Consider the following 119,652-nt stretch of genomic DNA (forward strand, 5'->3'; position numbering starts at 1 on the left):
TTCCCATGAACATAAAATACCTCTACTTTTATTTAGTATTTTTATGGTTCTTTTATGAGAGTTTTACAGTTTTCCTTACATAGATATTGAATATATTTTGTTAGATTTGTACCTACTTCATTTTTCTTTATGCTAACAGAAATGCTACTGTGTTTTTAATTTCAAATTCTACTTGTTCATTCCTAGTGTTTAGGAATGAAATTTCATATATTAACCGTGTATCCTGCAGTCTTGCTATAATCATTTCTTAGTTCCAAGAGTTTTTCTCTTGTTGTTTTTGTTGTTGATTCTTTTGGTTTTTCTACATAAATAATTATGATATCTGTGAAAAAAGATGGTTTTATTTCTTTTTTCTCAATCTATACAGCTTTTTATTTCCTTTTCTTGTCATATTGCCTTTACTGGAACTTCCAGTACAATGTTGAAATGGAGTGGTGAGAGGGAACATCCTTGCCTTGTTCCTCATCTTGATAGGAAAGCTTGGGATTTCTCATTATTTAGTATGATGTTAGCTATAGGTTTCTTGTAGATGTCCTTCATCAGATTGATAAAGATCCCCTCTATTACGACAAATTTTTTTAAAGTCACCTCCTGAATGCTTCCCTGCTTTGAAATTTCTTCCATCAAACACCCTAAATCATCTCTCTCAAGCTCAAAGACAAAAATCTCTAAGGGAGGGGCAAAATGCCACCAGTCTCTTTGCTAAAACATAACAAGAGTCACAGAGTAACCTTTGCTCCAGTTCCCAACAAGTCTCTCATCTCCATCTGAGACCACCTCAGCCTGGATCTTATTGTTATATCTCTATCAGCATTTTTGTCAAAGCCACTCAATAAGATTCTAGGAAGTTCCAAACTTCCTCATGTTTTCTTGTCTTCTTCTGAACCTTCCAAACTGTTCCAACCTCTACCTGTTACCCAGTTCCAAAGTTGCTTCCACATTTTTAGGTATCTTTTCAGCAGTGCCCTATTCCTGGTACCAATTTACTATATTAGTCTGTTTTAATGCTGCTGATAAAGACATACCCAAGACAGGGCATTTCACAAAAGAAAGAGGCTTATTGGACTTACAGTTCCACATGGCTGGGGAGGCCTCACAATCATGATGGAAGGCAAGAAGGTGCAAGCCACATCTTAAGCGGATGGCAGCAGGCAAAGAGAGAGCTTGTGCAGGGAAACTCCCATTTTTCAAAACTATTAGATCTCAAGAGACCCATTCACTGTCATGAGAACAGCATGGGAAAGATCTGCCCTCATAATTCAATCATCTCTCACCAGGTCCCTCCTACAAAAAGTAGGAATTATGGGAGCTACAAGATGGGATTTGGGTGGGAACACAGAGTCAAACCAGTGCAGAAAGCTGTCCCGAAACATGGCAACTCCTGTCATGAGGTCCTTTGCTTCCCAAACACTGAAGTGGGGCTCCCAATGAGTTTTCCTTGTATTTCTCTTTACCCTTTACCTTAAGACCTGCTCAAAACATCAGCATAAGTGAGAAACTGAAACAATGAACACCCACATGTGTTAGTGGCTGTCATTCTAGATCCTCTTGGCTTTTTCTGATTTACTCCTGCCTTAGTGGGGTTATTCGGACAGTTTCCAAATCCAAACTTTAACTCTCTATGTTGCAGATTTGGATTAAGACAATCAGCTTTATTCTTCCCTCAGATGGCCTTGGATCATTTTCCCCTATTAGCTGTTTTGGGGATCCTTGTCCAGTCATGACCACGTTTTGCTTACAGATCAGCTAGTTGGTAATCACTGCACTGTCTACTAATTGGTACCATTCATTTGACAATTAGGGTTATGATACTTTGTAGTGCACCCACTGTTCTTTACAGAAAAAAATAAAAAACATTGCAGCACAAAGGGTTTATCAGGCCCCCTATCATTCCAGAGGTTTAGTGCTCTTCCAGAACTTTCAAGGTTTCAATCATGATATAAACTGACTATCCATAAATAATGAAGAAAGCATGAGTGATCATGAATTTAATCATCAAGTTAAGGCAGCTCAGTTATACTCAAGAGAGCAGCTAGTATGAAACTCTTTCAAATTATTTGAGGAAGGATTTATATATTCATAATGACTTTCTGCCTTTGTCAAGCTTCAGGTGTATCAGTTATCAATAACCAAGTGAATATGTAGGTACTATTTAAACAAAAACAATTTTATAGTAGACCCGCTCCTAACCAAGAGATGAAGTCAAGTTCTGGTAGCAATAGACATCTCTACAAGATCTCCTGCTTCTGCCACTCTGTGAATGGGAAAGGAGGGAGAAACCTTGGTGTTTCGCCTTTCCCACTTGACATTAAGATCCTTATTCAAGGGGCTACCAGTTTCTAATGACCTATACGTAAGTTAGCTTTGTAAGAAAGTTTTGAGTTTGAAACTCCTTTCAGCAAGTATTTGTAAGTCAAAAAAGCAAAGCAGCACTGTTTGCTATCATTTCTCCTTGTGACTGAGATTACGTTTTGCAAAGAGGAACTGTCCAGTTTCTCTTAACATCTGAAATAGAAAGCTACAAAGGTTGACAGGCGTGGCCTCGAAATTGTTTCATGATTACATAACTTCTTTCTAGTTAGGAGTTAGTACAGTGTGAGAAGGCCATCTACAATCAAGATTTTGAGTGGCTCTAACAAGTGCTGTTTTTCCTTGTTAGCTTTCATTTTCTCAGCCCTTTACAAGATTATAATAGTCTGCAGTTTAATCTTTCCAGAGCTTTACAGACAGTGATTCTGTCCTAAACAAGATAGTGACTCCAGAATTTCTGAAGACTATTTTGGAAGAACTATCCATTAAGGTGAGATTTCTGGGAAGTTCTTTAGAGAAAGATCTGGGTACTCAGTTGGTAAACACACCATTACAGTGGAGAATTAATTATGAAAGAATTGTATCAATCATATTCAGAAAACTGAGAATTGAATCCTTTACCTGTCTAGGTAGAAAATAGGTATCTTTTATTCCACCACACCTGGAGTATGAACCAAAAAATGTATCTTGTCTACAGCAAATTTTAAAATTAACTCTCAGATGTCTATTGACATAAATTGATCTTTAGAAGAGATACTTGGTTTTCTTGGCTGGAGGATGAGTAGGAAACTCGGTGACTGGGTTTGAGCCTAAGTTAAAAGACAAGACAGTCCTGTGAGAAAATTATTATGAAGTAGAATTTAGTAAAAAACAAACCAGGACATAAATCTCTCTTATATGACTTTATCTCAATTTTAGAGAGCAGGGACATGTGGCACATGTTAGATAATTTCTCAATTTTACAAGCGTTTACTCAAAAATAATCTCTACTTTTTCATGAATTGGTTTTATTTTATGCTTCATTTTATAACAAGTTTAAGAAGAAGTATTTTTCTTTTTCCAATGGTCTATGCTTTACTCAGTTACAGATAACTTTTTTCAAGGTATAATAAAAAGACAGGGAGAATCAATTATATATTACCTACTTGGGGATACATTTTGACTTTTTGTGGCTTAGTAACTGATGAATGTTTTCTAATTATTTAATGCATGCTTGAGAAGAATTTATAAATGTTGGATTCCAAATCCTATTTAAGTTAGATAAAGTTTCTTAATTAAGCTTGTTAATTATGTTTGAAAAATCTAAATCTAAGCTATTTTTTTACCTTGTTATTTCAGTAACTGAGGGAGAGAGATGGTGAAATCTCCAGCTCTAATGGTGATTTTGTTAATTTCTCATTATAGTTCTTTTGATTTCTACCATACATTTTTACATAGAATATGCATATCTAAGTATACATGTTATGTGTGTGTTTAAAGAGAAGGAAAATGTTCTATATGCTGCCTTATAGAGCAATAACAGATTATATATATTACATAATTTAATATATTATATCTTTTTACAAGTTGCATACTTTACCATTACGTAGTGAAACTATGCACTGATACTTATTGACTAAAGCCTATTTTAAACTACACTATTTTTCCTTAAAGGTCTTTCTTTAAGTTAGAGTTTGAAATACAACTTTTTCTAGCTGTTTCTCAAACTTAAGTGACCTTATAGTTTATTTGTATTTTGTCCACAACATATGACTGGATTTATTTTTAATACAAATTGAAAATGTTTCCTCTTAGTTGATGAGTTTAGTCCAGATATGTACATTCTATAAAGGTATATATCAGCTTTGCCATCTTACTTTGTTTCAATTTATAGCACTTATTCTGTGCTTTCTTCTTCTTTCTTGCCAAGTTTCTTATTTTTAAAAAATCTTTATTTTCCTTAAAGACAAACCCCTTAACAGACTCTCATATCTTCTGGTGCCCCAAACATACAACTCCAACTGTAAGAGTATGTTCATATATTTCCTGTTTTCTTCTCTTTGATTCTGGCTTTATTTATTTTTAAGATAGTAAGAACGCTAATTATTTCTTTACTCTTACTTCCCTTTTGGCCTCCAGCATTTCTTAGATTTCTTTTCATAGTAAGTAGTTCTTCACAAAGAGCTGTAGGTATGGATATTTTCACTGCCAAACTTCTAAAGCTTTGAATATAATAATTATTTTCTTTAATTGTATTAAGAAACGTAATATAAAATGTGTCATCTTAAACATTTTCAAGTGTACAGTTCAGTAGTATTAAATACATTCATATTGTTGTGCAACCAACCTCCAGAAGGCTTTTGCATCTTGCAAAACTAAAACTCAAAATCCGTTAACCAATAATTTCACCATTCCCCTTTCCTCCAGACCCTGGCAAACATCATGCTACCTTCTGTCTCTATAAATTTGAAAACTCTAACTCTTCATATATGTTTAATCGCACAATATTTATGTGCTTTTTGTGACTAGGTTTTTTCATTTCATGTTCACAAAGTTTATCCATGTTGTATTGTAGCATGTGTCAGAATATTCTTTCTTCTTAGGGTAAAATAATATTCCATATTATCTATTTACCATGAAATATATAATAAATTATACTTCTTTTTATTCATTCATCCATTGGCAGATACTTGTATTTCTTTCACATTTTTCTGTTGTGATTAATGCTGCAATGAACATAGATGTACATACATTTATTTGAGATCCCACTTTCACTTATTTTGGGAATATATCAAGAAGTGAAATTACTGAATCATATGGTAATTTTATTTTTAAGAGTAAGAATCATTTATTTTCACGGCATCTGAACCATGTTACATTTCTACCAATGAGGCACAAGGTTTCCCTTTTCTACTCATCCTCACCAACACTGGTTATTTTCTGCTGTTATTTTTTTGGCAGTACCAAAAAACTTCATCCTAGGAGCTCTGATGTTTTGTGCATGTATGTTTTTAATTGTTATATCTCGTGTTTTTTTGGTTTTGACTTGCATTTATATAAAGATTATTGATGTTGAGCATAGTTACACATGCCGATTGGACATTTGTTAGCACCTATGAAAAAATATATAGTCAAGTCCTTTATCAATTTTTATCACACTATTTGGATTCTGTTGTTGTTGGGGTTGATTTGAAGGAGTTTGCTGTATATTCTGGATAAGTACTCATCAAATATATAAATTATGAATATTTTCTCTCATTCTCTAGGTTCCCTTTCTCACTCTGTTAATTGTGTCTTTGATGTATAGAAAATTTTAATTTTGTCATAGTCTAATTTATCTCTTTTATTGTTGTGTTGTTGCCTGTGCTATCAGTGCCATATCCAAGAAATCCATTGCCAAATACAATGTCATGAAGCCTTTCCCCTTCGTTTTCGTCTGAGAGTTACGTAGTTTTAGTTCCTACCTTTATGCATTTGATCTACTTTGAGTTATGTTTTGTATATGATGTTGGTAAGGGTCCAATTTCATTATTTTATATATAGATATCCTAATTGCCTAACAGTGTTTTTGAGAAGATTGTTCTTTACTGATTAAATGAACATAACACCCATGTCAAAAATCACTTAACCATTTTTCAGGGTTTATTTCTATGCTATCTATCATATTCCATTGTTCTTTATGTCTGTCTTTATGCCAGTACCACACTGTTTTGATTACTGTGTTTTTATAATAAGTTTTGAAAGCAGGAAGTCTGAAACCTCCATGTTCTTCTTTTGAAAGATTAAAAAAGACTATTTAGAGTCTGTTTAAATTCTACATTAATTTTAAGACAAATTTTTGTGTTTGTGTAAAAAACACTTCTGGGATTTTGCATTACAGATTGCATTGCAAATTGCATTGCATATGCAATTCCTTGGGTATTGACACCTTAACAGTATTAAGTCTTAACAGTATTAAGTCTTCTAACACCTGAACACAGATACCTTCCCATGTATATTTATGACTCTTTAACTCCTTCACAATGTTGTATAATATACCTCCTTAAGTTTATTCGTATTTTACTACTTTAAGCTATTATATATGGGAAAAAAATGTTTCCTTAATTTTCTTTTTGTTCATTGTAGTGTATAGAAACACAACTGATTTGTGTGTGTTGCTTTTGATTTCTGCAACATTGCTGGATTTATCAATTTTTAGTATTTACATAGAATCTTTGGGACTTTTCACATATAAGATTACATCACCAAATTTAAAGAGAGATAATTTACCTTTTCTCTTTCTTATTTAAATATATTATATTTTCTGTTTCTTGCCTTTTTGTGTGTTTGTTTGGTTTAAACTTTCAGTAGTATCTCAAACAGAAGTGGGAAAAAAAAAGCATCCTTGTCTTTTTCCTGATCTTTCAGGAGCAAGAGAAGTGTTTTCAGTCTCTTCCCAATGGTGTAAAATGTAATATTGTTAGCTATGGTGTTTTTGTATATAGACTTTACTATGTTGAAGTGATTTTCTCCTATTCTTAGTTTATTGAGTGTTTCTAATATAAAAGGCTATTTAATTTTGTCACACGCTTTATTTTTTGCATCAGTTGAAATGATCATGTGTTTTTTTCATCTTTTATTTTGGTAATGTGGTATATTATCTTAATTGATTTTTAGAAGTGAAAAAATGATCATCCTTGTATTTTTCCTCATCTTTCAAGAATAAGAGAAATGTGGCCAAGTGCAGTGGCTAACACCTTCTCAAATCCTAGCACTTTGGGAAGCCAAGGCTGGTGGATCAACTGAGGTCAGGAGTTCAAGACCAGCCTGGCCAACATGGTGAAACCCTGTCTCTACTAAAAACACAAAATTATCCAGGCATGGTGGCACATGCCTGTAATCCCAGCTACTTTGAAGGCTGAGGCAGGAGAATTGCTTGAACCTGGGAGGCAGAGGTTGCAGTGAGCCAAGATCATGCCACTGCACTCCAGCCTGGCCATCAGAGCAAGATTCTGTCTCAAAAAGACAAAAGAAATGTTTTCAGTCTTTTACCATTAAGAGTGTTAATTGATTATTGTATGGTAAACCATCATTGCAAACCAGGAATAAACTGTAAATGGTGATGATGTATAAATAAATGTAATGTGCTATGTAATTATGTTTGCTAATATTTTGAAAAAAATGCATCGATATTCATAAGGGGTATGGTTTAGTAAATTTTATTTTTCTAGTGCCTCTATCTGGCTTTGTATTAGAGTAATGCTGGGTCATACAATGAGTTTGGAAGTGTTCTCTTCTTTTCAATTTTTTAAATTATACTTTAAGTTCTGGGGTACATGTGCAGATCTTGCAGGATTGTTACTTAGGTATACACATGCCATGGTGGTTTGCTGCCTCCATCCCCCCATCACCTACATTAGGTATTTCTCCCAATGTTATCCCTCCCCAATTTCCTCACCCCCTACTATCCCTTCCCTAGCTCCCCACCCCACAACAGGCCCAGTGTGTGATGTTCCTCTCCCTGTGTCCATGCGTTCTCATTGTTCAACACCCACCTATGAGTGAGAACATGTGATGTTTGGTTTTCTGTTGTGTCCATTTGCTGAGAATAATGGTTTCCAGATTCATCCATGTCCCTGCAAAGGACATGAACTCATTCTTTTTTATGGCTGCATAGTATTGCATGGTGCCACATTTTCTTTATCCAGTCTCTCATTGATGGGCATTTGGGTTGGTTCCAGGTCTTTGCTATTGTAAACAGTGCCATGATGAACATACGTGTGCATGTGTCTTTATAATAGAATGATTTATAGTCCTTTGCGGAACAGACCCTTTTCAAAAGAAGACATTCATGCGGCCAACAAACACATGAAAAACTGCTCATCATCACTGGTCATTAGAGAAATGCAAATCAAAACCACTTGAGATACCATCTCATGCCAGTTAAAATGGTGATCATTTAAAAATCGGGAGACAACAGATGCTGGAGAGGATGTGGAGAAATAGGAATGCTTTTACACTATTGGTCAGAGTGTAAATTAGTTCAACCATTGTCTATAATAGTGTGGCGATTCCTCAAGGATCTAGAAATAGAAATACCATTTGACTTCTTTTCAATTTTTTGAAAGACTTTGAGGAATGTTGGTCTTAATTATTCTTTAAATGTTTGGTAGAATTTACCAGTAAAACCATTTAGTCTGGACTTTTCTTGAGAGGTTTTTGATTTCTGATTCATTCTCCTTACTAGTCGTATGACTGTTCAGATTTTCTGTTTCTTTATGATTCAAAACGTGTGGGTTGTATGTTTCTAAGAATTTATCCATTTATCCATTTCATTTAGGTTATCCCACTTATTTATATATAATTGTTCAAAGTATTCTTTTATAATTTTTATTTCTGTGAAATCTGTTGTCATGTTCCCTTTTCAGTTTGCGATTTTATTATTTGAGTCTCCTTTTTCATCTATGTCAATTCAGTTAAAGTTCTGTCAGTATTTATATTTTCTGAGAACCAACTCTTGCTTTTATTAATTTTCTTTATTATTTTTCTAATTTTGATTTTATCTCTAATTTTTCTTTTTTCCTTCTTTTTGATGGCTTTGGGTTTAGTTTGTTACTTTTTCAAGTTCCATATGATGTAAAGTTGGATTGTTGATTTGAGATTCTTCTTCTTTGTAAATGTAGTTGTTTAAATCTATAAATCACCCTAACCACCATTTTCTCTGCATTTAATGAAATGATATATTGTGTTTTCATTTAATTTCTCTAAATAAGGCTTCAAATTTGACTTGTGATTCTTTGTATTTCATTGAGCATGTTGTTTATTTTCACGTTCATGAATTTTCTAGTTTTCTTTCTGTTGATTTCTAGTTTTATTCCATTGTGATTTAAAAATACACTCTGCATGATTTCAAACATTTAACATTTATTAACATTTGTCTGATGTTCTAATTTGTGGTATATTTTGGGATAATGTTCCATATGTTCGTGTGAAAAACATGTATTCTACTGTTGTTGGCTTTACTGTTTTGGCTATATCCGTTAGATATAATTGGTCTATAAGTGGTCCATAATGTTTGTCAATATTTCTTTTTTCTTATTTATCTTCTGTCAGGTTGTTCTATCCATTATTGAAAGCGGAAGATTAAAGTCTCTTACCATTACTTTAGAGTTGTCTATTTCTCCCTTCAATTCTGTAAATGTTTGTTTCATATATTAGGAGCTCTGATGTTTTGTGCATGAATGTTTTTTATTGTTATATCTTCTAGATGAATTGGCCCTTTTATCACTATGTAATGTTCTTTGTCTCTTATAACAGTTTTTGACTGTTTTTATTTTATCTGATACTAGTATAGCAAACTCTTCTCTCTTTTCTTTACTATTTCAATGGAATATATTTTTTATTCTATCTTTGTCCTTAGATCTCTAAAATTAGTCTCTTGTATGCAACATGTAGTTGGATCCCCTGCTTTTAAATTCATTGTGTCATATATATATATACACACACACACACACACACACATATATGATTTTAATATATGCTTTTTGACTAGTAAGTTTAAACCACTTACATTTGAACTAATTATTGATAAGGAAGAACTGAGAACTTACTGTTGCCTTTCTTATTTGTCTTCTGTATGTTTTAATAGGTTTTTGTCTCTCATGCCTCTCTTAATGCCTCCTTTGTGTTGATATTTTCTGTAGTAAAACATTTTTATTTTCTTCTATTCCGTTTGTGTATATCCTACAGATATCTTTGTGGTTATCATCAGGTTGCATATGCCATTCTAAAGTTATAGCAATCTATTTTTAACTGACACCAACTTAGTTTCAATCATATGCCAAATATTTGCTCCTTTACAGCTCCCCAAACATATTTTAGGTTATTAATGTCACAAATTGCATTTATATATTATGTATCAATTAACATTGATTTATAAATTGTTTTGCTTTCATGTTTTAAATCTTATAAAATAATAGTGATTACAAATCAAAATAGCAAAAGTCAGGTTTTTATATTTATGTATATATTTACTTTTCATGGAGAACTTTTATTTTTGTATGAGTTTTAGTTAATGTCTAGCATCCTTGTGTTTCAGCTTGAAGAAATCCCTTTAGTATTTCTTTTAGGGCAGATATAGTGGTAATGAAATCCTTAAGCTTATGTTTATCTGGGAATGTCTTAATTTTTCTCATTTATGATTGGCAGGTTTCCCAGATACAGTATTTTTGATGGACAGACTTTCCTTTAAACACTTAAAATGTACTGTCCCAGTACCTTCTGGTCTACAAAGAATTTGCTGACAAATGTGCCATAATCTTATTGAAGATTTCTTGTATATAATGAGTTGCCTTCTTCTTGCTGCTTTTTAAATGATTTTCTTTTTGTCTTTGAGTTTTGGTAATTTGATAATAATGCATCATAGTGTAAGTTTTTTTGAGTTTATCATGGTTGCAGCTTATTTGATTTCTTGTATCTGTACATTTTGTCCTTTCTCAAATTTGGAAAGTTTTCAGTCCTTATTCACTCAAATAATTTTGTTATTCCTTTCTATTTTTCATCACCTTTTCAGACTTACATAATGCATCTATTGTCCCACTTGATGATGTACTATAAGTCATTTAAGTTCTGTTCATTTTCCTTCAAATGTTTTTAGAAATTTTGTTCCTCAGCCTTGATAATTACACATGACCTGTCTTCAACCTCACTGATTTTTCTGCCTATTGGCATGTGCTGAGAAACTCCGCTAGTGAATTTTACAACGCAGTCAATGTGTTTTTCAGCTTCAGAATTTATGGGATGTTTTTCTGGTAATTTCCGTCTTTATGCTATATTCTCATTCTGTTTATAAATTATTTCCTAATTTTATTTAGTTGTCTGTGCATATTTTCCTTTAACTCATTGATTATATTTAAGAATGTTGTTTTAGTCTTTGACAAGAAAGTCTGAGGGCTGTGTTCATTTAGAGAAAGTTTTTGGAGATTCATTTTTTTCTTTTAAATTGACCACGTTTACCTGTTTGTTTGAATACCTTTGGTCGAAAACTGGACATTTGCAAAAACAGCTCCTTCTCAACTGTTCTTAACTGGCACCATTCAGGGGAGGACTTTCACTCTGCAGCTAAGTGTGAAATCTAAACATTCTCTAAGGCCTGTATGGACATGTGTCTTGCCGGGGCTTATGTGTATACATTTTTTAAATAATTCTCTCGTATACACACTGCTTTTATTCTATAATTTTACTAAGAGCCATACCTGCCTCTTTTCATGACCTTAGATGTTCTACTGTATTCCTCTATCCATAAAGAAACATACTTGGTTGTCTAACAAAAATCCTTTAGTAAAAGTAAGACTAGCTGGAAGTAAATAATCACTACAAAAAAAATGGGCAAAAAAATAAATGCTGCAATTCCACACTAGAAAGCAGATAGGAGTACAGCAAAATGACAATTTTAGAAATGCATAAGACACAGAGAACAAGTCCTAAGTCCCAGGGAGACAAAACGCTAATGAGAGCTGATTAGAGAAGAGCCAAGAGGAACTACAGTTTGGTCCACAACTCGGAACTGTAGTGCTGTGGCAGAAGGTTATTCATATAAGGTAAGCAGCTGCAGACCATTTATACTTAGACCATTTCGATCATCGTGAGTGTGGGAAGAGTCAGGAACCAAGAGGCAGGCATTGAGGGGTAGGCTCCAGCCCCAGTAAAGTATCAGAAGAGGAACCAGGGACTTTGACACCACAGAACCCACACTGTAAACACTGCAACAATTACCTGTTTCCAAACATCATTTCACCACGTTCACCTCTGACCCAACTCAGCAATCAACATTAAAAGGGAAGAACTTCACAATTTCCTAATAAAGCAAGTTTTGATCCATTGTTCACAGTGACACATCTGGTAACTTAGTTCCTTTTTCTCATACACATCCAAGGACAACGTTTTGGCCTGGCCACTCACTCACAAAAGCACGTCTCATTTTTTAAAATTGTCTGCGTAAATGTTTAATGTTGTGTGTCTTTTTACTTTACAGGCCAAGCTATGACTTCAGAAATGGTGAATGAATACAAGAAAATTGTTTTGCTGAAAGGATTCGAGAACATGGATAATTATCATTTTACAACAATTAAGTCCTTACTGGCCTGTGATTTAGGACTAACTTCAAAAATGCAAGAGGAATACAACAGAATTCAGATTTTAGATTTGATGGTAAAAAAGTTCCCAGGTGTTGCCTGTGTCGACAAACTAATAGAACTGGCTAGAGATATGCCACCACTTAAAAACGTTGTTAATGAGCTTCGAAAAGAGAAGTCAAAAGGTAATAGGAAAAACCTTGCATATGGCTACACTGCCCTGAGTCTCCCCAGTCTTGAGTAGAAACCCACCTTGGTCATAGTTGGCACATCCTTTTCCCAAGTCATAACTCAGCAGTCATGGCAATGTTGGCACCTCAGAGACTGACCAGTTGGCAATTTAGAGCATTCTGTTTCATATAAAAGAGACTGATATATTTAGAAAAATATATTTGGGGTACGGATAAAAAACCAAAGACAGGGATTTAATAAGAAGCCAAGGTTTTCAGTAAATTAGAAATGTCAGAAAATGAAAACAACTACTTTTTAAAATGTAGTTTATTTGAAATATTTGTATTTAACCAATTTACACAGCAAATAGTTCTATTAAGAGATGTGTAGACTTTTTCCACTTAATAAATCACTGGCATTTTTTTAAAATTCAAAAGCCAGTATCAGCACTTTGCCAAATTACAATTCAGATCACATCTCCTTTCACGTCATATTTCTGCCATTTGAACAGATATTGCACAGCACATGACCAACCTGTCAGCATCATGAAAGCCTTAGATCTTTAAAAGAAATGGTAGGAGAACAAGGCTGAGAAAGAGTTGACTGAGGCACATGGAGTTCAGAGGACAGGAAGCATGTTCTCACTGCGCAGGGAAGAGTGAGGAAAGCACTGAGGAGAATGAGACAGCGCCTGTGCCTACGTGCTGCTGTTGGCCTCCTAGCAGCCAGGCTGGGGTGATGCAGTAGAGGTAACGGGCATATCTGAATTCTCATGCAGGAGCTGACAGCAGGTAGTATTGAAACTGCTTCCGCTGTCTTAGATAAGCTATTTCAGTCTAGATCAGTCTAGGGTTATTGTGCCCCTTTTCTTTTGTCAGTTGCTAAGAAAATGAAAGCAAAAGAAATAACCCCAATGAAAAAAGGAAAACAGGAAAAAGTGGGTCCTGCGGCACCTGCACCCACCACAAGAAACACGCTCACATCTGAGGGAGGAGAGAAGATTCCTGTAGCTCAGGTAAGCCTGAGAAAGAGGAGCAGGATCAAAGTCCCACAGAAGATTCTCTGCTATGGCATGTGGCTCTTCATTAGTATCTCAACACAGATTTACCAAATTAGTAATTGTGGATCATCTTTGTAATAGGTAAAGAGCTAGGTGTCATAAAAATGTAATAAAAAAATTTCTGTGACATAAGTATATTAACTCCATTATAAAAATGGGATAATAATCATGTGTGATATATATCTTGCCCATGCTTATACAAATCTAGATTTTCTCATTCCAAGTCTGATGCTCTTCTCATCACACCTTGGTGGTGATAAGAGTAATGCATCTGTTGAAATCATCCATTTCCTTTGTAGTGCAACAATCTACGTCCAATATTATCTATCCTCCACATCTTCTAGTGAGAGGTTGTAATTCCCTGGATTTTCCAAGGACATTCCATCCAATATAAATAGAACTTACTATGATTTAGTGAAAATTTGCTCTGCTTCTTTTGATACTAAACCCCATTAACAGGAAAATTAAACTGCTTTCAGAAAAGAAAAATTCCTATCAAAGAAAAGACTGGAGTCAAAAGGAACAAGGTGACCCAGGAGCAGAGTCAGCCCCCGCATCCCTCAGGAGCCAGCCCATCTGAAGCTATGGGCCATCCCCCAGCACCCCAGACCCCATCGTCAGCTCCATCCAACACTTCGTTTACTCAGGTACACACTCTTCCTGGTCCTCTTCTCCAATATTTTTTAACCCAGTAACAGTGCATTCCACTTTACTATTGTTACTCTTACGCATAACTCTTCCTGTTACTGATTTGCTGTGGGAAAACTGTTTTCTACATTATGGTAACTTGTTCACATTGGTGAGAAGCCACATCTAAGTAAAGTCCAATTACCCACAGGGGATCACTGTGTGTAAAACACCAGGAAAGACCACTAAGCATTTCTGGTCTGTGCAGGTAGATACTTTGGCTCCTAGTATTAGTACATACAGCCCATGGCTCATCTTTGCTTCCCACACTTCCTACTACAGATCGGGCAATGTTCTCTTCAGAAGTGTTCTGCTACAACTCAAATAGACCAGGCCACTGTGGGGAGAGGACATTAGAGATAAACAAACCTCTCCTTTTGTTGTTGTTAGCATTCTAGCCACTGTGAAATGCTGTCTACATACTTGAGAGCATAACTCTAACCAGAAATCCTCTGCCTGAGACTACTTATATGCTGAGCCAGGCCAAGCCAAATCTTTCCACTTGTAACAGCACTATTTCTTGGGAAGAAACAAAGGAATCGGGCCATCAAAATGGCAGAGTACAGTAGTGATAATTAGAATTTCTTAATGTTTGAGATTAGTGGTGGGCATGGTCCTTCGTTTTTAATGCTATCCAAGGTGTTTTCAGTTTTTGGATTGTCTTTGGTAATTTAAGTAAGTAGAGGAGATATTTGGATTTGTTATTATATTCTAATCTTTCTTTAAAGTTTCTTCACAACAATGCTTTCATCATCTACTGCTCTAAGTTGTTCATGCAGAAGATCATGCTTTGCTTCAGGAAGATTATTCTGAGTCAATGAGGGTGATCTCATTTCCAAGCCTGTTGTCTGCTTCCTTAAACTTTCACTAGCTAAACTACACCAGCTCATGTGCCTTTCCTTTCTGTCCAGCAATTCCTGTCTATTCTAGTCCCCAGCTCCAAATATCTGTGAAAGTTTTTGGGTTGAAAGCTCTGCAGAGTCACTCATGTAGAGTGACTTTGTATTCCTGCTCAAAGTTTTAAGTTTATTTTCTTGTGTCTGCCCAACACAGAATCAGAAAACCCAGGCCCTATGTCAGGTGGATGCAAGAAGAAATGTTCTCCAGAAGGGCCCATTGACAGTGATGGTACTGAAAGCAACAGAGCCATTTAAATATGAGTCCCCAGAAAAAGAGAAAAGCACAATGTTTCATGCTACAGTGGCAAGTAAGACTCAGTTTTTTCAAGTGAAAGTCTTCAATACCGACTTGAAAGAGAAATTCATGAAGAGGAAGGTCATTACCATATCTGATTATTTTGAATGTAAAGGAATAATGGAAATAAATGAAGCATCATCTGTGTCTGAAATTGATCAAAATTTTGAGGTCCCAAACAGAATTATCAAAGGAGCAAATAAAACTCCCAAGATCAATCATCTTCATAAGCAAGCATCTGGAACAATAGTGTATGGGTTGTTTGTGTTAAAAAAGGTAATCCCTTAATTTTGTTTTAATTTTCTCTACCATTACTTGGAACTAAATGTCTTAATTTGCCAGACATTGCTTACTGTCTGAATACTGGAACACAACAATTTATATTGACTAGAGATAGTGATGAAGTTGTCACACAAAATAGGCAATAGGACTAACTGACTTATTAAGTTTCTTACACCAAAATAAATGTAAGGACTTTGAGTTAGTAAGAAATATTGGCAATAATAATCTCTTGTCAGCCACAATGAGCTAGGACAATACAGGGTCTAAATCAATAGGCTCAAGCTAATAACATCATTTCTTTCAGCTCTATTCCAATGGGCACTCATAATTTTACTTTGAATTTTGATATACTTATTTTGAATAATGAATTGTGCTACCAAGGTTGAATTCTGGTGGTGACATACATTTGGAGTTACAAGTGGATCGGCTGGTATGCTCATAAATGCAAATACATTTAACAGCTATCCATATAATCTAAACATTTGTGCTGTTGCTCTTCTATCTTATGTATTCATTTATTTATGAAGATAGCACTAAACAACTGAGAAATATTGAATTCCATGATACTTAAAAGATAAAGCAATTTCATCCTATTATTTACAAAAAAGAGAAAAAGGTTAATTAAAAGACACAGAATTTTATTGATATGTTCATGTCCAAATTCAAGATGCTATTTAGGATAATGCATTCCATCCCTTTCTCCACTCTAAAACATCACACATTTCTGTGAATTCAACTCACATTTTATATGATTGACTGCTTTATAACCCTATATACATGTCTTTCAAGATAGCCCCTTAAATTTACCCCCACATTTTCTCACACTCTTTTTAAGAGATCTTGCTTAGAAATGCAATTACAGAATTGATGAGTAATAGCTTAAGTGTGTGAGACATTATAAATTGAGGGAGCTAGGTCAAAGGCGACAAGATATTGGTAAAGATAAGTAATGAGGAAGCCTGAAAAACAATAAATGATTGTGTTATAGAAGTTTTTTCCTTTAAAATTCCTCATAACCTGAAGTAACTCAGGAGTGGAAAACCAAATATTGTATGTGCTCACTTATAAGTGGGAGCTAAGCTGCAAGTATACAAAAACATAAAAACATACAGAGTGATAGAACAAACTTTCAAGACTCGGAAGGGGGAAGCTGGGAGGGTGGTGAGGGACACAAACCTATATATTGGGTACAATATACACTATTTGGTTGATGGGTACACTAATATCTCAGAATTCACCATTATATGATTAATCCATGCAACCCAAAACCATTTGTACCCCAAAAGCTATCGAAATTTGTAAAAAGTAAAATAATAATAAAGTGAAAGTCCTCATAATCAACTGAATGAATAATTGTGGAAAGCATACATTTGTTTTTCCATAGGACCAGGAGCCAAGAAGTTCTACAGGAATTTTTGATTCCTCTGTATCTAGGTGCTCCATTAACTCTCAGCTGATCTGAAGGTGGTAGCAGGAGAGAAAGAAGAAAATATTTTTCGTTGTACAATTGCAAGAAGAAAAATACCTTGAGCAGGAAAAGCAAAATTAAAAAAAAGCCAGATAATCAAAAGAGGCCTTGTGAGATGGCAGGCCAAGCCACATGTATGATCTGTACCTGTCATTGCTGTCATGCACATTGCATTAACTTTGTCATGAGGCTCTTCTTCATGTGTATGATACTAACAATACTCTCAGAAACAGGATGTTCATCTTCTTTTGCAGAAAACAGTACACAAGAAGAACACAATCTATGAAATACAGGATAATACAGGAACCATGGATGTCGTGGGGAATGGAAAATGGCACAATATCAAATGTGAGGAAGGAGATAAGCTTCGACTCTTCTGCTTTCAACTGAGAACAATTGACTACAAGCTGAAACTGATGTGTGGAATTCACAGTTTCATTAAGGTGGGAACTGGATAGAGGAGAATGAGTTTGCTAAAAAGGCAATAATTTTGTTTAGGCTTTGGAAAACCCCAGATTCTTCATGTGTTACTCAGACAGTCCAGCGGGTGGAAGGAGAACCTAAACAATGCCCATGCACTCATTTCTAAGTGGAGGATTTTAAAAAAGATATTAAGGTAAAGGCATTCATATAGCTATAGAAAGGATATAATACTGTGTTAATTGATTTAAAGATGTGTGTAGTGTAATCCCAGCACTTTGGGAGACCGAGGCGGGCGGATCACGAGGTCAAGAGATCGAGACCATCCTCACCATGATGAAACCCTGTCTCTACTAAAAAAAAAAAACTACAAAAAATAAATTAGCCGGGTGTGGTGGCACGTGCCTGTAGTCCCAGCTACTCAGGAGGCTGAGGCGGAAGAATCACTTGAACCCAGGAGGCGGAAGTTGCAGTGAGCCACTGCACTCCAGCCTGGAGACACAGCAAGACTCCGTCTCAAAAAAAAAAAAAAAAAAGATGTGTGTAGGTGCAGGGAACATCTGGCTCAAGAGCAAGGGCTTTGAATAAGACAGATGTGATTTTAAGCTTGGATTTTAACAAGCACTAGTTGGCTGATATTGGGGAAATAGTTTTATTGGTCCTCTAAAATAATGGAAGTCTCCACTTCAGGATGTTTTAAACATTGAGGCAATACATACATATTAATTGTGTCACAGTCTGGCACATCATAATAAACTGATCTGTGGTAGATAGTATTTTTTTTAGGATGGTAAAGACATTGGGATAACTTTTAGGCAAAGGAAATGACACATGAAAATTCCAGAAGTGTGACACTGCATAATGAGTTCTGTACAAATGAAATTCAGTAGATGCAGAAGACTGTGGGACCAAAATATTTTTAAAAAGGCCGGGGAGGTGGGGAGTGCCAAGGCCCAGAGACAAAAAAGAAGCAGAAGTATGTCTTTTTCAAAAGTAAATTAATGAGAACTTCATTGTTGAAAATACATTAAAAATTGAAATAAAATTACACTGAAGGATGCCTGATCACTTTGACATTTTAGCAAAAAATACTCCAGTGATGATCTATGGAGTTGCATTACAGAGAGATTAGGCATGGGGCAGAGATATCTATTAGAAGTAGTGTGCTGGAGTTCACTCATATCCTTACTAAAGAGAGCTTATTGTTGGAGATTCAGGAATTAAACGTGGTCATTTGAAATCATCCATGTGAAAAGATGTATACCACCAGACTGCAAATGTTACAAATCGAAACTTTTTAAAAATTGGGCAGTTGGTTAATCAGGACACCACAGAAGTTTATTTCAAAAATCTGTTTAGGAAGGAAAAAGACAAATAGGGATTAGTTAATGGAAAGAAAATGAGTTTTTTGAAGGTAGATCTTCATAACTTTGTGACTAATGAGCTTTCATAGAGGAGGAGAATGTAGCCAATGGGAAGAAAAGATATGGAAGGTGAAAGGAGAACTATAAACAGAGCTTCAATTCAAGATCTAGGGTCTCACTCTATCTTTCTTATCTCTCTTTAAAGGTCATCAAGACCAAGAAAAACAAGAAGGACCAATGAATATTAACTGAAATCTGCAAGCTGCAATGCAACAAACAACTTCTGCTTAAAACAATTGTTGTTAATAACTGTGATTGTGTAAATGTTCAGTAACACATTTAAATAATGGATTTAGTAGATATATTCTAGCATATTAAGGGCATTTATATCTAAGTTATAGATTAGGTTGCTTTCTGGATTAAAATTTTCTTATAGGCTTGCATTTTTTTTTTAGATATTACATTTTGCACTTAACGACATTCATAAGGTAAAAAATACAATATCTTTTTTTGAAGGACATTATTTTCCCAAAGTGTTGTATCTGTTCCCTTAAGGTCAGTAGTGAGCTGCTTGAGGCTGAATGCTTTGTACACTGTGAAGCACATTAAGGAGATGGGGAGAGACACACAGGGCCTTATCAACACTGGAGTCTATATCCAGAGGATAAGACCCCAATAAAAGCTATGCCTAAATTTATGTAGCCCACACTTAAATGAACAAACACTGTGGCCTAGGGAAGTAGTAGACCTAGAGGAAAGGATTCCTTTATGCAATTATGTCCTCCAGAAGGGGCCCATTTGGGTAATTGGTTTCTCTGAAGGGGACAACATTGGTGATTTGCATAATGATACCAATATATGCAAGACATATTCCCTTCCTTAGTGTGGATTATCAAATCCATCATACGCCATTTATCTGATTTGTAGATACACATGTATTCAAAATTAGAGCACTAAAAGCATAAAACATACATTAGCAGATCTGAGGGGAGAAATATACAGCAATGTAATAGTAGGAAACTTCAGTACTCACAATAATGAAGAGATTATCCAGGCAGTTATTCAATAAGAAAATAGCAGACATTAACAATTCCATACACCAATGGACCTAACAGATATAAACAGAACATTCCACACAACAGCATCAAAATACAAATTTGCCTCAAGTTCACATGGAGCATTGTCCAGAATATGCCACAGGCTGGGTCACAAAACAAGTCTTAACAAATTCCAGAAAAATAAAATTATAACAAGCATCTTTTCTAATTATTATAGAATTATCCTAGAAATAGGTTATTTGGAAGAATCAATATTGTAAAAACGACTACACTGTCCAAAGCAATTTACAAAGTTAATGCTATTTCCATTAAACTACCAATGTCATTTTTCACAGAATTAGAAAACGCCTATTTTAAAATTCTTATGGAACCAAAAAAGAACCCAAATAGCCAAAGCAATCCTAAGCAAAAAGAACAAAATGGGAGGCATGATATTATCCAACTTCAAACGATACTATGAGGCCACAGTAATCAAAACTTCATGATACTGGCACAAAAACACACACATAGACCAATGGAGGAGAATGGAACATTCAGAAATAAAGCTGAACACTTGTAACCATCTGATCTTTGACAAGGTGGACAAAAATGACCAAGAGGGAAACAACTCTCTATTCAATAAGTGAACTCCCTATTCAGTAAATTTAGTAACTGGCTAGCCATATGCAGAACAATGAAACTAGACCCTTACCTTTCACCATATATAAATTAACTCAAGATGGGTTAAAGATTTAAATGTAAGGCCTCAGGCTACAAAAACCCTAGAAGAAAATCCAATAAATATCCCTCTCAACATCCACCTTGAAAAAAATTTTTAGTTAAGTCCCCAAAGCAATTGCAACAAAAACATAAAATGACAAATAGGACCTAATTAAACTAAAGAAGTTCTATGCAGCAAAATAAACTATCAACAGAGTAAACAGAGAATCTACATAATGGCAGAAAATATTCATTCACTATGCATCTGACAAAGGTCTAATACCCAGAATCTATAAGGAACTTAAAATAACAAGCAAAAAACAAATAACTCCATTAAAAAATGGGCAAAGGACATGAATAGTCATTTCTCAAAAGAAGGCATGAGTAGCCAACAAACATGAAAAACTGCTGATCATCATTAAACATCAGAGATATGCAAATTAAAACAACGAGATACTATCTCACACCAATTAGAATGATGATTATTAAAAGGCCAAAAAACAACAGATGCTGGCAAAGCTGAGGAGAAAAAAGAAGACTTATAGGGTGGTGGTGGGGATGTAAATTAGTTCAACCATTGTGGAAGCAGTTTGGAGATTTCTCAAATAGCTTAAAAATAAGAGAGGACACAAACAGATGGAGAAACATTCCACACTCACGGTTAGGAAGAATCAATACTGTGAAAATGGCCATACTGCCCAAAGTAATTTATAGATTCAATGCTATCCCCATCAAGCTACCATTGACCTTCTTCACAGAACTGGAAAAAACCACTTTAAACTTCACATGAAACCAAAAGAGAGCTAGCATAGCCAAGACAACCCTAAGCAAAAAGAACAAAGCCAGAGGTATCATGCTACCTGACTTCAAACTATACTACAAGGCTACAGTAATCAAAACAGCATGGTACTGGTACCAAAACAGAGATATAGACCAATGGAACAGAACAGAGGTCTTGGAAGTAATGCCACACATCTACAACCATCTGATCTTTGACAAGCCTGACAAAAACAAGCAATAGGGAAAGGATTCCCTGTTTAATAAATGGTGTTGGGAAAACTGGCTAGCCATATGCAGGAAGCTGAAACTGAATCCCTTCCTTATACCTTAACACAAAAATTAACTCCAGATGGATTAAAGCTTTAATCATAAGAACTAACACCATAAAAAACCCTAGAAGAAAACCTAGGCAACACCATTCAGGACATAGGCACAGGCAAGGGCTTCATGGCTAAAACACCAAAAGTAATGGCAACAAAATAGACAAATGAGATCTAATTAAACTTAAGAGCTTCTGCACAGCAAAAGAAATAACCATTAGAGTGAACCGGCAACCAACAGAATGGGAAAAATTATTTGCAATCTACCCATCTGACAAAGGGCTAATATCCAGAATCTACAAAGAACTAAAACAGATTTACAAGAGAAAAACAAACCCATCCAAAAGTAGGCAAAGGATATAAACAGACACTTTTCAAAAGAAGACATATATGAAGCCAACACACATGAAAAAATGCTCATCACCACTGGTCATTAGAGAACTGCAAATCGAAACTACATTGAGATTCCATCTCATGCCAGTTAGAATGGTGATCATTAAAAAATTTGGAGACAACAGATGCTGGAGAGGATGTGGAGAAATAGGAACACTTTTACACTGTTGGTGGGAGTGTAAATTAATTCAACCATTGTGGAAGACAGTGTGGCACTTCCTCAAGGACATAGAAATAGAAATTCCATTTGACCCAGCAATCCCATTACTGGGTATATATCCAAAAGATTATAAATTGTTCTGTTATAAAGACACATGCACACGTATGTTCATTGAGGCACTGTTTACAATAGCAAAGACCTGGAATCAACCCAAATGCCCATCAATGATAGACTGGACAAAGAAAATGTGGCACATATACACCATGGAATACTATGCAGCCATAAAAAAACAACGAGTTCATGTCCTTTGTAGAGACATGGATGAATCTAGAAACCATCATTCTCAGCAAACTGACACAAGAACAGAAAACCAAACACCGCATGTTTTCACTCATAGGTGGATGATGAACAATGAGAACACTTGGGCACAGGGAAGGGAACAACACTTACTGGGCTAGGGCAGACTGATGAGCCAGCTCTTGGAAGTACCTGATTTCACTGCATCTTGTTAAGTTTTTCAAGGAACACTAAGTTCTCCCCGTCATGAGAGGCACAAAGCAAACTTTACCTTGGGAGATGGAGGCTGTATGGCCTTCGGGGGCTGACCCGCAGGGTATTGAACTTCAAGGAATAGCAGTGAAAGAACTCAGCAAAATTTGTTGTGGAATTTTGAAAAAGAGCTATCATGCACTCCATATCCGCTTGATTAGACCATCTAAGTGAAAAGGGGACAATCTGGGCCTCTGGCCTACTGTGCACACAAGTGTAACAGTCACTTTTATTTAGAGTGCAGACGGAATATCTAATCCATTTTAGGCAGGTATTTACATCCTGATACCTTGTCTCAATTGCTATGGTTTGCCTTAGGTTTTTTACCTCCACTACAGAGACTTTGATTCTGTCATTGTGTCTAGGAGGAGTGATTGATAGAGAGGTTGAAGGAGCAACAAAGCATATTTCAAACTTTCTTTGGAATCCTTTCCTGAAATGTCAGCTTCTAAACCATAAATATGACTTAATGAAGGGAAGAGTTTTCAGATGTTGCAATGGCAATAGTAAGCTGTACAGGATTACATTGGAATGGTAAATACACTGACAGTTTGTACTATGGGCCTGGAAAAACCACACTCAACACCAGCCCATGAAAGCAGCCAGGAGTGTGGCTATACCCTTCAAAGTCACAGGAGCACAGCTGCCCAAGGCCATGGGAGCCCACTTCTTGCATCAGCGTGACCTGGATGTGAGACATGGAGTCAAAGATCATTTTGGAACTTTAAGGTTTAATAACTACCCTGCTAGACTTTGTATGGAGCCTGTAGGTCCTTTGTTTTGGCTGATTTCTCCCATTTAAAATGGGTGATTTACCCAATACCTATACCACCACTGAATCTAGGAAATAACGAATTTGCTTTTGATTTTACAGGCTCATAGGCAAAACAGACTTGCCTTGTCTCAGATGAGACTTTGGACTTGGACTTTTGAGTTAATGCTGGAGTGAGGTAGGACTCTAGAGGACTGTTGGAAGGGCATGACTGTGTTTTGAAATGTGAGGACATGAGATTTGGGAGGGGCCAGGGTAGAATGAGAAGGTTTGGCTGTGACCCTACCCAAATTTCATCTTGAATTATAGTAACTATAATTTCCATGTGTTGTGGGAGGGACCAGTGGGATGTAATTGAATCATAGGTTTCCCCTATGAGCTATTTTCATGATAGTGACTGAGTTCTCACAAGATCTGATAGTTTATAAAAGTCTTCCTTCTTCATTCAACTCTCATCTGTCTCTCCTGTTGCCATGTGCAGAAGGATGACTTTGCTTCCATGGCTGCTGTGATTGTAAGTTTTCTGAGGCTTCCCTAGCCCTGCAGAACTGTGAGCCAATTAAACCTCTTTTTTTTTTTTTTTCTGGAGACAGAGTCTTAGTCCGTCACCAGGCGCCAGGCTGGAGTGCAGTGGCGTGATCTTGGCTCACTGCAACCTCCACCTCCTGGGTTCAAGCAATTCTCCTGCCTCAGCCTCCCAAGTAGCTGGGACTACAGGCACGCGCTGCGACGCCCAGCTAATTTTTTTGTATTTTTGGTAGGGACGGGGTTTCACCATGTTGGCCAGGATGGTCTCGATCTCTTGACCTAGTGATCCGCCCGCCTTGGCCTCCCAAAGTGGTGGGATTACAGGCGTGAGCCACCGTGCCCAGCCTAAATCTCTTTTTTTAAATAAATTACCCAGTCTCAAGTATTTCTTCAAAGCAGCGTGAGAATAGACTAATACACTATGTCATAATATTCTGCAATTACAAAGTCATAAACACTTAAATTACTGTCATAAAGCTAAGAAGAAATAACTTGCCATATTCCAAACCCATGGAGGAGTTCAAGCTACACTTCCTAAGTAATCCCTTCTCTGCTTTATTACTTGATAGCCACCTGGCATTGGCTAGGGAAGAAAAGAGATCAAAAGAGTAGGCGTGGCAGGGCGCGGTGGCTCACGCCTGTAATCCCAGCACTTTGAGAGGCCAAGATGGGCAGATCACAAGGTCAAGAGATCAAGACCATCCTGGCCAACATGGTGAAACCCTGTCTCTACTAAAAATACAAAATTTAGCTGGGCATGGTGGCACGTGCCTGTAGTCCCAGCTACCTGGGAGGCTGAGGCAGGAGAACTGCTTGATCCCAGGAGGTGGAGGCTGTAGTGAGCCAAGATTGCACCACTGCACTCCAGCCTGGCGCCTAGCAACAGAGCAAGACTCTGTCCCAAAAAAAAAAAAAAAAAAAAAAAAAAAGAGTAGGCGTTTGCACCACTAATTTTCTACCATCTTGTATTTTCATAATTTGGTATTTTTTTCCCTTTCTGACACTCATAAGCTAATATAGTAAACATTGAAGAATACAGGAACATTAACTGGGCACATAGTTTTTTTCCTCATACCAAACATTCTCAAGCACTAAATGAAAAACTTAAAATGCAACAAATTTCATATACCACTTATCCATCACTCATAAGTTATTTTTCTCTTCTTCATATGTTAACACCCAAAATCAAGCAAAAGCTGTTAACAAATCTGAGTACCAACTAATTTTGCCCTTGCTGCTGGGCAAATCTAAGTAAATTATAGGTATTAGTAACTTGAGGTAAGAATTCCCGAAACTAGAGGTGTAGGGTGAGGAGTTAACTATTGACAACAGTAGAGAATCTCATTTCCAATTTGAGGAATAAATAATATCGGGGGAAATCCTGAGAGCCAAAAATAGAAGTATGAAAGTAAAGACAAGATGAGAAATTATTAATCTAGTAAGATTCTTCAATGACTGCTTTGTAGAGGATGGTCTATTCCAGAGAAATGGAGCAAATAGAGGATGGAGATAACAGAAATTAAAGGCATAGAGTAAGGCGCTATGGTTTGAATGCTTTGTCCCCTCCAAAACCAGTACTTAAGCTTCGCACACAAAGCAACAGTGTTGGCAGGTAGGGCCTAATGGGAAGTGTTTAAATGATGAGGGATCTGCTTTTTTTTTTTTTTTAAATATATTAGGTTTGGGGTACATATGGGGATCTGCTCTTATAAATGCATTAATGCCACTATAAAAAGAGCTTCTGGGGGTGAACTAGCTATTTTTGGCTCTTCCGTCATGTGAGGACACAGCAAGAAAGCCTCATCAGATACTGATACCTTGACTTTGGACTTCCAACCTTAAGAACTGTGAGAAACAAATTTCTGTGCTGTATAATTACCCAGTCTATGGTATTCCATTACAGCAGCACTATATAGACTAAGACTGTTGGAAAATATGCCTTGTCCATTACAGAAAGGGTCAGAGAACAGTAGTTTTCATGAACCAGAAACATCATTCACTCATATACTCTCCATGTGCCATGTAATAAACATGAGATGAATGGTGCCAGTTCTGCCTATGTCTGGTATATTAGAACTGGTCCACATCACCCCTGAGGTTTCCGTATGAATTCACTCTCCTCTCTGGTCCCAACACTAAGTCTCTCCTTTATTCCCCTCCATTCCAAAGTAGAGAGATCATCCCTAGAACTACAGAAGCCCTTTCTGCCAACAGAATTTTCTGGATGGCATTTGTTTAGGGCAAAAGGAAAAGCAGGTAACACTGCAATGTAGACTACAAAATTTTAGAGAAGAAGTCGGTTGGAGAAGCATTCAAGTCGGAGAGGAAGGAATGCCACTGTCGTAAAATGTGTTCTGGGTAGGTGACTGCAGAGTGGTAAAAATTTCTAACCCACAGACTGCAGGGAATCCAAACAATATCTTTACGCAGGAAGTAGACAGACTGAGAGCACAAACAGATGGCTTAATAGGCCAGCAGTGACTGTTTTTCCCCTCTTTCCCATTCCCTTTTCTTCTTATGGCTTAAAAGATCAGTCATGTATGTACTGCACAGGCAGAGATCTGCCTCTTGTTGCTATTACCCAAGATGGCCTCACAAGTATCCCATGAATAAATCTTTGACTACCTACCAATTTGGAGTGGTCTGCTTCTTTCTTTGGTCTGAGCTTGCCCTGTTCTTATGAAGGGTAGATTTTGGTCCAGCAGGGAGTTTTCCGAACAGTCACCTTGCTATTTAACTATATTCACTCATTGTGCAAGTATCCCACCTCCCTTATTGCAAGTTGTGTAACGAATTCAACTTTCTTAAAAACCTATTATATACATAAATCACAAAGTACATATACTAAGTAGAACACACTCTATAGAATACAGAATAATATGGAGAAAAATTGATGTAGTGGGGAAAAGAAAGCATAATAACAAGGGTGAGGAGGGAGATAAGGTTTGACTCCTACTTTCAACAGATCAATGAAACAAAGATCAAGGCTGATATCTGAATTTCATAGTTTCATTCAGATGGGAGTTAGACAAGTGTTTATCTAAATGAGTAAATAAGTTAGTTCAAATTATTTAAACTAAATAATTTCCAAAAGATAAAACAATTTATCCTTTCTAAAGGATAAAATAATTTAGTTTAGGCTTTGGGAAAATCAGATTCCTGTGTTTTGATACAAAATGTTCAGCTTCAGCAGGAAGCATGAGAAACCAATCAATACCCTTGTGTAATATTGTAAGTGGCAAGGCTTTGAAATAAGATAGACCTGGTTTAAATCTGTCTCCAACCCTAACTAGTCACATGATTTTGGAAAAATAGCTTACATGGTTATTATAGACTGGATTGTATAACCCAAATTCATATGATAAAGCTCTAACCCCCAGTGTGATGATATTTGAAGATATGAGGCCTTTGTAGGTAATTCGTTTAGGACATCAGGGTCTTCATGATGTGATTGATTCCCTTTAAAGAAAAGGCATCAGATCTCGCTCTGTCTCTGTTGCTCTCTCTCTCTCTCTCTCTCTCTCCGCCCCCCCCCCCGCCACACACACACACACACACACACACACTTTCTTCCTCAGCCACCACCTGGTAATGACCCAGTATGAATATGGCTATCTGCAAGCCAGAATGAGGACCCACACCAGAACTAAGTTGGCTGTCACCTTAATCTTAGAACTCCAGCATCCAGAATTGAGGGAAATGCCTGTCATTTAAGCCATCCAATCCATGTTATTTTGTTATAGCATCCTGAGACTCAAATCAACTAAGACAACAGTCTTCTCTAAAGTGGGGAAATTGACTCATGGGGTTGATTTGAAAATTCAGTGACATAAAGCATATACATTACTTTTTACAGTCTGGTGTATCATGAGAAATCAATATACAATAGGAATCATTGTTCTTAGCAAGATAAAGACATTTAAAATATTGGCAGAAGAAATGTCACCTACAAATACTCAAAAGTGTAAAATAACACAAATAGTTCCACACAACTGAAACTTTGGTGTATGCGGAAGGGTATGGAAAATGAGGTCAGAATGGTAAAACAGTAAGCTACCCTTTTGCATAAAGTGAGGAACAGAAGTTTTATTGTGAAAAAAGTAGGCAGATAATTGGGAGGTTTTATACAGAGGATGAATTGAAGGCAGGGTACTTATTCCCGAGCTAGAAATTAGAAAAAACATATTATTAAATATTGAGGAATTTTTCTGCTGGTTGTCAAATATTTTGCATTCTAAAGGCCACAGAGGAGGTGATATTTACACCACAGGAATTGGCATTTGCTACAAATCAGAGCTCTTCTGTAGTTGTTATAGTTAGATTAATAACTGCCAGTTTTGCAACTGCATTCTGTTTATTGTATTTGTTCTTTGTTTCTTTGCCCCTGTCCTTCTGCCTTTTATGGTTTTAACTGAGCAATGATTTCTTTCTTTTCTTCTCTTAGCATATGAATTATACTTCTTTTTAATTTTATATTCGTTGCCCGGGAGTTTCAAAAATATAGCTTTAACTAACCTAAATCTAACTTTAAATATTATTATATTGCCTCATGTAAACAACAGATACCATATAACAGAGGATTCCCTATTCCTCCATCTTTTTCCTGGAACATCTGTGTCATTCATTTTTTGTATTTATATACTATAATGACTGAATACTTTATCACTATTATTACTTTAAAAGAAAGTTACCTTTTAAATCAATTCAGAATCAAAATTTTCAAAATTCAATTGACTTGCATTTGTGCCTTCTCTGATGGTCTTCTTTTTGTCTGTGTAAATCTGAAACTCTGATCGCCTTCACTTTTGAATAATAATTTTGCCAGATACAGAATTCCAGATTGGTATGTATTTTCTGTCATTCATTTAAGCATTTCATTTTATATTCTTCTTTCTCTTATTGCCTGAAATGTTTCTGACAAAAATGCCACCATGATTCTTGGAATTACTTCTCTACAATACATATTTTACTTTCCTCTGATTTTTTCCTCTGATCAAGATTTTGCTTTGTCTTTTCTGCAGTTTAAATATAGAATGTCCAGATAGGATTTGTTGTTCAATATTTATCACATTGGATAATATCTGAGCTTTCTGCATCTGAGGCTTTGAAGCTCTGATTGGTTTTAAATGTTTCTTGGCAATTATTTCTCCAAATACTGATACAGGAGATAAAAAGAAATTATCTTAGGCAGATAGTGAAAGCAAAAGAGTCCTTGGCATAACTTCCCTTCTAACAAAAAGCAGCCTAAGAAATCACTTATTTTCTAATAAACAGCAGCCTGAAAGATCGAGCTGCAAATGAAAAGAAGGAAGCTGAGAGCTTGCACAGGGCGATGCTGACAGCTGTACCAGTAGAAAGGGGTACCTGATGTCAGGCATGTTCACCCTGGGGGCTCCACCTTCCCTTTTGTGTTAGCATGTGTATAATAAGAAAGAAATAAGCAACATGGAGTAGCTACCCACCCGCATAATAAAAGATTGGGGTGGGGGCAGCCAGAGATTCGGGTTCTATGCAGATGGCACACCTGGTCTTAACCAGTTTTTCACACGCTATGTAGATTAGACACTGTCTCCCCACTAGCTCATCTATAAAAATCCCTGCATTTCGCCACAGATCAGCAACCCATTTTTCCAGGACCCCTCTCTGCAGCAGAGAGCTGTTCTCTTTCTTTTGCCTATTAAAATTCTGCTCTAAACCTCACTCTGTGTGTGTGTCCATATCCTTGATCTCTGCGGCCATGAGACCAAGAACCTCAGGTGTCACACCAGACAAACAGACCACTTCAGTACTTTTTATGCTTCCTTCGTTCTTTACCTTCCGACTTTTCAATTATATGTATGCTACATCTTAAGATACCCCACCACAGTTATTAAATATTCTAAGGGCTGGAGGGCTTAATGCTTTTTCCCTTTGCATTTGGTTTGGGAAATTTCTATTGATCTATCTTCTAGGTAACATTGTTTTCTAGATTGTGTCTGGTCTATTGACTATTTTCAATTTCTACTACAGTTGTTTCACATCATACGTTTTTGTTTGATTTACCTTAGTGTTTGCTTCTCTCTGCTTAAGTTGCCCATCTACTCTTGCATGCAGTCCACTTTTTCCATTAGAGCGCTAACATATTAATCATAGTAATTTCAGATTCCCAATCAGCAAATTTCCACATCGGGGTCATATCTGAGTCTGCTCCTAATGCTTCTTTTGACTCTTCAGACTCTGTTTTTCCTTGTCTTTAGCATACCTTGCTTTTTGCTTTTTTTTTTTTTTTTTGTCAAAAGGAAGAGCTATGTGATCAGGTAATACAAACTGAAATACATAGACCTTTAGTATAAAACTTTTTGTTCATCTGGCTAGATGTTAAAACGTGATTTACTTTTTGTTCTAGATGTAGGTGCCAAAGGCTTCAGATTCCTTTTTTCTTTTTGTCTCTCCTGACTTTGAGCTTCCCTGAGCAACCTCCTCAGAAAGTCAGTCTACAAGGAATAATCAAGAAAAATAAGAGAGGATAATATAAATGATCAGTGTCAGGAATGTGAAGGCATGACACTACAGATATTACAATGGTAATAAAATAATGAACAATCTTATGCAAATAAGTTTACCTACTTGCATAATTCCTGTAAAACACAAATTTATTACAGAAAATATTCCTGTGAGACACAACTCACCAAAACTGTCTTGTAAGGAAATAAAACAACTGAATATTTTTCTATTATTAGAGAAAGAGAAGTTATAACAAAAATCTTTCTGTGGTGAAAGTTTGGGGAATAGACACTTTGTAAATTCTATCAGACATTTGAGGATAAAAGTTTACCGCATCTATACATTCTGTTTTAGAAATGCCAGTTTGCTGTCACACCAAAATTAAAGACATTACACAGAAGCTAAAATAAAAGCCAATTCTCACATGAAAATGATGTAAAAACACCTTTAAAATTTTGAAAATTTACAGTTATCAATCTATGATATAACGCATCATTAAAAGTGTTTTATCTCAGGGATGTAAGATTGGTTCAACATTTAAAATTCAATCACCTTTTTCTCTTCCTTAAAAAAGAGAAATCCATTTACTTGAAAGACAAAAGGAGAAGGCACCTGATGCAGGTGGCTGATAGTCATGAATGCATAAAGCAATCTTGCTAACTGAGGCTCCCACACAAATGGGTTTTGTTCTGACTCTGGTGTAATTAATTAGAGAAAGACTTTAACACTCTCCATTTCCATTTTCCTCTCTGAGATCACAAACATTATCACAAGCTATTATCCACGGGTTTGCAATGGATTTTAAAAGCCCCAAATGTGGTTTCTTGGTGTGATTGCTGTTAAAAGAAAAGCTTTAGCTTCATTAAATTTAAAAGAGTTTAACTGAGCAATGAACGATTTGTTAATCAGGCAGCATCCCAAGCCAGAGTAGGCCCAGAGACTCCAGGGCAGCCAGGTAGTGGAAGATATGTGAACAGAACAAGAGAAGTAAGATACAGAGAATGGACATGACATAGAGAGACAACTGGATCGGTTATAGCTCAGTATTTACCTTATTTGAATATAGTTTGAACAGCTGGCCACATTTGATTGGCCAAAACTTGGTGATTGACACAAGAGTATACTGTGGATCATGAGGTCAAGAGATCGAGACCATCCTGGTCAACATGGTGAAACCCCGTCTCTACTAAAAATACAAAAAATTAGCTGGGCATGGTGGCGCGTGCCTGTAATCCCAGCTACTCAGGAAGCTGAGGCAGGAGAATTGCCTGAACCCAGGAGGCGCAGGTTGCGGTGAGCCGAGATCACGCCATTGCACTACAGCCTGGGTAACAAGAGCAAAACTCCGTCTCCAAAAAAAAAAAAAAAAACATTAATCTGGTGGGAACTTTCTGAGGACTTTGAATGATCATGGTAATTAGTACTTCAGATGATACAAAGTCATGAAGGTTCACCCAGACATTTTCCCCCTTATGAGGAGCTCTTTTATGTTTTATTGGTGAGCTCTCTGTGTGAACCCACAAATTGCAAATTATTGCCCACTGCTTCAGAATCAGTAAAAAATGCATATTTTTAAAGCATTTCTTTGCTTCATATATTATAATCTTATCTTCACAGTATGGATTATGGAGCAATGTTCTGAATTGTCTTCTTCGGTGACAGTAATTTGTGTGTTGTATGCTGGAGTCCTAACTGAAGGCATTACCCTACATGAAATGATCACCAAAAAAGGACAGAAAAATGTCCTGAAACATGGTAGTTTCTACCAAGCTTCCCTTACCCTCTGACCTTTGAAATGGAGCAACCTGGCCTTCCTAATAATATCCCTCTCTACCTATTCTCTTAAAACCCACTCAGTGTATCCACGTTAACAGCAATGTAAACCTATAAACGAAAACCATGAACACTCAACGGTATTTTTATGTATGGCCATCCTTCCAGATCCTCCTTGCTTTTTCTTAACTTACTTCTGCTTTAATAATGTTATCATAAGGTTCCAAATCCAGACTTTATCCTCTTCACTACCCAGGTTTGTACTAAGACAATCAGCTTTCTTCTGCTCCATAGATGGCCTCAGATCATTTGTATTATCTATGAAGGAGACCAAAAATACTACTTCTCAAAATACTGAGGATTGTTAAGCCGAAGACACTGAAAATGCAGGGGAACATGCTGCCTGAGGCACTATTTGGCTGACAGCGGGACATAAATCCTTATTGACTGGAGAAAGCACTTGTTTTTCAGCCCAGAGAAGGTACCAGCAGGAACCTGAGGAATCCGGGAACAGATTTTACTACCTTCCCACATTTTCCCACCTTTTAAATGACTGGAATTGCTTCCTCCTTTGCTTTTCACTATATAGGATTTATGGCTCTTTATTGAAATATTATTTAAACAAGGTTTCTAAGCCACAGCCTGGAGAGAGAAATACTTTTGAACTGAAGCCTATCCCTTGTGATGGGTAGAGCACACATCAATAAACTGCTTGTTTTCTTTTGTTAATTTGATTTTTGTTTTCAGGAGACTGTCAACTAGAACCTAAAAAGGGTACTTTTTAAAAACATGTTTTCTCCCCTACTGCTGTATTTGGGGCCCCACTTTTCACCCATGGCCACATCCTGCTGGCAGATCTGCTGCTGAGTTAACACAACATCATCTGCCAATTAGTGTCATTTGTTTGACATCTTGGGGTTACAGTACTCTGAAGGGCACCCACTGCCCTTAAAAGAAAAAACACTGGTGAGCAAAGGGTTTATCAGGACTCCCGCCCTACCAGAAGTTCAGTGCATTTCCAGGACTTTCAAGGCTTCACTGCTGTCATGTTGTGAGCTCAGTATCCACTTGTGTTTTTCCATGAATAATGAAGAAAATCTGAGTAATCATGAATCTAATCATTGAGGTAAAGTAACCTAGTCATCATCGAGAGGACAGCTAGTGTTAAATTTCTTTATATGTATTTGGGAAAGGATTTACATATTCATGATAACTTTCTGATCTGGCAATCCCTAGGTTCGTCAACTACTAATAACTGGGTGAATGCTTCAGGTAATATTTAAACCAATTGCAATTTCATAGCAGACGTTCTCCCATCCAGGAGACGCAGTAAAGTACCGGCGGCAATAGATGCTTCCACCAATATCTCCTCCTGTCACTGCCACTCTGCACAGGGAAGGAGGGAGAAGAAGCCACCTTGCTTCTCTTTCATTTGACAATCATTCAACAGAACAGAGGTCCCTAATGACCCACATGTAAGTCTATTGGCTAAGAAAGTTCTAAGGTTGGAACTTCATTCAGCTATCAATAATTGTAAGAAAAAAATTTAAATATAACTTTGATACAAATTTTACTTTCATTAAGATACCTACAGGAAAGAAACTCTTGATTTTCTCTAACAGAATCGAAAGCTAAAAAATACTGGTGGGAGGAGTCTACACATGGTTTCACAACTCCTCTCTCCCTGGGGAAGTAGCAGAATATGAGGAACCCAGTACTGGTCAAGTGACTCTAAGGAGGTCCATTTTCCCTTGCTGTCTTCGAAAATACTTCATTTTCTTAGCATTTCAGGAGATTACAACATTATGTATTTCAGTTTCTGAGAGCGTTACTGATTTATTTCCTTACTCAAAACAATCCTTGTTTCCTACATTTCTGAAGATCTCAAGATCTGGACTACCATTGAAGAAATTCCCAGTAAGGTGAGTACTGTGGGTGTTTTTTGTAGAAAAGATCTGGATGCTTCCTTGAAATCCACAAAATCACAAGGGAAAACTCAATATTGGTTCTTCAGGGCAGTTGGAGAAAGGGAGGAGGCCTGGTATCAACTATATTCAGAAAAGTGAAAACCGCAGTTACTAATTCTAATTCTTTACTTACTTCAAAGATAGTAGACATCTTTTATTCCACAACTAAAGCATGAATGAAGGAATATGCATTTTGATCATTGTAGATTTTAAAACAAATTCTATGAGTGTATATTCTCTGAGTTTAGAAAGCTTGGTGGCCATTGGGGCTTGGGCAAAAGACAAGATAATGATGTCATTCTTTTTATGGCTGCATAGTATTCCATGGTGTATATGCACAACGCGGATGCAGCTGGAGAACATTATCCTAAATGAACTAATGCAAGAACAGAACACCAAATACAGCATGTTCTCATTTATAAGTGGAAGCTAAACATTGAATTCATACGGACACAAGATAGGAACAGTAGCCACGAGGACTGCTTGAGAGGGAAAGATGGGAGCAGTATGCGGGTTGGAAGGCTACCTATCTGGTACTGTGCTCACTACCTTGATGATGGGATCATTGTACAACAAGTCTCAGCCACACACAATTTACTCACTTAACAAACCTGTACATGTACTCCCTGAACCTAAAATGAAAGTAGAAGAAAAAATAAGACAAGATAATGATGTGCACAAAGTATCAGGAAATAATATTAAGTAAAAACTACATCCACATAGTGAGGACATATGTGAGAACATACATGTGTGAGAATATGTTTTATAACTATTATAATATTATTCTATACATGCACATACATAGTAGAAAATTTATCCATTTTGCAAACACAATTATTCAAATAAATGGTGTCAATATTTTCATAAGTATGCTTAACTTTTACATCAGCTCCATTCTACACCAGATGTAAGAGGAAGTTTTTCAGACATTTTAAGATTACTTCCTACCCTCCTGAAAGTTAATTATTTTTAATTTTTCTAATGGCAAGGTATAGGGGAGAGGCAGAGAAGTCAATTTGAAATAGATTTATGTTGTCAAAGTTTAGAATATTTAGAAGACTTTCTGTGTAGCCTGGTGCAATATTTCAGTGTGGTTGAACAGAATATGAGATTTTAAATGATTTCAGACTTTATATATGTTAGATAAATATTGCTGTCAATATTTATCTCGCTCAAATTTTTTAAGTGTTATACATTTTTTACCTTGTTCATTTAGTATTTAAAGATATAACATAAAATCTACCATACGACTGCATTTTCTTGTACTTCTCTCAAATTCATATATATTATAGATATGCTCACATGCATATATATATAATGTATATTATGCATATATGTGATCATGTATACGTTTCCATACATAAACATACACATATAAATACATATATTTGTGGCAGTGTGTGTGTGAATGTGTATGTATGTGAGGATAAATATATGGCACTATGTTATTATGAAGGACTACACAGTAATGACAAATAATACATATTGATGATTATTAAATTCATAATTTAAACTCTTGTATCTTCCCAAGAATTGAACCATTTATCATGTGGTATCTGATAATACTTTTTGTCTGAAGATCTTTTAAAAATGATGCTAACATAAACTGACTATCTTCTAGCTCCTCCTTGCATGATAATTTAAAATTTTTTTTCACCATTAGGTGATCTTTTACTGATAAACATACATACAGGATTTTTAAGTCAAATTTGATAAAAGTTGTCATTTAACTGGTTAGGCGTTTTATGTATAAGTTAATCATTAACATATTTTGGCCTGTTTCTGCTATCTTCATTTCGATTCATAACACTTCTATATTCTCCTCCTTGTCTTTTTTTAACTTATATTTCCAACTCACCCTCTAAGACAATTACGTTAGTAAACTGTCATATTCTTTTTCTTTCCTCCCTCCACCATGCTGGTTCCCTTTCTGTTTCTCTTTTCTTTGATCAGGGCTTTCTTTTTAAGACATAGACACATATGATCAAGTTCATTTTTCACTCCTACTTGTCTTTTGGCCTGCAGCTTTTCAAAAAAATTTAAAATTTTCAATTGAAAAGTACTTCCAAAAATGTTCGGTGTGCATCTTTGTCTGGAAAAACTATGTTTTTCCACACTGAACATCAAAGAGGCCTTGAGCTTCAGAAAATCGTTTTTGTGGATCTTTTGTTTAAATATCATTTTGTTTAGATTGAAATTCTAGTTTTAAAATTATTTTTTTCTTCAAGACAAGATGATAGCATTTCTTTTGTACCCAGGATGCTCAATATGTTTTGAAATTCAGAACTTGGAGTTTTATAAAGACTATTTAATGCGCATTTTCTAGAAAACCCAGTGTTATCAGGATCATTACTGCAAAAGCAAAACCACTAATATTTCAGCAACAAAACATATGAACATTCACATTTAAGTGGAGAAAATAAAAATCATACATGCCTCCTGTAACCTCACATTTGGTTTCATTTTGCAAATAAATTGTGTTGTCACACTCACTAAACAAATCAAGACTTCCCATTTCTAAATTTTTTGTTTAGCAATTTATATGGGATTTTGTACCAGCATTATATAAAAATGATTCCATTGTCCTGTTTCAAGGAGTTTGTTGTTGAGAATCAGTTTCAATCTAATTTTTGGATATTTGCCAGTGATCTATTCTTCATTCCTGGAGACTTACAGAGTATTTCTTTGTTTTTTTATATTCTTCAGTTTCGCTATATGTCCTTGTATAGATTTTTCCTTCATTTTATGCTTTTCAACCTGAGGACACTCAGGGTCTCTCAAGAAGAAAGCAATTAACAGCCCCAGAAATTTAAATATCTAAATTACACAAGAGGTACACAAATACATGGTTTCTAAAATTAAAATATTTATTTTTGGTTTTGGTTTTTTTTTTTTTTTTTTTAGATGGAATTTTGCTCTTGTCACCCAGGCTGGAGTGCAGTGTCATAATCTCAGCTCACTGCAACCTCCACCTCCCGGGTTTAAGTGATTATCCTGCCTTAGCCTCCCAAGCTGCTTGGAATACAGGCACCCACAACACACCTGGCTAGCTTTTGTATTTTTAGTAGAGACGGGCTTTCACCATGTTGGCCAGGCTGATCTCAAACTCCTGATCTCAGGTGACCCTCCTGCCTCGACCTCCCAATGTGCTGTGTTAATTTGAAAAGAAATACAAATCCATACCATGCTCTGAGTGTCATCATCTGCTAAAGTGCACAGGTGCTAAAGAGGTCCCAAGGAGTAACACTCTGTCCATAAGGGGACTCTGAAAACTTCTAGAAGACAAACCCTCAGTTGAGTCTTAAAGGTTGTATGGGAGGTAGTCAGAGAGAGGAATGTGGGAATGGCTTTCCAAACAATGAGAAGAGAATTAGCAAAGTCACGAAACATGAAAATGCATGGTATGTTTTATACTTCTGAAATGTAAGATATAAGGAACGTGTAAGTTCTGCAGGTAAAAACGAATACAGATTATTCACAGTCTTCTAAAGTAACACAAGAAGCAAGGAATTGTTGAAGAGAAAATGGGCAAATATTGAAAGATCTCAGTGGGCTAAAAATGTAGTTTGTAGAGAGAAATGTGGATCTGTGAAATGAAAATGTATTAGACAAATCAAGTAACTATTGAAATACTTCCAGCCAATTAATCCTGTGTTCCTGCAGTAGAGAAAATGTAGATGTTCAGGAAAGTGATAGTTTTATGGGCACAGAGGGCAAACAGGGCAAGGAAGAGGGTACTAATGATAGTTAACTAGGGAAGAGTTAAGGAGAATAGGGTCAGTGCTCCAGAATGAAACTGTAGTGTTGTGGCAGAAAACTATTCATACAAGGTGGGAGGCTGCAGCCTATTTACACACAGGACACTTCATTTATAGTGGTGGGTGTGGGAAGATTTAAGAAACAACAGGCAGGCTTTGGTGAGTAGGCTCCAGCCCCAATAAAGGATGGGAAGAGAAAACAAAGACTTTGACACTGCACAGCCCATATTCTAAATACTGAGACTATTGCTTGTTCTCAGACCTCCCTCTAACACCTGGACCCAACTCAACTCTCCTTATTCAATGGAAAGAATTATTTAGACATTCCTAAATCAGCAGTTCACTCAATTTCTATGGTAACACATTTGGTCATTAAGTCCTTCTTTATCACACATATTCATGAACAACTCTTTCATATGGCCATTCAACTCGCATAGGCATACATCTTCTTTTAAATTGTCTGTATACATGTGTAACACTGTATGACATTTTTCTCTTGTAGGCTCACTTGTATCTTTAGAGATGGCAAATAACTACAAGACAATTGTTCTACTAAAAGGATTAGAGGTCATCAATGATTATCATTTTAGAATGGTTAAGTCCTTACTGAGCAATGATTTAAAACTTAATTCAAAAATGAAAGAAGAGTATGACAAAATTCAGATTGCTGACTTGATGGAAGAAAAGTTCCCAGGTGATGCTGGTTTGGGCAGACTAATAGAACTCTTCAAAGAAATACCAACACTTGGCAACCTTGCTGAAACTCTTAAAAAAGAAAAGTTAAAAGGTAATTGGGAAGAAGGAACACCTACTCCCTGCAACCATCCCCCAATCCTTCCTAACCTTGATTAGAATGCCACTTTAGTCAGCTAATACATCGTTTTCTCCATCTGTGACTCATCAGTCATGACAACTTACGGCATGCCATTACTAATGTGGATCGACACATATTGGAGTTGAGATGCAGTAAAAGAACAAAAAGCAGAGGGAATTGAAGAGAGCTTGTGACTTCCAGTACATTCAAAAGATTAGATAATGGCTAGCCAGGTGTGGTGGGCCTGTAATCCCAGCTACTCGGGAGGCTGAGGCCAGGGAATCACTTGAACCCAGGAGGCGGAGGTTGCAGTGAGCTGAGATCACGCCACTGCACTCCAGCCTGGGCAACGAGAGTGAAACTCTACTTCCCCACCACCAAAAAAAACAAAGATTAGATAATGACAAAATAAAATTATAAAAATTGTTGTTTATATCTAAGATATGTACATTTAGACAATTAATGTGTCTGTTTTATTGAGAATATTCAACACATCATCATCCTTTATAATACAAAAGATAACACAGAATTTAAATGTAAGCATCATTCTCGGAAGTGTGAAGACCTCCCCTCTTGTCTTATCATTGAGTTAAATAATTAAAACAAAGTCAAAACTAACCATATCTCACCTCACAAATCTATATAACATCTTTCACTGGTTTCTGTAATTTAAATAGATTATCTGGAGGATGTGACTAAGTAGTCAGCATCATGAGAACCTTACATTTTAAAAGGAAACGACAGAAGAACAGGGTTGGGAAAAGGTTTCACTGAGTTCAGAGGACAGGAAGAATGTACTCACCGCACGGGGGAAGAGCGATGAAAGCGCCGAGGAGTCGAGTCGGTGCCTGTGCCTTTGTTTCTGCCGGCCTCCTGGAAGCCGGACTAGGCTAATGTGGTAGCGATAGACTAAACCACACCTGAACTCTCAAGCAGGCGCTAAGAGCACGTGGTATTTGAACTGCTTCAGCTGTCCCAGATCATCTGCTCTGGGTTTATACATCTGCCTTTTTTTCTTCATTAGTTGTGAATAAAATTGAATCTTTTCCAGTCAAAGGAAAAACCCCATCTAAGAAGAAGCAGCAGAATGAAGTGGATCCTGCTACACCTGAATCCACTCCAAGCAACACTCTCACAGCTGAAGGAGCAGAGGAGACTCCTGGAGCTCAGGTAAGCTTCAGGAAGAGGCGCCGGCTTCAGGTCTCACCGTGGAAGCTCTGCTATGGCTCCTCCACTCAATCTCTCCAGCAGGCAGTTATTTCTTCATATGTTTCCCATCAAGTTTCAGATTTATCAAATTACATAATAATTTATCATCTTTCTTTGAGGCAACAAGTTAAACACTTTAGTAAACATAATGTAAATTATGTAAAATAAGTATTATATTTTCATCCCCAATAGAGGATGTTAACTTGAGAGTCAAATAAAAAAATGTTTGCCCATGTTTACAAAAACATGGTTTTTTTATCTGCAAGTCAGCACATCTCAAAACACAAGTAATTAAGGAGTGATATGTGTTACTTTCTCTGCTCCCTTTTTGAAATGGAACCATCTATGCCCTGTTCTTTCAATTGGCCTGCAGATGTACAGCACCCACTTAAGTTTCCAAGAAACACAATTTATATGTAATAAACATACTACCTTGTAATGAAAACGTGCTCTGCTTCATTTGACACTTAAAATAATTAACAAAAAAAATAACTACTTGTAGAAAAGAAAAAACTCATCTGAAGAAGAGACTGGAACCAAAAGGAATAAGATGTCCAAGGAGCAGACGCAGCCTCCCTGTCCTGCAGAAGCCAGCATGTCCACAGCCAGGAGCCATTCCCCGCCTCCCCAGCCCTCATCATCAACTCCATCCAACACTTCCTCAACTGAGGTATTCTCTTCCTGGTCTGCTTTTGATTCATTTTCTTCAACCTAAAATGTAGGAATCTGTTTTCATCTTCTACTGAAAAATGTCATCAATAATCAGCCAGTAAATCAAATATACAGGCTGAGAATTTATTCCATTTTAATATTTTGCTTCCACAGTGATACTTTATGAACTTGACATTATCTCTGGCTTCAGGAAGTTTTCTGTCCTGTGTTGTTTGGGGAAGGGAGAGAGAGTTGTAGAATCCGGAACTTTCAGCAATGGACTGTCTACTGCCCCCATCTGTTTCACACCTCTTCCCTTTGCTAATTGGTTCAAGTTTCTTTGACATACACCATGCTCCTTTTTACTTTAGGATTTTCACACACCATATTTCTTTCACCTTAAACCTCTTACCTGGCCAACCCCATCTACCCTCTGGATCCCAATATTGTGATCTTATCCTCAGGGAATCCTCACTTCGACCCCTGTAACTTAGGTTAAATCTTCATGGTGTTCTGTTTCCTAGGAACTTCTTTCTTTTCTACTATTTATGACAACTGAAGTTAGTAAGTGTTTATCTTTTCCACCTACTAAAAGTAGTTCCAAGATTAAGGCTATTTTGTAATTCTGTGGACCACTGTATTCCAGGGCCTCATTCAGTGTCTGCCTCATGGAAAGCTCCCAATAAATATCTTTACCCAATAAAAAAATGTAAACCATGTTCTAAGATCTGAACCACTAGAGCTAAGCAAAGGACAAATAAAGGTCATCTGACTCAGTCAAAGGTACCTACTGTGAAGCCAAAAGGATGGAATAGGGAAGAGAGCTCAGGAGTTTGGGACAATGTAGGCAGACAGAAGATCATACACCAAGACTTGCAAATGAAAGAAAGTAAACTACAATTTATAGTTGCATGATCCTGATAATCCTTATACTGTTGTACTTATCTCAGATTTGGACAGGTCAGCCTTTACTTTTAGACTATCAGGGACAGTCTAAAATCTAATCAAAACTCTCATGAGCTTTATTATAAAAATGAATGTTCTATATTTCTGATACACAATAGAGGGGATCAACTGTGACGGGCAACAGGGGCAACAGGTGATGAAACCACAACACCAGCCGTAATTGGAACATGCTCTATTACCTTTAACCTTTCATTAGATTTTGTATTAACTTAAGACTATTTCAGAAAAAAAGGAACAAATGTAGACAAATAAGATTAAACTTAATTAATGTGAAATTCCAGCATCCATAACATGCCACACTTCTCTATATACCCTCTCATATTTACTCCTATGCATACACGTATTTTTTCTGAAAATAGCATCATACAATGTATTGTCCTATTATGTCTATCTGAGTGGTTATATGATCCCCTTCATGCACATCCTGGATTCATGTGGCTCCTTGTGAAGTTGCATATCAGTTACTACTACTAATCTCATGGATGAGTCTACTGTTACTGATTAACTTGCATTGGGAAAGGACTTTTCTGTGTTAGGCTGAATAGGTCACACTGGTAAAAAGTCAGATCCAATAAAGTCCAATCACTCACAAATGATCGCTGTGTATAGTAGTCCAGGTCAGACCAGTCCAGGAGCTGCCGGTTTGTGGATGAGGCCTACCTGTTCCTCCAGAACTTTTTCTTGAAATTGAACTACTTCTCCTTCATTAATGTGTTCTGCTGCAATTTAAGGAAACCTGGATGTTATAGAAAAAGGATATTAAAGACAATCCACTCTCATCCTTGGTTTTCTGTCAGCATGCTACCTCCTAGAGCTCTGACATTGAGAAAGGCTGCAGTGGTGGAAGTGACACTCTGCAGAGTGTCTGTAGCCTGAACCTACTGAGATGAGGGCATTCTGAGGGGTTGAGCCCACAGGTGTTATCACCTGCTTTAACAGTAATTATCTTAGGCAGGAAAAGTATGAGTTGCCCTCTAAAAATTGCCCTGTCTACGTTGGCAGTAACTAAACCCTCTTGTTGTATGTGGTTTCTGGTAGACACCCTTACCACTTTCAGTGCTATTCAATTGTATTTCATCTATTTTTATGTTCTGGCATTTTAAGCTGGTAAGAATAAAACTGCAATTCATTATTTATCCTAAAATTTATTTTAAGTAACGTCATGATAATCGGCTCTGTATCCATTTGTCTTATGTTGCTATTATATCTTACATTTTAAGGATTATTCTGTTTAGAGAAAAGTCTTTTTCTTTTACCATGTGGTCTCCTATATTACTTCCTCTGGCTATTAGACTACTTCAGGATATCCTCTCCTTCTCTGTATCCTGCTCTACATATCTATGAAGTTTTGGGGCCCAAAGTTGCGACTTGAGGTCATTGAAGAGCAGTTCTGTGTTCCTCACTCAAAAATTTGTTTTTTTGTATTTCTTTTTTACCAGGCACAAAGCCTAAGACCATTGGTCAGGTGTCAGGCAACTGCCAGAAAAAATATTTGCTCAAAAGACCCAATGATAGTGATGGTACTAAATGCAACAAAGATATTTAAATATGAATCCTCAGAAAACAAGCGAAGAAGAATGTTTCATGCTACAGTGGTTACGCAGACAGAGTTCTTTCATGTGAAGGTTTTAAACACCAACTTGAAGAGGAAATTCACTAAAAAGAGAATCATCATTATATCAAATTATTCTAAATATAATGGTCTCCTAGAGGTGAATGAAACCTCTTCTGTATTTGAAGCTGGTCCTGACCAAACATTTCAGGTTCCAAAGGACGTCATCAAAAGAGCAAGGAAAACTCCGAAGATCAATATTCTTCACAGACAAGCTTCAGGGGACATTGTATATGGATTATTTACGCTACATGACGTAAGGCATCAAAGCCGTTTTGTTGCATTTTCTACAAAAACTCTTGAAATTAAGAGCCCTGATGTACTAAATGGAACTTTGCATATTTACTTAACATTAGAACTCAGGACTCTCTCAAAATGACTGACAATTAGATAAAGTCTTCTTCAAGGTTAAGACCAAGATTAGGAAACCTATTACTGTTCTCCTTCCAATGTTTTTCTTTCCAAAATGTCACCCTGATGTTCTCTAGTAAAGCATTCACTGAGAAACCGTGAGACTTCATCAGCTATGACTATCTATTCTGAGCCATAATGATCAAGAATAGTGAGGGATCTAGCATAATACTAAGTTTATTTCTTTGATTATAATCTCAGTTGTAGAAAATCATATTACTTTCATTTTGAATGAAGTATTGTCCTTTGAGGCTTGAGTTCCAGTTTTGACAGTCAGGGCAACAAATGAATTGACTGTTCATACCTGGAAATCAAATGCAGAAAACAGGTAGGACAATGTTCAGACCAAATGAAACCCATTCATCAAAAAGTATTGAACAACTGAGAAATAGAACTCGGGTGATACTTGGAAAGTCAGGTAATCTGTACTTGAATATTAGACACATCATATCACCAAAAAAAAAAGAGCAGAATAATTTTTCTAATATGTTACTGTCAAAATGCATGAAACTAGTTAGCATGAGAGATTCCAACTCGGAAAACCATCTATACCTGGCTATTGATTCCAACAATTTCTTAGATGACCAATAGCTCACACCCCATTATATTTATTTTCTAGAACAATCTCTTATTTTACCAGCATTGCTTTCTGTACACACTCTTAAATTATTCTTAGAAATACATATCTAGGCCGGGCATGGTGGCTTACGCCTGTAATCCAAGCACTTTGGAGGTCAAGGCGGGTGGATCACCTGAGGTTCGGAGTTCAAGACCAGCCTGACCAACATGGTGAAACCCTGTCTTTAAAAAAAATAAATAAAAAAAGAGAAAAAATAAAAGAAAGAAATACATATCTAGAATGACGGGTAATAGCCTTGATGAGCAAGAGATTGGAACATTTGAGCTTAAAGACCTGAGTTCAGATGGAAGCAGACATTGAAAGAGATTCAGTACACAGAGAAAGTCAAAAAAGTAATTAGATAGTTAATAGAAGCTTGCTTTTTATTATAGATTCCTCGTAACATGGTGAATGATGAGTTGTAACAGATGCTTATTCTTTTTGCATAGGGGCAGAGGCCAAATAACCCTACCAGAGTTCAGGTTCCTTTGTATCAAGGAGCTTTGGGAAGCATAGCTGTCCTGGAAATGAAAGAAGTTGAAATTGAGAAGATAACCCATTGCTCTAGAACTGTCATAGAAATACTTAGATCATTAAGGACTTAAACTAAAAGGAGTATCAAGGGAGAGCTCTGTGAGATGGTCTAAACTAAGGCATATGTGTTGTATGTTGATACTGTACTAGGAGTTGCTGTCTTGCATCTTGTTTTTAATCTGTTACAAAAGACTTTCCTTTATGAATGGTAGTTACTAAGTTCTCACCAACATGATATTAATTTTTTGTTGCAGAAAAATATGAAGAGGAAGGTGACAATCTATGAAATTCTGGATGAAACAGGGAGTATGGATGTAGTAGGAAAAGGAGAATGTCACGATATCCCCTGTGAAAAAGGAGATAAACTTCAGCTCTTCTGCTTTCGACTGAGAAAGCGGAAAGATGTGTTACAACTGATGTCAGAAATGCACAGTTTCATCCGGGTGAGAAATAGAGACAGAAATGTTAGTTTTCTGAAAAAAAAAAATCATTTGCTTTAAGTTTTAGGAAATCATATTTCTGTTGTTTTACACTTAAAATTCTGCAGAGTACATGAGAAACCAAATGATGCCCTTGCACTTACATTTAAAGAGAGAAAATTATGAAAATATATTGAGAGAATGCCATTCATTATTGACTTCGAAAGAACATGAAACTTGTGCTGAATACTAAAATATTTGAAGAAATTAGGAAGGCATGGGCCTAATTTAATTGTGATCAAAAGCAAGTTCTTTGCAGTAAGATAGGGTTGGTATATATCTTGCTCATTAGTTGTATGATATTGGAGAAATAGCTTAAACATTCCTCCTGAGATTGGTTTGAAAATTAAATGAGATCATGGATATATATTTCGTATCCCATTACCTTCCTTGTACATTATGACAAATCAGTGTGCACTAGATACTACTACTCTTAACAAGGTAAAGACAGACATTGGAAAGATTTCAGGCAGAAAAAATGTGGCATGCAAATATTAAAAATGAGAAACAGCATAGTGAGTTCTGTACAACTTTGGAATATGTGGAAATGTGTCAGAAACTCACGTAAGACAGGTAACAAGCAGCCCTCTTCTTATCTGTCTTATGCCATAAAGAAAAAAATGGAGTTCATTTTTTAAAATAAATATTTTATTTTACTAAGAATGTTAGAACATTTTACATTTTAGCAAAAAAATATGTTGGCAGTTGTCTGGAGGAATACATTAGATAGAGGCAATGTTTAGAGGTAATGACATCTAATTAGAATGTAATAAAGGATGATATTCTCACATATTTAAAGATGTTGTGCTTTCCCTGATATTAAAAAACATTAAACAAAAAAAAAATGAATACTTTCAGATATGCAAGAAAACAAACCAGAGAAGTCATGACTCCAGCAGCATGGCACTACGCCAGGAGCAGAGTCAGCTTCCAAAACCTTCAGAGGCTGGCACAACCCTCCCACTTGAATGCCATCTCATCAAGACTCTTCAAGTGCTGCCAACAACCCCATCAAGCAGTTCCTTTACCAAGGTACAATTTCCTGGGTCCCATGCCTCATATCTACCAAACATAAATTGCAAGGATTATTAGACTGTTGAAGGAGTTTCTCTTCTAATCCCTAACTGTATATAATCTCTAGATGAAATTAAATCACCCATTTATTTACTGGCTGCATACAGTGAGATACCACCACATTATCGCCTTTGATATCTAAGATATTTATTTGTGCAATGATTGCTGACCTCAAGAGGGTTAGTATCTTATGTTGTTCTACCTATAAAGACTAGGAGGGGGAATTGACAGACAAGCAGAGATGAAGACAAAGAGTGTGTTATGACCCACATTCCAGTTTCTTTCCCACCTTTCCCCTTTGCTTACTGGTATTATTCTGAATTTATTTTCAGCATTCCAAGTTGAAATAAATATTCCAAGTATACATTTTAAAACATGCTATTTCGTTGTTGGGAATCCATTTCTCCCATCCCATCACTGGCAGGAATCTCCTTAAATTTCAGATGCCAGCTTAAATATTTTCCTTTGACAAGTCCTCAATGATACAAGATAGCAGAACTGATGAGTCCCCCTATTCTTTGCTTTTACAGAGCCTCTTGTCAATGAGAGTAAATTACTAATTTCACGGAAGTGAACAGAGAGGCTTATGATGTAAGATGTTTCCCATACTTACTTGATTTGGGGTTTCCTGTAATCCCAGCTACTCGGGAGGCTGAGTCAGGGAATTGCTTGAACCCGGGAGGCGGAGGTTGCAGTGAGCCTAGATCATGCCACTGCACTCCAGCCTGGGTGACAGAGCAAGACTCTGTCTCAAAAAAAAAAAAAAAGGATAAAATAAAATATTTATCATGTTTTGACTCATATTGAAACTTATTAACCAGAAAAAAAAAATCTATTTTCTTCCCAACAACTAAGGACACAACTACTCAAAGTTCTGACATCAAACCATCAAACTCCTAATGAATTCAGCCCCAGAGCAGAGGCAGCCTCAGCAATTTCGGTTTCCCCCAAATCAAGGACGTATGGGAAACATCTATAGCACATGATATATTTGCGGAACAGACAAAAACTACAAGTCCCAGCACAGAACATGGAACAACAATGACAATAATTATATTTCTACGATTTGAGCACTTAACTAGGTGTTGGGTCTTAAATGTTGTTCCTGATGTACATTATCTCATTCCTTCTTCATAACTATCAAGAGAACGCTACTTTCTATCCCAATTCACATAGAGGAAAATAGACATATACAGACATTAAAAATCTTCCTCAAGTTCTCAAAGACAGTGCTAGAGTCAGGATTCATATCCAGCCCTATAGAAATGTAAACCTTGAACAATTTATGATCATATGCAGCTTTAGATTAGAAGCTGAGATATACTAATGTCAGTAATTTATTTTAAAAATTTCAGAACTGACAGTGTCATGTAATGGGTTTGTTTCCGTAGCCCAAGCTCTACAGGCCTTCTCAAAAATAATGAGGTAGCCAGAGTGAATAAAGTGCCTTGTCATACAGAAGCCACTCTCCGGAATTAGAGTCCTTTCATTCTTCTCTCTAACAGAGTGCTTTTTATATATTAGATAATCGAATTCTAGAAGTGGTAGAACTATGGAAATTAACATGTTATTAATGAATGGTAAAAATCAGTGAAAATAGAGAAAATTATATGATTGAGAAGAACTATGTCCTTGATTTTGGGAAAAAAAAATTTAAAAAAAACATTTACTCCAAATGCTAAAGTAGATTGTTAAGTAGTTCTAAATATGATTGACAGCCTGGAGAGTTCTGGTTAACTGATGCAGACTACAAAACTGCAGAATTCTGCATCTGGAATTGTGGATTTGAGAGAATCTTTCCAGCACAGTGATGGAATAGATAGATAGATAGATAGATAGATAGAGCTGGATTTCCTACAATCTGAAGAACAGACAACAGGTACCCATTTGTATATTTCCTTGACTAGAAAGACTTAGATAATAAACACCCATCAGACATTTTCAGGGTGAAGTTTGTAATTCTGGTTTCTGTGTATACAGAAGAGGAGATTTAGGGAATTTTTTTTACATTTATACAGATATTCCAGAGAACATTTGCACAGAGAGAATCCTGTTAAAATGGATAAAATAGGCAGAGCATAGTGGCTCACACCTGGAATCCCAGCGCTTTGGGAGGCCAAGGCGGGTGGATCACGAGGTCAAGAGTTCAAGACCAGTCTGGTCAAGATGGTGAAACCCCATCTCTACTAAAAATACAAAAATTAGGGGGGCATCGTGGAGGGCACCTGTAATCCCAGCTACTCAGAAGGCTGAGGCAAGGAATTGCTTGAACCCGGGAGGCGGAGGTTGCAGTGAGCCCAGATCACACCACTGCACTCCAGCCTGGGTGACTGACAGAGCAAGACTCTGTCTAAAAAAAAAAAGGATAAAATAAAATATTTATCATGTTTTGACTCATATTGAAAATTATTAACCAGAAAAAAATAATCTATTTTCTTCCTAACAACTAAGGACACAACTACTCAAACTTCTTATGTCAAACTCCTGATGAATTCAGCCCCAGAGCAAAGGCAGCCTCAGCAAACTGCAATGAAGGACTCATTTCCATATGGGTGTCAACATCAGGTTTCTCAGTCATGCCCACAAACCTCAGCAGGCAGTTTCTCATACAAGGTACCGTCATGCATTTCCTATTCCTGTGCTTCACAACATCATAATTACTGGGGCGACTGCATCATGATAGGCACCTCATTGATCTTTACCGAATACAATCTCTTTAATAGAATTTATCATCACTAGTTAAGTATATTCTTTGAGACCCTATTAGTGTTTGTCTTTTGGTATTTACAAAGTATATGTTCATGAAATAATTCCTGACTCAAGAGGATTACTCTCCAGGTGTGGAGACAGATTGTGGGGATGTAGCCAGATAAAGGAAGTTGAATACAAGGATGTCTTCATTCTCGAGATTCTAGTTACCTTTCATCCTTTCACTTTGTTCATGACCACACCTCAGGTTTTATTTGAAACTGTCTATGAGCTTTTCCAAATCAGAAGCTTTGACATAGATTACTTCCTTTGCTGGGATCACTCTCTCCAGTCTGTTCTCTAACCCACTTCTTCATAGGTGACAGCCTAAATCCCTACCTAGGACAAGTCCTCACTGGTACCAATGTTTCAGATTAGATGAGATCCTCTCATTGTTGTTCTCTCGGGTCCTTCACTTATGAGCTTTCCTAGCTCCCTTTACTTTTCCTGATGATAGCATTTGAACAATTGGAGTGAAGGAGTTATTTTCCCCCTTTCTATACCATAAGCTCAGAGGGTAAGTAGAGTCTACCTCAGAGGAACAGAATACAAGAGGGGAAAAAGTCAGTTCATGCTATGTGCATCAATTATTATTCCAGATTATCTTTTCCTCTGACATAATGGGACCCCTGTAGTCACCTGCACTTGGGATTCAGCAGCCTGTATTTATGGTGAAAGTGTGGGAAATTTGGAGGAAAAGCAAAATAATTAAATCACCATTTTTTACAACTGTTTCTTACCCAAGCCCCAAGCTGCATTCTGACCCAGCAACAGACACCTCTACCAACTTATACACACTCTGCAAGACAGGCTTCCTATATTCAAGCTCCCTATTTTGTTTTTGTTATTATCTTTGTAGTTCTTAGCTAGTTAGTTTTAATTAGCTATATTGTCTCAATAGTTTATTCATGTATTATTTGAGCTAGCAGCCTGTGCCTTTTTGCCAACTTGGCACAAGTGGCTATGAATGGAGCCCTTGCTCAGTCACTGCAACCTCAGATCCATATTCTCTTGGCCACTTCAATGTCCACTTAAATGAACATCTCCAGAAACAATGCCTTTCTCACTTATATTGGTTGAATAGGACTATGTAGGAATTTCTAGATCTTACCTGCCAAAATCTTAATCACAACCCTTGCTAAAGCTGTACAAATTATTCTGCTGTACATGAACATCTCTACAGCACAGGAATCCCAGGAGGATCTTATAGCTTTATGGCCTCAAACACCTAAACACATCATGCAGCCATTTATTCTTGGGTGTCCAACTACCACCTGAAAAAAAAATAGTATCTAACTCCTTACTTATGGCTCATAGATGAGCAGGAAAGTCTTGTTCCACTCATTATGGGTTTGCTGAAAGATTTTATCTGATACAGGTTGTATATGCATTGGGATTTAAAACTAGAAGCAGCCTATTCTTATCATTGATTTCTTATGTTAACCTAAAGCCAGAAATGCAAGTTGACAAGAATCAGGACCAGGGATGGTAAGGGAAAGAATTACTCTGAGAAATTTTAAAAAATAATTTAAAATATTAGTCAACCAGAGTATATATTTTCTCATCCAGATTCCACCATTGTGATGGACTGTTTTATCTGACTGTTTTTGAGACGATAACAACTCAAGATGTTTTTGTCAATAAGTGGTAGAAGGCTGGGCGCGGTGGCTCAAGCCTGTAATCCCAGCACTTTGGGAGGCCGAGGCGGGCAGATCACGAGGTCAAGAGATTGAGACCATGGTGAAACCCCGTCTCTACTAAAAAATACAAAAATTAGCTGGGCGTGGTGGTGCACACCTGTGGTCCCAGCTACTCGGGCGGCTGAGGCAGGAGAATTGCTTGAACCCGGGAAGCGGAGGTTGCAGTGAGCCGAGATCACGCCACTGCACTCAAGCCTGGCGCCTGGCAACAGAGCGAGCCTCTGTTTCAAAAAAAAATAAAATAAGTGGTAGAAATAAATAAAGAAGTTTCTTTAGTAAGATACTTTTCATGCCAATTTGATCTAGAGTTTCCATGAGAAAGGTAAACAGGGAGTATGAGACATAAGTGATCAGACTAGACATCCAAATCCCAGCAGAAAGAGTGTTATACCAAACATAAATAAGATTCTACTTTCTGAGTATTTACAGGGTACTGGTTTTCAAACCTGCATTCTATATGTATACATATATGTATATTGTCACATTCATTTTTCATAACACAGTCATGAGAATGCTATTCTCACCCTTATACATAAGAGAAAACTGAAATACATTGGATTTTAAAATATTCCCCAAGTTTGCAAATATAGTAAGGGTGCCAAATGTGAATTATATGTCCCTTCTGTATCTTTTCTTATTTGTTCTTCCTTACACTGCTTCGATGATATTATTAGTCACATTTCATATTTCTAAATACTGAGGAGACGAGAGGTTAAATCTTCATTTAACATACTGCTTTTGAAAGCCAAGATGACTGACTAGGAACAGCTAGTGTGCACCAGTCTTGTAGAGAGAAGAGAATAGCAAGTAAATATTAGATCTTCAACTGGAACATCCAGGTGGACACATTGGGATCCACCAAGAAAACAACTTTACCCATGGAGAATGGAGAAAAGTGAGACAAGGCAATTGCTCACCTGGGAATGGCATGGAGTCAGAGGAGGCTTCTCCACTGCAGGGAAATGGTAAGTGAGTGAGAGTCCCTGGGAACCCATACTTCTACCATGCACCTTTGCCACTGTGGGCTCAGGAGATAACCCCATGAGACCACCCCACTGGAGCCTTCAGACTGACGTGGAGAGCTAAGTGGAGCCTGGGCAGAGCCGCCACTCAGGCACGTGAGGAATCCTGGGAGTGTGAATCCCTGAGTATCCTGGAATTAGCAGCTGCAACTCTGGCAATAGGGGAGGCCTTCAGGAAAGGGGCTGAATCCAGGGGACTGAGCAGTGCTGGACTGCAAGCCTCATCTCCACTGTACCGCACAGGATAAGGTCCACTTGCCTAGGACTGCAGCCGCCCCCCTGCCTGGGCTCATGGGCCAGTAGCAGCTCTGCACTTCCCTGGGACAGAGCTCCCAGAGGGAGAGGAAGGCCGCCCATTTTTGCTATTTCACAGCCATTGCCATAACTGCCTTCAGGCCCCAGAGAGTGTGTGGTGACTAGGGACTGGCTGGATCCCCAGCACAGCACAGATGCCTCATGAAAAAGTGGCCAGGCTGTTTTATACGTGGATTCCCGATGCCAGTTCTCCTCACTGAGCAGGACCTCCTGACTTCGGACTCCAGCTACTCCCTACCTGGGCTTTGGTGACTGCAGCATCTCCAGACTTCCCTTGGATGGAGCTCCTAGAGGGAAAGGTAGGCAGCCATTTTTGCTGTCTTGCAGCCTTCATGCCAATTGCCTTCAGGCTCTGGAGGATGAGCAGTGATTGGAGGCGGCTGGATCCCCAGCACACTGGAGCCACCCCACAAAAAGTGGTCGGACTGTTGTAAATGTGGGTCCCTGTTCACATTTCTCCTCACTGGGTGGGGGTTTCAGGCCTGGGACTCGAACATAACTATGCTGTCCTCTCCTGAACACTTCAGTGGAAACACTTCGGCTCTGCATTTGTCTGAGGAGACATTCTCAGAGACAACCCACAACCCCTCCACTGTTGCTGCTGCAGTGGCACTGCCCTAACTGCTGTTGGGCTGGGAAAGAAACAAAGGGCCTGGTTACTACCCTGTCACCTCCAGCACACAGCAGCCAGCACTGGAGAGGAATCCTGCCTCCCTTCCGTACGAGCTCCCACCCCCACTCTTCACCACACAGGGCTGCTGACTTTGAACTGCAGAACAGCTGCCCCACCTATGGCTGAGCATACCCCCCCAGTTAGTGACTCTGTGTTTTCCTGGGGAGGGGGCCCCAGAGGCAACTGCAGTGGTTCTACACCTGACACCCTCAGTCCAAGGAAGAAACAAAGACCTGAGTTTCTCCTGCGCTTCCAGCATTTCACAGTCACCATACAGGTGGAGAAGCACAGTCTCTCCTCCCTGTGAGTCCTCGGTGCCCCACTCCTCAATGAGCAGAGCCCACAGTTGTGGCCAGCAATGTAACTGCCCATCCCCCAGCTGAACATTCCCAGTAGCAGTGGCTCTGCATTTCTCTGAGGTACAGCTCCCAGATGCAACCGAAGCCCCTCTGCCACTGCCCTTGCAACCTTCATACTGAAGAAGGAGCAAAGACCCTGAGTGCCTTACACTTCCAGTGAGCTGCAGCTGCCCTAAGGAGAAGAACTCAGTCTGTCTCCCTTGTGACCCACCCGTAGCCCCGCTCATCACCAAACAGGGACCGTCTGGCTTGGGCCCACAGCACAGTTGCCCCATCCTCGGCCAACTGCACTGGTGGATAGCAGCTCCTCATTTCTCTGGGTGGACCACCAAGAGACAAGTGAAAGGCCCTCTGCCATAATCACTGCTAAGGTTTCTTCTCCTGCAGCCTCCAAGCTGGAGAGGGAACATAGAATCTGAGCTCATCCCAGAGCTACAGTGTGCCAAGCCAGGATCTGCAGCCAGTACTCAAGTGAGAAAGAAGTCCACACTTTCAGAGCACTGAGAGGGAGCGTGTCTGCAATCTTGAGGAAATGCAGACAGATGGCAGGGCAAGAGCCTACCTACTGGCCGATACACTTAAGCGCCACCTACTGGATCACAGCCCAAAACGTCAACACAAAAATATTTTGCTAATAAAGACCCCTGTGTAACCATGGACAAGAATTCAGCTAGAAATAAAAACTCTGCACAAAGCCTCAGCTCTTTGAAAACATCCAGGAAAGAAGGTTTCTAACTACTCAAATTATACCACAGTTAACATTAGCACACACACATGAGAAAGAACCAGCGCAAGAACTCTGGCAATTCAGATAGCCAGAGTGTCTTCCTTTCTCCCAATGATTGCACTAGTTCCCCAGCAAGTGTTCTTAACCAGGCTGAAATGGCTAAAATGACAGAACTATAACTCAGAATATGGGTAGGAATTAATATAATTGACATTCAAGAGAAAGCGATACAAAATCAATATACAAAAATCAGTACACATTCCTATAAACCAACAACATCCAAGCTGAGAATCAAAACAGAAATGCAATTTCATTCACAGTTGCCACAAAAATTTACAAAAAGATTTATTGTACTCATCAATGTTGGAAATCACCATACTACATTTTTTTATAGAGGATTATGTGGCACAGAGGCAGGTGACTACACAGTCCAACTTATTGGTAAATAAAATGCAGTGTGGAATAGGATTTGATACACACAGATATAAACTCATTCATGCACTCTTGTTTTTTCTTTCCCGTGCAGGTAGTATATATAATCTCAGCTTACTTATAGGTTTGAAAATATACTGTCTTTACAGGAGTTCTCCATAGGTGATTTGATTTTTATTTGTTATTTTGTTATTGTTACCCAAAGTTCATATTTTCCTGAAGAGTGTCTACAGATTTTACCTGGTGGATCAGTAAACAGGCAGTGTGTTTTTGTCATCTTGGCAGAAGTGGCCTCAAATAGACCCCATGCCTAATCATTGCCAGCTCAGATCTGTTTTCTCTTTTACTATAATGCTGGTTTCTGTGTATGCTGAAATGTAGGTTAAGAAAACTAAATGTATGAATGTATGCCAGCATCCAAAGAGATGAGCAGAGGGAGGATTCTATAAAAAGGGATTTTGAGAAACATACACACACATATATACACACACACACACATATGTATTACATCCAACTTATATAGAAAAATATTAAGCAGAAAAAAATTTCTTTCTTTCATAAAGTAAAAGACTAAATTACCCAAATTTATGACTCCAAAAGGATGAAGCCCACCCAGGAGCACAGTTATTGTCTGAGATCCATAGAACCAATCCACCAACTGCGGCCGGTCCTGTTTCTTCTGATACTCCACCAACCCCATCCAGCGGTTCCTTAAATAAGGTACCACCTTTCTGTACCCATTCCTGTACCTCTAAAACATAATTGTAGTGGTAATCAGAGTCTTCAAAAAGATTCTCATTTAATCTCTGACTATATATTATTATTTTACTACATTTCTCATTCATTTATTAATATATAATTGGATACGCCACTGGATTCTAAGTCCTTCAATATCACAAAATATGCATTTATGAAATCATTTCTATCTTCAAGAAGATTATTGTTTTTCATTAGTGCAAATGTAGCGTATGTGGGGAAGTATCCAGACAAAGAGAGATGAATACAACAGTGTGTTTGTACCTTCCATTCTAATTTCCCTTCACAATTTTCCATTATGACAAATGACCGTACCTTACGGTTGATATTTAAAATCCCTATTTCTTTCCACAGCTGATGTTTTGACATAAGCTTCTTCCTTTGTTTAGAATCCTTGATTCTCATCTCTTCATTTGCCCCAATATATTTCTGGGTCAACCAAGATCCCCCTTCCTCAGAAAAAACTTCACTGATGTCCTCCTCCTCCTATAGAACACATCATGCCAAGGGGTCCTGAACATGTCTTTTTTATTTTATTTAGAACATTTATTAAAATTCTAATAATAGCGTGTTCTTTAACCATACTTGATAATAAGTTGAGATTATAGATTTCTTGTACAGGAGAACATCAGACAAAGGTGAACTAACGAATTTATATCTGAGTGTGACAATTAAATCCAAGCCTGCTTTTGGCCTTGATATGACCAGTGGAGTCACCTCCAGAACAGAAGACTGTGATCTACAGTGAAAGGGAAGGTAACTAAAGAGAAAGGCAAGAGGAGAATCATGTCACTACTCTTTTAGTTGAAGACGCGTAACCACACAGACTAATTGAAGACAGATTACCTGTATACAGGGGTTCTCGATTTGTGGTAGTTTTTTGGTTTATGTTTTTGTTGTTTTGATAAGCCCAAGAATTCTATTTTCCTCAATAAATGAGAGTCAAAGCTAACTAGCATGTCCTCCCTAGCCATCTTGGCTTAGGTGACCATGGATGGAACTCATGTGTAGTCATTACCAGCTCAGATCCACTTTTCTGTTACTTCATAGACATAATTGGACATCCCAGGATAACATTCTGGGAAATAACTTATTTCTCCTACATTCTGACTTTGAAGGGACTACATAAAGTTTTCTTAGGTTCTACCATTTTAAGTAGGTATTAATGTCTGTTTCTATAGCAATTAGATTTATTTGACTGCATCTAAACCTCCCTTAGCCCAGGAATCCCAGCTAGGGTCCTATGTCTGCTATACCTAATCACTCATATAGCCATTTCTTCTTTGACATCTAGCACTTCCACAGGAGGCCTGGAAAATATGTCTGATTACTTCCTCTATGATTCACCAGCTCTGAAAGAAATCCTTGCTTTTATATATCTTAGGTCATCCCTAAGTGATTGTTTGTATTTAATAATATGGTTGCTCTATGCTTTTGGATTTAAAGCCAAAAGCAGACTATTCTTATTTTTCATCTTTTGTCATGACTCTCCTAAATCAAAGAGATGGTTGGGAAAACAAATAGAGAATGTTTTCCCAACAGAGAATGTTTTCCCAACCCACAGAATGGTTGGGAAAACAAATAGAGATATTACTGACTTAGAATTACTACCTGGGAAAAAAAGAAGTTTATTAGTTTCATTCCAATCACTACAACTTTATCTGGGTTTTCCACAAGAGGGTCAACATAAATTACGATACACTGCTGAATCAGGCAGACACATAAACCTTGCATAGTATTTGAAATAACAATGAAAATAATGATATTTTTCTAACTGAGAATCTACTGGGTAAAGGGTAGAAGTAAAAGCTATGATTTTATGTACGTGATTGCATTTATTCCTCAATACACCTCTATAAGCACAGTAGGAAGACCACGCTCCAGGGAAAAAATGTGTTCTGCTTTTTCAGACAAGTTAAGTTTGAGATTCCCACAGCACATCTAAGAATTATCCATCTGATACTATAGAGCTTGAACTTGGACAATTTTCGCTGGGCCTTTTACTGAATTACATCAGTATAGACACAGTTGTTAAAACAGTGGATGTAGCTGAGAGTATCTGATAGAGTAGAAATAATAATGCCACTCATTTACTGAGTATGCAGAATGATTCAGACTCTTCTAAGGGTTTTTTCAATAAGTATCTTCGTTAATCTTTTATAATCCAATTGTTTCATGTATTAACTCATTTAATTCTTTGTGGTACACAATGAGCAGAAGAAAGAGTTAAGTTTGAGGATGGTCAACATAGCTCATAACAGTCCTAAATTACCAAGGATGTCCCTAACCAAATCAGAACACAAAGATACACTCTTTCATGAGATACATATACTGGTCAACCCGGAGATGGTTGGATCTACATGACAAAGTTCATGCTCTTTGTCACATATATTCATGTGGGATTCTTGGAACAAATAAAGGCTAATATTGGAATGCAAAAAGGTCAAAACAAAGGCTAACACATTCAGACACACAGAAATGCTAAGGCTTTCCAATTGCTCCAGTTCTTAGGGACGTTAGTCAAAAGTCCCAAGCCTTCCTTGACAGCAGTTGCACCAAGAATACCTTTTGTAACTTCCTCCTACCTTTCTGCCCAATGACAACTTTCCCCTTAGCCCTTGTCATTGGACACACCAGTTCCTTTCTCTCTCCTGCTGCTCCCTGACATCGCCTGCCCTTTCACTTAGGCTCATGCTGGGTAGGAGTGAATATCACATGTCATGGTCCCAACAGAGGGGGGAGATGTGACTCAAAGGACAGGAATTCATTAAAGGATAAAGTGAGAATGAGAAAAGAGTCCTTCTGAGGGAAATAGAAGAGATGTGACTCGCAGGGAGGAGAGACAGTGTGACTGCAGAAAGAAGAGTATGACCACCTGCATCTCAACTGGTTTATTTTTATCTCTTTCTGCTTCAAGGTCACCGAGGACAAGGATATCAAATAAGTACTGTTCAATCTTCATTCAAGTGTGGAAATTTTGCCTGAACTCCTCCACGTAAAAACTTGATGCCATTGATAATGATGTTTATGAAGATAAGATTGAAGCACAGAAAATAATATATGTATATATATCTGGTTGAAATACAGTATATATAATAGTTATTAATTCTAGGAAATGGAATATTATGGGTACATTTTAATTCATTATTTTTACTTTTTTGCCTTTTCTTCATATCATATTTTACATTAGAATTTTCATGACTTGAAAAAAAAAATAAACTTTTATTTCTAAAAGAGTGCTTCCCCAGGAGTCTCTTTAATCCATCTCTGAGTTACATAAAAGCAAATAAACTGTATCCTGCAAGTTAGGGTGGGGCACAGAGATTTATAGTTTGGATGGGATCTTTAAGGAAAAGACCCTGGTCAAGACTGAACTGACTGTTCTCGGCACAAAGAAACCAGACGGAGGGGACAGATAGGGGTGGAATCCAGCCTATGATTCTGTTGCAAGCACTGTGTCCTGGGAAGCAGTTGCTCCAGCCCAAAACTAGAGATATTGTTTCAGAGTTGGTCTCCTGGAGGGGGAATGATTGGGTAATTTGCTTGCCAAATCAGACACCTTCAGGCGATGCGCATGAAGGCACTTGCCTATGTTAGAGGAATTCCTGGTCCAGTTTGATGTAAATTACCTGGTCTGTATGTTTCCTTCAGCACCAACAGCTCCTCAGGAGCTCTCCAACCATATTTCCTCTTCTCACATTCCACTATGTGAATCCATCAGAAAGTTACCCCAGGCAGACAGTTAACTTCGGCAAACTGAAGACTAATTAATTTATTTTAGAGTAAAATGGCAGAACGTAGGTATCTAAAACTTACGACGTATTTATAGATCATATATTTGGTACCTGGTACAATTATTTTGTGTCACTTAATCTTCATAGTAGCTCTAGAAGGTTGACAGCTCTCTCCTTTTTACTCTCTGTATGTAAAGAAAAAAGGGCACAGAAAGGCAAATTTACTTTCCAAGTGACAGTTAGATGGTCTTATATACTCCTTGATTTAACATCCAGGGTTGTTATTCTGGCTTGGGTTAGGTGTGCTAATGTTAGGAGAACAGGGATAAGATGAAAATTAAACAGTGAATAAGCCAGGATTCCACCTAAGCTGGAGAAAGCTGAAAAGAGCCTCACTCTCACCCTTACAATTATGAAAAAGTTGCTGTCCTTTGGATGGGGTTCCTTTATTTCATATTCTTTGATGTCCTTGAATGTTTCACTGTGCTAAAAGGTGGGTTTAATTGATCAGCTTTATTTCTGAATAATTTCATGGTGCCAAGGATCAGCTCAGCACTGTTAGGCTGTGTGCTCTACCCCTGGGGGTCTGAAACTAGGCCCACACCTCTTTTATCCTGGCCACTTGAGGTGAAGGACCTGCTGTGCTGAAGGGACTGAGGTGTTCTCAGTCCATTGACAACAACATTTATGTGAGGACATGCTGGCAAAAATGCTTTGGTGGGACAGCAACGGTGGGTCAGTGTAGCCAAGGCCATGCTGCAAGTGCGTGTGGCCAGGCAGAAACTCTGGGATAGGCCAACAGAGAAGGAGCGCTCTAATCTAACAGGCCCCACCCTATGAGCAGATAGTTCATTTCTATCCAGGTCTGTTGTGGTCCGTGAGATCGGCACGTCTGCCGGGGGTCTCTTGACCAGCAAGAGGGTCCCAATACCTGGAAGAGAGAGTGTGCGGAAGAAAAGAATGACAGAAAGAATGAGGTCTGGAGGGCTGAATCAGGCCATGCCCAAGACAGCAGTTTATTCTCGTGCACAAGAGTTTATATATGTTTTTTCATACAGTCACTGACGTAGGTCTCATTACAGAAGTTTTATCAGGAGGGAACAGAAAATTACAAAGTAAGCAGGGGAGGGGGTAGCATACAGGTTTATCTAAAGGTCACTGAACACAAAACAAACAAAAGATTCTTATCCTATAAAGATTCTTATCCTCTTATCAATAACTACAGTTACAGTAAGTAACATCGAGGCAAGCGATAATTTGAGGGGTAGCAATTTTCTAGTAACATGTGAGTGATCACGGGATTTAGTGAATGCGGGTAAACAGAGTCATAAAACCAGCCCAGAACGGGAACTTCAAGGGAGACAATAGTCTCGTAAATTGTCACGCAGGCCTCACCCAGACATGCCATTAGCTCAGTGGATCAAGAATAGGCTTCTGCAAACTCAGGCCTCTATCACTTCCTTCTTTTTCCTCAGCTTGACTGCCCTCAGCGGGGGGAGAATATGTCCGGGCTCTAACTCCGTAATGGCGGAGACACAGAGGGGTCTCCATGCTGGCGGAGTGATCCCCATACAGGTCCAGCAGCCAACAAAGGCTAAAGCCACCTAGTGGAGTATGGCAGGCCTTAAGGGATGGGCATCCATGTCCATGCTCCACTGCAGCCATTCCTGCGTCAAACCCTGTCTATGCATTCTGGAGTTCTGTCTCTGCCAACATTCCTGGCATTTCTCCCAGCCATTTCTCCCAGCCAGCTCAGATGTCTGTGGGAGTTGTGCGATCTCCTCCGGCTAGAATTCTGGAAGTCCATGATGAGAGTGGACCACTCTATACCTATTTCACTCAACCTTTCCTATTTCACATTTTTAATTTTTTAAGAAACCTCAATAATGTTTTCCTTAATGAGTATACCATTGTGCATTCCCATAAATAGTGTATAAGGATTACAAAGGTCTCTCTATATCCTCACCGACATCTGTTATCTTTGTTTGTTTGTTGATAATAGATATCCTAACAGATGTGAGGTGATGGGACGTTGTCAGACAGTCTTCCAAAGTGGCTGCAACACTTTACATTCCCACAAGCAGTGTAGAAATGTTCTAATTTCTCCACAAACACATCAAAACTTGTTATTACATAATTTGTTATTCTAGTCAGCCTAGTGGGTATGAAGTGATTTGCATTTCCCTGATGACTAATGATGTCAAGCATTTTCAAAAATACTTATTGACTGTTTGCACATCTTCCTTGGAGAAATTTCTATTCAGAGTCTTTTCCTAGTTTTTAATTAGTTTGTCTTTATTATTAAGTTGTATGGTTCTTTATATATTCTAGATACAAGTCCCTTATGGAATATATGATTTGCAAATATTTACTTTCATTCTACTGGTTGTCTTCCAATATTCTTGATAATGTTATTTGATACATAAAAGTTTTTAATTTTAATGAAGTCCAATTTATATATTTTTTGCATATGCATTTGATATCATATCTTAGAATCTATTGCCAAATCCAAGGTCATGTGGATTTACACCTATGTTTTATTCTAAGAAATGCATCATTTCAGTTCTTACATTTAAGAGTTTCGATACATCTGGGCACAGTGGCTCATGCCTGTAATCCCAACACATTGGGAGGCCAAGGCAAGTGGATCAGGAGGTCAGAAGTTTGAGATCAGCCTGACCAACATAGTAAAACCCCATCTCTACTAAAAATACAAAAATTAGCCAAGTGTGGTAGCGCACACCTGTAATCCCAGCCACTCAAGGGGCTGAGGCAGGAGAATCGCTTGGACCCAAGAGGCGGAGATCGCAGTGAGCTGAGATTGCACCACTGCACTCCAGACTGGGCCACAGAGTGAGACTCTGTCTCAAAAAAAAAAAAAAAAAGAAAGAAAGAAAAGAAAAGAAAAGAAAAAAAAAGTAAGAAAAAGAGTTTTGATCCATTTTGAACTAATTTTTTTATATGATATGAAATAATGGATCATTTATTCATTTTTATGTGACTATCCAGTTGTCCCAGTATAATTTGTTGAAAATGACTAGTCATTTTTTTTTTATTAGATAGAAAGCTGCGTTACCTGTGAATTTTAAAATAGCATCTTCCTGGCAAATGAGCAATTAAGATAAAGTCTTTTGAGTGGATCTCGATTTAATATGACTATGCCTTATAAAAAGGAAAAATTTGAACACAGAGAAGGACATGCTATGGAGAACACCCTGTGAACATAAAAACAGATATTAATATTATGTATTTTTAAGCCAAAGAACACCAAAGATTTTCATCAAACCACTAGAACCTATGAAGTAAGTACAGGACAGATTTTTTCACAGCCATCAGAAGGAATCAAATCTGCTGACACTTGATCTTGGACTTACAGCCTCCAGAGCTGTGAAACCACAAATTCATGTTGTTTAAGACATCCAATTTGTGGTCTTTTCTTTTAGAGGCCCTAGAAAAGTAATAGCTTGGAAAGGTGACATAGGGTACTCTTGTAACAAATACCTAAAAATGTGGAGATGGCTTTGGAATTGGAAAATTGCTATCAGCTAGAAGAATGAGGTGTATAATATAATGGGTATAAACTGGAAGAATGACGTGTATAATATAAAAAGTGTAGGTTGCCTTGAAAAGATTATTAGTAGATATGGACATTAAGGGAGGTTCTAATATGGGCTTAGAAAGAAAAGAGGTCAGTCAAAGAGAAAGCCTCTATTATCTTTTACAATAAACATGTCATCATGAACAGAATGTGGCTAGAAATATAAATGTTAAAGGTGCTTCTGATGAGGTCTCAGATGGAGACAATGTATATGGGCAGAAAATAGGAAGAAAGGCAATTCTCATTATACAGTGAGAGAAGACTTGGCTCTCTTGGCTGTATTGTGTTCTGTTGAATAAATAGTAGAATCTGTAAGTGATGAACTCAGATATTTAGCTGAGTTCAACACTCTAAACACAGTGTTGAAGGAATACCCTAATTTCTTCTTATTGTTTAAAATAAAATAAAATAAAACTGAAGAGAGAAATTTTGAGAAAAATAAATGAGAGTTTGAATACAAGCATTTGAAAACTCCTTAGCCTATTCACATTGCAAAGAGAGAGAGAATACCAAGAGAGATGTGTTTCTGGATACTGGATAACCACATGCTAAATAGATTAGGTACATGGCAAATGGATACCATCAACCATTTTAGCTGACATGCTGTCAGCTGTACCAAAGTGTGCTGAGCACAAATACAAAGAGCCTTAAAATATAATATAATTTTCTTTACTAGTTTTTGAACTTGTTTGGGACTTGTATCCCTTTTCTTCTTTCTGATCTTTTCTTTTAAAATGGAAATGTCTATGCTATGCCTGTCAGATCATACTATTTTGAAAGAGATAATATATTTTCTAGCTTTTCAGGTTCACAGATGGCGAGGACTTCTGCCATGGAATCGTATTCCGAGTCTCACCCATATTTATTTTGATATTTAGTCGAGATTTTGGACTTAGTTAATTTTGATGAATGAGTTGAGACATAGGGGGATATTGGGATGAGGTGATTGTATTTTACATTTCATCAGAATGTGAATTAGTGAAGGTCAAGGGTGGAGTTCTACTGGTTGAACTGTATCCTCCCAAAGTTTGTGTGCTCAGTTCCTTACGTCTCATACCTCAAAATGTGACTTTATTTGGAATAGGATAATTACGGATACAATGAATGAAGTAAGCTGAGGGCATTGGGTTAATGATTTTCTAATTCAATACCACTGGTGTCTTTATTTTTTTTTTATGGAAATTCCGGAGACATATTTACAGGTAGAATATCATTTGATGATGAAAGTAGAGATCAGAATAACGCATTCATAAGCCAAAGAACACCAAAGATTTCTCGCAAACCACCAAAAGCTAGGAAAGATACATGAAATGGTTGCTTTCTCAGAGGAAATCAACCCTACTGACCTCTTGATCTCAGGCTTAAATCCTCCAAAGACATGAAGTAATAAATTTCTGTTGCTTAAGCTACCAAGTCAAAGGTACTTTGTTACCGCAACCCTTTAAAACTAATACACTCTTAAAGGACCATCTTCCTTTTCATCACAACATTTATCTCAGTGTATCACATTTATTAATTTCCTGTTAAGAAAAATAACTACCTTCCAAATTCAAGTATAAGTTCCGTAAAATTTGGATTTGTTAATTTCCTCTTTTATCTACAGAACCTTAGAGAGTTTCTGGTAGCTATTAAGAACTCAGTAGAATGGCTGAATGGATAAATGGGTGAATGAGTGAATGGCATGCTGGCTTCTCATCAATGCCTCTTTAACGCAGCTGTAAAATTTGGCTTAAGTCCCAGGCTCTATAGCCAAGTTACATTTCATCTTGAATAGTCAACTTCCAGTCATGATTTGAACATGACCATGTATCAAGTCGGCCATATTTAATTTTTTAAAGCACACTGTGACAAAAGAGGGTAAGAGAAATTATTAGATATTGTTTCTGATAGAACTTAAGCAGTCTAGGCTGAAGAAACAAAGTGATCACCTTGCATTTAACAGAAAGAAGAATGATTTAGTTATTAGATTAATTTAATATGACTGTCTAAAGGTAGAATGAGCTGTATTATGAGATTGTGAGTTTTCTGTTGTGACCTTTCTTTTTGGAGGGCTGTCATGGTGTATCATTCCTTATATTTTATTTTTTAAATTTTCTACATTTAAAATTTTTTAAATTTTCTACATATTTAAACATATAACATTATATGTTTTTATCAGGTACAATATGATGTTTTGAAGTATATGTACATTGTGAGGTGATTAAATCTCGCAAATTAACAAATATATTGCCTCACAGCTATCATTTTTGTCGTGAGAAAACACAACATGTACTCTTTTTACATTTTTCAGGAATACAGTATTTCATCTTTAGTTATAGTCACCCTGCTGTAAAATAGATCTCCTGATGTTTATTCCTCCTATTCTTTTACATGTCTTTTGACAAATGTTTTCCCATTTCTCTCACCCCTACAACCACCCTAGCCTCTGGTTACCACCACTCTACTCTCTCCCACTATGAGATCAACTTTTAAATGGTCAGGCTCTGTGTCCTTACCTAAATCTCATCTCAAATTGTAATCCCTGTAATCCTCAAGTGTCAAGGAAGGGACTTGGTGGGAGGTGATTGGACCATGGGGGCGGTTTCTCCCATGCTGTTCTCATGAAAATGACTGAGTTCTCACAAGATCTGATGGTTTCATAAGTGTTTGACAGTTCCTCCTTCACATGCTCTCTCACCTGCCATCATGTAAGGCATGCCTGCTTCCCCTTCTGCCATGATTGTAGGTTTCCTGAGGCCTCCCCAGACATGTGGAACTGTGAGTCAATTATACCTTTTCTCTTCATTTTTTCTTTTCTGTATAAATTACCTAGTCTTGGGAAGTTCTCATAGCAGTGTGAGAACAGACTACTACAATGGGATCATGTGATATTTGTCTTTCTGTGCCTGGCTTATTTCATTTAACATAATTTCCTTCAGGCTCATCCATGTCATCACAGATGAAAGGACTTCCTCCCTTTTTATGGTTAAAAGTATTCTATTTTGTATATATACATTTTCTTTCTTTTTTGTGGGGGCTCAGGAATGTTTATTTTCTTGGCATTTGGGAGACATCCTCCTCCTCCCCCAGGAGAGGACAGAGAGAGTTGCCTGGATGTTTATGGGCAAATGGGTGCACCAACAGCCCATGAAAGCAAATGAGATCATTGGAGATCATGCAGTCTTGCATTCAAGTCTTATGTGGTATCTACATTTCTGAGCTTTTAAGAATAATAGCGGAGGTTGCAGTGAGCCAAGATGGTGCCACTGTACTCCAGCTTGAGTAACAGAGTGAGATCCTGTCTCAAAAAAAATTTAAAAAGAATCTTTGGCCACACTTGGTGGCTCATTCCTGTAAGTATAGATTCACCAATAGCTTGCACCATGTACCTGGAAAAGCCATAGGCACTCAATGCTAGCTGTGAAAGCAACCAGAAGGGGGGCTGTACAAATCCACAGCGGTGAAACTACCCAAAACCAATGGGAGCCCACCTCTTGCATCAGCATGACCTGGATATGAGACATGGAGTCAAAGCAGATCATTCATTTTGGAACTTTAAGATTTAATGACTGCCCTATTGGATTTTGGACTTTCATGGGGCCTGTAGCCCCTTTGTTCTGGCCAATTTGTTCCATTCCGAAGGGGTATATTCACCCAATGCCTGTACCTCCATTGCATATAGGAAGTAACTAAGTTGCTTTAGATTTTACAGATTCATAGGCAGAGGAGACTTGTCTTCCATCAGATGAGACTTTGGACTTGGACTTTTGTATTAATGCTGAAATGAGTTAAGACTTTGCAGGACTATTGGAAGGGCATGGTTGTGTTTTGAAATGTGAGGACATGAGGTGTGGGAAGAGCCATGGGCACAGTATTTGTGGACGAGTATGTCTGCCCACTGTAAATCTCTCTTTTTCCTTAATAATCGGGGGCAGATTTCTCACTTATTATTTCATTTATCATTTTCAACTTTCTATTTTAATCTCAGACTTTTATAGACTTTGATTACAAGCTCTCTCAGCTTCCTTTTTCCAGGCTTAAGTGTCCTCATACTTTTCATCTCTCTTTCCATCTACTGATCTTTCCCATAAAGTGGTTATTAACTGTCTTCATTAAAGATTTCCCCCGGTCTCCTCTACCTTCCATGAGGTGAGGTGGTGGGTAGAATACTACACAGTGCTCCATGTGCAGACATAACAATGGTTATGCAGAAAGAACTTTCAACAAGGAATGAAAATTGAAACCTACAGAAAACACAACAAAAAACTGGTTTCCTCCAAGGATAGTTAAGGGCAGCAGGGGGAACAAATAAACAAATTTGCTACTTTCAAAGCAGGCCTAGGCGTGATCTAGCATAGAAATTTAGAGCTGTAAAGGAACTTAATTTCTGCAGGTCGGTTAGTTGCTTCCGCACATTATGTGAAGTTACTGCCACCTTGTGCCAATACCTAAGCACTACACTTTCTGACTTTGAATATCCTGGGAAAATATAATCCATAACACAAGCCCTTTTGCTAAAGCGCCTTAAATACTGCCTAACAGTTTATATCTGAATAGAACTATGGCATATATCATCACTTACATGGTCTCATCCCGACTTCAAAGAAATCATGTGAACAGAGAAACCATGTTATCCATGTTGAGTGCTTGCATGCACGCGCGCACACACACACACACAAATACACACACATACAGTAAAAGATGTCATGGTTTTTGCTGTTAGAGTTGAACTTAAAAATCTCTAAATTGTTACATTTGGAGGCTCTCATTTTGGGGGATCCTTGTGTGAGATGCTCCTTTGTTGGTCAATTTTAATCATACAGACAGAAATAAATGATATATCAATTGTACATAGATTAAAAAATGTAAACAAAATGCAGATAAGATGGAGACATTCAATGATCTGTCCAATAATATAAAAACAGTTCTTGTGTGTAGGCAACTTACATTGTCATTACTGGAAGGAAAGAGAAGGATAAATAATACTTGAATTTGAAAGAGCGGATGTATGAATAACAAGACTCCCTTGAAGAAGAAAGGATCGTCTGGGAGCACAGCACGCTGCGGGCAGGGAGAACGACGGACAGGCTGTGTGGAAGAACAAAATGACCTAGTTTCCCAGTTTATTTATTTTTTTCAGTGCTATCATTTCTTTCCTTTATCTTCAACCCTTTGGTAAACCACGTAAATGCAGTTTTGAGAAGTTAAGATTGAAATTTCATATTCATGTTCACTGCAATTGAACTGGAGACAAAGAGGGGCAAAAGGGAAAGTTGAAAACGGGGGGGTAAAGCGGGCAAAGAGGCTGGTGGACTAAATCAGCAAACAAATTCCAGCAGCGTTCCTGTGGGGACTTTCATGCTGAAATGTAATCCCTAGTGTTGGAGGTGGGGCCTGATAGGAGGGGTCTGGATCACGGGGGTGGATCCCTCATGAATAGCTTAGGGCCATCCCCTGTTTCCTTCATCAACATGCATTCCCAGAAATGATGTAAAACGAAAGGCCCAGGCTTGGCAGAGAAAGGAATCTGGCAGCTGCGGGACTCCTACGTACGCTTTTTTCCTCCTCTTCCTGAAGACATTTTGCCACAAGCATATAACTCAACTTCTGAAAAATATGGTCTTCCTCAATGCAGACACCACGCCAGCGTTTGGAATCATCAAGTTAACTGTCTTCATCTGTTCTGTTTGCAGTCTGTAGTTTGCCTGTGACAATATTAGACTTATCTGGAAGAAAGAACTTAAACCTATCCAGTTCCTCATTGGTGGTGTTATCCAGGCCCGTTAGCAAGAGTATCTCCGTATTTTCCTCTCCATTTCACGACTTTAGGATCAGCTTATAAGGAATCCAAACTATATAAGATTATAGCACCCAAAGTGATTCTACATTCAAAATAAAGCAAGGTGAGCTGTTAATAGTTTTTAAAGGGGAAATAAAATGTTTACAGTGTTGACAACCAGCCCAACCCTGTGCGGGGGTGCCCCGTGTCCCTGCAGTGATGAGGGAGTGAGAAAAGCAAATAAAGACCAAGACACAAGAGTAGAAGTTCACAGTGTAAGATTTCTCGTGGAGTTAAAGGAGGAAACAGAGACCGGAGTAAGGAAATTAGAAGCCAATTTATTCAGCTCCCGGGCGACGTTCTATGGTCCTGGAAAGGGGCCAAAGAAGTCGCGCTTCTCTTCTTGGGGCATGAGGTTTTATAGGGAGTAGGAGTAGCTGATCGACCGCGGGGAAACAAAGAGGAGGTAATTTCACTGGATATGAAAGGACTGGGGACGGACGAGGTGAACAAAGCGGAGGGATTTCCATTGGTCATGAAGGAACCGGGCACAGACAAGGGGCTGGTCGAGGACGCACGGGGCAAGCTTGCCATAGGGCAGGTCTTAGGCGGGTTTTTTCAAAATTTCGGCGGGTGCAGGGCTGAGATTGGAATGCGGAAACGGGTACGGGGAGCCCGCGTGGAGAGGGCAAATGCTGAGTAATGTGCTCAGAACGGTGACGGTAGTTTTCAGGCGCGGAGAGAGAAGGGCGTGTCCATTCGGCTCCCAGCGAGGCAGCCGGCCTTACACACAGCATGGGTCCAGGGGTCCAACACATTCTCACACGGGGTGATCTGCGTTGGCACCGAGCTCTGGGCTCTACATGCTTTCATGTATACATGTGTTAATTGAGAGATGGAGGAGCAGGGAGGGATGATCAGGGGAGGCCTTGAAACTATTGGGAGAGGCCTTGAAACTAAGGTGGGCAAGATAGCCAAGGGGGAGGGGTGTGGTCTGCCGTGTTCAGTAGCAGAAGTGATTCTTAAGCAAACCTAGTTGCTACCAAGGTGTATTTGCATCAGAAGAATAGCGGATGAGGCGGCGCCACCAGCTCTGACCACACCCAATGCTTTTATCTCCGAGCATTGCTGGCATAGAGCAATTAAAATTACTGCTTTTTTTTTTTTTTTTTTTTTTTTTTTTTTTTTTTTTTGAGACAGAGTTTCGCTCTTGTTACCCAGGCTGGAGTGCAGTGGCGCCATCTCGGCTCACCGCAACCTCCGCCTCCTGGGTTCAGGCAATTCTCCTGCCTCAGCCTCCTGAGTAGCTGGGATTACAGGCACGCACCACCATGCCCAGCTAATTTTTTGTATTTTTAGTAGAGACGGGGTTTCACCATGTTGACCAGGATGGTCTCGATCTCTTGACCTCGTGATCCACCCGCCTCGGCCTCCCAAAGTACTGGGATTACAGGCGTGAGCCACTGCGCCCGGCCAATTACTGCATATTCTGAGAACCTAGACAGAGCCTGTGGCATTCTGGTAATCTCTGCTCTGCAAGGCTTTTCCTTCTTGCAAGCTCCCATCTGCAAAGACCCTCCAGGATCTTGTGAGCAGAGGTCGCCTCCTCGAGATCTTACACAAGTCCTCTTTACGAGATCCTCATGCAAACTCCTTTCTGAGAAGGCATTCGCGGGACCAAAGCAGTATTTACTGCCCTGCAACCACCCCGCGGTATTCCACAGTTTCACAGCGCTCTCAGATGGTCTTTGCCCCCTGTTGCTGCTTGATTTCTATTTTACTGCACCAATATTTGATATAGTTTAGTTCGGGGTAGAAACTTCAGTGTACAATAAGCAAAGCAAGCTTATAATTATTTAACTAGAAATAACATAGGTCTGCCCCTGGCCATCTTGACCCACATAGAGTATAGTAAAAGAGATTCTGGTGAAATATAAGAAAGAACTCCTTAAGCAAGATGGTCATTCTTCCTGGGAAAGACATCTTCAGAGAGTATACAACACCTCTGGAATTCTTAGAAAATGAGATACATTTTCCTGTTATTTTTTAAAACAGTTACTCAGGCATAATTGACATACAATACAATGCACATATTTTAAGTGTACAATTTAAAATTTTTTGACATGTATACAGTAAAGCTCAATTTTTCAGTTTCTTCTTTAATAAATCATGTTTTTGGAATCGTATTTATGTGATTTGAATGTTTATTTGACTCAAGTCTCATACTGAAATGTAATTATCCCTAGTGTTGGAGGTGGGGCTTGACGGGAAGTGCCTGACTCATAGGGGTGGATCCCCCATAAATGACTCAGGGCCGTCCCCTTGGGGATCAGTGAGTTTTCCTCTGAGTCACACAGATCTGGTTGTTTAAAGTGTGTGGCACACTGAAGACCTAATGTGACTAGTGTCCTGTTAGAAGAAAACAGGATCACCTCAATACACTGAGGTAGGGGAAGGTGTCTTAAGCACAACAGGTACAAGACAGGAGGAAAAGTTGATTACATTTGATTGTATGTACACTCTAAATTTCTTGATTAAAAAAGACAAAATAAACATAATGAACACTTCCAAATCCTGAAAGAAAATATAGGCAGTGTATATAATTCATAATGTATGTAGAACCACATATTGTCCCATTTGTGCAGCCCACATGAAAAATGGACAATAGCTATGAATAACCATGTGACTCAAATGCCCAGCACACATACGAACGGGTGCCCAAAATTACCAGTATTTAGTGACTTCTAAAGCAGCAACCTATACGGAAGAGGAGTTGAGCCAATAACGAAAAAAGATGTTTCTGAGCTTAAGATAACCAACTGTGACTTTCAGGGGAGCTTGAATCTTCCCACTGATAGAGACAATGTTAATATACTCTGAGTTATTACTTTTAATATGAAGTTATTATTTTTTCCTATAGGCAGGTGATACCTAGAGAAACTCTGCTTATCCGTGTAGAATTTATAAGTAAAAATTAAAAGTATTATCAGGAACATTTTCAAAATAAGGAATCCATTTCAAATACTTAAAATGATTAAACCACCTAAATGTCCCAGTCTTACCATTGAAACAAAAGAAGGAAATTTTCATTTTTTGAGAATCTATTATACAGTAAACACAATCAACTGAGCATGTTTCCTACTTATCTATAAGAATGCAATTCTCCTATAACCTTATTATTTGCTAACATTCAGATATCAATCACAATTTATATATAAGAAAATTAAGACAGCTCTTTCTTTGACATTTTGCTTTTCTCATATAAATATGAAATTTGCATTTTACTCCATGATATCTGTTTACTTAAAAAAAAAATTTTAAGCCAGGCATGGTGACTCACGCCTGTAATCCCAGCACTTTGGGAGGCTGAGGTGGTTGGATCACCTGATGTCAGGAGTTCAAGACCAACCTAGCCAACATGGTGAAACCCCATCTCTACTAAAAATACAAAAATTAGCCGGGGGTGGTGGCACGTGCCTGTAATCCCAGCTACTCAGGAGGCTGAGGCAGGAGAATTGCTTGAACCCGGGAGGTGGAGGTTGCGGTGAGCCAAGGTCGTGCCATTGCACTTCAGCCCAGGTGACAAAGTGAGACCACCATCTAAAATATATATATATATTTTAAAGTATTTACTATAGGGTAAAATTAATACCCAAAGACAATGCAGACAATCTATAAGGTGACTTACTGACCCGGGGTGTACACACTGTCGTTGAGAAGCGTGGTCCTGTACCATGCATAATAGCTGACGCTGGATGGCACCTTACTGTGTGCAAAGTGCTTTCACATGGAGTCTGGAAGACACGAAGAAAAGGAAACATTGAGGGAACATATAATTATCCCTGAATGGGGATGATAATTCCTATCTCTGGGTTGTAAATACGCAGCATGGTATGCCTGGTACAAGACAGCTGGCATTTATTATAGTCTCCCAATTATTACGTTTTAAATTAGGTGGCATGAGTTATCTAAAACCACACAGCTAGTAAAAGACAGTACAAATTACTGAATTCAGGTCTTCCGAATCCAGGAGCTCTGCTTCTTATGCCAACTGCCTGTTTATCCTACATAGTATGGAATGATTCCCTGTTAAAAAAAATAAAGAAAAGAAAGAAAAATAAGACTGGTACTTTTTGCTGTGATTTCAAAGACATCAACCCTCAGATATATAGTAGTGTAATAATGGAAGCATTAGCAATTATTTTATTTATCAAATCATTTATTTCTTTTTTTTTTTTGAGATGGAGTTTCACTCGTTACCCAGGCTGGAGTGCAATGGCGCGATCTCGGCTCACCGCAACCTCCGCCTCCTGGGTTCAAGCAATTCTCCTGCCTCAGCCTCCTGAGTAGCTGGGACTACAGGTGCACGCCACCATGCCCAGCTAATTTTTGTATTTTTAGTAAAGACAGGGTTTCACCATGTTGACCAGGATGGTCTTGATCTCTTGACCTCGTGATCCACCCACCTCGGCCTCCCAAAGTGCTGGGATTACAGGTGCGAGCCACCGCGCCTAGCCTTAATTGTTTTCTTCTAAGCTCAACCTTCAATGAACACATGCTGTAAAATAGCACATTATATCATTACTCTCTATTACCTTACACCATTTATATTTCTTCATAGCACTTATCTGCTTATAATACACATGCTATATTATATATGACATTATAGTATAAATGCTGTTGCTATTTGATTATTCTTTAATTGCCAGCCTGCTGAAATAAAAGTGCCTTGCAGGCAAGGATTTGTGTGCTGTTTATTGCTGTACTCCTACCACCTAGAGTAGTGTCTTGCACATAGTAGGTTCTCAATAAACATTTGTTAAACAAGCATGTGTTGAATCAACTGTCTAGGCATCCCATCTAAGACTTCAGCCCTGGGAATCGCTAGTTCCTAAGCTCTATTCATCCATATGGCTTGATTACTCAAGAGCGAGGGTTACCTAAGCATGCATAGCGCAAATGTCCTCACTGCACATTCTTGAAGAGAGATGTCCAAGACAGAAATAGCATAGATAAAAAGCAGAATTGTAATCAAACCGCATCTATCTACTTGTAGAATAATTTCAAAAGAGAGCAAGGTTAAGAAGGCTTTTAAAAATCTAAGGTATCGGAGAGAGATCCAAGATGGCTGATGATTAGCAGCTCGGGCACGTACCTCCCAGTGAAAGCGCAAAGAACGAGAGGACGCCACACTTTCAGACGAATATTAGTTGCTCACGGACCAGGAGATTCCCAGTGAAAGAGCTCCACGGGTCGCCAGGGCGACTCTTGTGGCCGGTGTGGCGGTTTTGCTGGTGCCTTAGCACGCCAGTTCTTGGTGCAGAGTCCGGAGATTCCCGGGCAGAAAAGCACCATCAATCTTAACACCGCTGTTTTGGCCGGCTCAGTGGATTGCTCAGATTTCGGCGCAGGGAATCAACAAGTTGGACGTCAGAGACCCAGTTAGAAAGTCGGTAATTATAAAGACGACAGACAGACAAATATATAATGAAGGGAAGAAACCAGCGTAAAAAGGTAGAGAATACTCAAAATCAGAATGCCTCTCCCTCTACAGGGGATTGCAATTCCTCATCAGTAACGGAACAAGGCTTAATAGATTACACGTGTGTTCCAATAACAGAAGCAGGTTTCAAAACGTGGGTGATAAGAAACTGTGAATTAAAAGAACTTGTTCTAACCCAATGTAAAGAAACTAAGAACCTTGAAAAAAGGTTTGACGAAATGTTAACGAGAATGGACAATTTAGAGAAGAATATAAGTGAATTGATGGAGCTGAAAAACACAACACGAGAACTTCGCGAAGCATGCACAAGTTTAAACAGTCGAATTGATCAAGCAGAAGGAAAGGTATCAGAAGTCGAGGACCAGCTCAGTGAAATGAAACGAGAAGACAAGAATGCAGAAAAAAGAATGAAAAGGAATGAGCAAAGTCTCCAGGAAATATGGGACTATGTGAAAAGACCTAATTTACGTTTGATAGGTGTACCTGAATGTGATGAAGAGAATGAATCCAAGTTGGAAAATACTCTTCAGGATATCATTCAGGAAAATTTTCCCAACCTGGCAAGGCAGGGTAATATTCAACTCCAGGTAATACAGAGAACACCACAAAGATATTCTTCAAGAAGACCAACCCCAAGGCACATAATCGCCAGATTTATTAGGGTTGAAATGAAGGAGAAAATACTAAGGGCAGCCAGAGAGAAAGGTCAGGTTACCCATAAAGGGAAACCTATCAGACTTACAGCAGATCTCTCAGCAGAAACCCTACAAGCCAGAAAATAGTGGGGACCAATATTTAACATCCTTAAAGAAAAGAACTTTCAACCCAGAATTTCCTATCCAGCCAAACTAAGCTTTATGAGTGAAGGAAAAATTAAATCTTTTGCGAACAAACAAGTACTTAGAGAGTTCACCACCACCAGGCCTGCTTTACAAGAGCTTCTGAAAGAAGCACTATACATATAAAGGAACAACCAATATCAGCCTTTCCAAAAATATATCAAAAAACAAAGAACTTTAACACAATAAAAAATTTACATCAACTAATGGGCAAAACAGCCAGCTAGCATCAAACGCCGGTATTAAACTTATATATATTTTAATTGGATAAAAAGCCAAAACCCATCGGTATGCTGCATCCGGGCCCATCTTACATGCAACAATACACAAAGACTCAGAGAGAAGGAGGAAGATTTACCAATCAAACAGAGAGTAAAAATAAACCAATAAACAAAAAGCAGGAGATGCAATTCTCGCCTCTGATAAAGTAGACTTTAAAGCAACAAAGATCAAAAGAGGCGAGGAATGACATTACATAATGGCAAAAGGATCAATGCAACAAGAAGAGCTAACGATTCCATAGATCAACGAGATAGAAAATTAACAAGGATATTCAGAACTTGAACTCAGACCCGGAACAAGTAAACTTAATAAACATTCATAGATCTCTCCACTTCAAATACACAAAACATACATTACCACCTCACACCTATTCCAAAGGTGACTATATAATTGGAAGTAAATCACTCCTCAGTAATCGCATAGCATTTCATAGGTTTAAATTAAATATTGGTTGGCTGTTTGTTTGTTATCTTCTTCCCTTATTCCTTCCTGACTACATCATTAAGTATAATTATCAGTATAAAAGAGGTTTTCAATACCCATTACTAAATTGCATTCTAGCCTGGGCAAGAAAGCAATACTCCCATTCTCTCTCCCTCTTTCTTTTCCTTCTCCCTCCTCCCCATTCTGTCTCTCTCTTTCTCTTCCTTTTTCCTCCTCCCTATTTTCCTCTCAAAAAAAAAAAAAAAAAAAAAGGAGTCACTGGTTGGATTTCACCAAGTTGGGGGCTTTGCAAAAGACATAGGTTGGAGGCAAGGAAGAGATGTTGAGTTCAGTTTAGCGATGTTAGACCAGGTAATTCTGATGGCCCTGTGGGACATTTTTGTCTAGCTATCCGGCGGGTTAGAGATGCAGATCCATGGACATTTGTCTTCTCCTCTGGACCAGATCCAAGCCAGGTTGTTGGAGGTGTTTCTCTTAGCACTGTTTGTCCACTAGTTTCTTTGGCTATAGCCCAGGGAAAAACTAGACTTCTGTTCTCACTTATTCCTACCTACTTCAGTTCTCAATTTGTATCCATCCTGCAGGAGTTTATTATTATTATTATTATTATTTTGAGACGGAGTCTCACTCTGTCACCCAAGTTGGAGTGCGGTGGCACGATCTTGGCTTACCTCAACCTCCGCCTCCTGGGTTCAAACTATTCTCTTGCCTCAGACTCCCAAGTAGCTGGGATTACAGGCACGCACCACCACGACTGGCTAAATTTTGTATTTTTAGTAAAGACAGGTTTTGCCATATTGCCCAGGCTGATCTCAAACTCCTGACCTCAAGTGATCCTCCCACCTTGGCCTCTCAAAGTGAAAAAAAAAAAAAAATCTAAGGTATGGTGCCAAATATATAACATATACATAATGAAAGTGGCAAATTTAGAAATTTCTGTCTCTGGAGGGAGTAATCCAACTTCCGATGGTTCCACTGTGCAAGTTACCCTAGATTCTAAGGAGGAAGTAAAACATGGTGTATTACAGGGAAACTTGAAGTGACTGAGTTTGTGTGAACTTTCAGACTAAGCTGATAGATAAACACGTGGTTTATTTTAACGTTTCTGCTTGAAATAACCTAGTTATTTCACCTAGAATAATTTAACTAGTGAATTCAATATTTATTTAGATGGTGAGTATATTTTTATGCTGGCTATATCATAATATTCTGCAATTACAAAATTATGTAACAGTTAAATTACTGCCATAAAGCTAAGAAGAAATAACTTGTATTCCAAATTCTTAAAGGAGCTCAATCTCTGTTCTCTAAGTAATCCCTTCTCTGTTTTGCTATTTATTGTGATTCTTGGGTTGGAATCAGGTTTTGGCTGTATCAGCCTAAGGAGCAGTTAGCCACCTGTCACCGAGTTAGGGAACAAAAAACACCAAGACGATAGGCATTTGCACCATAAACTTCTCCCATCTTGTATGTCCATAATTCTGTATTATTTTGCATTTCTGACACTCATGACTTGATACCTTAAACATTCAAAAATACAGAAACACTTATTTGCATGAACAGGAGTCTTTTCTTGAACGAAATATTATCAACCCTTAATCTAAAACATAAAAAATAAAATAAAATTCAAACACCACTTCTCCATTACTTGTAAATTTTATTTGTCTCTTCTTAATATATTAATACCCAAATTTGAGCAAAAATACTAACCCCAGATGCGGTGGCTCATGCCTGTAATCCCAGCACTTTGGGAGGCTGCTTGAGCTCAGGAGTTCAAGACCAGCCTGGGCAACATGGCAAGACCTCATCTTGAAAAGAAAAAATAAAAGTTAAGAAATCTAAATTTCACTTCATTTTGCCCTTATTGCTAAGTAAATCTCAGTAAATTATAGATTTTAGTAATTCGGGGTAAGAATTCCCAAAACCAGCTGGGCACAGTGGCTCATGCCTCTAATCCCAGCACTTTGGGAGGCTGAGGTGGGTGGATCACTTGAGTCAGGAGTTCGAGACCAGCCTGGCCAACATGGTGAAACCTTGTATCTACTGAAAATACAAAAATTAGCCAGGCATGGTTGTGCATGCCTATAATTCTGGCTACTTAGGAGGCTGAGGCAAGAGAATCACTTGAACCTGGGAGGCAGAGCTTGCAGTGAGCCTGGGCAAAAGAGCAAGACTCCATCTCAAAAGAAAAAAATAAAAATCCCAAAACCAGATGTTTAGGGTGAGGAGCTCATTATTGACAACAGCAGAGAATGTCATTTCAATTTTAGAGATAAATTATATCAAGGGAAATCGTGACAGCCAAAAATGAAGTCCTGAAATGAAACAGAGAAAGGAAATTATCAATCTAGTAAAGACCCTCAAAGAACGCTTTCTGGAGAATGTTTTTAGATAAAATAAGCAAATAATGAATGGAGATAGCAGAGATAAAGCCGGAGAATTCTAATTTATGTTTGAATGTTTTTATCTCTGTTAGGGACAAGAAAACCCCCTCCATGCAGGCTGACCCCTTCCCTCCTCCAATTGCTCTGCAGCTGCATTCCTGAATCCCTACCTAGGTGCTACATCAAGGCTGCCAGACGTGCTACAATTAAGCAAAGCCTGATTACAGCCATCCAGGCAGCTCGAGGGAGGACAGGGAGAAACATATGTTGGTTATCCATACTTGTAAATTCCTGTTGGACACATATCTGTAAAAAACTCCTGGTTTCCCCTTTTTAAAAGACTGCTGCCACAAAAGTCACAGGATAATGTATTGTAGGTCTGCTACAAGTTAACAAACTAACTCTGTGCCTGTTACCAGTAGATAGATTACCTCAGTCCTAAACCCCCCTTATGCCCCTCTCGTTTTGTAAGCTCAGGGCTGCCTCCTCTGACTGTTACGGAGCAGCCCGGCAGGTTAATAAAACTTTCTTGCCTGACTTTGGGTCTATTCTCCTTTCCCTAGGCTACCCTTACAATTCCCTTCAAAAATAACGTTGAAACTTAGTACCCAATGCAACAGTGTTGGGAGCTGAGGCCAAATGGGAGGTACTCAGATAATGAGAATTTCACTCACATAAATGGATTAATGCTACTCTAAAAGCGGGGTGTGGGGGGTGAATTCACCCCATTTGTCATGTGAGGACACAGCAAGGAGGCCTCACCAGATACTGATGTCTTGACCTTGGACTTCCACCTCAAAAACTGTAAGAAATACATTTCTGTTCTGTATAAATTACCCAGTCTGTAGTATTCCATTACAGCAGCACAATACGGACTAAGACAGTGGGAAAGTATGCATGTCCATTACACGGAGGGTCAGAGAACAGTAGTTTTCATGAACCACAAACTTCTTTCACTCATATTTTTCTCCATGTGACATGCAATAAGCGTAATTTGAATGATGTCAACTCTGGCTGTGTACAGTATATCAGGACTGGTTCACATCACCCCGAGGTTTCCGTATGAATTCGCTCTCCTCTCCTACCTGCATACCGAGTCTCTTCTTTATTCTGCTCCAAAGTAAAAGGATCATCCCTAGAACTACAGAAGCCCTTTCTGCCGACAGAATTGTCTGGAGTTTATGGTATTAGTTTTGGGCAAACTGGAAAAGTAAAATGCAAAACTGCAATATAGACACTCCAAAATTTCAGGGAAGGACTGGCTGACAGAGGCATTCAAGCAGGAGAGGAAGGAATGCCATTGTTGCTAAATGTGTTCTGGGAACTGACCTTGAAGTGACTTGTAGGAGGCTGCAGTCCCACTGGAAAATGCATACTGGTGCCAAGATAACTGCTGCTTCCAGGAACATCCTCCCCCTCCTTAGGAATGTGGAACAGATTGAAGGAAACTCAAACAAACTCTTTAAGCAGGAAGTGAATAGATTAACAGAGCAACCACATGGCTTAAGGCACTATCAGTATAATTATCCCACCCCTCAGGCCCCACCCCCACCAGGCTGCCTTCCTCTTTTCTTCTCACGGTATGAAAGACTACTCAAGTGTGCATTGCAGGGGTGGAGATCTGCCTCCTCTTGCTCCTGCTTAAGACTGCCTCCTATATAAGTTTCTCCTGCAAAGATCCTTGACTACCAACCAGCCTGGAGTGGTCTGCCTGTTCTTTGGTCTGAGCTTGCCTTGTGCTTATATAAGGTGGTTCTTAGTTCAGCAGGGAGTTTTCCCAATAGCCACCTAAGTATCTAACTATATTCACCCTTGGTGCAAGTACTCCATCTTCCTTATCTCAGTTTGTCTATAGAGTTGAATCTGCCCTTAAGCCTATCATATAATAATATACTTTAATTTTGATCACAAAATACATATAAGTAGAATATAATCTAGGAAATACAGAAGAATACAGAAAGAAATGGATGTAATGGGGAAAAGGAAACAGCAGAAAATCAAGTGTGAGGAAGGAGGTAATCTCTGACCTCTAATTTCAACTGAGAATCAACGGACAAAACCTCAAAGCCAATATCTGAAATTCATGGTTTCATTCATGTGAGAGCTGGAGAGACAAATGTTAGTATTCCAAAAAAGAAAATAATTCAGTTTAGGCTTTGGGAAAATCAGATTCCTGTGTTTTAACATTCAGCCCTAGCAGGATGCATGAGAACCCAAACAATGCCTTTGTGTTGATATTGTTAAGTAGAGAATTTGTAAAGAGATAATGAAGAAAATGACATTCACTTAAGCTTAAAAGGAAATAGATGTTTTGCTAAAGAATAAAATGTATGTAGAAATTAGTGAATCAGGGAAGTAATCCTGCTTAGCAGTCAAGTGTATGGGCTTTGGAATAAGATCGATCTGGTTTAAATCTGGTTTGAATCCAGCTCCAACACTAACTCCTCACCTAAGCTTTGGAAAATAGCTTCAATTATTGCTACACACTGGATTATGCCACCCAAATTTATATGATGAAGCCATAATCTCCCAATGTGATGATATTTGAAAATGAGGCCTTTGGGGGGTAGTTTATAAGGTGCTGCTTCTTATAAACTAATAAACTAAGATCCTTCTTCTTCCCTTATAAAAGGAAGCATCAGAGTGTGCCCCCGCCCCTCTCTCTCTTGCTCTCTCACTCACTCTCTCTCTGTCTCTCTCTCTCACCATTAGGTGAGGACCCCACATAAATATGGCTATCTGCAATCCAGAAGGAAGAGGACCTATGCCAGAAACCAAACCAAATAGGCCATCCTTGATCCTGGAACCCTCAGCATCTAGAAGACCCAAGTCAACCAAGATAGTAGTCTTTTCTAATAAGGGAAAACTCTGCTGTATAGGGTTGATTTGAAAAACAAGTGAACAACCACAGTCTACTGCATCATAAAAAACCAATACGCAATAGGTCTTATTGTTCTCAGCAAGGTAAAGACATTTGTAATACTGACAGGAGAAATGTCACTTACAATTAATGTGAGATGATGTAAATGTTCCTGCACAGCTTTAACATTGGTATATGTGGAACAGTATGGAAAGTGAGGCCAGAAAATTAAAATAGAACACTGCTTTTTGTCATAAAGAGAGAAACTGAAGCCTCATTGTAAAATATATATATATATATAGGTACACAATAGAGAGATTTCATTCAGAATAATGCCTGATTAATATAAATTTAATCACTTTAATAGCATAGCTACATTATATATATAATATGTAATATGGCTACATTTCTATGTTATTAAAGTGACTAAATTTATACACACACACACACACATATGGCTACATTTCTATGTTATTAAAGTGACTAAATTTATACACACACACACACACACACACACACACACACATAGCTTTTTCCACTAGAGCTCTTAACACTATGTATATATATGGTCAATTATCCTGAGGAATGCATATTTGAAGGTGTGGAGGTAAGGAGATGAAATGGTGTGCTGGCATCTAAAAATTAGAAATAAGTGGTATTAAATACCCAGGAATTTTTCTTCTGGTTGCCAAACATTTGAAATCATAAAGGCAAAACAAGTAGTAATAGTTACATCATTGAATTTGGCAATTGCTACAAATTAGGGCCCTTCTGTAGTTATTGTTATACTTAAATTAATATCTACCATTTTATAACTGTTTTCTATTTGTTGGAATTGTTGTTTCTTGGCCTCCTCTTTTTCCATCTTCTGTGAATTTATTGAGCATTTTATCATTCCTTTCTCTCTCTTCTTTTAGCATGTGAACTATAACTGTTTTTAATTTTTAGTAGTTGCCTGAGAGTTTCCAAAATACAGTTTTAAGCAATTTATCTACCTTTATATAACACCATATTGCTTCACCTATAATACATGTACCTTATAACAGAGGATTTCCAATACCTCCACCTTTTCCCCTGGAGCATTTGTGTCATTCACTTCCTTTATCCCTTTGCTATAATCACTGAATACGTTATTGCTCTTATTACCTTAAAGAAACAGTAATCTTTTAAATCAATTAAGAATAAGAAAAATTTTCAAAATTTATTTGATCTTCATTTATGTCTTCTCTGACACTCTTCTTCACGTAGGTCTGAAACTCTGACCTATATAGTTTTTCTTCTCCTGGAAGATCTTTCAACACATCTTGCAGGGCCAGTGTACTGACAACAAATTCCCACAGTTTTGTCTGAGAAAGTCTTTATCGCCCCTTCACTATTGAAGGATAATTTTGCTGGATACAGAATTCTGAGTTTGTGGGTTTTGTCTTTCAACATGTCAAATATTTCTCTCCACCCTCTTCTTATTCTTCTTGCTTGCAATGTTTCTGACAATAAGTTCATGGTAATTCTTTTTTTTTTTTTTTTTTTTTGAGACAGAGTTTTGCTCTTGTTACCCAGGCTGGAGTGCAATGGCGCAATCTTGGCTCACCGCAACCTCCACCTCCTGGGTTCAGGCAATTCTCCTGCCTCAGCCTCCCAAGTAGCTGGGACTACAGGCATGAGCCACCATGCCCAGCTAATTTTTGTATTTTTTAGCAGAGACGGGGTTTCACCATGTTGACCAGGATGGTCTCGATCTCTTGACCTCGTGATCCACCCACCTCGGCCTCCCAAAGTGCTGGGATTATAGGCATGAGCCACTGCGCCCGGCCATGGTAATTCTTAAAATCATTTCTCTATAATAGTTTTTTACTTTCCCTTTGGTTATCTGAGCTTCCTGCATTAGAAGTTTTCAGTCCCTGATTAATTTTAAAAATTTATTGGCAATTTTTGCTTCAAATATTCCTTCTGCATCATTATCTCTTTCTTTACCTTCTGGTGTTTCCATTATACATGTGCTACGTCTGATGATATTATGCCACAGTTATTGGATATTCTGGTTTATGTTTCCCCTTTGCATTCATTTTGGGAAATTTCTGTTGGGCCATCTTCAAGGTAACTGAATCTTTCCTAGGTTGTGTCAGCTCTATTGAGTTTTCTCCATTTTTATTGCAATGGTTCAGATTTCCTGCATTTCCGTTTGTTTCTCTCTAGTGTTTCCTTCTCTCTGCTGACATCCACCTGTTCTTACACATTGTCTACTTTTTCCACTAGAGCTTTTAACACAATAATTGTACTAATTTTATATTTTCTGTCTGATAATTTCCACATCAGGGTCATAGCTGAGTCTGCTCACAATGCTTCTTTTGACTCTTTAAGACTCTGCTTTTCCTTGTCTCTGGTATACTTTGTAATTTTTGTTGTTGTTGTTGTTGTTGTTAAAAGGAAGACTATTAGACAATAGGAACTGAAATAAATAGACCTTTAGTATGAGATTTTTGTGTTATTCTGGCTGGGTGTTAAAACATTGTTTACTGTTTGCTCTAGATGTAGGTGCCAGAGGCTGCAGACTCCTTTACTATCCCTTTTATCCCTCCTCTTGACTTTGAACTTCCCTGCACATTCTCCTCAGAGAGAGTCTGTTTACCAAGAATAATCAAGAAAAACAAGGAGGGATAATATAAACGATCAATATCAGAAATGTAAAGGGATGATACTACAGATAAGGCAGATATTTAAAGGGTAATAAAACAATATCAGAAACAATATTATGCCAGTAAGTTTAGTTACTTAGATCCAGTGGACAAAATTCCTATAAAACACAATTTAACCATCTCATAAGGAAATCAAACAACTAAATATCCCTATATCTATGAAAGCACAAATTCCCAGTTGTTGGCCACTGCCACAGAGTGGGGGGAAATGCACATTTTTAAGCATTTGTTTGCTTTATCTGTGAAAATTTCACCTTCACAGTATGAATTATGGAGCATTGTCCTAAATTTTTCTTATTGGTGACAGCAATTTGTGTGTTGTACACTGGAGTTCCAGTTTTTTTTTTTTTTTTTTTTGAGACGGAGTTTCGCTCTTGTTACCCAGGCTGGAGTGCAATGGCGTGATCTCGGCTCACCGCAACCTCTGCCTCCTGGGTTCAGGCAATTCTCCTGCCTCAGCCTCCTGAGTAGCTGGGACTACAGGCACGCATCACCATGCCCAGCTAATTTTTTGTATTTTTAGTAGAGATGGGGTTTCACCGTGTTGACCAGGATGGTCTCGATCTCTTGACCTCGTGATCCACCCGCCTCGGCCTCCCAAAGTGCTGGGATTACAGGCTTGAGCCACCATGCCCGGCTGGAGTCCCAATTGAGGACATTACTGAATATAAAATGATTTTAAGTAAAAAGACAGAAAATGTTTTGAAATATGGTCATAACTTCCAAGGGTTCTCTACCCTCTGACCCCTGGATTGGGGACCTCCATGACCTCCCTAATATCCCTCTCTTCCTACTGCCTTAAGGCCAACTCAATGTATCCACATAAACAGCAACCCAAAGCCAGTAAAAGATCATAATGAACACCAGAAGTGTCTACTGCCATCATTCCAGATCCTCTTTGCTTTTTTTTGACTTACTCCTCTTTGATAGTTATTCATATAGTTTCAAATCCAGAATTCAGCTATTCTCTCCATGGCCCTAGTTTGGATGAAAACAATCAGCTTTCTTTGGATCTGTAGATGGCCTTGGACAGTACATGTTCACTGTCTATGGGGTCTCCTTTCCATCGTGGCCACATCCTGCTTGCAGATCTGCTGCTGGGTTAACACAACATCATCTGCTAGATGATGCCATTTATTTGACATCCTGGGCTTACAGCACTCTAAAGGGCACTCGCTGCCCTTTACAGAGAAAAATACATTGCTGAGCAAAGGATTAAACAGTCTCCCTATGCTACCAGAAGTTCAGTGCATTTTCCAGGATTTTCAAGGCTTCATTGCTGTCAAGTTCTGAGCCCTCCTATCCACTTGTGTTTACCCATGAATAATGCAGAAAACATGAGTAATCATAAATCTAATCATTGAGGTAGAGTAACCTAGTCATAGGCAAAAGGACAGCTAGTGTTAAACTCCTTTATATAAATTTGAGGAAAAGTTTACATATTCATAATGACTTTCTGATCTGGAAAGCCCCAGGTGTGTCAACTATTAACAATTGGATGAATACTTCAGGTAATATTTAAACAAATAGCAATTTTATACCAGGCATTTCCCCATCCAGGAGATGAAGTAAAGTACTGGTAGTAATAGACACTTCTACCAAGATCTCCTACCACTGCCTCTCTGTGCACAAGAAAGGAGGGAGAAGCCACCTTGCTTCTCTTATATTTGAGCATCATTTAAGGGAATATAGGTCTCTAAGGACCCACATGTAAGTCTGCTGGGTAAGAAAGTTCTAATGCTGGAACTCTTTTCAGCTGTTAAATTTTCTAAAATATATATATATATATACTGCTTTATTTGTATTTATATACATTTATGAGATATAAATGTAATTCTGTCAGAGCTTTTAGCATACACATCTCAGGAAAAATGTTCATTGTACCCATGAAAGTAATTTCTCATCCCCCATTTCCTCTCACCACACACTTCAGCCCTCTTCAAAAGGAAACTGTTCCTTTTCTAACAGAAACGAAACCTAAAAACAGTGGTGGGAGGAGTTTCCACATTGTTTCCTAACTCCATTCTCTCTGGGGCAACGGCACAGCAGTAGAGAGCCACCACTAGTCAGATTACTCAGTGACTCAACCAAGGCCTTTTTTTCTTGTTATCTTTGCAAATACTTCATTTTCTTAGCATTTCAGGAAATTACAACATCCTACAGTTCTGTTTCTGGGAACTTTACTGATTTATCTCTTCATTTGAACAAAATTAGCATTGATTCCTGCATTTCTGAAAATCTCAAGATCTGGACCACTGTTGAAAAAATTTCCAGTGAGGTGAGTACTGTTGCTAGTTTTGTAAATAAGGTCTTGTTACTTCTTTGAAGTCCCCAGAGTCACAAGGGGACAATCAGTATTGGTTATTCAGGGTCATGGGAGGATGGGAATAGGGCTGGGTTTTCAGAAAAGTGAAAACTGAGTTGCTTGATATAAATCCTTCACTTGCTTAGGAAGATAATAGGCATCTTTTATGCCACCACAACTGAGGACTGAACAAAAGAAAATGCATTTTGATCATTGTAAATTTTTTTTTTTAAAAGATGGGGTTTCACCATAATGGCCAGGCTGGTCTTGAACTCCTGACCTCAGGTGATCCACCCACCTCTGCCTCCCAAAATGCTAGGATTACAGGCGTAAGCCACCGCACCCGGCCAACCATTGCAGATTTTAAAACTAATTTTCTGAGTATGTATTGGCATTTGTTGATATTTAGAAGATGGCTTTGGCTATTTTGACCAGAAGTAGTGTTGGAAACTCGGTAGCTGTGGTGGGTTTTCAAGACAGTGACATGAAAAAAGTATCATGAAAGAATATTAAGTAAAAAACACATCTGAGCATAGAGCTGAATTATGTGATATCATCCCAATTTTAAAAAACATGAGAACAAATGTACACATACAGTGGAAAACTTTTTTCAGTTTCACAGTTATTCAAGTATGTGGTGTCTTAATATTTTCATAAGTATGTTGATCTTTTATGTTTTTTCTTTGTTGTTCTTTCACAATCATATATTAGTTGTATGTATAATATATATTCACACACACGTTATATGTATATATAATCAGTTATACAAACATGTACACACATAGAAATATATGTGTGTATAGTGGAATGTGAGATTTTAAAATGTTGATTTCAGAATTTTATGTATGTATTAGATAAATGTTAAGTTTATTATGTTCAAATTTATATCATTACAGATTTCATACATATATGTGTGTGTAGTTAGGTCTGTGCATGTGTGTGTATATAAAGAGAAATATATCCTAATAATTATAGGACCACAAAGCACTATAAAATAATAATAAATAATATCATTAAATTAGATACATTTATTTTATTATTATTTTTTCTTTCTTTTCTCACAATAATGCTTTGTAGCAAAATTAGATAAATTTATAACTAAAACTGTTATAATTTCCTAGTTGAACCTTTTATCATTATAAGGTATCTGAAGTTACTTTTGGGCTTAAGGTATATTTAAATTTACACAAACATAGATAAACTTGCTTTCTTTAGTGATTCTTTGCAAGATAATTTTTAGCAATTGTTTTCACCTTTTGTTAACATGTATTTATATTTCTTAAATCAAATTCGGTGAAAGTTGTCACTTAACAGATCAGACCTTTTAGGTGTATGCTGGTAATTAACAATCTGCTATCTTCAATTTATGACATTTCTATATTATCTCACCATCTAAGACAATTACTTTAGTGAATTGTCCTGTTCTTTTTCTTCCGTCCCTTTACCATGCTGTTAAAATTTCTGTTTCTCTTCTCTTTGATCAGGGCTTTCTTTTTATGACATTAGGAACACCTAAAGTTTATTTTTCACTTTTCCTATCTTTTGGCTGACAGCATTTTAAATTTTATTTATTGTTTTCTTATTAAATATTATTTTCAATAGATTTTTTTGTGTGGTATGAGTCTTTGTCTTGCAAAAAGATCGAGGCCCTGAGTATCAGATTATAGTTTTTGAGACTCTTCTGTTTAAATATCATTTTGCCTAAATTAAAATTCTAAATTTAAAATTATATTTTCCCTCAAGACAAGATGAAAGCCCCTCTCCTGTAACTGTGGAGCTAGACATATTTTGAAATAAAGAATCTGGAGGCTTCAGAAAGGCTGTTTAGTATATATATTCTACATACTGTCTTACTAGAAACTCTATTGGGATATAAATACTCCAAAATCAAAAGCACTAATATTGCACAACAAAACATGTGAAGGTTCATATTTAAGTGAAATAAATAAAGATTATACATAGCTTACTGTCACCTCCAGTCTCTTTTCATTTTGCAAATAAATTGTGCTGTCACACTCACAAAATAAGTTAAAACTTTCCATTTAAAATTTTTTTTTGGTTTCGTAATTGTTATGGAACTTTAGACCAGCATTACATAAAAATGACTCCATTGTTCTGCTTCAGACAGTTTTGCTATTGAGAATCACTCTCAATCTGATTCTTGAATCTTTGTAGATGATCTATTTCTCATTTCTGAAGGCTCACAGAGTATTTTTGTTTATTATATCCTTCAGTATCACTATAATGTGCTTCTGTGTAGATTTTCCCCTCCTTCTCTGGACCTTTTCAATCCAAGGACACTCATGCTCTCTAAGAAGGAAGGAAAGGAAGCAATTTTCTTTTTTTGAGACAGAGCCTTGCTCTGTGGCCTAGTCTGGAATGCAGTGGTGCAATCTCGGCTCACTGCAACCTCCACCTCCCAGGCTCAAACGATTGTTCTACTCAGCCTCCTGAGTAGCTGGAACTGAAGGCATGTGCCACCACGCCTGGCTAATTTTTTGTATTTTTAGTAGAGATGGGGTTTCACTGTTCAGCCAGATGGTCTCGCTCTCCGGACCTCGTGATCCGCCCACCTCAGCCTCCCAAAGTGGTGTGATTACAGGTGTGAGCTACCAGGCCTGGCCCAATTAATAGCCCCAGAAATTTAAATATCTTGGTTATACAAAAGGTACACAAAGCCATCATTCCTAAAATTAAAACATTCATTAACTTAAAAAGAAACTGGAATCCGTACCATGCACTGGGTGTCATCACGGAAGTGCACAGACATTAAAAGGTCAAGAGGAGTGACACTCTGTCCATAAGAGGATTCTAAAATCTACCAGGAGACAAAGCCACAATTGAGTCTTAAGTTTGTACGGGAAGTAGTCAAAGAAAGAAATGTGGGAATGGCTTTCCAGGCAATAAGAAGGAACTCGCAAAGTCGTGAGGCACGAAGATGTAAGGTGTGTTGTATCTTTGTGGAGCACGGATACGAGGAATACAAAAGTACCAGAAGTAAAAAAGACGCAGCTTATTCAACACTTTCTGAGACAGTACAGGAAGCAAGGAATTTTTGGAAAGAAAAAGGAGAAATAACTGAAGGATTTCAGTGGAATAGAAATGTGGCCTATAGAGAGAAAACTGGCTGTGCGAAAAGAAATAGACCAGTCTGAAAGAAGAAAAATAAAACAAGTAGTGAAATAATTCCAGTGAATACATGCTGTGATGCTGCACTGGAAAGCATGCGGATTTTCAGCAAAGCGATGGTTTTATGGATACGGAGAACAGAAGCCATGGTCTAGCACCAAAGAAGGGAGGATGCTAATGAGAGCCAACTAGGGAAAATTCAAGGAGAATAGGGTTGGTGCCCCAGCGTGAAACTGTAGCGCTGTAGCAGAAGGTTATTCATATAAGGTGGGAGGCTGCAGCCCATTTACATATAGGCCACTTCAGTCATAGTGGGAAGATTTAAGAAACAACAGGCAGGCTTTGGGGGATGGGCTCCAGCCCCAGTAAAGGATAGAAAGAGGAACCAAGTGCTTTGACACTGCATAGCCCGTACTCTAAACACTGAGACAATTGCTTGTTCTCAGACGTCCCTCTAACACATGGAACCAACTTCACTATCCTCATTCATTGGGAAGAATTTCTTAGACATTCCTAACACAGCAGTTCTTCACTCAATTTCTCCAGTAACACATTCGGTCATTAAGTCCTTTATTACACATATTCATGAACAACTCTTTCATATGGGCCACTCACTCACATAGACATTCATGTTCTTTTAAATTGTCTGTATACATGTGTAACACTGTATGCCATTTTTCTCTTGTAGGCTCACTTATATCTGCAAAGATGGGAAAAAAATACAAGAACATTGTTCTCCTAAAAGGATTAGAGGGCATCAATGATTATCATTTCAGAATGGTCAAGTCCTTACTGAGCAGCGATTTAAAACTTAATCCAAAAATGAGAGAGGAGTATGACAAAATTCAGATTGCTGACTTGCTGGAAGAGAAGTTCCCAGGTGACGCTGGTTTGGGCAAACTAATACAAATTCTCAAACAAATACCAACACTTGGAGACTTTGCTGAAACTCTTAAAAAAGAAAAGTTAAAAGGTAATTGGGAAGAGGGAACACCTACTCCCTGCAGCCATCCCCCAAATCCTTCCCAACCTTGATTAGAGCCCCACCCCATCACAGTTGATGTGTGTTTCTCCAATTTGTGACTCAACAGCTGACACAATGCTGGTGCTTCAGATGCCAAAAGTTGACAATTTAGGGCATTCCATTACTAGCGTGGATTGATGTATTTCAGAGTTTGTGTTTGGGATTGGTGAAAGAATAAAAGTGAGAGGGAGTTGAAGGGGGACTGAGACTTCCAGTACATTAGAAAGATTATATGTTGATAAAGTCATAAAAATTATTGTTTAAATTCAATTAATGTATCTGTTCTATTGAGACTATTTAACCCATCATTACCCTGTATTTTTTTTTTTGAGACGGAGTTTCGCTCTTGTTACCCAGGCTGGAGTGCAATGGCACGATCTCGGCTCACCGCAACCTCCGCCTCCTGGGTTCAGGCAAATCTCCTGCCTCAGCCTCCTGAGTAGCTGGGATTACAGGCACGCGCCACCGTGCCCAGCTAATTTTTTGTATTTTTAGTAGAGACGGGGTTTCAGCATGTTGACCGGGATGGTCTCGATCTCTTGACCTAGTGATCCACCCGCCTCGGCCTCCCAAAGTGCTGGGATTACAGGCGTGAGCCACCGCGCCCGGCCTACCCTGTATAATTTTTAAAAATGCAGTACTTAAATGTGAGACTGCCTCTCAGAAACATGATCTCTCCTCTTGTTGTATTGAGTTAAAAAAAGGATTTTAAAACGTCTAAGTCCAAAATAAGCATAACCTGCCTCATGGAAACCTTTCACTGGTTTCTATAATTGGAATAGCTTACCTGGGAACGTGACCAAGCAGTCCGCGTCATGGAAACAGTTGTTAAAACTTTAAAAAGTTTTAAATTTTAACTTGGGAAAGGGTTGACCGAGGCACATGGAGTTCAGAGGACAGGAAGCACGTGCTCAGTGCACAGGGGAGGAGTGAGGAAAGTGCGGAGGAGCATGACTCGGTGCCTGTGCCTGTCCTGTGACTGCCGGTCTCCTTGAGGCCAGGCTGGGCTAATGCAGTAGATGTACACTGAAGCACAGCTCAACCCTCAGGCAGGAAGTGAGAGCAAATTGTATTGAAACTGCTTCAGCTGTCGGAGATCGTTTATATATCTTCCTTTTTTCTGTATTGGTTGTGAATAAAATTGAATGTATTCCAGCACAAGGACAAACCCCATCAAAAAAGAGGAAGCAGGAAACGGATCCTGCTGTACCTGCACCCTCCGCAGTCAGCATCACAGCTGAAGGAGCAGAGGCAACTCCTGGAGATCAGGTAAGCTTCAGAAGAGAAGCAAGCTTCAAGGCCCACAGAGGAAGTTCCGTATGGCTCTTCCACTCAACCTCTCGAGCAGACAGTTATTTCTTCATGTTTCCCATCAAGCTTCAGATTTACCAAATTGGATGATAATGATCATCTTATTGATGATCAAAGCAGTGAACCAAACACATAAGTAAACATAATGCCAATATATATAACATAAATGTGATATCTTTGTTCTAGTAGAGAGGATTGTAAGCATGAGAATGAGATAAGTAAATACTTTGTGCTCGTTTATAAAAACCTAGTTATTTTTTTTTTTTTTTTTTTTTTTTTTTTGGTTGAGACGGAGTTTCGCTCTTGTTACCCAGGCTGGAGTGCAATGGCGCGATCTCGGCTCACCGCAACCTCCGCCTCCTGGGTTCAAGCAATTCTCCTGCCTCAGCGTCCCGAGTAGCTGGGATTACAGGTGCACGCCACCATGCCCTGCTAATTTTTGTATTTTTAGTAGAGACGGGGTTTCACCATGTTGACCAGGATGGTCTCGATCTCTTGACCTCGTGATCCACCCGCCTCGGCCTCCCAAAGTGCCGGGATTATAGGCGTGAGCCACTGCGCCCGGCCTATAAAAACCTAGTTTTTCTAATCCCAAGTCAGCACATCCCATAACAGAAATAATTTGAGAAATAATGTGTGTAACATTCTCCTCTTTCTTTAATGAAACTACCTATGCCCACGTCTTACAACTGGCCAGAGATGGGCAGCACCCTCCCAAGTTTCCAAGAAGCATCTTGTTAGGTATCATAAAACTACTACCCAATAATGAAAATGTGCTCTACTTCAGTTGGCACTGAAAATGAATAACAGAAAAATCAAACTACTTGCAGAAAAGAAAAATCTCAACCAAAAAAAAGACTGAAACCAAAAAGAGTAAGATGTCGGAGGAGCAGACTCAGCCTCCTTGTCCTGCAGGAGCCAGCATGTTCACAGCTGTGGGCCATTCCCCACCTCCCCAGCCCTCATCATCAGCTCCACCCGACGCTTTCTCCATTGAGGTACGCTCTTCCTGGTCCCCTTTTGCTTTGTTTTCTTCAACCCAAAGTACAGGAATGATTTCATCTGTTACTAAATTGAATCAGTAATTTACTAGTTAATCGAATGTACATATTGAGAAATTTTAATCTATTGCTTCCACAGGGATACTTGATGAACTTGACATTATCTCTGACTTCAGGAAGTTTTCTGTCCTGTATTGTTGGGGAAGGGAGAGAGAGCTGTGGAGTACACAACTGTCAGCTGTGGGCTCACTGTCTACTGCTCTCATCTCCTTCATACCTCTTCCCTTGGCTCACTGTAGTATCCCATGTCAGATCTCTCCAGCACCTGCTAGTTTGTGAATGAGGTCATCCATTCCTTCAGCACTTTTTTTTATAGATTAAACAACCTCCCCTTCATTAAAAGTGTTCTATTGCAATTCAAGGAGACCGAGATGTTCAAGAGAAAAGATATTGAAGGAAAGCCATTGTGAGCCCCAGGTTTCTGTTAGTATGCTAGCTGTGAGAGCCCTGACACTGAGAAAGGCTATGGTGGTGGGAATGACACTCTGTAGTGTCTCCAGCCGGCGCCTACTGGGATGATGGCATTCTGAGGGGTTCAACATGTGTTCTCACCTGCTGTAAGTTAACTGAATCTTAGGCAGGGACACTATGAGGTGTGCTCTCAAAATTGCCTTGTCTACACTGGTGATAACTGAACACTCTTTTTTTTTTTTTTTTTTGAGACGGAGTTTCGCTCTTGTTACCCAGGCTGGAGTGCAATGGCACGATCTTGGCTCACCGCAACCTCTGCCTCCTGGGTTCAGGCAATTCTCCTGCCTCAGCCTCCTGAGTAGCTGGGATTACAGGCACGCACCACCATGCCCAGCTAATTTTTTGTATTTTTAGTAGAGACGGGGTTTCACCATGTTGACCAGGATGGTCTCGATCTCTTGACCTCGTGATCCACCCACCTCGGCCTCCCAAAGTACTGGGATTATAGGCGTGAGCCACCGCGCCCGGCTGAACACTCTTAAAGTGTATAGTTTGTGGTGGGCACCACTTTTCATTTTAAGTGTCATTTAACTTTGTCTATTTTTAGGCTTTAGTACTTTAAGCTGGCAAGAGAAATAGTATAATTCATTATTTCATTCTAAAACTATTTATTTTTGTTGTTGTTTTTGAGACGGAGTCTTTCTCTGTCATCCAGGCTGAAGTGCAGTGGTATGATCTCCACTCACTGCAACCTCCGCCTCCCGGTTCAAGCGATTCTCTTGCCTCAGCCTGCCAAGTAGCTGGGATACAGGTGCCCACCACCACACCCAGCTGATTTTTGTATTATTAGTAGAGCCAGGGTTTCACCATATTGGCCAGGCTGGTCTCAAACTGCTGACCTCAGGTGATCCACCCACCTCACCCTCCCAAAGTACTGGAATTATAGGCGTGAGCCACCGCGCCTGGCCCTAAAAGTTATTTTAAGGTACTTCATGACACTGTTTTTAGTATCCACTGGTCTTGTGTTGCTCTCACGCTGTACTTCTTAAGGGTGATTCTGTTTAGAGAAAGGTCGTCTTTTCACCATATGATCTCCTCTATGACTTCCTCTTGCTATTATACCAGTTTAGGATATCTTCTGCCCTGGCTAGCCATCCCTCTCTACCCTGACTCCAGCTCTAAACATCTGTGCAAGTTTTGGGGCCCTGTGTTATCACTGAGGTCACTGAATAGCAGTTCTGTATTTCTCAGACATTTTTCTTTGTTCTCCTGTGGTATCATACACAGAGCCCAAAACCAGTGGCCAAACGTCCGGTAACTGCCAAAAGAAATATTCCCCAAAAGGGCCCAGTGATAGTGAAGGTACTGAGTGCAACAAAGCCATTTGGATATGAGACCCCAGAAAATGAGAAAAAAATGATGTTTCATGCTACAGTGGTTACACCGACACAGTTCTTCCATGTGAAGGTTTTAAACATCAACTTGAAGGAGAAATTCAGTGGAAAGAAAATCATCACCATATCAGATTATTTGGAATATGATAATCTCCTAGAGGTCAATGAAGGATCTTCCGTATCTGAAGCTGGTCCTGACCAAAAGCTTGAGGTTCCAAATAAAATCATCAGCAGAGCAAAGGAAACTCTGAAGATTGATATTCTTCACAAACAAGCCTCAGGAAATATTGTATATGGGATATTTACGCTACTTAAGGTAAGTCCTCTGAATTGTTTTGTTTCATTTTTCCACCAACACCTGACATTAAAAGCCTTGATGTGTGAGATGAAGCTTTGCCTATAAACTGGATGGTAGAATCCAGGACTCTCAGGACTAATGACAGGCGGATAAAGCCTTCTCTGAAGTTAAGACTGGGATTGGGGCACCTGTTAATGTTTCTTTCCCATGTTCTCCTTCCCAGAGCATTAAACTTTAATCTTTACAATGATTGAGAAACCTTAAGATTTTATCACTTGTTATTATCTATGCTAAGTCACAATGACCAAGGACAGTGTGAGGTCTAGATCCATACACACATAATACTAAGTTTATCCCTTTGACTATTATCTCTACTGTAGTAAAAATCACATTATTTTCATTTTGACTGAAGTATTGTCCTCCAAGGCTTGAGTTCTGGTTATAACAGAGCAAGAAATGAATTGACTATTCATGCCTGAAAAACAAATGCAGAAAGTAAGTAAGACAATGTTCTGACCAAGTAAAACTAATTCATCAAAAATAAATTGAACAATTGAGAAATATGAATTTTGATGATACTTAGAAAATCGAGTAATCTAAATTTGTCATTTATATATAAGTAACCAAAAAAGAGAGCACAGAGTGCTTTTCCTGATATGTTCTGTTCAAATTCATGAAACTAGTTAGCATGAGACTTTTAACCCCCAGCTCCAAAATATCCATCCTCTGCTATTGATTCAAGTAATTTCTTATCTGATTGATAGTTCACTACTCATTATATTTGTTTCCTAGAACATCTCCTTATTTAACCTGCATTACTTTCTGTACACACTCTAAAAGGGATGATTTTTTTTTTTAATATATATATGTTTTAAATAAAGACGGGGTTTCACCATGTTGGTCAGGCTGATCTTGAATTCCCGACCTCAGGTGATCCACCCGCATTGGCCTCCAAAGTGCTTGGATTACAGGTGTGAGCCACCATGCCCGGCAAGATGATTCTTATATACCCACTTCTAGAATGATGAGTAACGAGCAAAAAGCTGAAATGGTTGAGCTCAAGGACTTGGGTTCGGGACGGGGTACAAATATTGGAAGAGACTCAGAAAATGCAGATGGTAGAAAAAGTAATTAGAGAGTTACTAGAAGCTTGCTTTTTCTTACAGATACCTCATAATTCACTGAATAAGTAGTTGTAGCAGGGCCAGAGGCCCCAAAAGGCTATCAGGGGTTTCAGATTCTTCTGTATCAAGGTGCCTTGGGAAGTATAGCTGCCCTGGAGGTGAAAACAATAGAAACTAGAAAGAAAGCTCAATGTTCTAGAACTCTTATAGAAATACCTCAGACATGAAAGACTTAAACAAAAAGGATAATGAGGGAGGGCTCTCTGCAAAGATCTGGCCTAAGGTATATACATATCTGTACTAGGAGTTGCCGTCCTGTATCTCGCTTAACTCTCTTACAAGGGAGTTTATTCTATATGTGGTTGTTATTAATTACATTCTCAGGAACAGAGTATTGATTTTCTGTTACAGAAAGAAGTAAATCAAAAACAGAAGAGTACAACCTATGAAATTGAGGATGACAGAGGAAAAATGGATGTAGTGGGGACAGGACAATGTCACGATATCCCCTGTGAAGATGGAGATAAGCTCCATCTTTTCTGCTTCCGACTTAGAAAAAAGAACCAGATGTCAAAACTGATTTCAGAAATGCATAGTTTTATCGAGGTGAGAATTAAATAGGTAAATATTAGTTTTCCAAAGTGGAAATGATTTGCTTTACGTTTTGGGAGAAACAGATTTGTGGGTGTTTATTTTTTTTACAAAGTCTAGCAGAAGGCATGAGTACTCACATTTATTTTGTTTATTTATTTATTTTTTTTTTGGATGGAATGATATGATAGGAAGGATACAATTTTTAAAAGAAAGAAAAACTGACCTTAATTGAAAAAAATTAAACTCTGAATTTTACATAAACTTTTAAGTGATTGTAGGGTTGGGATTTAAAATTACATGTTCTCCATTTGTGGACTAGAAAATGTTGTGTGTGTGTATGACACTTTGTAGTTTGTAACATTAAAATACACAGTGATCCATAAAATTTCCTAGCTTGAAAATTAAAATTATTTGCAATGATCAAAATTATGTTTCACAGGCAAAGGTTTATGCAAAGGAAGCTCTCCAATTTGTTAATTTGAATTCAGATATTCACTTGTTAAGTTTCCTTACAGTACATGATTTTATACTGTTGCCATTTTGAATGTGTTTTGTCATTGTTGTTGTTGTTACAAATGGTAGCCTTGTTTAGAAACAGTAGTTCAGCTAAATTATTTTAGTAATTACTTTTTTTTATTGTACTTTAAGTTCTAGAGTACATGTGTAGATCTTGCAGGATTGTTGCATAGATACACACATGCGATGGTGGTTTGTTGACTCCATCCTCCCATCACCTACATCAGCCATTTCTCCCAGTGTTATCCTTCCCCAACTTCCCCAACTCCCGCTGTCCCTCCCCTAACCCCTCACACCCAACATACCCCAGTGTGTGATGTTCCCCTCCCTGTGCCCATGTGTTCTCACTGTCAACACCTGCCTGTGAGAACATGCAGTATTTGGTTTTCTGTTCTTGTGTCAGTTTGTTGAGAATGATGGTTTCCAGGTTCATCCATGTCCCTACAATGGACATGAACTCATCGTTTTTTATGGCTGCATAATATTCCATGGTGTATATGTGCCACATTTTCTTTGCCCAGTCTATCATTGATGGCCATTTGGGTTGGTTCCAGGTCTTTGCTATTGTAAACAGTGCCACAATGAACATACGTGTGCATGTGTCTTTATAACAGAACAATTTATAATACTTTGGATATATACCCCGTAATAGGATTGCTGGGTCAAATGGAATTTCTATTTCTAGATCCTTGGGGAATTGCCACACTGTCTTTCACAACTGTTGAACTAATTTACACTCTCACCAATGGTGTAAAAGTGTTCCTATTTCTCCACATCTTCTCCAGCATCTGTTGTCTCCAGATTTTTTAATGATTGCCATTCTAACTAGCATGAGATGGTATCTCAATGTGGTTTTGATTTGCATTTCTCAAATGACCGGTGATGATGACCTTTTTTTCATATGTTGGTTAGCCTCATAAATGTCTTCTTTTGAAAAGTGTCTGTTCATATCCTTCTCCCACTTTTGGGTGTGTTTGTTTGTTTGTTTCTTGTAAATCTGTTTTAGTTCTTTGTAGATCCTGGATATTAGCCCTTTGTCAGATGGGTAGCTTGCAAAAGGTTTTTCCCATTCTGTTGGTTGCCAATTCACTCTAACGATTGTTTCTTTTGCTGTGCAGAAACTTTAAGTTTAATTAGATCCCATTTGTCTATTTTGGCTTTTGTTGCCATTGCTTTTGGTGTTTTAGTCATCATGAAGTCCTTACCTATGCCTATGTCCTGAATGGTATTGCCTATGTTTTCTTCTAGGATTTTTATGGTGTTAGGGCTTATGTTTAAATCTTTAATCAATCTGGAGTTAATCTTAGTGTAAGGTGTAAGGAACGGGTCCAGTTTCAGCTTTCTGCACATGGCTAGCCAGTTTTCCTAACACCATTTATTAAACAGGGAATCCTTTATCCATTGCTTTTTCTTGTCAGGTTTGTCAAAGATCAGATGGTTGTAGATGTGTGATGTTGCTTCCAAGGCCTCTGTTCTGTTCCATTGGTCTATATCTCTGTTTTGGTACCAGTACCATGCTTTTTTGATTACTGTAGGCTTGTAGTATAGTTTGAAGTCAGGTAGTGTGATGCCTCTAGCTTTGTTCTTTTTGTTTAGAATTGTCTTGGCTATGCAGGCTCTCTTTTGGTTCTACATAAAGTTTAAAGTGTTTTTTTCCAGTTCTGTGAAGAAGGTCAATGGTAGCTTGATGAGGATAGCGTTGAATCTATAAATTACTTTGGGCAGTGAGGCCATTTTCACAATATTGGTTCTTCCTAACCATGAGCATGGAATATTTTTCCATTTATTTGTATCTTCTCTTATTTCGTTGAGCAGTGGTTTGTAGTTCTCCTTGAAGAGGTCCTTTACCTCCTTTGTTAGTTATATTCCTAGGTATTTTATTTTCTTTGTAGCAATTGTGAATGGGAGTTCGCTCATGATTTGGCTCTCTTTAAGTCTGTTATTGGTGTATAGGAATGCTTGTGATTTCTGCACATTGATTTTGTATCCTGAGACTTTGCTGAAGTTGCTTATCAGCTTTAGGAAATTTTGGGCTGAGACAATGGGGTCTTTTAAATATACAATCATGTCATCTGCAAATAGAGACAGTTTGACTTCCTCCTTTCTTAATTGAATACCCTTTATGTCTTTTTCTTGCCTGATTACCCTGCCTAGAACTTCCAACACTATATTGAATAGGAGTGGTGAGAGAGGGCATCCTTGTCTAGTGCCAGATTTCAAAGGGAATGCTTCCAGTTTTTGTCCATTCAGTATGATATTAGCTGTGGGTTTGTTGTAAATAGCTTTTACTGTTTTGAGATATGTTCCATCGATACCCAGTTTATTGAAAGTTTTTAGCATAAAGGGCTACTGAAGTTCGTCGAAGGTCTTCTCTGCATCTATTGAGATAATCATGTGGTTTTTGTCTTTGGTTCTGTTTATATGATGGATTATGTTTATAGATTGGCTTATGTTGAACAAGTCTTGCATCCCCAGTATGAAACCTACTTGATCATCATGGATAAGCTTTTTGATGTGCTGTGCATTCAGTTCACCAGTATTTTATTGAAGATTTTTGGATCAATGTTCATTATGGATATTGGCCTGAAGTTTTATGTTTTAGCTGTGTCTCTGCCAGGTTTTGGTATCAGGATGATGTTGGTCTCATAAAATGAGAGGGAGGACTCCCTCTTTTTGTATTGTTTGGAATAGTTTCAGAAGGATTGGTACCAGCTCCTCTTGTATGTTGGGTAGAATTCAGCTGTGAACCCGTCTGGACCTGGACTTTTTTTGGTTAGTAGGCTATTAATTGCTGCCTCGACTTCAGACCTTGTTATTGGTCTATTCAGGGTTTCAACTTCTTCCTGGTTTAGACTTGGGAAGACACAAGTGTCCAGGAATTTATCCATTTCTTCCAGATTTACTGATTTATGTGCATAGAGTTGTTTGTAGTAATCTCTTGATGGTAGTTTGTATTTCTGTGAAATTGGTGGTGATATCTCCTTTATTGTTTTTTATTGCATCTATTCAATTCTTCTCTCTTTTCTTTTTTATTAGTCTGACTAGGGGTCTGTCTATTTTGTTGATCTTTTTAAAAAAAACTAGCTTCTGGATTTACTGATTTTTTTTTTTTTTTTTTGAAGGGTTTTTTGTGTCCGTATCTCCTTCAGTTCTGCTCTGATCTTAGTTATTTCTTGTCTTCTGCTAGCTTTTGAGTTATTTGATCTTGCTCCTCTAGCTCTTTCAATTTTGATGATAAGGTGTTGATTTTAGATCTTTCCTCACTTCTCATGTGGGCATTTATTGTTATAAATTTCCCTCTAGACACTGCTTTAAATGTGTCCCAGAGATTCTGGTACATTGTGTCTTTGTTCTCATTGGTTTCAAAGAACATCTTTATTTCTATCTTCATTTCATTGTTTATCTGTTTGTCGTTCAGGAGCCAGTTGTTCAGTTTCCATGTAGTTGTGCAGTTTTGAGTGAGTTTCTTAATCCTGATTTCTGATTTGATTGCACTGTGGTCTGAGAGACTGTTATGATTTCCGTTCTTTTGCATTTGCTGAGGAGTGATTTACTTCCAATTATGTGATCAATTTTAGAGTAAGTGTGATGTGGTGCTGAGAAAAATGTATATTTTGTGGATTTGGAGTGGAGAGTTCTGTAGACGTCTATTAGGTCTGCTTGGTCCTGATCTGCGTTCAAGTCCTGGATATCCTTGTTAATTTTGTCTCGTTGATTTGTCTAATATTGACAGTGGAGTGTTAAAGTCTCCCATTATTATTGTGTGGGAGTCTAAGTCTCTTTGTAGGTCATTAAGAACTTGCTCTTTCTTCTGCTTAATCCATTTGGCTATTGAAACTTGTGTATGCTTCATGAAGTTCTCGTGCTGTGTTTTTCAGCTCCATCAAGTCATTTATGTTCTTCTCTAAGCTTGTTATTCTAGTTAGCATTTTGTGTAACCATTTTTAAAGGTTTTTAGATTTTTGCGTTGGGTTAGAACATGTTCCTTTAGCTCAGAGAAGTTTGTTATTACCCACCTTCTTAAGCCTGCCTCTGTCAATTTGTCAAACTCATTCTCCATCCTGTTTTGTTTTCTTGCTGGTGAGAAGTTGTGATACCTTGGAGGAGGAGAGGCGTTCTGTTCTTTGATGATTTCATCCTTTTTTGTGCTGGTTTCTTCCCATCTTTGTGGATTTATCTGCCTTTGAAGTTGGTGATTTCAGATGGGGTCTCTGAGTGAGTGTTGTTTCTGTTGATGTTGAGGCTATTCCTTTCTGTTTTTATTTGTTTGTTTTCCTTCTAACAGTCAGGTCTCTCTGCTGTAGGACTGTTGGAGGTCCACCCCAGACCTTGTTTGCCTGGGAATCACCCAGGGGGGCTGCAGAGCAGTGAGGATTGTTGCCTGATCTTTCCTTTGGTTGCTTCATCTCAGAAGGTTACCCACCAGGTGTCAGTCTGAGCTCTCCTGTATGAGGCGCTTTTTGGTTATACAGGGCAGGGAGCCGCTTGAGGAGGCAGTTTGTCCCTTGTCTGCCTGCAGAGGTGCTGCTGGGCTGCCTCATACTCAGCCCAGTTGCTGTGTAGACTTTCACACTTTGGGCACTCACAGTTTTTCAGCTGTCTCTTGGAGCCTGCAGCAGCAACCCACTTCCTTCAAAGGTGCCATTTTGAATGTTCTACTCACATTTAAATAGAGAAATGTATTAAGATATATTAAGAGAATTATGTTCCTCATAGCCTTCAGAAGGATATAAAACTCATGCTAAAAAAATAAAATGTTTGGGCTGGGCGTAGTGGCTCACGCCTGTAATCCAAGCACTTTGGAGGTCAAAGCGGGCAGATCACCTGAGGTCGGGAGTTCAAGACCAGCCTGACCAACATGGTGAAACCCCGTCTTTAAAAAGAATAAAAATAAATAAAATAAATAAATAAAATAAAATATTTGAAGAAATTAGGAGGGTGGGGAACCAATCTAACATAGTGGTCAAAAGCAAGGGCTTTGGAGTAGGATAGATTTGGTCCACATCTGGCACATTCGTTTCCTGATATTGGGAAAATACCTTAAATGTTTCTCATAAGATTGGTTTAAAAATTAAATGAGATAATGGATATACATTTCTTATTCCATTGCCTTGTATATTATGGGAAATCAATATGCAATAGGTACTATTGCTCTTAGCAAGATAAAGACAAACATTGGAAAGATTTCTAGGCAGAGAAAATGTTACATGCAAATGTTAAAAGTGTGAAACAGCATAGCGAGTTATATATAACAATGGTATATGTAGAAAGGTATAGGGAAATGATGCAAGACAGGTAAAAAGCAGCCTTCCAGCAAGCCGGCTTTTGTCATAAAGATAGAGATGGAGTCTCCAATGTAATAGCATCAGTAAGTAAATATTGAAAGATTTTAGGAAGAAGAATGCTTGATCATTTCACATTTTAGCAAAAAAAAAAAAAAATAAAAATAAAAATCTGATAATTGCCTGAAGGGATACATTAGAGAGACCATGTTTGGAAGTAATGAGACCTATTAGAATCTAATAAAGGATGGTATTCTCACAAATGAAAAGATGTTGTGCTTCCTCTAATATTGAAAACCATTAAACAGAAAATGAATACTTTCAGGTAAAGAAAAAAACAAACCCGAGAAATTATGCCCCGAAGAGCATGAAACTACCTCAGGAGCAGAGTCAGCTTCTAAATACTTCAGAGGCCAGCACAACCCTCCCTGAGAGCCATCCTCAGACTCCTCAGATGCCACCAATAACCGCATCCGGAAGTTCCGTCATCAAGGTACAATTTCCTGGGTCCCATGCCTCCCATCTCCCAACCGTAATTTACGGGGATTATTAGACTGTTGCTGTAATCTCTGTGTATAATCTCTGTATGAAATTATGCCACTGAATCATTTATTCAGTTCGTACAGTGAGATAGCATGATGTCATAATCTTTACTATCTAAAAGGCATTCATTTATATAATGGTTGCTGACCTCAAGAGGATTACTATCTTGTATTGCTCCAGTTGTAGAGGGGGTAAGGGAGAGTGGCCAGATAAGCAGAGATGAAGACAAAAATATGTTCAGATGCTACATTCCAGTTTCTTTTACCCATTTCCCTTTTGCTTACTTGTAATATTTCTGATTTTATTTTCATAGTTCCAAGTTTCTACCCACATTACATATTTTGACACATGCTATTTTCTTGATGGTTATTTCTCCAATCTCATCATTGGTGGGAATCTCAAGTTTTATGTGCCAACTTAAATTTTTTCCTCTGGAAAGTTCTCACTGATACAAGATACTGGAACTGATGCGTCTCCCATTCTTTGCTTTCACAGGGTCTCCTGTCAATAAGATTAAATTTCTAATTTCACCAAAGTAAACAGAGAGATTTATTTTATAAGGTGTTCCTCATACTTCCTTGATCTGAGATTTTCCTTTACAGGGTCAGCATAGCTCAAGTTATATCTGTGGACTAGAGCAAACCTACAAATCCCAGTCTAGAACGTGGAACAGCAATGACAATAATTATGTTTCTACTTTTTCAGCACTTAACTAGGTGTTGATTCTTACATGTTGTTCCTGATGTACAATATCTCATTCTTTCTTCATAACTATCAGGAGGATGCTGATAGTTTCTGCCCCAATTCACATAGAAGAAAATAGAGGTATACTAAGGTTAAAAATCTTCCTCAAGCTTTCAAAGAACGCTAGAGTCATGGTTTATATCCAGTCTTATTGAAACCTAAAACTTGAAAAATTAATGTTTATATATGGCTTTAGATTAGAAGCTCATACATGCCGCATCACCCATTTATTTATTGCTTGTATAGAGGTTGCATACCCCATGCTTTGCAAAGCTTCTGATAAAAACTGTGGTGGCCATGGGTGATCAGAATGTGTTCTAATAAGTAAACCACTCTCCAGAAGTAGAATCTGTTCATTCGCATCTCTAACAGAGTACGTTTTCTGTATTAAATAACTGAATGCCAGAAGTGGTATAGCTGTGGAAATTAAACTAATATTAATAAATAACAAAAAAGGTAAAATATAGTGAAAATAAAGGAAATTATACTTCCTTGCCCTTGGTACAGGGTATTTAAAAAAATCACTTACTTGGTAATGCCAAGGTAAATTCTTGAATATTTCTAAATATATTTGAGAACGTTGAAGCATTCTAGCTGACTGATGCAGACTACAAAACAGCAGAATTCTGTATCTGGAATTGTGGATTTTAAAGAATCTTTCTTGCAAAGTGATGATCAAAATATCTAAAACAACATAGAGCTGGGTTTCCTGGAGCCTGAAGAGCTCCGAGAAAGAGAAAGAGTAATTTAATCAAATAAAATGTATGTGATTAAATTTCTCACTGGTAATTAAGTATATTCATGGGGACCCTACTAGATTCTGTGGCTTTTGATATTTACAAGGTATACGTTCATGAAATCCTTCCTGACTCAAGAGGATGACTGTCTTCTGTTGGTCCAGGTGTGGAGAGAGATCGGGGGGAAGTAGCCAGATGAAGCAAGATGAATACAGGAATGTGTTTATTATCTATATTCCAGTTACCTTTCATCCTTTCACTTCGTTCATGACCACACTCCAGGTTTTATTTTAATCCGTCCATGCTCTTTCTCAAATCAGAAGCTTTAACATAGAGATTGCTCCCTTTGCTGGGATCACTTTTCCAGGCTCTTCTCTAGCCCAGCTTTCCACAGGTGATAGCCTAAATCCATTCCTAGGGAAAGTGCTCATTGGTACCTACATTTCAGATTAGATGAGATCGTCTGATTGTTGGTTCTTTCTGGCCCTCCATTTATGAGCTTTCCTAGCTCCCTTTACTTTTTCTAATAGCATTTGAACAATTGGAGTGTGGGGGTGATTCCCCTTTCTATACCATAAACCCAGATGGTAGGTAGCGTCTACCCCAGAGGAACAGAATACAAGAGGGGAAAGAGAGTCAGTTCATGCTATGTGCATCAATTCTTATTCCAGATTACCTTTTGCTCAGCAGTGATATGATCCTTGTAGTCACCTGCACTGAGGGTTCAGAAGCCTGTGTCTGTGGTGAAAGGGCAGGAAACTTGGAGGAAAAGTGAAAGTATTAAATCGTTGTTTTTTATAGTTGTTTTTCACCCAAGTCCCAAGCTGCATTCTGACCCAGCGGCAGATACCTCCAGCCACCATATACACACCCTGGAAGCTTGCCTTCTATGTATGTAAGGATTTTATATATATAAGGATTCTCTATTTTGATTTTTTTTTGGTTTGTTTTCATTGTTGTAGTTTGTAGTTAGTTTCAAAAAGCTATATTTCCCTCCATCGTTTATGCAGGTCTTATTTGAGGAATAGAACCTGTGTCTTTTTGCCATCTTGGCACAGGTGGCTATGGAAGGAGCCCTTGCTTAGTCATTGTAACCTAAGATCCATATTCTTTGTGCCTTTTCAGTGACTTAAGTGGCATCTTCAAATAATTATGCTCTTATCACTCATATTTCTTTGAAAGGATTATGTGAGAATTTCTAAGTCCCACCTGCTGAAATATGAATCACAACCCCTGCTACAGCTGTACAAATTGTTGTGCTGTCTGTGAACTTCCTTGGAGCACAGGAATCCTAGGAGTATCTTATCCCTTCATGGCCTCATTGCACCTAAACACACAATGCAGCCATTCTTTTTGGGTGTCCAGCTATTGTCTATAAATACAGTGTCTGTCTAACTACTTTCTTGGTGACTCCCCAGATGAGCATAGTCTTGTTCCACTGATCAGAGGGTTTCCCAAAGATTTACTCTATGGTATACATTCTATATGCGTTGGGATTTAGAACAAGCAGCCTATTCTTATCATTGATTTCTTCTGTTCTGTACACCTAAGGCCAGAAACACAAATTGACATGAATCAAGAGCAGGGATGGTAGGGGAGATAATTTACTCTGAGAAAAAAAATTAGTTAGTGATTTAAAATATTATTCAACCAAAGATTATGTTTTCCTCATCTAAATTCTACTCTTGTTGTGGGACTGTTTTACGTAACTGAAGTTGAGAAGATGATACTTCAAGGTGTTCTTGTCAGTAAGTGGCAGAAGTGAATAGAGAAGTTTCTTGAATAAAAAGCTGCCCACACCAACTCAATCTAGGGTTTCCATCAACAAGGTAAACAGAATATGAGACAGCAGTTAATCAGAGCAGACATACAAATCCCCACAGAGACAGTGTAATAATAGTGACTTAAATCATATTTCTACTTTTTTTTTTTTTTTTGAGACAGAGTTTTGCTCTTCTTACCCAGGCTGGAGTGCAACGGCTTGATCTCGGCTCACTGCAACCTCCGCCTCCTGGGTTCAAGCAATTCTCCTGCCTCAGCCTCCCCAGTAGCTGAGACGTGCGCCACCATGCCCAGCTAATTTTTGTATTTTTAGTAGAGACGGGGTTTCACCATGTTGACCAGGATAGTCTCGATCTCTTGACCTCGTGATCCACCCGCCTTGGCCTCCCAAAGTGCTGGGACTATAGGCGTGAGCCACCACGCCCAGCCCTCATATTTCTACTTGTAAAGCACTTACTAGGTGCTGGTTTTAAAACCTGTGTTCTTTATGTATATGATTGCATTCTTTCCTCATAACAGTCATGATTGATGCTATTCTCAGCCTTATTTTGCATAAGAGACAACTAAGATAGAGTTTAAAAATATTCCCCCAAATTCACAAAGACAGTGAGTGTGCTAAATGTAAATTACATGTACTTTATGTACTTTTTCTTATTCATTCTTCCTTACACCACCCTCAGATGATGTTACTGTTATTCACATTTCACATTTCTAAACACAGAATCTTAGGGGTTAAAACTCTACTCAAACTAATAGTGATTTTTAGTGTTAGAGGCAAGATTCAAATCCAGCCTTAATGAATTCTAAAGCTTGAGCATTTAATGGTCACATATTGCTTCCAAAGTCAGAACATAGATGTGAAATGTCTCATATATTTACATATATTTAAAATTAGACATTGCTTCTGTTTGAGTTTGTTTTCATAATCTAGTTTCTGCAAGGCTCCTAATGAAAAATGAGATGCTGTAAGTCTCTGTATCATCCTGTCTTTCGCACTGTCATGTTAAGACCCCCGTGTTCATCTGCACCCAATAATCAGATGCTGTATCTTCAGTAAATGGGCAGGCATCTTGAAGCTAAGTCAAAAGGAAAATCAGATGACAGCTTTCCAAGCTAGTGTCTCATCTAAGTGCCAGCTGCACTGTGACCACACTGTTTTCCAAGCACTCACTTGTGTGTACCAGTTGAAGGCAGGCGTCCTATGTACATACAGAGTTCTCAGTTTTTCATGTTGTTTTGTTGTTGTTGTTACTGTTTTATTTGACTAGTAAATTCCAAAATTTATATTTCCCTGTATACTTTCTAAGAGTTTGATACGTTGTATCCCTATACATGCCTATTTGCCATCTTGCTTCAGGTGGATAGACAGATCCTGTGCCTAGTAAAGTCATTATCCACTCTTCTCCACTATTTCAAGGAAAACCGAACATCTCGGTACAGTCAGTTTTCAGATGCATAATGACTTGAAAGAAAGTTAGTGACATTTTCAAAGTTCCCGATTGCCTAAATATGTGATACAGCAATTTCTGCAGCCACAGGACTCATTATGCTGTGTCTAAAGACCCCAGGACAGGGATCCTAGAAAGAGGCACATGTCTCCATGGCCACCGACACTTAATAACACAATGCACTACTTCTGCTTTGGTGACCAGCCCAAAGGTTGTCTCACCACTGACTCTCAGACTCACCAGTTGAGCAGGACAGCTTTGTCCTTACTCCTCATGGGTTCTCCCAAACATTTTGTGTATGACATAGGTTCATTGTACTTTTGGATTCAAAACCTGAAGAAGACAGAAACATAACCTTTAGTCATGATCTAAAGCGTAGATCACATAACGGTGTGAATCATGATCAGGCATGGTAGCAGGGATGAATTACTACGAGGAAAACCGTCAGCTATTATATCAAAATATTACTCAACCAAATCTATGATTTTAGGCACTCAAATTCTGCTGAAATAATGAGAATATTTGTTTCAACTTGTTTTAAAAAGAAAATTACTCAAGACAGTTTTATCAATGATATTAGGCTGCCACGTTATAGAAGGGAATAAAAACAGTTCTTTGGTAATCTGTCTATACCTCCTCAGTCAGGAGCTCCCTACAACTGGGTCAACATAAAGCATTAAATATCTTTAAATAGGGCAGACATAAAAAATAACACTGCACAGAACATAAAATAACAATAAAAATATTTTTCTGCTTATGGAGCATTTGTTGAATGCTGGTCTATAAAAACTGTGTTTATTACAAAATTATGTCATGTATTTGTCATTGTATCTCTATAAAGATTCAATTTTTATCTTCTTGCACATATGAGAATCATGAGATACAAAGATGTTAAAAATATCTTTCAGGCTAATAAAAATAATTAGTGTTAGAGGAAGAATTCACATCCAGCTTTAGTTAACTAAAAAACTTTGGTAATTATGCAAATATGTTTCTTCCAATGTGGTAGAGTATATATTAAAATTTCTACAATATATCCATAAATATTCATATACATAGTGTTGAATTTTGCATTTGTTTTCATAACCCAGATGCTTCAAGACAGAGCAAGGTACATAAGGGGTCTATAGGCTTGGATGTTCTCACCAGGAAGCCATAATCAACAAGCAGGTTTTATAGCCCCTTTTCAATCTGTTTAAGGACCAGAGAAAGACATTTTATAGACGGGTCTCTCTTATATTAGAGATGGGTCTCAATCTGTCACTCAGTGTGGAGTGTAGTGGCGCAATCATAGCTCACTGCAGCCTCAAACACCTGGGCTCAAAGGATCTTCATGCCTCAGCCTCTCAAGTAATTGGGACTAAAAGTGCACACTACTAAGCCTGGCTAATTTTAAAAAATGTTTTGCAGAGACGAGGTCTCGCTTTATTGCCCAGGCTGATCTTGAACTCTTGGCCTCAAGTGATCCTCCTGCCTCAGCCTCCTGAGTTGCTGGGGTTACATGGGCAAGCCACTACATGCAGTGTGAATGTTCTTAAAGTCTTCCATTAGTGACATAAAGCAAGTTTTACCTTACTTTAATAAGGTATAAAAAGACAGGTGCTGTGAATGCCTTAGTGGAATCTGGAATGATCCTGATTACTGTTGGGAATCCTGAAGGATTCTGAATACCTGATGCACAGCACAGGACAAACAGAATCCTGCCCCTGCAACTGTGCTTTCAGGGAATGCTCCTGTCAAAGGGAGAAGCAGTATGCCCATACAACCAACACATGAGTTTCCGTGAACCTGAAGAGCAAATGACAGGAATCTGTTTGTGTACTTGCTTGATGAGAATGGCTTCTATCACTTTGGTTAATGTTGTTCTTTAGTTTGCTGCCTGATAAGCTGGGAGGGTTATTTAACAAAAATAACCTCGGCCAGGCGCGGTGGCTCACGCCTGTAATCCCAGCACTTTGGGAGGCCGAGGTGGGTGGATCACGAGGTCAAGAGATCGAGACCATCCTGGTCAACACGGTGAAACCCCGTCTCTACTAAAAATACAAAAACTTAGCTGGGCACGGTGGCGCGTGCCTGTAATCCCAGCTACTCAGGAGGCTGAGGCAGGAGAATTGCCTGAACCTAGGAGGCGGAGGTTGCGGTGAGCCGAGATTGCGCCATTGCACTCCAGCCTGGGTAACAAGAGCGAAACTCCATCTCAAAAATAAATAAATAAATAAAATAATCTCAATGGAGGGGCTTAACAAAGTTGGCCTAGATGGGTTTTCAGCAGAAGTAGAGCCAGGACCCAATCACACACCAATGAAATTTCATCAACAGGATGAAGGCTGTAATGCTGGTTTGTAAGTGTACAGTTGAAGAAGTTAGGATATCTAAATTTATACCCTTCTTCCATAGAAAATACCAGAGAGATGATAGTGAGAACAGAATAAAAGGAAAAATAACTTTAAGAAAACAAAACATATATAGATATAGACATGGATATATTAGGTTTTTATTTTTATTTTTATTGAGACGGAGTCTTGCTCTGTCACCCAGGCTGGAGTGCAGTGACATGATCTTGGCTCACTGCAACCTCCGCTTCCTGGGTTCAAGCGATTCTCCTGCCTGAGCCTCCCGAGTAGCTGGGACTACCGGTGTGCACCACTATGCCAGGCTAATTGTTTGTATTTTTAGTAGAGACGGGGTTTCACCATGTTGGCCAGGCTGGTCTTGAACTCCTCATCTCAGGCGATCTGCCTGCCTCAGCCTCACAAAGTACTGGGTTTACAGTTGTGAACCACTGTGCCCGACTGGGTTTTATTTCTTGTGAAAACCACAAGACTGAAAAAAAAAATCAGTCTTTTCCAGAGAACATGGAGGCCAGAATCACCCCAGTTTATCACTCTAATAGAATAAATTCTTCTCAAGACTTGAGTCTGCATCTGCAAACTCCTGGTTTCAGAAAACCTCCAGGAGTGAGCTATCCTCAGACTTCACAGGAAATTACATAAAACCCATCCAGCCATTTCTTAGCCAAATCACCAACCTACTATTATCATTCTTTGTGCCTCTTCAAAGGTGTATTTGCCTTGTATAATGCAGTGGGAACCATTGCTGAGGAGGTACAAATTAGAGCAAACATTTTGAAAACCAACTTGGAGCTGTCTTAAACCTGAAGACATGCATACTTTACCAATGCTGCAAGTCTGACTGGGCATGTGATTATGTAAAAAAGTGTACAGATATTCACAGCAGCAGCGTGTAAACTGGCAAAATCTTGGAAGAACCCATGACCCATGTCAAGAAAATGGGTAAATTGGCCAGGCATAGTGGCTCACGCCTGTAATCCAAGCACTTTGGAGGCCAAGGCGGGTGGATCACCTGAGGTCGGGAGTTCAAGACCAGCCTGAACAACATGGTGAAACCCTGTTTATGAAAAAAAAAGAAAGAAAGAAAAAGAAAATGGGTAAATTATAAAACATTATGTTGAATTGAAATTAAACAAGCTACAGATGCATATGGGGCATATAATAATTGGAAACAGCAAATCACAGTACATTTTAAATAGTATAATAACATTTTTGTAAGCTCTGAAACTAATAAAACTAAATATCATATTGCTTGAGATAAATGAATTGTGTGGTAAAAGGCATTTTTAAAGCTATTCATGATTCAAGACTGTCCTTACCTCGGGGAGCTAAAGCTGGTAGAAGATGGGTTCAGAGAGCAGCATGCTGGAAATCTTTTCTTTCTTAAATAGTGTTTTCACAGCTATTCATGCTACCAAGTATGTAGTTTTAAATGCTGGACAAAAAATTTTATGTTCTGAATTTAATAATATACTTCTTTAAATAAGATTCCATTACTACATGTGGCATATTTAAATAGAGAAACATTTTTAATAAAATGATTTTCACCTTACCTTGATCTGGGGTATCCATCAACAGAGTCAACATAAAGCATGGGAAATGCGTGCATCAGGCAGAAATCCAAATCCTGGACAGGCCATTATTAACAATGGCAATAATTATATTTCTGCTTGTTGGGCGTTTACTGGGGTCTAGGCTCGAAACTTATTAGCTCTGTATATTACGTAACTTATTCTTCATTACAACCCCATACATATGATATTGTTAGTCTCTACATATGAGAACACTAGCATTCATAGTTTTGGAATAATGTTCAGTGTGAGAGAGAAGATTTTAAATTGTCTCTAGTGTATTTTTATGTATGCCTACACTAACATTTCAGAATAGACAGTGTCAGGATTGGGTTTGTTTAATAGCCTGAACTCCGCAGCCTTTCAACAATGGAGGAGATACACGAGAGTGGTCAGTCTGTTCGCATTGAGAGCCACAGCACTGCAGCAGCCTCCTGCAGCCCTCTCAACTACCACTTTTTCAGCAAATGTTGTAAGAGAATTATATTAGTGAAAATCGCAAGTGTGAAAATGACAAATTGAAATCACATGTAAATGGTTAGAAATGAGTTTCACATAACAGTGATGATAACAAATTAATGGTAGTCAAAGCGTATGATTTTGCAGACACTCTCTGTCCTCGTTTGCACAAAGTATAAGAAGCCAGCTACTGGGAATTTCCCAGGTGGAACCTGGAACCTCTGTGATGACTATTGAGAATCCTGATGAATTCAGGTTGCCTCATATAGACAGCAAGGGGCAGCATAATCCTGCCTCTGGAACTGTAGTTTAGAGAGAATCCTTGTAGCAAAGATCAGTTTGCTGAACAAAAAGATGGAAATGGTTCTAGAGCCTGAAGGGCAGATAACTGTTACCTGTATGTGTTCTCATTTGATGAGGCAGGATTACTTGTAAATACTACTCAGTTTGGCTGATTTTACTCTGAGACATGGTCCCGTTATCATCAGGGAGGGTTATCAACCAAAAAATGACACTAAGAGGTGTGCTTAACTAAGTGGTCTCACATCAGCATACAACACAGAAAGATCCAAGAATCTAAGAGCAGTGAAAGAAATGTCAGTCATCTGAGTCTTGACCATTTCAGACCGAAGACTATAGTGCTGGCCCTGTGTGTTCTGAAATATGGGCTGAGGAAGCTAAAGTTATGTCAGTATCCAGAGACATTAGCAGAAGGAAGAGTCTATAAAAAGCGGGATTTTGAAAATATCATATATGGAGCCCATACCTACTCATTAATAGCTCAGACCCATTTTTTTGCCTTCTACTTCAAAGACGTAAGTGAATATCCACGGAAAATTCCGATTTCTTATACATACTGGCTTAAAAGGGACATGTGATGTTTTCTTAGGTCCAACCCTTCTAAATAAGCAACATGTCCATTTCTGTAGCCATAGGTTATTCTGCTGCACCTAAACCTCCTTTAGCTTAGGAATCCCAGCCAGGGTCATATGTTTTCCACAATCAGTTTGTCTATTTTCTCTCTGGTGTCCAGCTAGCCCCATAGGAGGCAAAACCTGTCTACTTACTTTTTTTTTTTAATTTTATTTAGGTGCATACTATATCTGGTATACTTTCTTTTTCTTTTTTTTTTTAAGACGAGGTTTCACCATGTTGGTCAAGCTGGTCTTGAACTCCCGACCTCAGGTGATCCTCCCGCCTTGGCCTCTAAAGTGCTTGGATTACAGGCGTGAGCCACCGAGCCCGGCCTATATCTGGTATACTTTCTATAGGATCCAGTAGCTCTTCAGGAAAGCTTTATTTGTACTCATGATAGGTTCTCTCACAAATCATGTGGGTGATGTGGGTTATTCTTGGTTTTGATTTAAAAATGAGAAGCCTTACATTTTTATATTTGATATCTTCTGCCATATCTCCCTTAAAATAAACAACACAGAATGATTTGAAATATGAGCAGGATTAATTGCTGTTTTTTCCTGAATAATAACTCCCCGAGTACTGGTATACAAATATGTTCATCCTCTACATTCCAGTTTCTTTCCAATCCTTTCTCTTTGGCTCTCTTGCCATACATCAGAGTTTAGTTTCAGAATCCATGCTCTTAACCACATCAAGGGTTTTGATACTTCCTTTGATATCAAATTTTTCCATCAGTTCTGTTCCCAAATATCTTCAACCATAAGGTGCCAATCTAGCCTACTTTTTCAGCAAATTCTCACTAATACCTTCCTCCCAGAATAGATCATATTTTCCCATTGTATGTCTTCATAGGTACCTTTCTATTTCTTTATAGCATTTATTATAGCTATAATCAACCTATGTCTTTCTTCCGTACTCGGCAATCAATTTAGGTTATAGGTATCCTTTCCTAAGGGAAAGCAACAGAGGGGCAGGAAAGTGAGTTTACACTTGTGTGTATCAACTCTTACCCCAGCTTTCCTTTTGTTCTGCTCTGATATCACCCCTGTATTACCTGCAATCCAGGGCTAGGAGGCCTATACCTAAGGCGAATGGGCAGGGAAATACTGACCCACAGCAACTCGAGGGGTATGAAGCACTAAGATTTACATTACTGTTCTCCAATGTCATTTCTCACCCAAGCCCCAAGCTGCCCCCGGCCCAAGTTGCGGACCCGGGCATCATTCCACACACGTAAGTTGAGGACAGGCTTTCTACATGCAGGTTTTCTCAATTTTTTAGACAGTCTTGTTTCTTCAGTTAATTCCAAGAATCCATATTTCCCCCTATATAGTCTCTCCTGGTTATTGGTGGGCCAAGCTAGCTGCTTGTAACAGTTGCCATCTTGGAATTTGCCATCAAGGCCACAGGAAGAGCCCGTAGGTAGTCATTAAAACCTCAGGCCCGCTGTCTGCTACTGCAGTGACATACATGGACATCATAAGACAACTACCCTGTTCACACATACTGGCTTGGAAGTGACACTTTCTAAGACCTTGCTGCCTAAATACGCAGCACAATCATTTCTACTTGCATAGGAATCATTCTGCTGCTCTGAGAGCGCAGGATCCAAGGCAGACTCATCCACCTAAACACACCATATGGTCATTTCTTCTCTGGGATCCAACCATCTTCGCAGGAGGCTGCAGAAATGCTGTCTGACCGGTCAGTCTGTGATTCTCTATGTAAGCAGGAAATCCTTGCTCTTCTACATCACAGTTTCTCTCAAATAGTTTTTCTATAATAGGGTTCTTTTTGACTTTTTACTTCAAAGCCAGAAACAGACAATTACCTTTGATTTACGCTGTTACGTATCCTGAAGCAAACAGCACAGAAGGGCATAATTCATGAACAGGGTAGGGTGGAGGAGGATTTACTCTGAGGGAAAAAAATGCATGCACTTTAAAAATATTATTCAAACAATTAGTATAATTTCATCATCCAAGCCCGGCTATTGTGATGACAGTTTTTCACTTATTTTTAAAAGATATCTCAAGACAATCTTGTCAATAAAATTACATTGCTACACATGGCAGATCTGAAGAGAGGGGCTTCTCTTATATTATGCTTCCTATTTTGCCTCCATACCAGGTTTCCATCAACAGGGGCATCACAAAGCATGAAATATCTGTTCATCGGAGCAAACATGCAAACCCCTAACAGATCATGGGAAAGTAATGGCAATGAAGATTTCTTTATTGAGGATTTACTGAGTTCTAGACTCTCAAGCCCATTCTTTATGTACATCACCTAATTTATTCTTTATAACATCATATAAAAATGCCATGGCTAGTCCCATTTTACATGTGAGAAAACTGAGGTGCAAAGAAATCTTCCCCAGGGTCACACAGATAGTATTAGCGTCTGGATTCAAACGCAGCCTTATTGAACTTAAAATGTGAACATTTAAAATGTGAACCTTTAATGAGCATAGACTGAATCCACAGTAGGTGTGCAAATGTTAAAATGTCTGCAGTTTATTTTTAAATAATTTTGAATATTCAATGTTGTGTTTGGGGGTTATTTTTCCGTAGTCCAGGGGCTCAGTGGTGGTCAGAGACTGTTCTAATCAAGAAGCTGTTCTCCGGCTGGGCGTGGTGGTTCACACCTGTAATCCAAGCACTTTGGAGGCCAAGGCAGGCAGATCACCTGAGGTCAGGAGTTCAAGACCAGTCTGACTAACATGGTGAAACCCCTTCTTTAAAAAAAAAAAAATATATATATATATATATATAATTTTTTTAAAAAAAAGAAGCTGTTTCTCCATGAGAGGCCACTGCAAGCAGTTCTTTTGTGTATCTCTTTATCAACACTTCCCACTTAAAAAATTAGGTTACCAAATGGCAAAACTGGTAAAAACTGTGCCAAATTGGCAAAATAGAATGAATATTTATTTGACTTCCATAGTTTAATTAAAGGTAGGCAAGGTATGTAATTTTAGAGATATTCTTCAGTCTTACTTGAAAAAATATGTAAAAATGTAGCTAACGGGAATGCTTTAGGTAAAATATTAAATTGTTCTGAGTACAGCTAAAAACCCTGAAAGATGCTGATTGCCTGATCCAAACTGTAGAGATCATAGAATCTTGCCTGAGGAATTGTGAATTTGAGAGAATCTTCTTGTTTATGGCTATGATCAGAGCTCCCTAAAGGATAGAGATCTGGGTTTCCTATACGCTGAAGAGCACTTGAGAGAGACTGGTTTGTGTATCTAATTGATGAGTAAGGCTTAGTAAATAAATGTCCATAAATGTAGCCAACTTTGTTGTAAGCCATTCGGCCCTAAAAATAACCCTAAGAGTTATACCTGACCAAGTGACTTAGTCCAGTTTTATAGGATGTGAAGACTGAGTATTTCATCCCAAAACAATGCAATTTCAATTATCTGAGTTTTTAATCGTGATTGGGATCAGAGAAGGCTGAGTGATACGGGTATCTGAATATGTGCTATTATTCCTTCTGCAATTCAGAAAAAATAAAAAGAAAAACTGGCAGGGTGAAGATCCTGTTTAAAAATGAAAAGATGTGTTTCATCTGACCTTGAACATTAACTAGAAAAAAAGAACAAACATCTATTTTTTTTTGTTTTGTATTTTTTAGGAAAGTGAAGACCCATTCCCCAAAATAAATGAGTTCTGGAGGATGCATAAGGAAACGTGGCAGTTTCCAGGACCGTCCATGACCAGCAGAGGCCCAGCTGGGAGCCATCCCCAGACTCCTCAGATGTCTGCATCAACACCAAGCAGCAGTTTCTTTACCACGGTACCACTTTCTCTTCCCAATACTTCCCCCGCTCCCCCGCTACAATATAATGACGAAGATTAATAGAACCTTGAAAGCACTTCTCACCCTTCCCCTACTACATACAATGGTTTATTTAACCAAGTCAGTCATTTATTTATCAAATATGTATTTTGAGGTCCTATCTAAAATTAAAGTTCCCTTTTTATCCTCTCTATTCCATAGCAGGTATAATTAGATGTTTGTTTAATTTTATTTTCTTTTGGCTTACATTTTTACTTTTCTCTCAGTACACCATGAAAATAATACCTTAAAATAGAATAAGGTGGGGAGAAAACAGAGCCAACCTTAACACTATCACTGATTCTTTCATTTGTTATAACTCAAATAATATCATCTTTAAAAATTTATGAAAAGAAGCTACATAAGCAAAAATAATTAACTTTTACTATCAGAAACCTCTATCTATGCCACATTTCAGTACATAGTCTTTCTGATTTTACATCTTTCATTATGTATATACAAAGAGTACTTTCTTCTCTCAGTGAATTACATTACACATATTTTTCTATAACTCTGGTTTTTTATTAATATATCTTGAACTTCTTTTCAATCATACAATATAGATTATTTTATTGTACCAGAAAAACTGCACGGTTATTCCATACATTATAAAAATGGTCCTATATTATTTGGCTTAAGGTGGATTTCAGTATTCTGTGTATTTAAAATGGACATAATAAGAGCACATGTCTCTTGGGTCTTTTTTCATTGCCCTCAGTAGCTTTATAATTTTTTCCCTAGGTCCTGTGCACCTTGTGTCAGGGCATTGATCTCATGGCTACTGTGAGGTGATTTGATACTGATTAACTTCTTGGGAATGGTTTCCTAATGCTATAGAAAATTGGCCACATTGATGAGTTCATCAAAGTTAAAGCCATCACTCACAGGTGGCCGATATCATCTTCCAGGTGAGGTCACATTGGGCACTGCTGGTCCGTGGAGGCAGCTGTCCTGCCTCCATGTTCCGCTCTCTAGGACTCCCTTGATCCCTTCTTGCCTCCATACTTCCTCTTCCAGATCAGCAGCCTACCCTCAACTCTTGGGATTGGGTGCACCAGCTCCTTTCTCTCTCCTATTGTTCCCTGACATCTGCTCTTTCACTTGTACTCATGCTAGGTAGGAGTGAATATCTCATTTCACGGTCCCAATTAAACAGAGAGACATGACTCAAAGGTCAAGAATTTATTAAAGGAGAGAGATGAGAGTGAGAAAAGAATTATTTTGAAAGGAATAGGGGAAGGGATATGGTGCATGGGGAGGAGACACTATGATTGAAGGAAGATATGTATGATCACCAGCATCTCAAGTGGTCTGTATCTCTTTTTCCTTCAAGGTCGTAAAGAAGGAAAACAAGAAAGACGCACTCAATCCTGATTCATATATGAAAACTTCAAACTCTTTCTTCTAAAATCTGGATGCCATTGATAATAATGCTTATGGAGATAAGATCTAAGTGCCTAAAAAATGTACATATACCTAGTTGAAATACAACACTAGATATATGCCACTATTATATACACCAGCTATTAATTCTTAGAAATGGGGTATTGGGAGTGCTTTTTTAATTCTTTAGGGTTTTGTATAAAAGGCCATATTTTGCATCTACAACTTTTATAATTTGAAAAAAACAAATAAACATTTATCTTTCTTTGTGAAAGGAATTCTTCCCCGGCAGTCTCTTTAATCCATCCATGAGTTGCTTAAAAGCAAATAGTTTGTGGTCTGCAAATCACGGTGCAGCACACGGGCCTCAAGCAATATTTGGATTTGTACTTTGGGTGTGATCTTTACAGGATAAAGCCCTAGTCAAGAATGAACAGGCTATGTTCTGCTGAGAGGAACCAGGCTGAAGGGGTAGGTAAGGGTGAAATCCATCTTGTGGTTCAGTTGCTAAGCACTGTTATTGTTTTAGCCCAGAGCGGTAGATATCTTTTCAGAACTGGTTTCCTGGAGGGGGCATAATTGGGTAATTTTTCTGCCAAATGAGGTGCCTTCTGGTGATGTGCATGAAGGCACTTGTCTGTGTTAGAGAAATATCTGGGCCTGCCTGATGTGAAATATCTGGTTTTATTCACTTCCTTAAACACCAACGGCTCTTCAGGCGTGTTTGAACCATATTTCCTGTTCTCATAATGCACTATAGTGATCTGATCCATTAGAAAGCTGCCTGAGGCAGAACTGCATTAGGTAAACAGTGAAGATAATTAATTTTGTTTAGAATAGAAGAAAGTAGGCATCTAAAACTAAAATGTAGCCAAATTTATTGATTATACATTTGGCACCTGATACTTTGCGATTACTTTGTGGCACTTAATCTTCATATTAGCTCTAGAAGTTTGATCATTTTTTCCCTTTTACTCACCCTATAATATGTGACCAAGAATAGAAAGGCAAAGTCACTTTCGTAATGACACTTAGTAAATTAGAAAGTTTGATTTAGAACCCAGGCTGCTGTTCTCGTTTGGGGTGTGCGTGTTAGGAGATGTGTGTGGGGATGTGGAACCTGTGACGGATGGAATGGGGACGTCTACTACTGTCGCAGGGCTTTTCTTTAGTTCAGCTAAACACGGGGGTCCTTATCACACGGCCATGAAAAATTAGGCTCGCAGACAATCCGAAGAGTGAGAAGGGCAGAGTTTATTGGGTGAAAAGGTAAAGAGGGAAACAGGAAATTGGGTAAAAAGGAAAAAAAGGAAACTCTGCAAAGCCAGACTCCCCGCTGGTGTGCTTCCTGCCTTGCCGTTTTAATTTCAGGTTCCACCCAGGAAGAGGAGGGGCCAGGCTCTTCCCCACTGCAAATGATGCAAACTTCTGTGGCTCCAACCCAGTGCACACTCCTCCCGGTGTGCAGACTGGAGTTTCTCTGGGGACCCCTTCCCACCTGGCGGTCTCATTGCCCCCTCTAAAGAAGTGTGCATCTAACTGCCATTAGAATAAGGACAAGGATAAGGACGAAGACCGATCTTAACTGCTTTCTGCTGACAGGGGGCGCTGTTTTGGGGAAAACAGCGGTCAAAGTCTCTCAGAGGCCTATTTAAGGGTTCCCGGCGGAGGGGGCCATTGTCTGCCTCTCCAGTTGCATGACTGTTTGGAGTTTGATGGCCTGAAGGCAAGAAGAGACCAATCCTGTTATTAGAAAACAGGTATCAAAACGAAACAAGGGGAGGGGTAAGAATAGTTCAAAAATCCCAAGGCCTTTGATCAGTTTGTACAAAGAGAGGGAGGCCAAAAGCCTGACTGGTAAAAAATAAAAACAAAAAACTTCACCCTTTGCCAGCATGTGGGGCTTCTGAGTTCCCTTCCCCTGAACCCAATCCTAAACTG

The 119,652-nt window shown here is 38.4% G+C and overlaps 3 protein-coding genes across 8 annotated transcripts; all 3 read left to right on the forward strand.

Annotated features, from left to right (window-relative positions):
- Positions 1 to 2,572: 2,572 nt before the first annotated feature.
- MNDA (myeloid cell nuclear differentiation antigen) lies at positions 2,573 to 19,567 on the forward strand. The gene is made up of 7 exons (XM_012449738.2): positions 2,573 to 2,800; positions 12,302 to 12,586; positions 13,451 to 13,587; positions 14,112 to 14,279; positions 15,373 to 15,789; positions 17,518 to 17,706; positions 19,253 to 19,567. Exons 2-7 carry the CDS (start codon positions 12,310 to 12,312, stop codon positions 19,286 to 19,288), a joined length of 1,224 nt encoding a protein of 407 aa, XP_012305161.2. The 5' UTR covers positions 2,573 to 2,800; positions 12,302 to 12,309; the 3' UTR covers positions 19,289 to 19,567.
- A 14,676-nt stretch (positions 19,568 to 34,243) lies between these two features.
- Positions 34,244 to 58,622, forward strand: PYHIN1 (pyrin and HIN domain family member 1). Of its 6 annotated transcripts, XM_012449735.2 has the most exons (10): positions 34,244 to 34,484; positions 38,790 to 39,074; positions 40,153 to 40,271; positions 40,813 to 40,980; positions 43,367 to 43,795; positions 45,358 to 45,546; positions 46,441 to 46,614; positions 49,108 to 49,269; positions 55,233 to 55,352; positions 58,306 to 58,622. In XM_012449735.2, exons 2-10 carry the CDS (start codon positions 38,810 to 38,812, stop codon positions 58,330 to 58,332), a joined length of 1,653 nt encoding a protein of 550 aa, XP_012305158.2. In that variant the 5' UTR covers positions 34,244 to 34,484; positions 38,790 to 38,809; the 3' UTR covers positions 58,333 to 58,622. The 6 variants fall into 6 exon arrangements, with proteins under 6 accessions (XP_012305158.2, XP_012305157.2, XP_012305160.2 ...); XM_012449734.2 differs by having other exon boundaries at positions 55,233 to 58,622; XM_012449736.2 differs by lacking the exon at positions 55,233 to 55,352 and having other exon boundaries at positions 34,245 to 34,484.
- A 26,882-nt stretch (positions 58,623 to 85,504) lies between these two features.
- LOC105715504 (gamma-interferon-inducible protein 16) lies at positions 85,505 to 117,989 on the forward strand. Its single transcript, XM_064370650.1, has 9 exons — positions 85,505 to 85,761; positions 89,606 to 89,890; positions 91,098 to 91,210; positions 92,083 to 92,250; positions 94,012 to 94,434; positions 95,952 to 96,146; positions 102,258 to 102,425; positions 116,125 to 116,286; positions 117,662 to 117,989. The coding sequence occupies exons 2-9, from the start codon at positions 89,626 to 89,628 to the stop codon at positions 117,734 to 117,736; spliced, it is 1,569 nt and encodes a 522-aa protein (XP_064226720.1). The 5' UTR covers positions 85,505 to 85,761; positions 89,606 to 89,625; the 3' UTR covers positions 117,737 to 117,989.
- Positions 117,990 to 119,652: the final 1,663 nt, after the last annotated feature.

This window comes from Aotus nancymaae, unplaced genomic scaffold (assembly GCF_030222135.1).
Source record: "Aotus nancymaae isolate 86718 unplaced genomic scaffold, 86718_ANA_hifiasm-v0.15.2.pri h1tg000108l, whole genome shotgun sequence".
Classification (NCBI taxonomy): Eukaryota; Metazoa; Chordata; class Mammalia; order Primates; family Aotidae; genus Aotus; species Aotus nancymaae.

Coding starts and splice junctions, on each gene's coding strand:
- MNDA (XM_012449738.2), top strand. CDS start 12,310: ATGACTTCAGAAATGGTGAATGAATACAAGAAAATTGTTTTGCTGAAA. Junction 13,588..14,111: donor AGAAGATTCCTGTAGCTCAG/GTAAGCCTGAGA, acceptor AACTGCTTTCAG/AAAAGAAAAATTCCTATCAA. Junction 14,280..15,372: donor CCAACACTTCGTTTACTCAG/GTACACACTCTT, acceptor TGCCCAACACAG/AATCAGAAAACCCAGGCCCT.
- PYHIN1 (XM_012449734.2), top strand. CDS start 38,810: ATGGCAAATAACTACAAGACAATTGTTCTACTAAAAGGATTAGAGGTC. Junction 46,615..49,107: donor CAAGCAGTTCCTTTACCAAG/GTACAATTTCCT, acceptor CTAACAACTAAG/GACACAACTACTCAAACTTC. Junction 49,270..55,232: donor CAGGCAGTTTCTCATACAAG/GTACCGTCATGC, acceptor TGACTCCAAAAG/GATGAAGCCCACCCAGGAGC.
- LOC105715504 (XM_064370650.1), top strand. CDS start 89,626: ATGGGAAAAAAATACAAGAACATTGTTCTCCTAAAAGGATTAGAGGGC. Junction 94,435..95,951: donor GGATATTTACGCTACTTAAG/GTAAGTCCTCTG, acceptor TTTCTGTTACAG/AAAGAAGTAAATCAAAAACA. Junction 116,287..117,661: donor GCAGCAGTTTCTTTACCACG/GTACCACTTTCT, acceptor TTTTCCTTCAAG/GTCGTAAAGAAGGAAAACAA.